Consider the following 143,475-nt stretch of genomic DNA (forward strand, 5'->3'; position numbering starts at 1 on the left):
TGTTATATCATTAGATATATGGGTTAATAAGAGAATCACAATAATTACTTAAAATAAAACTTATTGAATTTTTCAGTGTTTTAGAAACTTACAAAAATGTGTGCTCTTTCAAAATAAATTGTTTTTTCCTTATAATTTTGAACCATCTAACTCTGCCTATACTGGATAAATGGATAATTAAATAATTAAATGTTAGTGCACAGAAATGTTATCATCTATATATTATAAATAATGAGAAAGTATTTTTGGATGTATAAAATGAATGTTTTATAAAGATATACACCCAGACTCATAGATAGATAGATAACCTACAAATTGTCAAAGGGATATATGTAAGAAAAAAGAAATTCATCCACTCACTCCTCAAATATTTATTCTGTTTTTTCAGTGTTGTTATATATATTGCTTATGATTAATCTCCCCAATTAGTATTCAATCTATCCAGTATCTGATTGAACTTAGGTGAACTAGACATTTTACCAAATACGTATCTTATTTTTACTGTTACAAAAATATTTAGTTTATTTTTTTAATGCTATAGGAATTTTATTTTTAAAAACAGATATTTTCTAAACTCCATGGTAAATATATTCTTCTAAGTGCAGTCAGGTATAGAAAATGTTTTTTAAAACTACGTAATCTGCCCTGGCTGGCTTGACTAGAGTTAGAGCATTGGCCTGCAAACCAAAGAGTCACAGGTCTGATTCTGGTCCAGGGCATGTACCTTGGCTGCAGTTCGGTCCCCAGCCCTGGTCAGAGTCGTGCGGGAGGCAACCGGTTGATGTGTCCCTCTCACATCACTGTTCCTCTTTCTCTCTCTCTCTCTCTTTCTACCCCCCCCTCCCCCTACTCTATCTGAAGATAAATGGAAAAATATCCTCAGTTGAGGATTAAGAAAATATATATATTATTTGCCCTCAAGAAGCCTACAGTCTAGCAAGGGAAATAAAACTATTTATAAATACCTCTTTTGCAAGTTAAAAAGTGCTGAAACTCATAAGGAAGACATGGCTAAAAATATCATGGTGGTTCAGGAAAGGGAGTACACCTCTAAGAATCTTCATGTAGTCATATCGACTCTATGTCCTTAAATTGGTGATGAATTACAGCGTAGTCATAAAAACTGGAGCCCTGGCCGGTTTGGCTCAGCGGTTAGAGCGTCCGCCTGCGGTCCTGAGAGACCCGGGTTTGGTTCCCGCTAAGGGCATGTACCTCGATTGCGGTTTGTCCCCGGCCCTGGTTGGGTCGTGCAGGTGGCAGCCACTCAATGTGTCCCTTTCACGTCGATGTTTCTCTCTCTCTTCCTTTCTCTCCCTCCCACTCTGTCTGAACAAAAAATGGAAAAATGTCCTCGAGTGATGATCAAAAAAAAACTGGAGAGTCTAAAGTTACAATAAGTTATTATTTTAATCCTCTTTTATGGGAGGAAAACTGATGTTTAGTAAATATTCTATAAAAGATAAGTATTGTTGGCTATTAAAACACTAAAATCATAAGGAATACTGGTAACGACAGTGGCAGGCAGACCTTACAGTGGCCCCAGTGACCCACCTACCATGGTATTCATGTCCTTGTGCAATCTACACTCCCCCTCCCACAACCCACCTTGGTGTAAGCCGAATGTAGTGACCTGCTTCCAACTGACTACTGCCAACAACCATGTAAGTGACATTGAAAGCTGATCTTTCCCCAGCTGAGCCTTCAGATAAGAATATGACAAAAGTGATGGGATGTTACTTTCATGATTAGGATACATGAGATTGTGACTTCTGTCTTACTAGCAGACTCTCTTTCTTGCTTCCTTTGATGAAGCAAGTTGAAATGTTGGGGAGGCCCTCATAACAAGGAACTGAGGGCAATGATCATCCAACAGCCAGAAAGGACCCGAATCCCCGGTCCAACAACCTTCAACAAACTGAATACTGTCAACAACCATGTAAGTGACATTGGAAGCAGATCTTTCCCCAGCTGAGCCTTCAGATGAGACCCCATCTCCAGTCAACACCTTGACTGCAGCCTTGTGAGAGACCCAGAAGTAGAAGATCCAGCTGAGCCATGCCCATATTCCTGACCCACAAAAACTACCAGATAGTAAATGTGTGTTGTTTTAAACTACTAAGTTTTAGGGTAATTTGTTATGCAGCAATAAATAACTATTACAGATTTCATACCTGAAAGTGAAGTGATGCCATAAAAAAATACCTAAAATTGTGGGAGTGGTTTTGGAAGTAAGCACTCAGAGGATGGAAGCTGGAAAGATTTTTTGAGCATGATGGAGGAAGATTAAATTTCTTTGGACAGACAGTAAGTAGACATCTGAACTTGGAGGGCGCTGCCCGAAAGCAAGTATGGAACATATTACTGAAAACTGGAAGAAGAGGATCTTTGTTATGTAATGACAGAAAGTGTGACAACATCGCCTCCTCCAGTTACATGGAAAAGAGAACGTGTATCTGGGAGCTTGGTTATGCAGATAAGGAAGCACCCAAGCTTTCTTCTTGTTGTTTATAGCAAAATGTAAGGAGCAAGATAGATTGAGAAAAGATGTATAAAATAAAATAATCTGCTATTTTGAGATTCTTGGCCCTACACAAGGTGACATAGACTCACTTGTCCCTGTTACTCCCCTCTAAATACAACTAAGAATCCAGGACATAATTACAGACAACCATAAAAGGACTCTGAAAAGTGGAAAGAGTAAGGCAGACTGGCTAGGGACCTTAGTATTTGAGGAAAAACATGGAGGTAAATTCCCTGGGATTTCTTCTCCTCCCATATGTTCCAGTCTGGGCACAGGTGAGCCTACAACTCAGAACCACCAAAAGGCATAGACCAAAAAAAAAAAAAAAATCTCTAGGAAAAGCCAGATGGTTCTGGCTGAAGGCCCAGGAAAGAGGCAGCCAGCAGAGATCTAGGGAGGAACCCCATTCCACTTTTTTTTTTTTTTTTATCCTCGCCCGAGGACATTTTTCCATTTTTTGTTTAGATAGAGTGGGAGGGAGAGAGAGGAAAAGAGAGAGAGAGAAACATCGACGTGAAGGGACACATTGAGTGGCTGCCACCCGCACGACCAACCAGGGCTGGGGACAAACTGCAACCGAAGTACGTGCCCTTAGCGGGAACCGAACCCGGGTCTCTCTGTACCGCAGGCCGACGCTCCAACCACTGAGCCAAACCGGCCAGGGCCCCCATTCCACTTTATACCCAGCTGGCCTGGTTTGCTTGCACCAGCAGCACTGGCAAAGAGTTGGCAGAGAATTTTATCTAGAAGCACAAATAGGCCCAATGTCTCCTGGCCCTGCACTCAGCAGTAGAAGGAGACCAATGTCCAGCATCTCCTGGGACTCCACCCATTGGCAAAAGGTGATCCCCACCACGACCACCAGAGGCAGATAGAGGCCCAGGCTGATGCGTCCCTCACTCAGCAGCAGTGGCAGACACCCAGTAAGAAGCCCGCTGATAATATGTCCTAGAGAGAAGGCCATAGGAGACACTTTCTGTCCCACAGACCCAGCATCTTCCATTCACCACCTATCAGCACTAGCATGGGGAGCCCAGGAAAGCACCTTCCACCCTCTCTGGCAATACTAGCAGAGAACAGGCAGGCACTAGGTGGCCCAGAGAACAGATGGCCCAGAGAGGCTCAGAGAAGCACTCACTGCCCCATGGCCCGGCATCTCCCACACTCCACCTAGCAGGACCTGCCTGGGAAAGTGCACTTCATCCCTGCAGGCAGCATCAGCAGAATCAAGCTAGAGCCCTGGTGTCACCAGGTAAACAAAGTAGGCCAGAATAATGTCGTATAGGCTCTGAAACCTGTATTGTCTTTGGAACTACAGCCCCAAAAAGCAGGCCAGGGACTATGCACTAAACATAAACAGGTGACTTCTCCTGCTGAAATAAAAGATTTAAATAGGATTCAGGGTCTCAAAACTTAATACTTAAAATGTCTAGAATAATAAAAAATCACTCATCATACCAGGAACCAGAAAAATTATAACCCAAATGAGAAAAGGCAATCAACTGATGCTAACATAGAGATAAATCAGATGCTGAAACGACGTGACAAGGATTTTAGAGCAGCCATCATAAAAAATGCTGCAACAAGCAATTCCAAATTGTCTCAAAACAGAAAACTTCAGCAAAAATATTTATTGAATGAATGAATAATGTTTAGGAAAAAAAAAAAATTCTGTGGAAGGACACATCCCATAGGCTATCATTTATACAGGGTGGAGCAAAATTAGGTTTACAGTTGTTTGCATGGAAAGTATTTAATAAATAATAATACAAGAATGAAATCTGTGTTTTGCATACTCACAACTGTAAACCTACTTTTGCCATATACTGTATATTACTTTGTAGAAACATGGCCCTGTTCAAAACTCTGTCATGGTCCTGGTTGGTGTGGCTCAGTTGGTTGGGCACTGTTCCATGTACCAAAAGGTTGCTGGTTCAATTCCCAGTCAGGAAACATGCCAGGGTTTAGGGCTAAGTCCCCTGTAAGGGGTATGTGGGAGGCAGCTGATAGGTGTTTCGCTCTCACATGGATGTCTCTCTCTCTCCCTTGCCCTTCAATAAAAATCAATAAAAAATATTTGTAAAAATATTGCCCATCTTGCTCAAAATAAGTGGGGTAGTCCTTACTATAATATCCAAGGACCTCATATCCTAATATTTTCCCCTAGTTCAGTATATTCCTCCTTGCTGTTCCTTAAACTCACCAGACATGCTTTCACCTCAGGGCCTTTGCACTGATTTCCTCTGCCTGGAATGCTCCCTCACTACTCTTTTTTTTTTTTTTTTACTCGGAAGTAGTCTTCTTAGTGAGGCCTCCCTGATCATCTGATCTAACATTGTAGCCCCACCAAAATTTTTAAACTTAACTTTTCCTTCCTTGATTTATTTTTTCTCCTTAACATTTATAATTATACAGCATAGTGTATATTTTACTTTAAAAAAATTTTTTTAAATCCTCACCCGAGGATATTTTTCTATTTATCTTCAGATAGAGTGGGAGGGAGGGAGAGAGAGAAACATTGATGTGTCTCTCGTACATCAACTGGTTGCCTCCCGTAGGACCCTGGGACCCCACTGCAACAGAGGTGCATGCCCTTCACCAGAATCAAACCCGTGACTCATTGGTCTGTGGGTCGATGCTCTAATCTCTGAGCCAAACTGGCCAGGGTACTTATTTTTCTTATTTGATTGTCTTTCTCCCCACAGAATGTAAGCTTCTGTGAGTTCAGGATTTCTGTCCATTTTGTTCACAGCTGTAATCCCAATGCCTAGAAAAGTAACTGGCATATGGAAGGCATTCAATCAGTATCTGTCAAATGAACAAACAAATGACTGATGACTGAAAACTGTCCTTTAATACTTCTAACTAGGACAAAGGAGAACACAAGAATTAACACTAGATGGCGCAAGATTACAAAGAAAGTAATCTTAATCAACTGATTCTTTCCTCCTGACTGGAGTGGTTTCAGAAAACTGAAGTGTTTGTTGCCAAGTTTCCTCTGGCCTCCCTGCCCCCAGCCTGTTGATGTTACGTTTTCTGTACAATTCAAACTTCATTAACTTATGCCCCAGCTGCATAAATGTTATTCTGCCCTGCCAAGTACTTTAGTTCTGCAGTGTGCCAGCACATTACCAAGTTCCTCCTCCCCATCCCTTGCAACTCCCAACCTGTCTTCAACTGAAGTCGCCAATGCACTAAAGCCCTCAAGTTTCCAGAGCAGTAGTGTGGTCTGTGGTGAGAAAGAATCTGTCACCTCTGGGTTCCACTGTTAGAGGGGGTCACAGATTTTACTTCCAACATCCTCTCTCCCTACAACCTACACTGAATCCATGAGTTCCAAGGGTTGGGAACACATTTGAATGACAGCAACCATGGAATATTAAGAATTACCATTTCCGCCCTGGCTGGTTTGGCTCAGCAGTTAGAGCATCAGCCGGTGGTCGGGAGAGACCCGGGTTCGGTTCCCGCTAAGGGCACGTACCTCGGTTGCAGTTTGTCCCCGGCCCTGGTTGGTCGTGCGGGTGGCAACCACTCGATGTGTCCCTTTCACGTCGATGTTTCTCTCTCTCTCTTCCTCTCTCTCCCTCCCACTCTATCTGAACAAAAAAATGGAAAAAAATGTCCTCGGGTGAGGATAAAAAAAAATTTTTCATTTCCTTGTATCACTAAAGGCTCTCTTACTAGGTCAAGTTAAAGGCATCTAGACTGCTCACTTCCTAAGTCCTGATTATTTCAGAAGGTGACTGACTCGGTGCTCATGCCAGGAAGCTTCTGTCACTAATCTGCCTTGATAGTTCATATTAGGCTAGGGTGACCAGCTGGTGCAGGTTTGCCAGGCACTGTCCCAGTTTTAGCACAGGAAGTCTCCGGTTCCAGGAAATCCCTCAGTCTGGGGCAAACCAAAACAGTTGGCAACTCTACATTAATCCAGATCTATCTGAACTTCACACAAACTCAAACCAGAACTGTGTCCCAGAGTGTAAAACTTTTAACACATACAGATTTTTGTTCTCTCCTCCCATTCCATATCGTGAGTCACCAAGTCTCAATTCTAATTCCTTCATGTCAACTATATTAATTTTCTCTTCTACATTCTCACAGTAAAAGTTACAATGTGAAACTACTGTAACAATAACAACAAAAAAGACAAGACCACTGCAGATTCAGAAGCTTTAGAAATGAAGCTTTGGGTCACACCAATAGGTGCTGGCTCAGAGCAAAGGAAACATGAAATGAGTAGGGGAAGAAGGAAGTGACAAATATCAATTACAGATTCATGACTAGCCAGGAAACTAAACATTAGTTTCTTCTTTGCTTAATGTGCATGTGTGTGTTTATGTATTTTTGTATATATTAACTTTTTTTTCTTCTTTCCCCTAGTAATTTTAAAAATTAATGGCAGTGGCTAACTTTACAATTTCATCTTTAGGTTGCTGAATATTTAAGAGGGACTCTAACTGAAATTGAGAAGTACTATCATCCAGAAATTAATGTAATGACCATTGGGACCTTTTCTTCTTTTTAACCCTCACCCAAGGACATGCTTTTTATTGATCTTTGTAGAGAGAGAGGGAGAGAGAGCAATATCTATGTGAGAATGAAACATCAATCAGTTGCCTCCCACATGCTAAAAACAAAGGAAATGAATGCAATGAGTGGTAGAACAGGGAAGTGATAAAAATCAACTATGACCTTGTGACTTTTTACAGCAACAAAGACTATAGCACTAATGCTCTTTTTTGTTTTGTTTTTTTTGTTTTTTTTTTTTATCCTCACCCGAGGATATTTTTCCATTTTTTACTCAGATAGAGCGGGAAGGAGAGAGAGGAAGAGAGAGAAACATCGATGTGAAAGGGACACATCGAGTGGCCACCACCCACACGACCCAACCAGGGCCGGGGACAAACTGCAGCCAAGGTACATGCCCTTAGCGGGAACTGAACCCGGGTCTCTTTGGACCGCAGGCTGACGCTCTAACCGCTGAGCCAAACCGGCCAGGGCCTAATGCTCTTTTTTGTATGTACATAATAACCAACGATTTCTACGCTTTTCCCATCCCCTTCTCCTAGTTTTGTATGGAGTGTTAATTTACAATTTAGTTCATAAGTCACCAGGCCACAAGAAGTCACATCTGGACCTGCTGAAGAGGAATGAGAATCACCAGTAGATCCTGAACTTGAGAAGGATACAATGACTAATAGGACTTGGAATCTGTCTTGTCTAGGGAGAAGGGGAGAGTGTCTTTGTATGACATGCAGAAGTATGAAGGTATTAAACATGGGTAGAAGGGTAAACTTAAATCGTGAGTAGCAAAGGCAGTGGGCTACGTAGATTCTAAGCTCATATGTCCTCAAATCCATTCTTTGACCTCCCATTGCTCTGCTCTGTACATATGGGGAAAGACCTCTATGACCAGGCTCACTGTCAGCTGATTTCTGAAAGATTGGAGGACAAGGGTGGGAAGGAATAAATCAGGGTGTTTCTCTCTCTTTCTATCTCCAGCCCTTCTCTGGCAGTGACAATCTCCTTAAGGGCCCCAGCTTCCACTAGAGGTCTTAGCCTCCAACAGATGACCCCCAGCTCTGCGATTTGGTAACAGAGCCTTCTTACCTTTGTCTCTCCTGGTCTCTGGGTTGCTTCATTTTCTCAGTTATTCTATCACCTGGTAACCACTTCCTTGAACCACATTTTCTCTGTTGCAAATACTAGCAGTGGTTGCTATTTCCCTGGTTGTCCCTAACTATCAAAACAGATGACAGCTAATTTCTCTCTAAGTACACTGTAATACAAAGTCAATATTCTGCAGCTCTCCAACTTCTGGAAATGTATATACAAATATACCTATACACCTACAGGTTATTCAAAGCCAAAAATGAGAAACAAACTCAAGACATTCTCTATAGAGAACTGGTTAAAAAACATTGGGACATCCACAGAGCTCTAAAAAAGAATAAGGAAATTCTCTATGTTCTAATATATATTATTCAGTGAAGAAACCAGGGCACAGAACAGTATAAATAGTAAGTGATCTTTTATGTAAGAAGGGGAAAAATAAGAACATTTGTATTTGTATTAAAAAAAAAAGATATACAAGAAACTAAAGTGGTTACTAATAAGAGGCAGGACAAAGGAGAACAAGGTAGACTGGATACAATATACGCTATGCTGTTTTGGATTTTGAACCACATAGATGTATTACCTATTAAAAAGGTAATAAAAATGCATATAAAGGAAAAAACTGCAACCTAGTCACTAAATGGTAAACAAAACCAATATCAAAACACATATAAAATTGTAGGAAAAACAAAAGGTAAGAAAAGAATATATACTTTATGATTTCAACTACATTCTGGAAAAGGCAAAACTATGGAAACAATAAAAAGATGTTATACTAAGGGTTGGGGGGGCAAAGATGAATAGGTGGGGCACAGAGGATTTCTAGGGCAGTGATAATACTGTGTGTGATATTATGATAGATACATGTCATTATGATTTCATCACCTGAATAAATTAGACCTAAGGATGATTCAACGACCACATACGGAGCATAAACTGATTAGCTTCACTCAAGGAAAAAATAAATAAACTGACACAACCAAACACTTTTATGAATTACTGTATTGTCAGTCTATGTGAACATGGTAACTTTTACATTAAAACAAAAATAGTTTCACTATACTGAATTACAATCACTTTGTTAAATGCTAAGCATAATTTAACTTTATTACTTTTTGAGGAAATTTATATAACATCGCTGCTTAAAATGCAAATTATAACATAGAATGTTAGCCATGATTTAGTACATAGTTTGTCTTTTTATTTTCCTCTCAGTCTATGTAGATTTGGTTAATAAATAATAAAAATAGAACCAAACACAGCAATAGTTTTCAACTTCTTTTCTTCTAGTAGAAAAAGTCTGTATTTCACCAATGTTTACAGGATATATGGGGTAATAAAATGTCACTTCGCTTTTACATTTTAAAGAAAAAACTAAAGGGAAAGGGAAAAAAACAAGCATTTATTTATTTTTTTCTTTTTAAATTTACCTTTATTGTTGACTGTATTACAGATGTTCCCCCATTTCTCCCCCTTGGCCCCCTCCTCCTTACTCGTGCCCCCCTCCTGCCTTTCCCCACACTGTTATCTGTGTCCATTGGTTATGCATATATGTATACAAATTCTTTGGTTTATCTCTTCCCTTTTCCCCCCTTCCCTTTGAGATTTGTCAGTCTAACAACCAATTTGTACTTCTTAAACTCTTCACCTTTTTCACCCATCCCCCCAACACCCCTTCCATCTGGCAATCATCAAAAAGTTCTCTATATTTATGAGTCTGTTTCTGTACTGCTTGTTCATTTTGTTTGTAGATTCAATTATTGATAGATATGTATTTATTGCCATTTTATTGTTCTTTTTTTTTTTATCCTCACCCAAGGATATTTTTGCATTTATCTTCAGGAGGGAGAGAGGGAGAAAAAGAGAGAGAGAGAGAAACATCAATATGAGAGAGACTCATCAACTGGTTGCCACCTGCACAACCCCAACCAGGGCCGGGGATGAATTGCAACGGAGGTACATGCCCTTAGCAGGAACCAAACCCGGGCTCTCTGGTTCACGGGCCAATGCTCTAACCATGGAACCAAACTAGCTAAGACTATTGTTCATATTTTTTATCTTCATCTTCCAGAAGAGCCTTCAATGTTTCATATAATACTCGTTTGGTGGTAAACTCCTTTAGCTTTTTCTTGTCTGGGAAACGCTTTGTATGGTCATTGATTCTAAATGATAGCTTTGCAGGATAGAGTAATCTTGGCTGTAGGTCCTTGCTTCTCATCACTATAAATATTTCTTGCCACTCCCTTCTGGCCTGCAAAGTTTCTTTTGAAAAATTGGCTGACAGTCTTACGGGAGCTCCTTTGTAGGTAACTACTTTTCTCTTGCTGCTTTTAAGATTCTCTGTCTTTAACCTTGGCATTTTAATGATGATGTGTCTTGGTGAGGACCTCTTGGGGTTCATCTTGTTTGGGACTCTGTGCTTCCTAGACTTGTATATCTGTTTCCTTCACCAAGTTAGGAAAGTTTTCTGTCATTATTTTTTCAAATTGGTTTTCAATTTCTTGCTCTCTCTCCTCTCCTTCTGGCACCCCCGAGATGCGAATGTTGGTACACTTGAAGTTGTCCCAGAGGCTCCTTACACTATCCTCATTTTTTTTTATTCTTTTTTCTTTTTGCTGTTCAGATTGGGTGTGTTTTGCTTCCTTATATTCCAAATTGATGGGTTGCTTCTTGGCTTCACCTACTCTACTATTGATTCCCTGCAAATTATTTTTTATTTCAGTTAGTGCATCCTTCATTTCTGACTGGTCCTTTTTTACGCTCTTGAGGCCCTCACTAAGTTCCTTAATGTTCTCACTAAGTTCATTGAGCATCCTTATAAGCAGTGTTTTGAACTCTGCATCTGTTAGATTGCTTATCTCTATTTCATTTAATTCTTTTCCTGGAGTTCTGTTTTTTCATTTGGGACATGTTTCTTTGTCCCTCATTTTGGCTGCTTCCTTATGTTTGTTTCTATGTATTAGGTAGAGTTGCTATGTCTCCTAGGCTTCCTAAGGTGGCCTATTGTAGTAGGTGTCCTGTGGGGTTCAGAGGTACAGCCTCCCTCGTCACCCCAGCTGGGTCCACGAGGTGCACACTTTGTGTGGACTGTACCCTCTTCTGTTGTAGTTGCATCTTCGATTGCTGTTGGCACATCAATGGGAGGAATTTACTCAGGCTGATCAGCTGCAAGGATTGGCTGTGCCCACTGACCACCAACCTCTGACTACCTTGGAGGATCCGCTGTGCCGGGGCCCACCACACAGAGCAAGATTTACTTCACCAGGGCTCTGGTACCCACTGAGTCCACTCCTTGAGCATGTCACTTGTTGGAGGTGATTGAGTAGTGGTGCTTTGATGTGGTCTGAAGCTGGCCACTGGGTGCGCTGGCTCTGGAGCAAGGTCAGCCACTGCCTGTGTTCTACCCAAGGCCACCAGGCATAAGCTACAAAGTGATCTTCAGATGGGTGCTTCTTGTGCTGGGCTTGCAGGTGCCCAGGCAAAGCCAAGTTGTGAACCAAGGCTGGCTGCTTCCAGTGCCAGGCCTGGGGCCACTTAACAAGAGGTATGGGGCTCGCTGAGATCTGATGCTGCCTGTTTGAGAGAATTTAGGGAAATCTGAAGCAGGAGCCAAGACAGGCCAATCCTATGGTAAAGCCAGTGGAAACAGCTTGGATGGTCCCAGAAGTTGGGTGGGGCAGGGCCTCAAGGAATTACCAGCACAGAGCAAACAGTGTGAGCCAGGTTGCTGGAGTCCCAGATATGGTGTCTGTCTGCTGGGCCGGGCTGTGGGAGAAGAGCTTACCAAAGGAACAATGGCCTCCATCAGCACGTCTGTCTGAGAGAAAAATGCCTCTCCAGCTCTCGCCCTGATGCTAAACAACTCAGTTCTTTTCCATATGTCTCTGCTGACTTTCAAACTGCTTCCCCCACACTGGAGCCTGGAGGGAGCAAGACAGAGTGAGTCTGTGCTTGGGTCCTTTAATAGGAACTGCCTGGGGCTCCAGCAGCCTCTACCTCAGTTCCCGCTGGATTTTAGAGCCAGATGTTATGGGATTTCTCTTCCTGGCACTGAAACCCTGGGCTGGAGATCCTCGTGTGGGACAGGGACCCCTTGTTCCTCAGGGAGGACCTTCACAACTGAGGTATCCCTCCTGATTTTTATCCACCACACATGGGTGTGGGACCAGCCTGTCCGCACCTCTGCCCCTCCTACCAGTCTTGATGTGGCTTCGTCTTTAATTTCATAGTTGTAGGACTTCCATTTAGCTCAATTTCAGGCAGTTGTCTCTTTAATTCTTATATATGGGTTGACTTTTAGTAACCACACCCCTATGTTCAGTACAGATTTTTAAAACCTTATTATTTAAACCATTTTAACTTTTCAAGGGATGTGGATTCTATCAGGAATAAACTTTTAATTTATCTTTAGTTAAATTTCAGTGTTTACCATTAAAAATATCACATAGCACTGAGACATAAACAAAGACTTGAATAAATGAAAAGCTATATTATATTTATGGATCAGAAAATGGCCCTTTGACCATCTGTGTAATGCCAATTTCTGCAAGAGGTCAAGTTCCTTAAAGCCTGTCATGAAATACCCAGGGATCTCTTGGTTCCCTCAGCTAGTCAACTAGTATCTTTGGAATTTCTCTTTCGGTCTGAGCCACATGCCATCATCTCTCTGCCTTTCAAACTCTATACATCACTTTATCTCTTGAGTTTCTTTTGCTTAAAAACAACCCTGTCTTTACTTTTTCTGTTCTTGGTAAGATGCAGTACCTTTTCCCAGACCATAGCAGCCCAAGGGTAAGATCGGATCACAATGGATCTCCCAAATCGTATGTCGCCAGCTCAGATTCTGCCTCTACCTGCATTCCAAGAGTTCAGGTTTCTCTGCTGAACAGCTCTGGGTGCCCACCAACAGCTGCCTTGCAGTGCTCTACAGAAATATCTCTTGGTTACCCAGTTGGTTGCCACCATTTTGCTCCTCTGCTAGCAATTCTCCCTGGTGTTGCTAATGAACAAAAAAGCAGCCATGCTGCCATGCCCATTGATGGTATGACAGCTATAGGGACTCACCAACAGGTGATGCTAATGGAACCTGCCAGACTGTGTCACAAGTCCTGTCCAGTGACACTTCCAAAGCCTTGCCCCTAATGCTACTGATACTTTCTGTCTCAATGGTACAGCACCTATAATTTCTACACCATTTTTTTTAAAAAAAGAGAGAGTGGAAGAGAAGGAGGGGGGAAGAGAGAGAAAAAGAAGAAGGGGGAGAGAGAGAGAAACAGCAAAGTGAGAGAGAAACATCGATCGGTTGCCTCCTATACACACCCTGACAGGGGATCAAACCCAAAATCTAGGTATGTGCCCTGACCACAACATCTTGGTGTATGGGACAATGCTTCAACCGAACCACCTGCATGCATTTTTTGAAAAAACTTAATTAATCTCCAGTTGGTAAAGGAAATCTCTTCTTTATTGAAGAATGCTAATGATAATAAATGCAGAAGGAATGATAGAATCAGAAAATCACCATTTGGCAACCCCCGCCCCTCAATGAAATAATTGCTTCAGGCAACAATCATCAATGGATGTCAAAATATTAACAAGTAAAACAAATACAGCAAAAGGCTAGTACTTATTGAATTAAGTGGCAGGTAAATTCTTTCATCCTACTGTATGATTAAAAAAAAATTTTTAAGTGGGGCAGGGGTAAAGACTCCCTTAATTTAAGATGAGGTTTTTCTCATAAAGACTGATGTTCCCTTACATAAAGGAACCATCTTCTGAGCTTCTGAGCTGAGCAAAGCTTAAGCCTGAGCTGAGAACCCTGCTATACTTGGGTCATAGTTTCTGCCATAATGCCTCTCTCTCTCTGATCTTTTCAGCTCTGTTTCCTCCCACCTGTCTCAAGAGCAACCCTTGAAAACAAATATGAGTTTACAATTGCATAGTAACAACAGGGAGCAAACCAGAACTATCTGGAGAGCTTTTTCAAAATATACACACCCAGAGCCCGACCCTTAGATATTTCACTCATTAGGTCTTGGGTGGGGCCTGGGCACATGATTTTGAAAGTCTCCAGATAACTCTGATATACCTCTCTGAAAGAGGTGTTTCTCTGAAACCATATCAAGGTTTTGACCTGATGAATCCATATACATAAGAAGGGATGTGGCAGATTTAGAAATTGAAAATATAAGTATCAGACTAGGAAACTAAAAACATCCATATCAGTTTGGTAGTCATACATGCTAGTCACTGATGTCTAATTCTCCTCTTTCCTTAACCCATAAAACTGCACTTTTCCTTGCTCATTTGATGTTAGACCTGGTGATGTTACTAGCTTTGGTTAAAGAAATATAAGCAGCAGTTGCATGTGTCCCTTCCAAGTAGAAGTCTTCAAGAGAGTGCACCAGTCCCCGTATTGCTTTTCTTACCTTAATGATGGCAGAAACACGTGTCAGGATGGAGCCTCCATCAGCTTAGATCCCTGGGTGACTATGATAAAAAAGGACATACAATGGGAGTAAGAAATAAACTTTTTGTGTGTGATAAACCATAGAAATAGGAAAGTTGTTTATTAATGCGGCATAATCTACTCTATCCTGACTGATGAACTGGCAATTTTTTTTTTTTTTTTTACAGAGCCTAAACAATTTAAAGAGAATTAGTTCTATTTTCATCAGTGACTAAAAAGTTACAGAAACAATGTGAATCAAGGGCAGTGAGGGAGCTTTGGTGTCACTTGTTTATTATAGTAGTAAAAAAGTATATAACTGCATAATGTACAATTTCTTTTAGTAACCAGTAACATTTATGAAGTACTTATCATGTACCAGGCACTATGCTGAGCAATTTACATGGATTACAGTCAAACCTCGGTTCTCAAACTCTCCCATCTAACAGTTCAGTTCAAGTTGTTCAAGGAAGATACGCCTTGGTTGTTGAGCAAGCTTTGGTTCTCAACCTGACAACCCTTACCTGCTGATACATCAGCATGACAAAAAGCGTCTCTCAGGCCACAAACAAAGGAGAGTATGAGTGGGTTTACCTTTAAACCTGGTATTAACCTCTCAGCAAATTGTACTGTGAATATTTTTGTGGGTTTTTTGTTTTGTTTTGTTTGTTTTTTGCATTTGTTGCTGGTGAAATGGACAATTAGCACAATTTTAAAACATAAAGAGGTCATCAGGAGTGCTAATGTAACCAAGGGTGTGAAAGAAACAATGATCACAGGCAGTTGAAGAGGTGGGAAAACTGTTGTTGATTTGGAAAAGCCATTAATGTGACAGCATTCTGGAGGCAGTAATGAGTGAAAAAGTGAAGATGCCACATACTGACCTCCTGAAAGACACCCTTGGAACCAGTGCTGAAAGTGATTCATTTAAGGCTAGTAGGGAGAGGTTTGATAAATTTAAGAAAAGAAGTGTTTGTTTATTGATTAAACAGTACATTAGACATGTACTGTATATAAGATAGATTAAAACAGGGAATCATTTCGGGGTCTGGAACAAGTTAATTCAATTTACATGATTTCTTATGGGGAAAAATGAATCCATTTTCGAACAAATGGCTGCTCAAACCACCTTCCAGAACAAATTAAGTTCGAGAACCGAGGTTCCACTGTATTTTACTTACTCTTATACAGATGAAAAAAAGTAAAGTTTAAAGAAGTTAAATAACTTGCCCAAGGTCACAGAGCTAGGAAATGGTGAAACATAGACTCTATCACAGGCAACAGAGCCACAAAGCCTGTGCTCTTTTTTTGCGGGGGGGAGGGGGGGCGGGGGCGGGGTACGTGCCCCTAGTGGGAACTGAACCCTCGACTCTCTGGTCCACAGGCCGACGCTCCAACTGCTGAGCCAAACCGGCCAGGGAAAAGCCTGTGCTCTTAATCACTACTCTACACTGCTCCCTGTGTGATTTTTAACAAAATTACTTCACCTGTTTGAATCTCAGTTTCCTTATTTGAGAGCTACAACACAGAGTTTTTAAGAGAATTGAAGGCGATAATTGGGTAAAGCAATTAATATGCTTCCTGGCATATAATAGGCATTTAAGACATGGCAGCTATTATTTTTAGTAATTAATATGTCAGTCATTTCTATAAACAGAGATTAGTCAATATGAAAAAATGTCATATGAATACTTGTCATGACCTATGGGAATTTAGTAGTGTAAAAAGATAGGTAACACGGATACAGTAATCAAGTCCTACATTACTATGCTTGTATTACTTAACGGTCAATATTGAAATGACCATTGTTGACTTCTTGAAATAGGTTTTTAAAAATAAACATACAGTGTACAAATAGCACCTATAAAATTCCCAATGATACAATAACTGCATCCAGTAGCTCCAAGGCCAAGAAAACAGATTTCAAGGATAGTGAGAAGATATTTTATGCTCAGCTAGTCACAAATGATATACCAGGATGAAATCATTTCAAGGCCCTTATGTTCATATATTAATTGATGAATTATGTAAGACAACACCCTATTAAATATGAAACTATTTGTTCTGGGTCTTTTATTTGTTTAATTTACTCCTTTCTTTTACTTCCTTATGTAATAATATGAGTACAAGTACAGGTTTCTATACAATCATGTCTTCTGCAAACAAAGACAGTTTTATTTCCTCCCTCCCCAATCTGTATTACTTTTCCTTCCTTTTCTTGTTTTATTGCATCAGCTAGAACTTCCAGTGTGATGTTGAAAAGAGTGATGAGTGTAATCATCCTGCCTTGCTCCTGATCTTAGAGGGAAAACTTCAAGTTTCTCACCATTAAATATGAGGTTCACTGTAGGTTTTTTTGTACATGTTCTTTTTTATTTTTATTTTTTATATTTTATTATTATTATTATTATTTTTATCCTCACCCGAGGACATTTTACCATTTTTTGTTCAGACAGAGCGGGAGGGAGAGAGAGGAAGAGAGAGAGAGAGAAACATCGATGTGAAGGGACACATCGAGTGGCTGCCACCCACACGACCAACTAGGGCCGGGGACAAACTGCAACCGAGGTACGTGCCCTTAGCGGGAACCAAACCCGGGTCTCTCTGTACCGCAGGCCGACGCTCCAACCGCTGAGCCAAACTGGCCAGGGCTATTTTTATTTTTAATCCTCACCCAAGGATATTTTTCTATTTATATTCAGATAGAGTGGGAGGAAGGGGGAGGGAGAGAGAGAGAGAGAGAGAGAGAGAAACATCGACGTGAGAGAGACACATCAACTGGTTGCCTCCTGCACGACCCCAACCAGGCCTGGGGATAAACCACAACAGAGGTACATGCCCTTGACTGACGCTGGCGGCTGACACTCTAACCACTGAGCTAAACCGGCCAGGGCTGTACATGTTCTTTATCAAGTTGAGGATGTTCTCCTCTATTCCTAGTTTAAGAGTTTTTATGATAAATGATAATTGGGTTTTGTCAAATGCTTTTCCTGCATCTAATGATATGATCATCTGATTTTTCTTCTTTAGCCTGGATTACATTAACAGTTTTTCAAATGTTGAACTATTTTATATATGATTGTATACAATTTTTTTTTTTTTATCCTCACCAGAGGATATTTTTCCATTTTTTTTTGTACAGATAGAGTGGGAGGGAGAGAGAGGAAGGGAGAGAGAGAGAGAAACATCGACGTGAAGGGACACATCGAGTGGCTGCCACCTGCACGACCAACCAGGGCCGGGGACAAACTGCAACTGAGGTACGTGCCCTTAGCAGGAACCGAACCCGGGTCTCTCCAGACCGCAGGCCGACGCTCTAACCGCTGAGCCAAACTGGCCAGGGCTGATTGTATACAATTTTTTATGCATTAATGTTCATTCTACATCTCTTTTAAGACCTTCCATTGTCTTCATAATTACCTTCTAAGTTTGGCATATGCCTTTTAGTCCATTGCCATTTCTTATCACTCTCACTCTCTGCATTTCTTACAACTTATATTTCCCCTAAAATATCAAGTGTTGTCATACTCATATGCATTTACAAAGGCTCTTCTGTATTCCTACAGCATCCTTTTCGAACTTGTATTTTTCCTACTAAACTCAGCTCTCAGCAGAAGCCTTTCTTGATGTCTCCAGGCAGTGTAGCTGTCCCATTCAACTTGTGCATAAAAGCAAAAATTATTTTTTTTGTATTACAAAGAAAAAAAATCCAAATTTTTAGATAGGTATTTAAAATTTTCAATGTAACTCAATATATACAATGAAATAAACTATAAAATACTGATGTTGTGGATTATGACCTTTAGAAATTCAACAGCTAAAACAGACACATTCTGAAACAGCATATCAACAATGATACAAACACTGAACAAGAAAGTATTTCAAGATAAAGGTTAAGTATATATCAAGACTGAAGGCAAACTTGAGTACTCATTTAAGTGTACACTTAAGTATGTCACTTCTAAGGAACGCATTATGAAATGTTTGAGTCTTTTTATTTCTTTTTCTTTATTCTGAATGATCAAGAATTTATACCCTAGAGTCAAAGATTTGGGGCAAACACCACTTATAATCTGTGAGATCTTGAGCAAATGATTACACCTAGTCTCAGTTTCCTCATGGGATAAAAAGAAATAGTAATTGGGGGTGATGGTAAATGATGGTAATGATATTATTTGAATTTTTAAAAATCATGCCATTATATAAGCCTCTGTTTCCTTCCACATACAGTGTTGGAAAATATATTTTCTACCACAAATCATTAATGTTCTGTGAACAATAACCTGTTGAATAGAGAACTCCTTCTCCAACATAGTTCCCCTTTACTCATTTGTATAACTTTGACAAAAATAGTAGAATATGGTGCACACTAGATGAAGTGATATTCCAAGGAGAGTAATCTCCCTAACAAAGAACTTTCTTTTAATATTTATTAAAAATAAATTATGTCTAGAAAATAATCACACATAATTTCAGGTTACTTGGATACATTTGTTTTTCAGGGAAGCATAAATGGCTTTGAAAATCTCAGAGATGCAGATATGAAAAAACAAGCAAGACAAAAATTTGGATACACTATAGTCATATGTGATATTACAGGCTGAACTGTACAATGTCCAAAATTCATAGGTTAAAGTCCTAACCTCTAGTACCTCAGAATGTGGCCGTATTTGGAGACAGGGTCTTGAAAAAGGTAATTAAGTGAAAATGAGGTCATTAGGGTAGGCCCTAATTGAATATGACTGGTGTCCTTATAAGAAGAGATCATTTGGACACAGACACATAGAAGACAAAGTGAAGATACAGGAAGAAGATGGCCACTTACAAATCAAGGAGAGAGGCCAGGAATAAATCCTTCTTCAGGCCCCTTAGAAGAAGCCAACTCTGCTGAACCTTGATCTCGGGCTTCTTACCTCCAGAACTGTAAGAAAAATAAACTTCTGTTGTTTGAACCATCCAGTCTGTGGTATTTTGATATGTAAGCCCTAGCAAACCAATACATGTGAAAAGAAATACTAGAATATAAGCTCCATGAAGGCAGTTGTTGTTGTTTGTTTGTTTGTTTGTTTTTTGTCTTTTTTGTTTATCGATGTATCTCAACTACCTAAAACCTAGCAGATACTAGGTGTTCAATAAATATATACTGAGTCAACTAATAAATAAAGCAGATTAATCAAATTCTTCCCATAGATGACTCTATTAAATACCACCAATGTTTCAGTAATGCTTTTTTATTTTCATAACACCTGAGACCCCAGACTCCCAGTGTTCTGACTAAGGCTGTGGTGTAATGAATCCGCCACCACAGCCCAAATTTATAAAATCCCCTGGTGATACTCTTGTTATGATTCAATTCCTGGACTAACTTCTTTATGAGAAGAACTAAGAAGACAAAAAAGCTGCTATAATGCAACAAATGTGATTTAGTCCACATAGAGAAACAGATCCAACTGATTAGTCCCATCCTGGGGAAAATACCACAAACGGATGTAACTTGCTGGTATTGCTGTTCCCTCAAAAGTATCTGGTTAGCTAATTTCACTAAAGGCATTAAGAACAGCCTGGACTTACAATTTAAAGGAAAAAAAATAAATAAATAAGGACTTTGCTGTTGTTGTTATTAAAGCATTTCTTGTGTGGACACAGGAAAAAGACTAATTAAATTTCCTTCTGACTTATTCAATTATGGATTCATGGTGCCTGCCTGTTTTCAAACTGATTTCCATGTCTTAATGTCATCACTATCACCATCAATCAATACTTAATTTGGTACCCTAAATATGCTATGGTAATAACAGCAAAATAAAACATAAAAGAAATATGGAATACATAAAGTACTCTGATTTTAACCTATATGCAAATATCTTTTAAATAACAGCTAAAGAAAAAAAATCACCAAAATTTTCAGTAATTCTCTCTCTTCACATTATTTGTAATTTTATATGTCTCTATTTCTAAAGCATAAAGTTTTCAAAACCCATTCTAATTGCTAATAATTACAGGAAGAAAATTTAAGGTTAGAAATCCCCCCACAAGGAAGAGGACGATATGCTAATATTTGTTTTTAAGTATGTTTCATCAGTACAATTTATACAGAATATATATGAGAAAGCCAGAATCTACCAGTTTCACGGGAAAGTAAAATGCAGCATTTTGAAATCAAAATCTGGAAACTCTCATCCATTTGGAAAGTAATTTAAAATCAAGTCAAAGTTTTTTCTCAGTTTTGGGCCTGGAATCAGCTCCCAAACTGATGCAATCTGAAACCAGAGCCAACAAGTGTTTACCAAAGTCTTTGTCCCAAAGGGAGAAGCCTCTTTTCTAATCCTCCAGAAGTAACGCTGTTCGGCTTGCCTAGAGACTTGAGCAAAGGTAGCAGTAAGGAATACAAACATGAAATTCTTTTTAAAATATTTTCCTTTCCAGCAAAAGTGAAAGCTACATGCTCTTTCATAGTATGCAATTTGCAATCAAGTTTTCCTCTACATTTGCTCCTCTTTCCTAGGAACCACAGCATAAAAGGAAGTTCATGCCTCTGGGGTTTATCTTCTGCAGAATGGGAAAAATGAAGCTGTAGACTTTCTCCAGGATGATTTATTTAGAAAAGGTCATTAAATTACTACACTTCCCTCTTTATCTTATCCAGGAGGCTTATAAACCAAATGAATGTACAAGCTTTACTCCACCCCTGTGAATATAAGACTTTGCCCATAAGTGACTGGAAGTAACCCTGAGAACTCTGTATTAGGCTTTTATCACATACTAGAGCCTGCACCTGAAAGCAAAGATGATCAGCCATTCTCTTAACATCTGTCACAATTGTGTGTACTCTAGTTTCAGTCCTGAGAGCCACAGGCTCCAGAGCTAAAATCAGAGAGAAAGTCTACCATTTCATATTACCCAAACACCACAAAGCGTTAAGTATTATGCAGCCAAATACTGAACACATTAAAAGAAAAAAGTGCTCCTCACAGGGAGAACTTTGTGATGAAACAGCTCTGTATCTTGATTGCCGTGGCTGTTACAAACCTATGCATGTGATAAAATATGCCGAACTATACACACATCTTCTGCCACTGTCCATGTCCTGGCTTTCCTGTAAATTATCCGATGTAACTATTGGGGGAAACCAGGGAGAGGACACACATAAATAACCCCTCTGTACTGTCTTTGCAACTTCCTGAGAATCTGCATTCATTCCAAAATAAAATGTTTTCGAAAGTGCACCTTGCCATGTACATCAACACGCTTTGAACATTCTGCATTAGGACGACTCATGGAGAATAAAACATAGCCTGGTTTTCCGATGTAAGGTTTTAGCCACAACCCCACAGACAGCTTGAGGCTGGGAATAATCTGCACCTGCTTTCAGTGCGCCTGGGACACCCTTTCCGACCTCCCGCCCCGCCGGTCCCCTTCCGATGGCTGGCGCCTTCTCCTCTCGGGTCACCGCTCAATGCCACCTCCTTGCAGAGGCCTCCCTCGTCCCCCAGCTAAAGTAGATGCCATCTGCTAGTCTCCGGTACGGTATCCCCTTCACCGCGTTCTTTGCCACGTGTAATAATTCGGTTAGTTTGTCTCACTAGACTGTAAACCCCACGAGGGCGGCCCGCTGTACCCAACAGCGAGCACGATGCTGGGCAGACGGCAGGTGCTCCAAAGGGATGTGGTTTGAATGACCGCACTCCACTCGAATGAACTCCCTTGCCTCGAGGGTGGTCGCGTCGGTTCCTCCCCTTCACACCATTTGTCCTACAGACCAGGAGGGCCTCAGCGCCCTCACTTGGGCCACCGGGTGCCCCTCGGCTTCCTCCCCTCCATCGGACCCAGCCGACCTGGGAAGGCGCCATTTTCCTCTCTCGTCAGCTCAGACGGGCGCCTTTTTCTTACTCACACCTTTCCCTCAAGCCATCCCGTCAGCCCCTTCCCCAGGCCCCGCAGCCCCTGCCCCACGCCTTGGGAGCCCCGTTCCTCCTTTCCGGCGCCGCCCCTCGGCGGGCACCCCCGCTTAGGCCAGCCCTTAGCCCTGGGGCAGAGAGCGAAGCGCACGGCCGCAGTCCGCGCGGGCAGGGCGCTGGGCGGAGCTCGGGGCGTGTCCTCCTCGACACTGGGCGTGATTGGCCCGGCCGCGCGGAGGGGCGGGGCTCCAGCCTGAGCCTCGAGCCCTGGGTCTCTCTAGGGCAAATTCCTTGCGGTTGCGGCACCGGTTTAGGCGAGCGCGACGCGACCGAAGTGACTCCAGTTCGGGCAGCATGTCTGAGATGCGGCACTCAGCGGACACCCAAGCCCAGCGGCACCCTGACACCTTCAAGGGTGAGCCCCGCGCCCCGGGTAAGGCCTGCGGGGTCACCCGCCGCCCCCTACCCCTTTCCTCGGGTTCTAGCCCCAACCCGGAGGTCCCAGGCCCGTGTCCGCTGCTTCTTGGCTGTGCGTCCGCTGCTCAAAGCCGCGTGTCCTCACTTGTTCGCCGAGAAGGATCAACCCTGCTTCGCGGGCTGGGGGTCGGGTTTAGGGAGCTTGAGGTGCGGAGTGAACGCCGCGTGCCCGGCCGCTGTGGGCGCGTCTCCAGTGCGCAGAGCCCTCGCCCGGGCTCGCGTTATCCAGCGGTGGTCAGATGCCAGGCCCTGTGCCAGAGCTTTCCGTTCATTATCTCCCGCGACACGCGCCGACGCGGGAAAGCAGAAGGGACTCGCGGCCAGCGAGTGGTGGGAGCGGGGCTCACACCCGCACGCCACACCTCTCCCGACGCCCCTTTCCTTCCCGCCCATCCCCGGAGTGAGCCCCCTCCCCCGAAACTGGAAAGAACTCCTGCTCCCCCACCAAACCCCTCGGCCAGTTTCACGGAAGATTCAAGACCCACTGTGAGGCTGCGCCCCCAGCTCCCGACACATAGTGGGCCGTATTTGCAGAAGAGAAGGAGGGAGTCCCTTTTTGGCATTCTTGTGGTATCTCTTCCCAGCTTCACTTCCTGCCCCATCCTGCCCCTCCACTTCACTTTGTCCTAGGGGACCTCAATGTGTAGCGGCTTTTGTCCCTCAGAAGGAATTCTAAGTTCCCCTATCCTCGTTGCCATCCTACCAGGGCCTTCCCAGTCTTGCAGGCAAAAACTGTGAGTGGCTCAAACTTGTTCCCCTGGGAAGGAACTAGTACCCTTGAGAAAGTTATCAACTTGAACCATTATTGGCTAACCCTTTAGGGGCTTCATAGAGGCTATAAACCTCTCAGGAGTAGTGGTTCCCTCCCAGGGGCTTTTGGCGACCCAAGGAATTATTTCTATGGATGGAATTTCAGACAGGATGACATAGTGAATAAATTTAGGGGGCTGGGTGGGCTCTTCCAGCACCCCCCACAAAGAACACTATATTGAACTCATCTATTCTGATTATTCATAAGCCACCTAGCCCACTCATCCCGCATAAGCCCCATTTCCCTTGCCCAGCGATCATTGTCTTTAATTCCTTCCCAGGAGCATCAGAAGAATTATAGAAATCTTTATCCATCACTTTTCTCTAGTAAGCACCTTGTAGAGTTATCTTCCTAAATCAGGAGTGTAACTGGGAGGATATACTTGAAGAAGTTTATACTTGGAGAGGTTAAATTACTTAAATGTCACACATTTAGTTTGTATGGAGCCATATTTTAAGTCTGAATTTGACTGACACCAAAACTTGAACATGAAAAAAATTGTGCCATCCTCTCTTTTCCTAGATAAGAAGGTGGGCAGGTCGTTTTCCCAGTACCCTGACTTCTTGGTGGGCAACTAAAGGACTATAACAATATTAAAGGTTTGGTGAAAATTGCCTAGCCAGTGTAGTTCAGTGGTTGAGCATCGACCCATGCACTGAGATCACTGGTTCAATTCCTGGTCAGGGCACATGCCCAGGTTATGGGCTTGATCCCCAACAGAGGGCATGCAGGAGGCAGCTGATCAATGTTTCTCTCTCATCGATGTTTCTGTCTCCTTCTCCATTTATCTCTCTCCAAAATCAATAAAAACATTAAAAAAAATAAAATAAAATAGTTAAAGTTTGGTGAAACTGCAGTGGGAAATGTTTGTAGAAGCTCTTTAGGAATAAACATGATCTTTGTACTTAATTAGTTATTTTTCATGGTCACAGACCAGTTTTCACTTCTAAGTTCTTTTTCTTGGTTCTAGACTTAACTTTTTATTTTAGAAATCTAATGAAAACTATGCACCCTCTCCTCAGAAAATTATACATACAAAGAAAATTTTGTTTTGTCTATGTCACTTTTTTTAACTTGCAGTCATTATCTGAATTATTTCAGTACATCACTGACACAATTAATAATAGTGTTCTTGCCAGTGCAATAATCATATGTGTTGATCCCTGTTTCTTCTACAAATACTAAAAGAAAACCTCTTGTTCTTCATTGAAAAAATTAGTGAAAAAGTTTTCAGTTAGTGCAGTAACTTTTTTGTTAATAGAAACCTTATAGATCTAACACTGCTAGAAATGCCATTACTAGAATTTACTAAATAGAATGTATTGAGTGCTTACCATGTGACAAACAATCTGAGTGCATTAGAAACATTATCTAATTGCAATTTTCTAACAACTCCACAAGGAAGACATCATTATCCAATATTTTACTACAAGGAAACTAAGGCTCAGAGTGGGAAAATCATGTACATTTGTGTGTGATTCAGCGCTACGTTTCAAACTTGGGCTATCTGGTTTTCCAAACCATTTTCCCATCCTAGAGCTACCTCCAAACTGTGGACCTTGTCAAACAGTATTTCACTGAAGGTGAGAAACAAAATAACAAAGAAAGCCCAGAGGAACCTAGCTTCAACCTAGATCTCTTGAATAAGACAGCTCCAGAGGGCTGCTTCTGGGGGAAGCAGTAGAATATAAAAGCCCAAACTCTTTCCCTCTAATTCTGTTTTTGCAGATAATTAGTCTTAGGAATGTAAACCTAGGGCAAGACTAATTTTTCTTAAAGCCAGTGCATTCATTTTGTAATGAAATAATGCAAGTGGATTGTAAAGAAATGTATTATAATTAAGGATCATGTAAACAGAACAAATCCCTTTGGGAGAATACCTGGGGGGAAAAAAAAAAAAGCCAGGGACTGATTTGTTTATTTCAGTTGTTAGATTGTGGAGAACTTTGTAACTTCTTCAATAATTAATCTAGTTAAACCATCAATAGTCATAAATTAACTCAAATAGAGGACCAAATCTACAATAGTGGCGTTTATCTATTTTTTTTATTATTATTAAATAGGTTCTTGGTACCACCTGCTGGTTTAAATTTTACACTGTAAAGGACAGAGTTAATGATTACCTGGTTAGTTTTGAAGAAAAATAATTTTTTAAAGAAAAATAAATGTTGATGTTAATAAAGTGATAGAGATTAGATTCAAAATCTATTTCAAGTAGATGTGGAAACCGTATTCCTGAAAACTATTGTAACCACGAAAAAGTGAGCATCTCTCTTCTGTCTGCCTGACATTCTATGCATTACCTCTATCATAATGCTTATTACACAGTATTACAATTATGAATTATAATCACCTTTATTAGACCAGAAAAGCTTTTGAAAACACATTGTGTCCTTTGCTGAAATAAGTTTAGTATCAAGTACATAATAGGTTTGTAAAAATGTTTGTTGAAAGAAAAAGGAAGCAGAGGAGGGAGACAAAGTCCTCCATGGAATAAAATCACATTGTTAAATGTTTGGCTTATGTTGAAAATTTTTCCTGTCTATAGTTACTAAGTTTATTTAACCCAACCTGTTGGTTTTAGAATGTGAATATTATGTTCCTTATTTTATGCTTTTATTGCAGGTAGACTATTTGTCTGAATATTGTCAAGAACATATATTGTACCTAATAGGGAATCTCCTTTTAATTAAAATGTGGTAAGAGAATCTAGATGTTACAGTCAGCAGAAAGAAGGAAGTGTCAATTCTCTACTGACTCACACTTGTTCCTCTATTCTCTTTAAATCTTTGTGTGTACTCTGGGACTGGTAAAGAAACTTGAACCATAAGCATTTAGCCTGACATTTCAGTAGATTAGTCTTAAAGATACAAAGCATAAAATGTCTATCCTAAAGTATCAATGAAAACTATACCAACTTTATTCAGTTGTGAATGTGCACTTATGTGAAGCTGGTATAGTGCAGTGAAATGAGAGTGGAATTTAGAATTGAAATATCTGAACTGAGATCTCAGTACTATCACTTACTACCTGGGTCACCTTGGGCAAGTTTCTCAACCTCCAGAGTCAATTCCTCTTCTATACATTAGGCATCATCTTACTGCAATATCTATTTCCCAAGGTTTTGAGTATGAAATGAGAAAATATGTGTGAATGTCCTCTTGCAACTTTAATGTGGAAATTATTAAGACACTTAATGGGGCCCTGGCTGGTTTGGCTCAGCAGTTATAGTGTCGGCCTATGGACCAAAGAGTCGTGGGTTCAATTCTTGTCAAGGGCACATACATTTGTTGCGGTTTGTCCTCGGCCCTGGTTGGGGTCGTGCAGGAGGCAACCAGTCAATGTGTCCCTCTTGCCTCAATGTTTCTCTCTCTCCCTCTCCTTCCCACTCTATCTGAAGATAAATAGAAAAATATCGTCAGGTGAGAATTATTATTTTTTTTAAAAAAAAAGGTATTTAATGGGGAAAGCAAAAAATAAAACGGTTAATGACTTCAGAAAGCCTAATAATTATACTGGAAATTTTAAAAAGTTATATGAAGACAGTCCAAGAAAGTTTAGAATTCTGACTTACCTCCCCCAATGTAGTTTGTTTCTCCTCCAGAGACAGAGCCCCCAAGCAGATTGTTAGTCTTGGTATTTTCTCCATGGTGTGCAGGTCCCAGAAGGTAATTCACTTAGTAAAAAGTTTATTCCTGTAAACTATATCAATAATATTAAAGTTGTGGTAATAACAATGGCTAATATTTAGTGAACGTTTCCTAAGTGTCAGGCACTTTGCATAGTTTCTCATTTAACCCACATAACAACTGTGTCAGGACTGTTCTTTTCCCTCATTTTACTAATGAGAAAATTCAAGGGGAGAGGTGGAATCTGACACTACAACGCCAAGCAAGCTCTCAGCTACTGCTTAGCTATTTGGCCTCAGCTAAAGAACTAGGAACCTTGTGATCCAATTTCCTTATGCTTCTGTTTCCTTTTCTTTCTTTTTTTTTTTTTTTATCCTCACTCGAGGACATTTTTCCACTTTTTGTTCAGATAGAGTAGGAGGGAGAGAGAGGAAGAGAGAGAGAAACATTGATGTGAAAGAGACACATCGAGTGGCTGCCACCCGCATGACCAACCAGGGCCGGGGACAAACTGCAACCGTGGTACATGCCCTTAGCGGGAACTGAACCCGGGACTCTGGTCCACGGGCCGTCGCTCTAACTGCTGAGCCAAACCGACCAGGGCTTTTTTACCTTTTTTAAAAAATTTTCAAGTACAGTTTGCAGTCAACACTATTTTGTATTAGTTTCAGATGTACAGCACAGCAGATAGACATTCATATACTTTACAAAGTGTTCCCTCCGATAATTCAAGTGTTCACCTGGCACCATAGACAGGCACCACAATATTATTGACTATATTCTCTTTGCTTTACATCCCCATGACTATTTTGGTTTGTTTGTGTTTTTTTGTTTTTTATCCTCACCCAAGAACATTTTTTTTTTGCACTTATCCTCAGATAGAGCAGGAGGGAGAGGGAGGAAGAGAGAGAAACATTAACATGAGAGAGACACATCGAGTGGTTGCCACTCACACGATCCCAACCAGGGCTGGGGACAAACTGCAACTGAGGCACATGCCCTTAGCGGGAACCGAACCTGGGACTCTGTGGTCCGCGGGCCAATGCTCTAACCGCTGAGCCAAACTGGCCAGGGCTGTGTTGTTGTTGTTGTTGTTGTTGTTGTTTTTTGGTTAATCCTCCCCAAGGATATTTTCCCATTGATTTTTATTTTTTTTCCGATAGAGTGGAAGGGAGGGAGGAAGAGAGAAAGAGAGAGAGAGGGAGAGACATCGATGTGAGAGAGACACATCCATTGGTTGCCTCCCACAGGACCCAGTCTGGGGCCCCGTGACTATTTTGTAACTACCAATTAATACTATTTAATCCCTTCATCTTTTTTCACCCTGTTCCCAAGCCCCTCCCATCTGGCATCCTTCAGTCTGCCCTCTGTATCTATAAGTCTGTTTCTATTTTGTTTGTTCATTTACTTTGTTCTTTAGATTCCACATATAAGTGAAATCACATGGTGTTTGTCTTTCTCAATCAGGCTTACTTCACTTAGCATAATACCCCCTGGAGCAGCGGTTCTCAACCTGTGGGTTGCGACCCCTTTGGGGATCGAACGACCCTTTCATAGGGGTCACCTAAGACCATTGGAAAACACATATTTCCAATGGCAATTCATAACAGTAGCAAAATTAGTTATGAAGTAGCAACAAAAATAATTTTATGGTTGGGGGTCACCACAACATGAGGAACTGTATTAAAGGGTCGCGGCATTAGGAAGGTTGAGAACCACTGCTCTAGAGCCATCCATACTGTCACAAATGGTAAGATTTCATTCTTTTTATGGCAGAGTAATATTCCGTTGTATATATGTACCACAGCTTTTTTATCCACTGTCTATTGCTGGGCACTACATCTTGGCTATTGTAAATAATGCTGCAATGAACATTAAGGTGCATATCTTCTCCCGAATTAGTGTTTTGGGTTTCTTTACATATATACCCAGAAGTGGAATTGCTGGGTCATAAGGCAGCTCCATTTTTATTTTTTTGCGGAACCTACACACTTTTCCATAGTGGTTGCCCCAATCTGCATTCCCACCAACAGTGCACTAGGGTTGGTTCCCTTTTCTCCACATCCTCACCAGCATTTGTTATTTGTGTGAGGTAGTATCTCATTGTGTTTTTAATTTGCATTTCTCTAGTGATTAGTGATGTTGGCCATCTGTATGTCCTCTTTGGAGAAGTGTCTATTCAGGTCCTCTGCCCACTTTTTAATAGGGTTGTTTGGTTTTTTTGATGTTGAGTTGTCTGAGTTTTTTGTTTTGTTTTTTAATCCTCACCCTAGGATATTTTTCCATTTATCTTCAGATAGAGTGGAGGGGGGGTGAGAGAAACATCACATGAGAGAGACACATCGACTAGTTGCCCCCCCCACACCCAGACCAGGGCTGAGGACCAAGCTCCAACCGAGGTACGTGCCCTTGACTGAAATTGAACCCATGACTGTTTGGTCCTCAGGCCGACGCTCTTAACAACTGAGCCAAACCGGCCAGGGAGAGTTGTCCAAATTCTTTATAAATTTTGAATATTAACCCCTTATCATATGTATCATTGGTGAATACCTTCTCCCGTTCAATAGGTTGTCTTCATTTTATTGATGGTTTCCTTTGCTGTGCAAACACTTTTTAGTTTGATATAATTCCATTTGCTTATTTTTTCTTTTGTTTTCCTTGCCTGAGGAGATAAGTCAGAAAAAAATATTACTGAGAGAAATGTCTGAGATTTTACTGCCTGTTTTCTTCTAAGAGTTTTATGGTTTGGGGTCTTACATTTAAATCATTAATCCATTTTGAGTTTATTTTATATATGGTGTCACTTTTTTTGCAAGTGTCTGTCCAATTTTTCCCAAACCATTTATTGAATAAATCATCTTTACCCCATTGTATGTTCTTGCCTCCTTTGTCATAGATTAATTGACCGTATAGGCGTAGGTTTATTTCTGGGCTCTCTATTTGGTTCTATTGATCTATGTGTCTGTTTTTATGCCATTACCATGCTGATTAAATTACTATAGTCTTGTAGTATAGTTTGATATCAGGTAGCATGATACCTTCAACTTTCTTCTTTTTCAAGATTACTGTCACTATTTGGAGTCTTTTGGGTTTCCACACAAGTTTTTGGATTATTCGTCCCAGTTCTGTGAAAAATGCTATTGGTATTTTGATAGGAATAGTGTTAAATTTATAGATTGCTTTGGATAGTATGGACATTTTAACGACGTTAATTATTCCTACCTATGAGCACAGTATATGCATCCATTAGTGTCTTCTCCGATTTCTTTTCTTTTTTCAACGTCTTATATTTTTCTGAGTACAAGTCTCTCTTGGTTAAACTTATTCCTAGGTGGTTTTGTTTTTTGTTTTTACACAATTGTATATGGGATTATTTTCTTAGTTTCTTTTTTTGATAGTTCACTACTGGTGTATAAAAATGCAACTGAATATTTATTTTGTATCCTATTACTTTAACTGAATTCATGTATCAGTTCTAGTAGTTTAGGGATCTCTGTATACAGTGTCATGTCATTTTCAACATGACAGTTTTACCTAAAGAGGTCCTCTTATCTGCCCTATTTTAAAGCACAGAGAGTTAAGGTGTTTCCCTAAGATCACACAGCTAATAACTTGCAGAGCCACTCTGAAGCCATTGTGCTGTACTGCTTTAACAAGACCAAAATCTCATGAGGAAGGCAGACACTGAATACTTAACAAGTGTGTTAAATGTTGTTTGGGGAGGATGAAATGTTATAGGAGATTGGAGGAGGGAGCAATTTAAGACTGAGGGGTTCAAATGTAAAATTATTGAAGTTACTCTCACCTGTTTCTTTCCTCTTGTTTTATGGCTAGAAACATTTTGATGAAGGAAAGCTATAGACAATCCTCAAGATGCTTGGGAAAGAAAACATTTATACTTAATTTCCTTATTTTCAAGCTAAGCAAAGGATTCCCTTTATTTCAACATTTATTAAAAATCTTTCTTAAGAGGATTAGTCATTTCCTTTCCTTAATTTCTCGTAGTAAATACATTTTAAATTTTGTGACTCAGATCACATAATGCTTAATCAGTATCAGTTCTTTTGATCTAGTATTTATTGTTATAGATGGTTAATAATAGGAAGGAAGAGTTACAGTCTTCAGTCATGGTTCTTTACTTGATACCATCTGTTCTGTAGCCATTCTAGCCCAGAGAATAATTCTTTCCCTAGAGGTTTAAGGATAAGAGCATTCAAAGAACTGTAAACTGTGCCTAATTAAAATAATCATCTGAAAGATGGGTTGGAGTGTGTGCTTGTTTGTTTTGCAAGTCTCTGCCCAAATGAGCTGCAAGTTGTGATCTCTGAGCAAATACCATCCTTTTTTCAACATTTATTTATTGTGACTGTAGTATGTGCTAAACTCTGCCTCTTTCTTACCTTTGCCTGTTTTAATCTTTCTGTCTGCAGGATGCCACCTTCATATATATATATATATCACTCTCCTTACTGTTTTTCTCCATTTTCTTATTTTTCCTTTCCTCCTATTGTTTCCTTTCCTTCTTTGTCTCTTTCCCCTAAATTCCAGTCATTTGACAGTTATAGTAAAATTTTGATTATTTGAAGATGTATTTATATTCACATACTTTATCTGCCTTTTTTTGCCTGTTTTCTTTTTTTAATCTTTATTGTTGAAAGTTTAAACAGATGAACAGATGTTCCCCCTTTTTCCTCCCATTGACCCCCTTCTCCCCACTCCCACCCCTCTTCTTCCTTCCCCACTTTTTTGCCTGTTTTCACCTTGAATTTTTATTTGTTAGGGCTGAGAAGCTGGGAATCTGGGAAATGTATTGTTGAAAAGCTGAAAGAGCCCTGGCCAGTTTGGCTCAGCGGTTAGAGGGTCAGCCTGTGGTCCAGAGAGACCCGGGTTTGGTGTCTGCTAAGGGCATGTACCTCGGTTGCAGTTTGTCCCCAGCCCTGGTTGGGTCGTGCGGGAGGCAGCCATTCCATGTGTCCCTCTCACATCGATGTTTCTCTCTCTCTTCCTCTCTCTCCCTCCCACTCTATCTGACAAAAAAATGAAAAAATGTCCTCGAGTGAGGATAAATAAATAAATAGAAAAGCTGAAAGAAAGATCAAATGTATTATTTAATTTATGAAGTCTTCCTTCTCAAAGTGATAGTTGTACAAAGAGGAACAGGTCTAACTCTGGCCAACTGAGTGCTTCTTTTGTTTGTTTTGTTGTTTTTTTAATTCTCACTTGAGGATATTCTTTAATTGATTTAGAGATTGAGAGTGAAAAACATTGATATGAGAGAGAATCTTTGATCGGTTGCCTCCATACACACCTCCACCAGGTATCAAACCTGCAGCCTAGGTATGGGCCCTGAACGGAATCAAACCCCGCCACATTTTTTGTTGTACAGGACTACGCTCCAACCAACTGAGCCACCTGGCCAGGACAGCGACTGACTATTTTTGTATGGCCCACAAGCTAAGAATAGTTTTTAATTTTATAAATTTTTCTTTTAAAGAACATTTTGTTACACATGGGAATATATGAAGTTTGGATTTCAATATCCATAAGTTAAAATTTTATTGGAGCACATCCATGCTTGTTCATGTATTGTTTCCTGTGACTACTTTTGCACTACCTGTGGCACAGAATTCAGTAGTTGCAACAAACTTGTGGTCTACCAAGCCTAAATATTTGTTTCCTCACCCTTTACAGGAAAAGTTTGCCAAATCCTAACACAGAATTTCTGATGAGGAATAGTAGCAGTCAAAAAGAACACATATCTTTAGTGTATATGCTTTTAATAAAAATCTAAACATTGCCAAGTTCTTTCATTTTGACCTACTGTTGCCCCTTAAGAAATCTTGCTAGAACCAGATAGCATGTGTTTTGAGACTAAACTCCTAGCCATCCTATCGTTCCCCATCCAGCTGTTCTTGGCAACGTACAACGTGAAGTGTTTCACTTGTATTCCAGGAAAGGGGAAGGAAAAGATTGCTACTTAGATATTTCAATAATTCTTTGGCTTACCATTTCTTTTTGTGTGTGTAATAATGCATATGAATGAGTCAGACTTTCAGATACTGTACAAGATACGTTTCTGGCCTTTCCCTGAAGAGGCAATCCAGTATCTTTTAAACTTTAGAATAAAGTGGCATTTATAAATAGAATGTTTTACTCCAGGTGATTTCCAGTACATAGTGCCAAGTTCATTAGACCTCAATGTAAATCAGCTGACACGGGATCATTAATACCTGTTATCTTGAAAAGAATATTTTATTGCTTTTCTGGAAGCTAACTAAACAAAAATTACTATACAACTTGTTTGTTTTGCTTTCATTTATTTCATGGTTTTTGTTTGTTTTCTTTTATCTCTTTCCAGAAAGTCTTTTTTTTTTTTCAAGATTCTTAAATTGATTTTTTTATAGAGAGAGATAGAGACAGAAAGAAACACGATGTGAAAGCGAAACATCGATCGGTTGCCTCGTGCACACCCCATCGGAGATCGAGCCCATGACCCGGGCATGTGCACTGACCAGGAATCGAACTGGCAACCTTTTGGTGCTTGGGTCAATGCCTAACCTACTGAGCCACATTGGCCAAGGCCCAGAAAGTATTTTGCTTTTATTACTTTGGGACTCCTGGAGGAATATTTTATACCTACTTTACAGATTTTTGTAAATATTAGAAATAATGTATATAAGGAGCTGGAGCTTGTGGCTGACATGCAGTAATAAAAGATACCTCCAGCATAAGAGAAATTTAAGAAGTAAGCAATTTCATCTCTTCAGCAACATTTGTATACATAATAAGGATTATGGAAACTTTGCTAAGAGTATATTCAGTGCAGCAGAATTTCTAACTGAGAAAACTGGATACAACCAAAATGTTCATCATATAAAACAGGAATATTAGTCAATATTATTATTATTTAGATGTGAACATATTGCCATTTAGCCTGTGGGTGCTAGGTGACTAAGGGTTCATTTATGGCCTGGTGGAGTTTAAACCTCACCTCAATGAGGAATGTTGTTTGTGTACTTTTTGAGCTATAACCAAGAAGGGAAGAATTTTGAGGGTTGAAAATAGGGTCGTTTTAGTTTAAAGGCACTAGAATACTATGAAATGATGCCACTTCCCCAGTGTATACACTGTGATTATTTCTGAGCATTTGAAATGTGAAAGACCAGGCCCAATTTTTAGAGTATCCACTTAATTTCTTGTTCCTCTTGATTCGTAATTCTATACATTCATCTGGGTTTCTCAAAAACAGCGTGACAATGGAAACTGAACACACATACACACACACACACACAAAACTGGGCTAGGCTTTCTGTTTTTTTCTCCTTTAGATAATAATTCAATAATTTAGTAATTCAATTCATAAATGAGATTCTTGATGGTCTTGGAATGTCCAAGCCTAGCCTGACAGGAAAGAGGCGTGAAGTAAGGGGACAGTTTAGTATTTTAAGAGGCTTTTATCAAAAAGAGTAAATATTATCTATTTTCTCATTTTTATTGTGAAAATTTGAACACTTGAGTAAAATAGGAGGATTAGAGAAAACTGCCATTTTATGTGTATTGAGCACTACCTCAACCCTACAAAACCAGTCTAATTATCCTTATATTACAGGTTAAGAAACTAAGATTCAAAGAGGTAAAGATCACACAACTAAGAAGTAACAGAATTTAAATGGAAACTTAGATGCTCCCTATTCTCAGGAAATCTCAATCTAATAAGGGATGTAAATGCACAATAAATTAAAGTATGAGGCAAAATATAAGTGCCATGAGAGAGGTTTAAAAAGTGCTATCAAGATTCAGAGGAAGGAAAACACATCTAGCTGGAAAGCTTAAGATTTCATTTTGCCAACTGTATGCCGGTTACTGTGCTAGACACTGAGAATATAAAAATTAGCCCTGGTCGGTTTGGCTCAGTAGTTAGAGCATTGGCCCGCGGACCAATGAGTTGTGGGTTCGATTGTGGTCAAGGACACGTACCTCTGTTGCAGTTCCTCCCAGCCCTGGTCGGGTCGTGCGGGAGGCAACCAGTCGATGTGGCTCTATCACATTGACGTTTCTCTCTGTCTCTCTCTCTCCCTTTCTACCAGTCTATCTGATAATAAGTGGAAAAATATCCTCGGGTGAGGAATATAAAAATAAAATAAAAAGAGAATATAAAAATGATTAATAAACACTCTTGCCCTCAGGGAGTTTATAGTCTAGTATATTTGGGACACAGATATGGGAGACTTGGGGCAATACAGGGGTATTTTAGAAAGCACCAAGAGCTGTCCTGGAAGTCTTTGTGGCCAATCTGTTCCTTGTTTGGAATTCATTTCGCTTTGGAAACCTAGCCCTCAGTCTGGCAGAGAGCCTTGAGGCTATCTTTTTCTATAAATAGACACAGCTGGATTTAAGAGACTGTAGGAATCTCAGATTTCATTCTCAGAACTCCTACTTTGCTTTCCAAGTTTGAATAGTGTCTTAAGAAAGTGCTCCAAACACAAAACTTCTTTAATGAGGTGTTTGTTTGTTTTAACTATTCGGAGACAAAGGATCAGAGTGAATTGATTTAGAACATGAGCTTTGGAGCAAGATGACCTGTATTTGAATCCCAGGTCCTCCACTATGTGACCTTGGGAAAGTCATGTTGCTTCAGTCACCTCCTTTGTGAAATGGAATTAAAAATACTTTACAGGGCCCTGGGTGGTTGGCTCAGTGGTTAGAGCATTGGCCTGCAGTCCCGAGAGACCCAGGTTTGGTTCCCGCTAAGGGCATGTACCTCAGTTGCAGTTTGTCCCTGGCCCTGATTGGGGTTGTGTGGGTGGCAACCAGTCGATGTGTCTCTCTCACGTCGATGTTTCTCTCTCTTCCTCCATCTCCTTCCCACTCTATCTGAAGATAAGTGCAAAAATGTCCTCGGGTGAGGATAAAAATAATAATAATAATAAAAAAATACTTTACAGGGCTTTGTAAGCAGTAAATGAGATACATATCTAAAGTAATTTAACACAGTGTACCTGGTATATAATGAACCATCTAAAAATGGCTACTGTGATTATTATCAGTTATCATAATACCTGAGAGAGGCTTCTCCACAAGCAGCACTGTGGCCTTGCTTGGAATATTCTCTTAGTGAATATGTGTATACCCCCCAAATTATAACTTAGAAACCTCCAGGATTAATGTAGGTCACATAAGGATGTTTACCTCACACTATGACACAGGGTCAGGAGACTACGAGTCACGGATAACCAAAGTACTCTGTATTTCTTGTTTTCATCCTCTGTTTTGGAGCACTTGGCCTGGATGCAACTTGTGTCTCTTTTTCTCCTGTGCTCCCAGCTGTAACTCTGCTTATTTTTTGGCTTCCTATTTATTCAAAGTCCTACTGCCATCTTTGTCCTGAGCAGTAATGTGCCTGGCATATCTCTTCCCCTCTTGCCAATGTCCCTTCCATTATTAAAACAATTCTTGGAAATAGAGCAGAAGCTTTCTGTGGTTGATAAGAAAAATGATAGTACCCCTTGACCTCCTACTCAGCCTCTCTGTCCTTCCCAAAAAAGGAAAAACAAACTAATCATGAGGAAGACACTAGATACAGGAAGTGAAGGGAATTTCCCAGAATGATAGTGAAAGACGGTCACAGTGATTACCTGGCGACCAGCAGAGATAATGAGTCCAGACATGGCTCCAAGAGAGAATCTTTCTCGGAAGATGAAATGGATAGAGTAGCTGACCCTTCCAAAAGATTTAGACAATCGATGAAAAGCTTGGGGTTAAATTAATAAGTACATGGGAAATTAACTAAACGTAATGACTCCAGAAAAAAATAAAAACAGTTGTATAGAAAAGGAAAAGTATACTTCCTGACATGTCTAAGCTTTGAATTGCATTTCTACACTCATAATATAAAATTCTATTGTAATTGGAAGGATAGATATATTTGGGGCGGGGGGAACTAAATTCTCTTCCATAATGGAAAATCAATAATATTGCTCAAAACTGGAAAAGCATGAAGTATCAAAACAAGCAAACTATTTGAAAACATGAAGGTAAATACCCAAATTGTCAGCCTACAGCAGTCGCCTCTGAGGAAGGAGAAATTGGAAGAGGTAGGCAGGGGACTGCTCTCTTTTTGTGCTAGTCTTGTAGAACTATAACTGTTTTAACTTGATGCCAGTATAGTTGATAAAAATTTAAAAAAACTAAAACAGAAAAAAACATGAATGCATAGCAAAGAAGGCTACAAAAGAAGGTTAGGGTTACATCCAGAGAGAAGAAAAATAGGTTACAAATTTTATTTATTTATAAAAATATGGCCCTGGCCAGTTTGGCTCAGCAGTTAGAACGTTGGCCTGCGGTCGGTCCAGAGAGACCAGGGTTCGGTTCCCGCTAAGGGCAGGTACCTCGGTTGCAGTTTGTCCCCGGCCCTGGTTGGTCGTGCGGGTGGCAACCACTCGATGTGTCCCTTTCACGTCGATGTTTCTCTCTCTCTCTTCTCTCTCTTCCTCCCGCTCTATCTGAATAAAAAATGGGAAAAATGTCCTCGAGGGAGGATTAAAAAAAAAAAGAATGCTGTGAAAAATACTTGTGTTACGTTAAGTATATTAGGGACGTAGCACCTATGCTTCAGGTTGTTATGAAGATTAGAGGAAAATTCGTGTAAAACATTTGTAAAATGCCAAGCATAGGTGCACAGTGAATAACAAGGGTGAAGATGGCGGTGATTGTGCGGGGAACGATGGTAAGAGCTGTGCGGTTTTGTTTTCACAGATAGCCCCGCTGCAGGCCTTGGGATTTGTGGTTGGATTTTGGTGTTTGTCTCATTCTTGTTCACACTTGTCACTCTGCCACTATCAATATGGATGTGCATAAAGGTAAATGGTATTTCATTCGCGTCTGGAAAGGTGCCAACTCCTAACTACATAAACCCACTTTGTATGTACATGTATGTAAGAGAGACAGAGACCATACCAGCCTGTAATTCTTTTTCCTTCATCTCTCTTTTGGAAAATTCACTCTAGTACCTATTATAATGGAAACTTAAAAAGTTCTTTTCAGCCATAGTTTAGTCAGTCCTTCCCTAGGGTTAAAGGAGATAGATCACCATCGAAAGTTGTCAGGAGTCAGGGATGTGGGATAGTCCTGTGATAAGTTCTCCAGAATCAGGATGCTAAGGTTTGACTCCACTGTTTTTTTGTTTTGTTTTGTTTTTGTTAACCCTTATCCGAGGATAGAGGATTTTTTTTTTTTCCATTGATTTTTAGAGCAGAAGGGAGGGACCAGGGAGAAAGAGAGAGAGGAAGAAACATTGATGTGAGAGAGACACTTCGATTGGTTGCCTCCTGCATGCACCCCATGGGGCTGGGGATAGAACCTGCAACCCAGGTACATGCCCTTGACCGGGAATGGAACCCATGACCCTTTGGTTTGAGGTCCAGTGCTCTAACTACTGAGACACACCAGCCAAGGCTGGCTCTGTTGTTTTTGGTGTGACCTTTGCCATGTTTCCCCACCTATAAAATGGGAGGAAATAAAAACAGCCACTTAATAGGGCTGTTGTCAGGATTAAATGAATTAATATATTTAAACTTACTTGTCCGAATGCTTGGCACCTGGTAAGTGCTTCCCAAATGCTGGTTATTTTTTCTATAAAGTTATTAATACTTTGATAAATGACTATCATTTACATATTCCTAAAAAGATAAAAAGTGCTCCAAAAATTTTCAGTTAAGTTTATTATTATAATTTAAGAAATCAGGAGACAACCTTTGAGATCTTTAGCTTTTTTTTTCTATATTAACAATGCATGAGTAATTGATTAATGTTAATAGATAAGGAGTTGAGGTTATAGATTTGCTTCTGTATACTATTCTATACTTTCCAGATTTTATACAGTGAATATCTATTGCTTTTATAATTAGTCAGAAAAAGTAAATAGCCCGGCCGGTGTGGCTCAGTGGTTGAGCGTTGACCCATGCACCAAGAGGTTGCCAGTTCGATTCCCAGTCAGGGCACGTGCCCAGGTTGTGGTCCCAATCCCCAGTGGGGGGCATGCAGGAGGCGGCCAATCGATGTTCTCTCTCATTGATGTTTCTATCTCTTTCTCTTTCTCCCTTCCTCTCTCTCTAAAATCAATAAAGAAAAAAAAATTTTTTTTAAAGTAAGTAAATATACTTGGTGGAGGTATTAAACTTTGGACATATTCCTTATAGATATAATCTGGATTACAGAGAAGAAAACAAAATAGAGGCATGTAACCTGTTTAAAGCAAAAATATGTATTTTAAAAGCTATACATATAAATATTTGTACTCTTCATATTAAATTATTATTTGTGTTTTCAATCTAGATTGTAAAAGAATATGAAAGAGCCATCATCTTTAGACTGGGTCGCATTTTACAAGGAGGAGCCAAAGGACCTGGTCAGTACTGGGATTCTAGATGTGAAGACTGCAATTCTTCCCTTTATCGATGTGACTTCCCTTACAGTTCTCTTCTCTGTGACTTAGAAAAGAGTTCTTCATGTAACAGAAGTTGTGTAACAATAGCAGGGGTGCTAGCCAATCCTGCTATAACCACCCTTTCCTTCCTCTCCCCTCCCCTTCCCATTTAAGCTGCTAAGATTATCGGAGGCTAGGAATAGCTACAGCTGTGGAAGTTTGAACATGAGAATCCCTACTAAAATACAAGCTTTGAGCCACTGTTTTTGGCAAACTTCAGGTTAGCTCCTACTGTGTTGCAGGCTCCGGGAATTCACGGGAGACTATAACACAGTTCCTGCCCTCAAGGCTCTTACTGTCTAGTGGTGGGGCACCAACGGAAACAAGCAGTTACAATCCCTTGGGATAGGTATTACCATCCTATAGCTGTGAAACCCAGAGAAGAGTGGCCCGAACTAGTAGGATGAGACAAAGCTTTCTGGAGGTGACAACTTGGCTGAGCCTCGAGGCATGAAAAGGTATTAGGGGAGGTATTCCTGCCAGAAATAGCAACATGTACAAAGCAATACAGAGGAGAGTATTTCAGGTTCAAGGAACTGCAGGTCATTCAGCCCAGCTAGAGTAGAGGGCATGAGGAGGGGGAATGGCTAAAGAGGTAAGCTGGGGCAGGCCATGCACAACCTTTATGGCTTGTTCGGGAGTTCGTATTGCAGGAAAGATTGCTCTAGTTGCTGCTTAGAAAATGGATCGAAGGAGAGACACTGGAAGAAATAGAAAGATGACTTGGGAAGTGATTGCATCGGTCTAAGTGAAAACAGAGGGACAGTCCCAGTGGAGGAAGGAAATGAAATCCATTGGCTTGGTGGGGGCAGTTCGGGTTGGGAAGTGAGCAAGAAGAGTAGAGGGTAACATTCCCAGCTTCTGGTTCATTCACTGAGATGAATGGGCAGCTTACGGGTGATTAGGTTGATGCTCTTGGAATGGAATGGTGAAGTGCTGGTGTCTCTGTAATCTTCTATGGCTCTCTTGCAGGTTTGTTTTTTGTTCTGCCGTGCACTGACAGCTTCATCAAAGTGGACATGAGAACCGTTTCATTCGATATTCCTCCCCAGGAGGTAGGGTGGTCTTTTGCTATGAGTGAGTGACTGAGGTACCTGTGTGGAAGTGCCTGGCAGTGAGGGGCAGCACAGCGTAGTGGTCACAGCACAGGTGTAGAGCCTGTCTGCCTTCACCATTTTCTGGCTGTGTGACCTTGAGCAAGGTTCTTAACTTCTCTGTGCCTCCGTTTCCTAATCTATAAAGTAGAGATTATAATAATAGGACCCACTTTCTAGGGTTCTTGTGAGAACTAAATGGGTTATATGTGAAGTGCTCGAATAGTGGGTGATAGTTACATGCGCTATACGTGTTTATTATTATAAAATGTAGTGTAATGTTAATGTGAGCATAACGTTAGCACTGTCATTGTCACTTTTACTACCACATTTCTCCTCTCTGGGTTTTCCGACAGAAATCCTGTTTAGTATGATATTCTTGCTGAAGTTCTTGATTCTATTCTAGATAAATTGCCTAAAAAACAAAGAACTAGAAACGCCCGCTTGGCATTTCAGATAAAGCATAGAATGTTTCAGATTGGTAATTATTCCGTGCTTTTCAAACGATTTCACAAATATTATCACAGTTGAAACAGCAGGCTCCCTGGAAAGCACATGGTTGCCGTGAGACAAAGGAATTCCTCCCGACTACAGTGGCAGAAGCAAGACGAAACTTCAGCCTTTGGATTCCCTGTCGGGTGCTTTTCGCACAACTCTATGCTAAATACATTCTGCATTGCTCCCTCACGGCCCTAGAGGTAGAGATGGCCGTCCTGGTACTTCTGTCTAAGGAGGCATAATAACTACTGCAGACAGAAAGCCTAAAAACGTGATACAGGGAGAGACAGAAAAATACTGTCAGTATTTCCCGGCCAAAGCCAGGTACCCAGGAGGGCCGTGGAGCCTGGCCAGGTTGCCTTCTCTTGTCACAAAATCCAGAAGCCAACCTCAACTCCCTTGCTGGTACTGAGCCAAGTGGTTGGTGAGGTCAGACTATCCACACACACGTTGTGACACCAGAAATCATGTTTGCCCCCAGAACAAGACAGAGCATTGCTGCGTTGTCTGCATGTTTCCCCATCTTTCAGGAAAGACAGACTCTCAGAAGGACCCCCTTTCAGGGGAGCCGGGAATTCTGGCGTTTTCCTCTGTGAACATCGCGGGCTCCTGGCAGGGTCGCTGTATGTCTCTGCCTGCCAGCTCCTCTCCGCTGTCTGCCAGCTGCTGAACGCTGCGGACTGGGGCTTGGCAGGCTGTCCTTTGTCCGCTCCCGTGACCTCACTGGGAGCGAGATAAGCACGCCGCCTACAGTAAACAGTAGGCAGAGGCTGAGCGGCAGAAAGCTCTGGCTGTGGCAAAGTCAGTGTCAAGACTGTTTAGAAACGATCCACATTTTCCCACCACATCATGGGAAAGAATTCACTTTCACAGAAGATGGTGATGTACAATACACTTATTTACAAATCTCCCAGTTCTCTTTCAAGTTAGAAGTATACTTAGATCTCTAAGAAAAGGATTACTATTTTGATCTGGCAGGACTAAATAACTATGGAATATAATTGTCATTACTATTTTCTGTTTACATAGCTCCCAGCCCTTTCTAGAGGGCTTCCTTCCCAAACATTTTCTTATTTGATCTTCAAAGAAATTTGTGTCAAATTGGGCAGTATTATTAGCTCCATCTCACAAACAAGGAATCTCTAGGTCAAACAGTTTAAAAGCTAGAGGCCACCAAGAGATACAGGCAGAGTTGAAACTCCGGGTCTCCCACGCTCCTCATCAATCACTGTATTCCAAGGACCACATTTCAATTTAATGCATCTCTGGTTTATTGATGACTTGCTATGTATCAAGCATTCTGCCCGTGATAGAGATACAGAGACAAACTGCCTTCAAGAAATCCATAGCAGCCCTGGCCGGTTTGGCTCAGCAGTTAGAGCGTCGGCCTGCGGTCCAGAGAGACCCGGGTTCGGTTCCCACTAAGGGCACGTACCTCGGTTGCAGTTTGTCCCTGGCCCTGGTTGGGTCGTGTGGGTGGCAGCCACTCGATGTGTCCCTTTCACGTCGATGTTTCTCTTTCTCTCTCTCCTTCCCACTCTATCTGAACAAAATATCGAAAAAAATGTCCTCGAAAAAAATGTCCTCGGGTGAGGATTTAAAATAAAGAAATCCATAGCCTGCCTTGGCTGGTTTTGCTCAATGGTTAGAGCGTCAGCCGATGGACCGAAGGATCGAAAGTTTGATTCCCAGTCAAGGGCACATACTTAGATTGCAGGTTCGATCCCCAGCCTTGGTCACGGTCGTGTAGGAATCATCAGTATCTTCAGGTGATGATTAACACATGCAAAAAAACCCTCATAGCCTAATAGAGAAATAATAATGTAAATAAAGAAAGGCACCACAGTGGGGTGCAAAGGGAAGGGCATACTCTGCCAAGTGGGTCAGGGGAGTTTCACAGAGAAAAGGACACTGGAGCTGTGTTTTGAATGACGAGTAGGAATGTTCCAGTCTGATGTTATGAGACAGAGAGAGGGGACAGGACATCCAAGCAGAAGGGACATCGACATGAAGGCCAGGGGACGTGGACCGTGCTGCATGCAGGGTCTTCACCACGCCTCGTGCAGTGTGGGCAGGAGGGAGCAGGGAAGAGTAAGGCCAGAGAGCCACGGTCAAGGGCCAGGCCTCGGAGGACTGGAAACCAAACTAAGGGCTTTGCTCGCAGGCAGTAGGAAGCGGGGGCACATTATGTCCTGTGAAGCATTTTTATGTAGCACACTATAAAGATATTTTTACCCTGACCTCGCCTATAAAAACATTTCCTGCCCACGTTTTGTTCTAGTGATAACCCAAGGCTCTCCCGTACACATTACTTCCTCTGCCTTGAATATTCATTTACTCTGCCCTTTGCCCTCTGAAAATTTTTATTTCTTCCTTCAAGACTCAGCTCAAGTATCACCCCCATCACCTACAATTGCCCATTTGTTTGTTCTTTAAAGTCTCTTGATTCCTCAACCTCTTTGAAACTAGGAACCAGGGTTTTTCATACCTTACCCCTGGTACCTAGTACAATGCCTGCTAGTGAGCAGTGTCTCATTTGTTGAATGATTGAATGAAGTATTGGAATAACTGAATGTATTTTATTAAAATTTTAAAGACTTTCCGATGTTTTGCTACTTAGTCCATCTGATGTACTATAACCAAAGAGCACAGACTGGGTGACTCATAAATAACAGATTTATTTCTCACGGTTCTGGAGGCGGGAAGTCCCAGACCAAGGCATCGGCCATTCGGTGTCTGAAGGTCTGAAGAGGGCCTGCTTCCTGGTTCAAGGCAACCTTCCTTTCACGCTGTCCTCCCATGACAGAGGTTCCTTTTTTTTTTAACCCTCACTGAGGATATTTTTCACTGATTTTTTTTTTTTAGAGAGAGTGGAAGGGAGGGAGTAGGGAAGAGAGAGAAACATTAATGTGAGAGAGACACATTGATTGGCTTGACACTCTAACCACGGAGCCAAACTGGCCAGGGCTCAGGGTTTCTTCTGTAAGGGCACTAATCCCATTCATGAGGGTTCTACTCTCGTGACCTAATTAACTCCACAACCAGATACCAGCACACAGGGGATTAGGTTTCCACATCTGAATTTCGAGGGAACACAAACGTTCAGTCAGTAGCACGTACTAAAGGAAAGCAGCTAGTTATGAGACGTTCTATAGAGTAACATTCCTTACAGTTACATTAAAGGAAGAGTTGGCTGGCAGATGTACAAGCACGTCCTTTATATTGCAGATACTCACTAAGGATTCGGTGACAGTGAGTGTGGACGGTGTGGTCTATTACCGCGTTCAGAATGCGACCCTGGCTGTGGCCAATATCACCAACGCTGACTCGGCAACCCGCCTGTTGGCACAGACTACGCTGAGGAACGTCCTGGGTACCAAGAACCTGTCTCAGATCCTCTCTGACAGAGAAGAGATTGCACACAACATGCAGGTGAGGGGCCCACTGACGCTGCAACTCACTAGAAATCGAAGGTGGAAGCAAAGTCTCAACGGTTGTTCGAGAACTTAGCAATTCAAGTTGGGGAACCCTGGCCTTTTTCCCTCACAGAAAGGTATTCCCAAACCTGATGGAAGGGGATGTTCTTCACACAGATAGTTCATGGGTAACAGCACTCAGATGCGTGCATTATTGTTTTTCCCCTCCAGTGTGTATTTTTCCCTTCAGAATTAGTATTAACATTTTCTTTAGCATAATAGTTCAGAAGCTGTTTTGCATAGTGAGTCCCATGACTTTCTGGCTAAGTCTATGCTTTCCAATGTTGTTTGAGCAATAGATGGATTAAACCTGACCTGTTCAAAGTCACTATAAATCTGAACTCTCACTATTTGTTTAAACTGCATTGTGTGTGATATTTATGATCTTATTTGATAGCCACAATAACCATAGGAAATAGGTGGTATGATCTCATCTTTACTTATAAAGGGAGAAAGTTGAAGCACAAAGAAGTGACATGGCCTAGAGTCACATTAACTTGGGAGTCGTCTGGCCACCTGTTTTAATAAGCAAAATTTTATTGGAATACAGCAACCCCCATCGACTTACGTATTATCCATGACGGCTTTTGACCTACAATGGCAGGGCTAAATAGTTGTGGCAGACTGAAAATCAGTTGCCATCTGAACTCTTCAGAGACAGTTTGCCTGCATTAGCTTATCAGTAACAGAGTCAGGGTGAGCTCCTCAGTGAGCCAGCGCCTCATCCGCTCACAGTCCCAATGTCTACAGCAACCTTACGCCTCTGGCCTGGGGTGATCGCTTGGCTTGCCTTCTCTCTTCCCGTCAGAGCACCCTGGATGATGCCACTGATGACTGGGGAATCAAGGTGCAGCGGGTGGAAATCAAGGACGTGAAACTACCTGTGCAGCTCCAGAGGGCTATGGCTGCAGAAGCAGAAGCATCCCGGGAAGCCCGAGCCAAGGTCAGCTTCTCTCCTTCTTCCTTGCAGTCTGTTTTAACGATTGCATTTTCTTTTTTAATTATAATAAGTAAGACATTTTTGTTATAAAAATTAGAAACAATCTTGAGTATTTAGTAAAGCTGAAAGCCCTCCCTGTCACTTCAAATTATACCTTCACAGAGGTCACTGCTCCTAACAGTTTCGTGTAAATACTTCCAGGTTATCATTTGGGGTTTGTTTGGGTTTGACTAGGTCGTTAGACTGTTGGCTCGTTTGTTTTACAGAAGTAGGTCACACTATACACATCGTTCTGCACCTTGCTTTGTTCACTTAGCATCGTGTAGACCTATCAGTACACAGAGTTCCCTCATTCTTTTATTACCTGTATGTCCTGTACTTGACTCTCCCAGTCCCCTATAAAGGACAAATGAACAGTTCTGACTTCAGGGCAGATGGGCAACCTTGTGGGTTTGCTTACCGTTCGCTCCTTCCTTTCATTCTCTCCCTTTTCTCTGGCTCTTCTTTCTTCTTGTTTCCTCTTTTTTTCTCTTTTGTTTATTTTTCTTTCTTTTCTCTTTCTTTGATATCTGCTTTTTCCCCTCTTTATTTTCCTCGTCATCCCTGTCTGTGTCTGAACCTTGTATAGACACATGACCCCTTTGAGAGGGGCTGAAGGCAATGTTTGCTCACGTAACCTAGAGAAGAGGATCTATTGACATGGTAATGCATAAGGACACAGGATTTCTCATCAAACACAGGCTAGGAAGTAGAGCTGAGCTTCATCAGAATTGGAGCCAGGAACCCTAAAGGAGTCAAGGCCGAGGGGAGTGAGTCATTTCATTTCCTGGGCCACATCTCACTGCAGATGGTTTGAGGGGGGCTGCCTGGCTCCAGTCGAACACTGAAGGAGACGGACCAAACCTGATTCCGGATTCACAGCAGAGAGATGATCTTTAGTCCACCCTTTGTCAAAAGGTAAAGTCAGGTCCCAGGCAGGTCTCAGAGCCCCTTCCTTGCCTGCAAATGCATGGAGGAATAGGGGCAGTTTTGGTAGGAGGGGCTACGGTGGACTTAACAGATCTCCCAAGACACAAGGAGGCAACCAGTTTGTTGTTGTTGTTAGAAAAATAGCAGTAGCTGGTGATAACTGGCTAACCACAGAACCCTGCCCTTCTCTTAGACTGCTGTTTAAGCCACAAATGGATCACGATGACTTTTTAGCCAGCCCAAATAGAATAGTAGCTCATTTGACAACAAACATCCAGAATTTTCTACTAACCAGAAACTTTAGGTTTTTCTGATGTGATCACTGATGCTTGTGATGCTAACCTGGTGACACCGCAGAGTCCTCGAGTGCTTTCTCTCCAAACCATCACGTTTCGAAGATGACATTATACTTATGATAATATCAAGTGTGCCCTACTAGAATCTAATTCTTTTGAAAATTAGGAATCACTTATACCTAGAATGTGTTAATAACCGAAAGCCCCATTTCCAAATCACATTGAACAACAGAATTTGTCATACATAGAATACCGGAGCCCAAAGGGTCCTTAGAGATTGTCTTCTGAAGGTGACAAATACCTGGCCCAGGAGCTGCTACTCCACCCTCTCATTCCCATGCCAGCAATTAACCACAGCTCGGCTTTCCACGGAGCTCAGACTTGACCTTGCATAGCACTCTCGGTAACAATCCTCAGCTGCTCGGGACTGGCTCTAAAAATGAAACTGATGTGCCAGCCCACTATTCGGGTTAAAAGAACTGAAGCCGAGGACAGTTAAGTGATTTTCTCAAGGTCACACAGTGTGTTAGTGGCGGTGGAAACTAGACTTCTCCTCTGCCCCTCACTGCCTCCTCTGAGATGTTCCAGGATGGACAGAGCCCCCTCCGCAATGTTCTCCCACTTAGGAAAGGGAGTTCCTATCTTCTTTCTATCACAACAAGGAGAGCTAAAGGAAGCTGGTTAACTTTCTAAATCACTGTGTCCCCATTTGTACGGGCTGGAGGGTTGGCCTGGAGGCAGTCCCACGGACCCGGGCAGGGACTCTGGCCGTCTTTAGCTGACACATGGAACTATCGTGAATCCAGCCCTTCTCTGAAATACGGTAACCTTGCAACACCCAAAGGCCACATATTCAAGTTCTCATGGAAAACAGGAGGGGGTCACCTTTTCTTCAACAAATAAATTGCAAAGGAAAAGGATAGGAGAGCCCAGAGATTTCAGAGATTTCAGAGCAAAAATCCTCAAGTGCATTAGGAATCAGGGAAACAGAAGTTCAGATCACAAGCAGATGCCACACTAGACATCCACCAGAATGGCTTTAGAAAGAAAGTAAAGAACGAAGTGTGGGTAAGGGAGGTACTGGAACTCATGTTTTGTGGGTGAGGGTATAGATTGGTACAACCACCTTGTAAAACTGGCAGTATGTACCTAACAGAAATGCACTCGTTTGTTTATGAAAAGGCATGTCCTAGAATATTCACAGCAGAACTTTGTAATTGCCCAAAAACTACGTCCTTGTCCATCACTAGTTGAATGGATAAGTGTGGTTTATTCCCGTGAAGGAATACTATCAACAAAGTGAATGGACATACAAGTGCTCCCACGCATAGTTTGAGAGAAAGGGCCAGTCACGAAAGCGGAAAGATTCTCCTACCAGTTTTACAGCATGTTAGCTGAGTCTCTTTAAAGTTTTTAGACCAGCTCCTGATGACTTGACATGTACTCTCTTTGTGCTTGCATTCTCGCGTATTTCCTTTTTCGTAACTCCCAGAAAAATGCTTAACATGGGCTTTCTGGTTCCTGTTTCTGGGCCTACTCATCTATTAATTGAGAGGGTGGCATGCAAAAATACAGATTACCTTTCTCTGCCCTTCTCCCAGCCCAGCCCACCAGACCCTGCCTGCTCACCCCCCACCTTTCCCCTCTTCCTCACGCAGTATTCAGCCACTCAGAGGATTTGGAATACACCAGCTTTTTTATCCCTCAGCACCCTTTCATGTTCTGCCTGAAGTACTCTCCCTCGTCTTGGTCCAAACAACAAGCTTCCTGGCTATGATATTGAACTTCTGTAACCTCACGAAATCACCCTCAGCAGAAAGCGCTTTCCTGTCGGTGCCAGCACCATGCCTTGTGCAGATCCCTGGCAGCATTTGTCACGCTGCAGTGAAGCGACCTGTTTCCATGTCCAGGAGCTAAAGGAGGCGAGGAAGTTTAGCCCTAGCTCCTGCATGGGCCTTGACACCTACAAGGCCCCTAAAGTTTACTGGAAAGTGAATGACATTTCACTGCTCATAGGAGCTTGGCTCCCAGTTCTGATATTCGCAGGAGCATTATGAACCATTAAGATTTTGAGATCCATATGAGAACAACCTAGTGAAACTGCAATTTCAATTTTGGTGATTATGGTATCTTTACATCTCTTCTCCTAGAATTATGAATTAAAGCTAACGGCCTTGATTTGACTTTTTTAAATGATATAGATTTTGTTTTATAGTTTATTGGTTTTTAGAGAGAGAGAGAGAAACACTGATGTGAGAGCGCAACATCAATCAGCTGCCTTCTGCACAATCGAGCCCACAACCTGGGCATGTGCCCTTGACCGGGAATCGAACTGGCAACCTTTCGGTGCACAGGACTGAGCCACACCAGCCAGGGCTGATTTGGCTTTTGAATCTTTTATGAATTAAGACATTGGTAGATCCAAAAATCAGGCCCTGACTTGTCACTTGCCATTCCTATATAATAGCTTCTGTTTATATACCAACACTTAATATACCTTCTCTGTCTTCCTCCTATAAGGTAGGTGCTATTCCATTTTAACAATAAGAAACTGAGCCCTATATGCTCAGTGGTTAGAGCATTGGCCCACACACCAAAGGGCTGAGGGTTCAATTCCCAGTCAGAGGCACGTATGTGGGTTGCAGGTTCAATCCCCAGCCCTAGTCAGGGCGAGTGCAAGAGGCAACCAATGTGTCTCTGTCATATTGATGTTCCTCTCGCCCCCTCTTCCATTCCCCGCTCCCTTCCACTGTCTCTAAAAATCAGTGGAAAAAATATCCTTGGGTGAGGATTAACAAAAAAATAATAATAAGAAGAAACTGAGGCTCACTATGTTAAATAACCTTTCTGAGGACATTCAGCTAGTAAGGGGTAGGTGTGGGATTTGAGTTTAAGTCCGTCCAAGTCCAATCCTCCTGCTCTCCCCACCACTCCAGTGATCTTCAGACTTTTCCCCCACGTAACCCTAAAAGAATTTAGAAAAACTGTGTGTCTCACCACACATTTTAAATAGAGAATGAAAGTTCTCATCTTGAATGTATATACCTGCCAAGTGAGTAATTCCTGGCATGTTTTAAATATTGGTATTTTAAAATAAAACTGCTAACGTCATTTTAAAAAATGTATCTAGTGAAATTTAAATAACATAATGACTTCATCATCTATTTAAAAATGTGTGAATAAACTCTTTTAGCAATCAGGAGTTTTTCACGGTTCCTTTTGCTCCCTGAGCTTATCCATTCCACCGCCACCACAGACTCTTCCTCGTATCATCCATTCGGTCATGAATTATTTTATTACCCTACTGCAACACCCTTCGTATATAAGTTAAAGTTATTTTTTTATTTCCTCTGATTGTAAACAAGGCTCTTGATGTTTCAGAATTTCTCCCAAATACCTAAGTTTTTATTAGAAATGCTTCCCTTAATAAGATGAATGAGAAATGAATCCATGTAGCTGGCCATTACTTATCGCTAGAGGGAGACAAGATTCAGCATCAGTTTTATTATTTTTCATTTTTATAGATATAAGGACTAAGAAACCTTATTTAAATAAATAGATGGAAATGGAAATTTTGTTTAATGTCATGCAATTCTTAGCATTGCCTCTGAATTTATGTGCTAAAAATAATAAAGCGATCTTTCACCAAAAAATATTTTTAATCATCTATCAACTTTCAGTTCCATAAGGTCCTCTTTACTTTCTTTAAAATCCAAGAATTGAACATTTGTCTGACTTGCAAAGGGATCTGTATCCAGTCATTAAAGTCATTCACTTTCTCAACCCCTACAGAGTATTGTGAATTTTCTCTTTGTTTGGTGCCCTGAAAAATGGGAGAAAGACACTGTAAAAAAGGATGTCTCGACCTCAGGCACATTCTCAGTTGTAGGAAAAGGAACATGGAAACTAGTATCTGTACGTGGATCTCCCTCAGACTGTTCTGGCATAGTCCCCGGGAAGTTGTGTGATCACTGCCTGACACCCCGGTTCTCTCTCGTTTGACCTCTCCTTCCACTGTTCACAGGTCATTGCCGCTGAGGGAGAGATGAATGCGTCCAGGGCCCTGAAAGAAGCCTCCATAGTCATCACTGAATCTCCTGCGGCCCTTCAGCTCCGGTACCTGCAGACACTGACCACCATTGCCGCCGAGAAGAACTCCACGATTATCTTCCCTCTGCCCATAGATATGTTGCAAGGCATTATGGGGGTAAAACAGTGAGCATACAGGCCAGTACAGAGGTGAGCTCTTCCCTTCCCAGGATGAAGTGGGGACCAAATTAGCCTTTAACCCATAAGGAGAGAGCAGGGTGCGGACCTTGACTGTTCTCCCTCCCTTTCTTTTTCCATATGTTGAGTGTGATATTCTTAGACTGTATAGGGATCCTAGCAACCGATGAAGAGAGTTAGCTTGTAAATATTGTGTGTGTGAAAGAACTTAAATATTTAAAAGTTCATATTTTTAGATTATATAATAGGTTAAATCCCTCTTTTTTTACTTTCATTGAGTCCTTCTACACCCTCTCTCAGGAGCCAGGCCAAGGAAACCAGCCACTGACCCCCGTGGGTGGGCAGACACATGGCAGAAGGCAGTGTCCGCAGGCTACAGCCAGCTTCTCCGGGCCACGTGTGCCTTACTTCCAGGGAATCTTAAAGCAATTTCATAACATCCGTTGACTTTCTAAATCCAAACCATGTTTCAAAGTAATCCTCACTTGAAACCAGGCACTTTCTTGCTAGTACCTGTCAGCTCTGGAGGAAGGTCAAGATCAGTGAAAATGATTACCCTAAACTTTGAAAGACTTAAATCCACTATTATAGAGGTCCTTTTAAAATAACGTGGATTTTTTTTAAACTTCTTTGAGGCTCTTTATAAGTCAATGATTCCTCTGTGGCCTGTCCTTCAAACCAGCTAAATACCTGCCACCAAGTGCTTTTTTCTCACTTTTGCCTATTTTCATGTATCAGGTCCTAAATAGTTTTAATTTTTTAAATAAATTGTTCTGAGTTCTATAAACAGTTGTTTTTGTAGCCACTTGATTAGCTTAAGGACTAATACTTTTTAAAATACATATCTTGCCCGGCTGGTGTGGCTTAGTGGTTGAGCGTCGACCCATATACCAAGCTGGTTCGATTCCCGGTCAGGACACATGCCCAGGTTGTGGGCCCGATCCCCAGTGGGGGGCATGCAGGAGGCGGCCCGTCGATGTTCTCTCTCATTGATGCTCTGTCTCTCTCCCTCTCCCTTCCTGTCTCTCTAAAATCAATAAAGAAAAATTGTTAAAAAAATAAATAAGTATCTTCAGAAAACCATTATACTGTCTGCATGCCGTTAACTGTTGTATACTGTCAACTATCTCAGTCACCCCCCCATCTATTAAGTAGTATAGAGAGTTCACAGTTGGGCACATACTGCCCAGTGAGCTCGTGAAGATGCTGTGAAACTTAGGATATCTATAGAGATTGTGTCCTTTTCATTTGCCTCCCTGCTCTTTTTCCATAATGTACGTTGATGCTGAAAGAGGAAGCGGTCAGCCCTTCTGCAACAGTTTCCTACCCTGTGGTACGAGGAGGCCCCTTCCCTTTCCCTCGGGCCTGTGACCTGAGCGACCTGGCACTCGTCCCGCTGGTCTGGAATTCCGGCTGGCGGCATTGCCATCACTCCTCTTCGAGGCTGAATCAATCTAGACAGGTCTGAAAACAGCTGCTTCCTCCCCCAGCGCCACCTTCCAGGCCGTCCTCAGCCGGATTGCTGTCCTCAGCCGGATTGCCCGTCAGTCCTGGCCGGAGTGTCCCCTCCCTGCAGCCCGTCTCCAAGCTCATTGTAGAAAACCTTGACCACCATCTATCCTAGTTCCTGGCTCAGTTTACTCGATGTATATGGAGCATTTTCACATAGAACTCAAGTGGCATTTATAATTTGAAAAGAATAATTTTATCTCTTTTGTGAGTTGGCTCACCCTTGACCGCTGAAGATCGGGACAATAACCACATATCCCGGCTGAAAATCTCCCCCCAGACTTCAGAGTAACAATGCTTTCTGTTCCGTGAGTTTCTCTGACTCCAGACACGAAACAATCTCTGCTTTTCTGCCTTGTGGACTCGTAGCCCTGGGAGGGAGGAAGCGAGGACGAGAGAGCCAGCATGCGCCCCAAGCCACCGCCCCTCCAGTGCTGTACACGATGAAGTGCACCCTTCCCACTGTCTTTGTTTCTTCCTGTGTTCAGTGTATGTGGTTCTCACTCCTCAGAAGAGGCACCGCAGATCCTCACACCCTGGGCTACCTGTCTTGGCTTTAGTTCGTGCTCTTCAAGGGCCAGAGAAAGCGGAGAGGCTATAGCAGTCCATCTGCCATTTCTCCCTCTGGTGCACCTGCTCCCACACACACCCGCCCACAAGCTGACTGTAGAGACAGCCGCCACCTGCCTCTAGCGAAGGCCCTAGAAGCCCCAGGTGGTAAATGCAGCTTTTGTTCCAGAACTTTGCATTTATCGAGTGGATTGCTGTGACCAGGAAAGCAACCCTTGGACCCTTGGGGTAGGCGAGGCGGGCAGGCAGGCATTACATGATCAATTCCAAACCTTAGCGCGGCATTCAAGGCCCTTCACAAACTCTCAGCGGAGAGTCCAAGCCCTCCCTCCTGCTCCAGCCACACCAATCTGCTGTCTGCCCTGAGGGTGACATTCTCCCTCATAGTTCTGTCTGTACTTGCCGGTTCCATAGGTTTGGAACCACCAAGAGGAAAAGGCGTAGAAGCACAAGGTCACGGAAATGTCTAAGAGGGACTTCGTGACAATCTGGGCACGAGCAGAGTCAGGGCCCAGGGGACCATGTGGGCCACAGAGGAAGTCCCTCTCCAACCCCCCCAAAGGCTGCACATTTTGGGAGCCTCCAGGGCACCTCCTGTGGTAGCAGCTGCAGCAGCAGAGATTTCTCCAAAGAGCTCCGGGGTGACCTGGGGAACCAGAGGAAGCAAAGACGGTCTAGGCAGGTATTACAGGGTGTGGTGGCCATGAGAATGCACCTGGCCAACTTTCTACTACAGGGCTGAGCCCCAGCTGCTGGCTTTGAATTCCATCCCCACAAGTGCTCCAAGGCCACGCCTCGCAATGACGAAGTGTGCGGGGGCGACAGGACACACGGCTCCTGGGAGACACAGACCTCCTCTGCCGGCTGACTCGACTTTGGCTTAACAACACCTCTGCATTGAAAAGATATTTGTATGTGATGTTCACAGCCGCATGGCTCACAATAGCCAGAAGAGGAAAGGTCCCAACTGTCCATCGGTGGAAAAAACAAAATGAGGTACACAGGTTCACCCCGCTGTCCGGAATCAGGGCATTGCTATGAAACCTTTCATAAGCCGAAATTGCAAAAAGCAAAGAGTAGCCTCTGCTTTACAAAAGTTCAAGTTACACCACCTCGCTTTAATGCAAGACCTGCGTTAGTGCCCGTTTTTGTTAACCAAAGGAAATCCGAAGATTTTTTACATAAAAGCTGTTACCATACTAATGTTGATCTGTTGTAAAAGCGAAGAGGCCTAATGTCTTCTTTTGGGAAGAGGGGCAAACCCAGATACAGTCAATGGAATATTGCTCAGTCACAAAAAAAGAATAAACATTTTACATGTGCTACAAAATGTATGAATCTTGAAAACATTATGCTAAGTAAAATAAGCCAGACAAATATTAGATGATCCCACTTATATGAGACACTCAGAAAAGACCAATGCAGAGACACAAAGGAGAAAAAGGTTAGCAGGGGCTAGGGGAATGGGTGGGGAACAGGGGATAAGAAAGTATTGTTTGCCCGGCCGGTGTGGCTCGGTGGTTTCACGTTGAACATCGGCCCAGGCACCAGAGGTCGCAGTTGATTCCCAGTCAGGGCACATGCCCGGGTTGTGGGCCTGATCCCCAGTGGGGGGCATGCAGGAGGCGGCCAATCGATGTTCTCTCTCGTTGATGTTTCTGTCTCTCTCTCCCCCTCCCTTCCTCTCTCTCTAAAATCAATAAAGAAAAAAAAAATTTTTTAATGTATTGTTTAATGGACACAGACTGTATGTTGGGGATGATGACAAAGGTTTAGGGGTGGCTACACAACATTATAAATGTATTTAATGCCACTGCATTGTACACTTACAAGTGGTCACAATGCTATATATTATATTATATATAGTTTACCACAGAACAAAAAAAAAAATGGGACCACGCCATTAATTGTTTTTTCCACTTCAGCTCAAGGATTCCCCGGTAGCTCTGCCGAACCTCCCTGGACTGCCTGGCCACACACGAGGCTCCCACCCAAGCTGCTCTCCCTCTTTCTCACTTGGGGTTGGACTTGCCTCTGGGTCTGCCGGTTCTCCAGCCTGCCCCGGTTCCGTTCCCTTCTACACAGGCAGTGACCGAGTACAGTCTGGGCTTTCACCTCGTCTTGGCACCTGCTTCTTGAGGGACCAGGATTAACACACGGGGTGCAAGGGGCTCCTCCACTGGCACCCAGGCACCTGCGAGGCCCTCCCTGGGCATCCTCAGAGTGACTACGGGACGTACTGAGCCACACAGCAGGCTAACACACGTCAAAAAAGCTTTTATTGAATTCAATTCCCCCAAAGCACAGAGACTTGAGACAATTTTGATAGGACCCTGAATTTCTGCAGGACTGTTTTTGGCTACTGTAAAAAACCACACACACACATCAGGGCAGCCCTGCTATAAGGTCTCTTTGAGGGATGGACAGTTCTAGAAGGCACTGACTAGGGACAGGGGAGGGGCCTGCCCTTGCTCAGGCAGCCAGCTCAGCGATGGCCCTGTCCAAGGGGTCCACAGACCAGTAGCTGTCGTCCCAGCCGAGGAACCAGCCCACGAAAGAGGGCGGCTCAAAGCCTTGCTTGACCACGGTGATGGGGGTCCGCCGATCGCGATTCGCTGGGTCCGTCTCGATGTACCGCTTAGCTGCAGACACAGGCGGGGGAGGAAACCCAGAAATTCTCAGTGCCTCCCTCTCCAGGGAGAGGCAGTTCAGAGCAGGAGTTACCTCGGTCGGTTTTCCGTCCTGCTGTCCCTGATGCCCAGTCTCTGCCCTGGACAGCACTGTCCCTTTAAGGCAATGACACTCCCGTGCTCCCTCCACCACCGTGCCCTGGAACCCGGGAGGGGACCAGGTTACAGATTAACTTCCTGCCTCCCAAAGCCTGGATCACTTTTCTCTTGCTGTCCCCTAGTGGGAAGTGTTAAAGTGCCAGCTCTGGGCCCTGGCTAGTTTGGCTCAGCGGTTAGAGCATCGGCCTGTGGACCAATGAGTCACAGGTTCGATTCCGGTCAAGAGCACATACCTTGGTTGTGATTCGTCCCCAGCCCTGGTTGGGGTTGTGCAGGAGGCAACCAGTTGACGTGTCCCTCTCACATCGATGTTTCTCTCTCCCCCCCTGTCTCTCTCCCTCCCTCTCTATCTAAATGAAAATGGAAAAATATCTCAGGTGAGGATTTAAAAAAAAACAAAAAAAGAACCAGCTCTGGGGGTCCCAGCTCCTAAATCAGGTCCGTTCAGCTGGCAGGGTTCTGCTTCCCATCACCTAACCCCTGACAAGCTCAGTCCTGGGCACTCTGGGCACTTGGAGCAGCTGCCGCCTTTCCTTCCTCTCCCTGGTGCGGCCTGAGGCTTCCTGCAGGAACTGAGCCGGGCTCACACCCAGGACGGCTCCCTGGGACCGACCACAGATGAAGAAGCCGCCACCTCAGTGTCACGAACTCCCAGGCTCGTAGGGAAGCCGCTCCCGCCCCACCACACGGAACAGGCCCACAGGCCGACTTGGGTCCTCACCCGAGGTCAAGGCTTCCGTCTTCTCCTCTTCTTGAGAATCCTTTCCAACCCAGACAAAGACCTGGGGTGAGATGTGAAATGAAGTGCGTGAGAGGTGCCAGCCAAACCCACGCCGGAGGGGGAGTCCAGGGAGGTTCCGGGCGCGGTTCTGGACAAACCCTCAGCTGGCAGAGCCCACAGGCAACTAGGGTTTGACACAGACGTCGCCACCCACTGACCTGCCAACATGCCTTGTTTGCCCACTCATCACGCCGTGCTGGCCTGCAGTGTCTTTCCAGACAAACGTATTGCCAGCTGATTACATTAAATCTAGATTTCCAACTTCTCTGGGAAAGCTGGGGGACCTGGCACCCAGGAGCCTTTACCCTCACGTAGATGAGGCTGAGCAGAGGATGCCCCCCTTGAGATGGGAAGTTCCAGTTTGCCTCAGACTCCACCAGTCCTTCGTGTCTCCCCACCCAACCTGCCTCACTCATTACACTGCCAACCCAGTGCCTGGAGCTTGAGATCTCTCTCTAGAAGTTCATGAATTATCCCCCTACAGGCATTTTTCTGTTCAACGAGTGAGTGGCCAAATTGTATGCTCATAGCTTCATTCATCCAACAAATATTCACTGAGAAAGAGCCTGCTCTGTGCCCGCCTCTGTGTGTCCGGGCCAACATGGGCCTCGCTTGGAATGAAAACAATTTGCTACCATGACCACCACTTTGAGTCTTCTTATAAGTGTTTTACCCCCCAAAAACATCTATTCAGCTGCTTTTTAGGTATCATCTATTTTCATGTGTATCTAAAATAGTGTAAAGGGCACCTGTCATTGATAGAACAGTATTAGACAATAAAATAGCATCTTACTCCTCTAATGACACGGGTTCCCCACTACTCTGGCCCCTCCATGGCGGGCACTGGGTCTGTTTTGCTCATCACAGGATTCCCAGCGCTGCAGCATTTTGCCCAGAAGACACTTCACAGAAGTTGGCCGAGTGAATGAATAAACAGACAAGCGGATTAAGCAGCCAGTGGAGTAATCGGTGACCGTGGCGGCATGGCTCAAGCTGCCAACATTTTGGTGTTCTTCCAACTGGGGATCCCAAGAAGCAGCCCTGAGTGCTGAGGGGGTCCCACGCCTGCGTGGCTGCTGTCTATAACCCTGACGACTCTGGGGAAAGCCAGCTTGATAGCAAGGGACACCGACAGCCACCTCCACGAGAATGTGAGCCCTGTGTGGGGGAGAACTGTCTTCCTTCTTTACTGCTCACCCCAGCACCTAGAAGAGTGTCTGCCACACAGCAGGTGCTCGGTTAATACAGGGCGGACAGACAGGTTTACAGCTGTGAGTACACAAAACACGGAATTGATAAAGCTACTGTGATCATCGTAACCCTCATGTCTTTTTCTATACCAACAACTGCGGACCTACGTTTGCCTACCCCTGTACGGGCTGAATGCATGGTTGGCATTTCCTGTGCCAAGTCCTACACAACCGCTTCCCCAGGAGATGAAGCGGAGAGACCCAGAGCCCTTGTTAAAACCTCTGGGTGGCCCGGCCGGGGTGGCTCAGTGGTTGAGTGTTGACCCATGCACCAAAAGGTCACCAGTTCGATTCCTGGTCAGGGCACGTGCCCAGGTTGTGAGCCTGATCCCTGGTGAAGGGCATGCAGGAGGTGGCCAATAGATGTTCTCTCTCATCGATGTTTCTCTCTCTCTCCCTCTCCCTTCCTCCCTCTAATATCAACAAAGAAAAAAAAATTTTTTTTAAACCTCTAGGGTGACCCGGGACAATTTATGCTCAAATGTGATACACCCGTTCAACTTTCTCTACTAGCAGATTTAAATTAAAGTAAGAGTTCACACTTGGGAAGGCCTGGGAGAGGATGCCGGTCACCTAATTTGCATTTATATGGTGCTCTGCGGTTTGCAAGGGGATTGATCTGCAGCTCACCTTGTTGGAGTACCAAGGTAGGTACCATCACTCCCATTTTGCAGATGAGGAAGTGAAGACTCAGAAAGGCGAACTGGCTTGCAGCAGCTCATGGACTCTTCTAGAAACACCTGGCACTGCCTCTTTTAAGTCCTCTGTCAACTACCTTAGAGTTGGAAATCTAGGTCCTCCCACTCTCTCGGGCCAGAGGACCTTCACCTTCTGTCCTTCACCCACCTGGTCCCAGGTGTCCAGGAGCATGACGTCATCCGTGGCCAGGTCTTCCTGCATGAGCTCGCCAGGAACCTCTTCGATCTGGGAAGGAACAGAGAGGTGAATGAAAGCGCACATCCAGGCCTCTTCCCTCCCCGGGGCAGGCGCCCCATCACTGAGTTGCAGAGCCAGCTCTGGCCAGCAGGGGGCTCCTCCCTCTGTGCTGTGCCATCAGATCTGCTTCTCCCTGCCCCTGCTGCCCTGGGCCCCCACTCCCTGAAACATGCCTCCCCAAGGGAAAGCAGGGGCTCACCACGAATCGTCCGATCTTGTTGGAGCAGGCGAAGAGGCGAGGAGGGTGGGCATCCATCTTCTTGTCCTTCAGCCGTGGGGACGTGCGGTAGGTGGCCTTCCCTCCCAGGGCCTCCCAGAAGCTGTCTGTGAGGGGAGGCCACACAAATCACCAACTGACACCATTGCCTCCCTGGTGCTTCTCATCAGATGCTGGGACAAACCCTGCCCTCCATCTCTGCCCCACGAGGGACAGCCCGAGAGATTCGGAGGTGACGAGACGCAGCCCGGACAGGGCAGACTCAGCGGCAGCCGCACAGCCAGGACTGCCTCTGGACTGAGGCTGATGACAGCGCTGCAGGGTGGGGACAATTATCCCCACTCAACAAATGAGCTGCTTGGGGCTCAGAGAGGTTCAGCAACCACTCAACACCACACAGCTGGTACTCGAGTGGTAAAGCCAGGATGCAGATCTTTCCAGACTCTGGTCCCCAGTCTGCCCATACTGCTCTGTCCACGGGTGACTACTTACATTTTAAATTCATTAAAATTAAATACAGTGCAAAACAGAGTTCCTCATTCTCACTAATTCCCACCAGTGATATTTCAAGGGCTCATTCGCCACAGGTGACTAGTGGCCGCCAGATTGGCTCTGGCAGATAAAGAGCAGGTCCACCCTTTCAGACGGTTCCACTGGACATGCTGCTCTTTCCGGGGTCCACAAAGCCCCAAGCAGGAGGGAGTGGGCCTAAAGGGAAGAGCAGACAGGTGCCCCCGACCTGTATGTGGAAACAGAGGAGGCCCGTGCACAGAGAGTCTAAAGATTAGGAGAGACTGCTGGCCCTGCAAGGCTGTTACTCCTGCCTAGGGTCTGCCAAGGCTCCTAGCAAATGACCACCTCCTCCAGCAGCCTTCCCTGACTGCCCCAGCCCACACTGAGCTCTCCTTTCTCTAACTCCTGGAGGCCTCTCTCTCACTCACCGTGGCTCTCATTTTCATCACACTTTAGGAGACAGGCACTGAGGAGGGGTGAGGATATAGAGCCCCTCAAAGAGGAGAAAGGTAGGAAAACCTGGCACCTACAGTCCAGAGAGCAGTAGGCTCCTCTGCCCCTCGTGCCTTCCTACCTGGCTCACTGCCTTCTGCCACCTGCAGAGGTTGGGCCCGCAGCACCCTGAGCAGTTCCTGGGCCCCTGTCTTCTCCGCCTCGCTGGCTCCTGTACCCACCCATAGGTAGGCAGCCGAGGGGGTTTTCAGGACAAAGGCATCGTTGGAGTTCAGTGCACCAGCCTTAGGCATTATCTGGGAGGACAGTGCTTGATTAATAGGAAACCAGACAAAATGCCCTCAGCCCCCTTCTCTCAGCCCAGGAGACACTGCAGCAGGACCATCCTAGGTGGGGACTTGGACCAGCACACCCCATCCCAGCTGAGGGCACAGACTTGGGACTTAGTTGACTCCTGTGGCTAGCCGAGGTGATTCTAGAATTCTGGGCTGCATTAACAGAAGTTGAGTGCCCATAATAAAGGAGGTGAGAGTCCCATTCTCCTCTAGGCTGCTCAGACCATCCTGCAGGATTATGTTCAGGTGTGCACCTTCCACCACGAAAGGGATAGTAGCCAACTGAAATGTAATCGGGAGCAGAGGCCAGATTGTGAAGACTGAACTACCTGTGGGTAGTGAGCTCCCTGTTATGGAGGATATGCAAGGGGCACTGGGCATCTTTGGAACAAGGGGAAGTCTAACACATACAATCCTGCTGCCAGGATAGGAAAGAACAAAAGCTACTTCTTAACCCCTTACCCAACCCCACCCAACCTGTGCCCAGAGATCTGCCCATCAAGCCTCAGAAGTTTCTGGGAGGCTACGCCCTTCTGGGGTCCAGGTCTTGGGTGTCAGTTACCTCAACAGCTCGGGTGGCTCCAGAGCTGCTGGACCGGACCTGGAAGAGGCGGGTACTGGCAGGTGCCGTCTGCCCGCCCTCGCGGGAGGTGCCACCCTTATAGATGATCATGGGTTTCCCACCAAACAGGCTCATGAGGTGGGCGGGCTCCTTGCCTTGGACCACTCGGCTCTAGCAGGAAGACAAGAGAGCAAGTCAGGGAAGTGGGGGTGTCAGTCCTTCTGTGTAGCACCCAGCCCACCTTCCCTCCCTGGCCAACATGGCCCAGGCCAACCTCCCGGATGAGGCCATCACGCGTGTGTGTGTGTGTGTGTGTGTGTGTGTGTGTGTGTAGCTGACCCTGCAGCACGCGGGCTGGGCAGGGAGCAGGGAAAGGGGAGTTCCAGGAAAACTGGAGATGCCATATGACCTGGAGTCCCCCGGGCACTGCCTCAGTCGTTCTCCCATTCCTAGAGGACCTGCCTTGCTGACCCTGAATCTAGTCCAAGAAGCAAGAGAGCCCATGTTTGCAAATATTCCCTTAAATGGAAGCACGGGAACTGTTCGCAGACACATTTCCAGGATGATGATGTCAGCTCCAGGCACGAGAGCCAGTGAAGTGGTAAGAACAGAACCTTCCAGATCTGGAGAGACGCCTCCCGCACAACCAGTGCACCCCAGGTGCAGGCTGCAGGTAAATGCCAAGAGAGATCACATCTGCTCCGCCCGTGTGCCCACCCAGGTCCCAGCTGTGGCCCCGCAAGCTAGATCTAAGAGGAAAGCTCATGGGTGTGTCGGGAGTACTGTGTTCACGTCCCAGTGTGACCACCACTCGGGGTTAGAGCTGGGATCTCGGCGCCACTCCGATGGTGAGAATGTGGGCATGTGCCTCGGCCTCCCAGAATGCTACGCCCAAGGCTGTTGTTGGGATTAAACGAGCTAAGACAGCCATTAACCCACGGGGTGCCCGGCACCCAGAGGACACCACTGTTACAAAGTTCAGGGCGCCGACCTTGGATCTGAACTGAGAGCCCGCCCACCCCAAGCGAAGGATACAGGAAGGATTCTGTCTCCTTCCTCCTCATCCTCCCAACCTGGCTCTGCGGCCGCCAGGGCCCCACTGCAGCCGCCAGGGCCCCCACTGCAGCCAGAGCACCTTTCAGACCCTAAATCACCTCGCAGCAGATTTATCCTCCAACAACATCCCCCTGCTCTCAGGATCCAGGTCAACATCCTCACCATGGCTTCTGGGTTCTCTGAGCCTCTCTCCAGACGCCTATCGTTCCAATACCCGGTGTCCCCTGCCACCTCTGGGCGTTTGCGTTTCCTTGTCCCTCAGCCCAGAATGTGCTTCCCTTCTAGCTTCACCTGGCGAACCCTTCCTCACTCAGTAGGCCCCAGCTGAACAGTCCCTTCCTCAGGAGGCCCAGGGTGGGGGTCTTCTAATCCAATTAGATCCTCCCTGGGATCTACATCCTTATACGTAACACGCACATATAAGAGGCCTACTATGGGCCAGGCATGGCTCTAGCTGTTTTACAAACATCACTCTTCACCCACACGGCACTCCTATCAGAAAGGTGCGGCTATTATCCCCCGTCTGGGGACACAGAAGTATAGAGAGGCCAAGTGACTTGCCCATGGCTGCCCACAGGTGAAGACCCGCCTGTGTGCACGTCTGTTGAATGTCTTTCCGCCCCCTAGACTGGAAGCCCCATTCAGGCAGGGGCAGGTGTGTGTGTCCGTGGCAGCAGGCGCAGTGCTGGGCACGTAGAAGCCCTCCTAAATCTTGGTTGGACAGATGGGTGGATAGATGGATGGATGGATAAACAGTGAGGCAGATGAGCGAAGAGATGGACAAGGCCCAGAATGTGACCAGAGAGGCAGTGGACTGGGCTCACCTGGACAGGGGTACCTCCTAGCTCCTCATCCAGCTGGGCGGTCAGGATGGCGGACGCAGCGACCTCGTCTTGGGTGGATTGGGCGCCTTGCCTGGAAGAGGAAGTGATACTCAGTACCGAGGTTCACACAGAGTCCTGAGTCTCGCCTTGGGCCTAGGCCAGGAAAACCCACAAATCTCAGATTAAAGGTAATCAAACTGACACCAGAGAGGGCAAGGGGTTCTCTGAAGACCAACCACATAGCATAAGACTGGTCATAGCATCAGACTGGAATCAATCCAAGTGTGCATCAGCAGGGAACATGTTAAAATATAGTTCAGCGACACCATGGAATATTATGCAGCTGTGAAAAAGAGCAAGGAGCCCAGCCAGTGTGGCTCAGTGGATTGAGCATTGTCCCATGGACTGAGAGGTCCCAGTTCAATTCCCGGTCAGGGCACATGCCTGGGTTGCAGGCTTGATCCCCAGTGGGGGGCATGCAGGAGGCAGCCAATGGATGTTTCTCTCTCACATCAATGTTTCTATCTCCCTTCCTCTCTCTATTAAAAAATCAATAAAAACATATTTAAAGAAAGAAAGAAAGAAAAAGAGCTCACCAACACAGATTGATCTCCAGGAAGGATAAGTGAGAAAAGCCAAGTTCAGGACAATATACAAAGTGAGCTCTCTTTTGTGTAAGGAAGGGAGAGAACGAGGAATATAGTTGCTTGTGTCTGTACAAAGAATGACAGGAAGAAGGTACAAAAAGCTAATAAAAGTGATTACCACGGAAGAGTGGGGTTGGAGAACAGGAGTGGGAACAAGATTTCTAAATATATACTTTTTTTTTTTTTTTTATCCTCACCTGAGGACACTTTTCTATTTTGTTGTTTAGATAGAGTGGAAGGGAGAGAGAGAGAGAGAGAAACATCGACATGAAAGGGACACATTGAGTGGCTGCCACTCACACGACCCAACCAGGGCTGGGAACAAACTGCAACCGAGGTACGTGCCCTTAGCGGGAACTGAACCCGGGTCTCTCAGGACCGCGAGCTAACGCTCTAACCGCTGAGCCAAACCGGCCAGGGCTAAATGCACACTTTTGATTCTGTCTTGATTTTCTGAACTACATAAATGTATTATCTACTTTTAAAGGATTAAAAATAATTTCTCATTAGAAAACATATGGGAAGATAAACACTTGTGTGCACAGTTCTGAGAGCAGAATTGTGGGAAAGAGTTTCTGTTGGGGTGTCCCTCCCTGTTCCATCTCTCTTCATCACATCTCTGACAATGGCCATGGAATGTTCTTATAATCATTTAAAAGTCCTTTCAGGAAATAAGACAAGTGGCATTGCTCTTTGGATAAGGGCCTTCCCCAGCAAAGTGCTGTCCCATTGCAGGCCCCCACACCCTCAGACACATCCTTCAGCCCTGTTCACCCCCACCTTCAGTGCCTCCCACATGCCACCCCAGACCCTCACCAGTTGTAGATGATCTGTCCCTGGCGGCCACCGTGACGGTAGTTGTATAGGATGATGTAGCTGTCACCACCGTAGAACTGCCCATACGTGGCGGGGTCCACGGGCACTTTGTCGGAGCCTTCGATTCTCCAGATCTGCCAGAGCAAAGCTGGACTCAACACGCTGCGGCACCCCACCCCCCAATTCAGGCCACCTGGGACACCACACAGTCGTCTGGACACGGGACAAGTTTTTCATAGGTGACTCCACCTGGGTCAGACAACTTCAATAATTTACCCAAATCACAGAGCTACTTGGATTCAGACCCAGGTGTCCTGCTCCGAATCCTTTTACTGCACCCCTGCCCACCCCATACTTCCTCCTCAGAGGGGTCAGCCCGGGCTTGGTGGTCGCATGGCGGCAGAAAGGATGTGCTTTTAGTGAGCGTAACACACTGAGGGCCGAGGGCACAACCCAACATACAACCCAGATCCAAATCAGCCTCCACCCGCTTGGACGCGGTGTGACCTGGGACAACTGCTTAAACTCTACGAACCTCAGTCTCCTCATCTGAAAAATGGGAGTAATAAGAGTACCTGTCTGGGGAAGTTGTTGTGAGGATCAAGTGAGTTTATTCATGAAAGTAGAGCACAGAGCCTGGCACAGGGTGATAGCTCTGTAGGTGGCAGCTACTCTTATGATTAGAATTTTTGCTGTTGTTATTACTACCATTACCATCATCTGTACCATTATTGAACTGTGCGGATGTTAGAGATCACCCCCGGAGGCAGGGCCATCACGAGGTGACCTCAGGATGATCCCTGGGGGCAGATCTCTTTTCAGGGCTCGGGTGACAGGGTTTCCCCCGTGGTCACGAGGCCCTGCGGCGCCACCTGGTGGTACTGCATAGGCACTGAGCCCTTGAAGTCCCAGAAACAGAAGCCCAGAATCTCTGGACCTGGAAAATTCTTGAAGGTGATGGAATGGGACTAAACCTCATTTTACAGGTGAAAAAAGTGAAGCTCAGAGAGGTTAAGCAACTTGCCCAAAGTCACAAGTCCAGGCTGCCAGGGCTGCCACACTGCCCTACTCTGAATATGTCACTGAGCCTCCCCTCCCACTCAAGTAACGAACGAGTGAGTGATAATACCAATGACACAAATGAAAATAAATAGAAATTAACCTCTTTTACTATTTCTATCACGTGTAACAGAATCTGTTTGCCGGAAGCAGGTTCTCCCTCATAAACATCTCTGAACCCCACCCCCCCGCCCCGCTTTTCTGTCTTCACTGTGACCTTCCTGGTCTCAAGGTCACCTTGTCTTCCCTACACTGTTAATCTCTTCATGAGGCCTCTACCTTCATCTTCCTGCCTCTAACCCACTTTCACAGAGTTTCGAAAGCGCAGCACTGAGCCTGTCCCGTTGCTGCTTGTACCACTAGCACCCACGAGTCACATGAGTAAGTCCGCACCCTTGGACAGGGCACTCAAGGTCCCCCCTGAGGATGCCCTCAGTACCGGCTCCAGGCCAGTGCCTGCCTGTAAGGCCCACGGCTCCTCTGGCAGCAAATTCCTACTCGTACTCTGAGACCCAACCCAAGTCACCATCTGAGGACTGCCCCGGCCACCCTCCCTCACTGTCCTTTCTCCTAAACCCTGCACTGGCCACACAGGTCTGGGCAATCAGCTGCGGCTATGGTCACCTCCCCTCCCAGACCAGGCACTCCTCTCGGGCAGGTGCTGAGACGCTTGGCACAGGGCCCGGTACATGGTAGGTGCTTAGAGTATGCTGGTTGTAAGAATTAAGACTAAAGTATCTCATCCACCATAACTGGTCAAAACTCCATAGAGAAAAGTCCACCGGGAAGCAGGAGGCCAGGCATAAGCCAGATGCGCCAGGAGGGAGCGAGGGAGGGGCCTGGACACGCCCACCCAGCCCCGCAGTCACCTGCTTCTGGCCTGTGCCGTCGTCGTCCATGCCGTGCTGGGCAGCCATGGCAGTGGAAGTGTGCAGAGTGGCGGCGTCGAAGGGCACCCTCTCCACGTTGGCGATGTGGCTGGAGAGATAGTTCAAGCCTGGGCCATCCGTCTGGTCTGGGTCCCGCCAGTTCTTGAAGAACTGCTTGAACAGGGGGGTCTCACCGCCCTCAGGAAGGACAGAGACCTGGAAGAGGCCAGGGAAGAGCAGGATGCGGCTGGGCTGGGGCCCCTAGGATAGGGACCACCCAGCAGGGGTCCTTGGGAGCCTCAGACTCCCAGTCCACCCTGGCCTTTCTCACCCAAACTGAACCCGCCCTCTCTCCTGCCTGTGCCCGCACTCACCTGGGTCTGCCTGGGGTAGCCCATCTTGGAGATGAAGTCAGAGGCCGTTTTGAGGGCAGCCTTCCTCTCCTCCGTGTTGGCCTGCCTACCTATCGGCAGATGGGCGATGGGGGGCCTGGGGTCAGTGCTGCGCCCTAAGATCCAATGCTCCAGAGAAAGTAGCCGACAGATCCCCCCTTACTCTTCTTAGATGATGGGCAGCCAAGGTCAGAGACCCCCAGAAATGACCATTCCTAGAGTCCCTGCCATCCAGCGGGGGGTCCTGGCTAATGGCAGCAACCACAGCCACCATCTTGGACAATTTACTGTGCATGTATTTTGTGCTCAGGACTATACATAGGTATTTTCATTTAATCCACATAATTACACTCTGTGATAAAGATCATTATTATTTTGTCCCCATTTACATATAACGAAACCAGTGTCAGAGAGGTTAAGAGATGTGACCACAGCCACTCAGCAAGCGGCAAAGCTGTACCTGCCCCATCGACTCTGCAGCCTGCCTGCCACACACTCGGGCCCCTCCTCTCCCCTCCTTCCACTGGAGGGGGCCTCCTCCCACTCCAACCCCGAGAGTACCCCATGTCTGGACAGCTCCTGGCCGGCTGATGCCAGACCTCAGTTCCCAGCCTTCTCAACGCCAAGGCTGAGGAGCCAAAATAATGATAATGATGATGATAATATTGACGAAGAAAAAGATGGCAGTAGCCACAAGTGTTCAACTCTCGCTGCCATTCTCTGTGCACCCACCGCCTCCCTCCCCTTCGGTCCTTTTCCTCTGACTAATCTGAGGACAGTGCTGAGGCATCTGCTCAGAAATAGCCTGTGTTTTCTAGGACCCTCCCATAATCAGCACCCAAGACAGTCCACAGACCCCTAGAGCAGCATTTCTCAAGCAGAAACCAGACCACCTTCAAGAAAAGCCCCAAACACATTAGCAAGTTAAAGGTACTTTACAAGTCCTGCATAAACAAGCATATAATTTCACCCAATGTTGACCATAAACTTATTTGAGCACAAAGCTATATTTTTTTTTACATATTTTTTAAAGGATGCCAGTTAACTTCTCCGAGAACTGGTGTTTGGAAGCACTGGTTTTTAACCCACACAGGAAGTCTGAGACGCAGAGAGCCAACTAAAGTACCAAGACCACACAGAGTCGATTTCAAAGCCAGGGCTTTAGCTAGACTCCTGATTTCCACTGAGCCGGCCCCTGCCTCGGGGTGCCTGGAACACACACGCTATGTTTCCTCTTCACCTGCGTGCCTGCAAGGCTGCAGGAGCTCCCCCCAAGGCCCGGGCAGAACCCTTCCCCAGCCCCCAGTACCTTTCCAGACAAAGATTTTCCCATCTTTGCCATGGTCCAGGATGAAGCAGTCGCCTGACCTCAAGGCCCCCTGGGCGAAGGGGTTCTCATCAGCCACGAGGGACACTGACATGGTGCCCGCATCATTGGAGACCTAAGGGGATGGGGGGAGCCCAGAATGTGAGTGACTTCTACCACCTCGGCCTGCCCAGAGGGCACCCCTAAGCCAACACAGGGGTTGGTCCGCATCCCAATCCCTACCCCAGACGACAGGGCAGGGTAACAGCTGGACTTGCGCCCTCGGGCTCTGAGGCACACTCAGGTTTTCCTTCTCCTTTTCTGCTTTGTCATGGCCACGCCTGTGACCTACACACAGGTGTGACATGGACACAGCACACAGAAAGGCAGGGGGATAAAATGCAGGAATGAGGCCGGCATAGGAGAAGAACTGTAAAGTTGGCTGAGAAGACAGTCGATCTCATCAGGAAAAAAACAATAAATAAAAGGAAAAGATCTAAATGCAATGTGGTAGTTTGGATTGGGATCTGGAATAAAAAATTGGGCAAATCTGAGTAAAGGCTGTAGTTTAGTTAATAATAGCATTGAACCGATGTTTTGACAAATGTACCTGGTTATGGAGATTCTGGATGTACGATATATGGGAACCTTCTGGACTATCTGCAGTTTTTCTGAAAACCTAAACACTAGTCCAAAATAAAAATGTCACTGATTTTTTTTTTTAAGTGTACCATACTAGCCCTGGCCGGTTTGGCTCAGCAGTTAAAGCATAGGCCCTTGGACCAATGGGTATCAGGTTTAATTCCTGGTCAAGAGCACGTCACCTGGGTTGCAGGTTTGATCCCTGGCCCCAGCTGAGGTCATTCGAGAGGCAACCAATCGATGCGTCTCTTTCATATCAATGTTTCTCTCTCTCTCCCACTCTATCTGAAATTCAGTGGAAAAATATCCTCGGGTGAGGATTAAGAACAACAACAATAAAAAAGAGTGTACCATACTAGTCAAAATTCAGAAGACTAACAATACCTGGTGTGGACAAGACTCCAGGTAAACACTTTCAGCCCCTGGGGAGGGTCCTTTGGGAGCCCTCCCAGAGCGCGGTCTAGTAACAGTCTCTATCAGAACTTTAAATAATGCACTTTCTGTGTTTACTGAGTACCAGCATGTGCCAGCACTGTTCGAAGCAACTTCTATAACGGACGACTTATACAGTTCCAGAACTCCTTTCATCCTTGCCACAACCCTATGCCGGTTCCACCACTACCCCCATTTTATTCACCCGGAAACCAAGGCACAGAGAGCGCAAGTAACCTGCCCACCTACAAAGTACCAGCCCTGGGATTCGAACCCAGGCTGTCTGACTCCAGAACCAGTATTTTCCATCAGCGCCTCACTGCTCAGCCTGTGACCATGTCTGGGAACTCGTTCTACTGCCACAAGTGCACAGAGGGCCGGCTTGCCACCGGAAAAGGTGGAAACATCCGCTAATGTTCATTAGGGATACGCTGAAACGCTCATGCTCCCACAGTGCAGTTCCACAGGGCCACGTGTGGCTCTCGTGTACAGGATATGCAGGACCACATTGAGGAGGGAAAAGAAGGCCACAGAACAGCGTGAACAGTTTAGATCCATTTATATCAAGTAGAGATGGAAAAGTATATAATTAGATGCAGAAAGATGTAATCTAGACTTTTTTCACTGAATGGTAACCAACTAACCATGGTTACTCATGGAGAGGGGAGGTCAATTTTTAAAAAATATATATTTTTATTGATTTTTTAGAGGGAGAGGAAGGGGGAGAGAGAGAAACAATGATGAGAGAGAAACAATGATGAGAGAGAAACATTGATCAACTGCCTCCTGCATGCCCCCTACCGGGAATCAAACCAGCAACCTCTTGGCGCATGGGTTGATGTTCAACCACTGAGCTACATTGGCCAGATGAGGTCGATTTTTTAAAATTGAGTATTGTTACTTTTGTAATTAAAGTACGTTTAATAGTACTGGTTATCGTAAACCAAACTTATTTTCTTTTTTTTTTTTTTCTTTTTTTTTTATCCTCACCCGAGGACATTTTTCCATTTTTTGTACAGATAGAGTGGGAGAGAGAGGAAGAGAGAGAGAGAGAAACATCGATGTGAAGGGACACATCGAGTGGCTGCCACCCACACGACCAACCAGGGCCGGGGACAAACTGCAACCGAGGTACGTGCCCTTAGCGGGAACCGAACCCGGGTCTCTGTGTACCGCAGGCTGACGCTCTAACCGCTGAGCCAAACCGGCCAGGGCCAAACTTATTTTCTTTATATACATAATTATTATTGAATTTACTGGGGTGACATTGGCTAAGTATACAATTCTACAATACATCCTCTGTATATTGTATCTTTTTATATTTTTGAGTATCGCTCACAATTTTATGATTACAGTGAACATGTACTACTTTATCAAAATAAAAATCACTGCTGTGGTTTTTCCTCGGAGGTAATGAAAGTCTGTGCCCAGGGCACAACAGGAGTGTCACAGCTACACGCCGCCTTCTCCAGAGCTCGGCCACCAGGCCAGGGTGCCTTCGCTCAAGAGCAGCCTCAACTCCAGTTTTAAAAATCACAAGGAAGAAATTTTAAATAAAGCCATTAACCCTAACCCCGCCCTCCAAACATACGCCCATTTCTGTTGTATTTCCTCAAGAACTTTCCTAAAACACTTTCTCGCCAGTTTTCTCTGTGGACTCCCAGAAACCCGGCGAAGTTCACTCTACTGCCTTTCTCCCCACTTCACAGACCAGGAAACCCAGTCCCAGAGACAGGACACACGATGCCAAGACCCCGCGGATGACCATGACACCGATGTGTCTGCAGTCAGTGGCTTTCTCTTGTTCTTGGTGCAGGAGGCGGAGGAGGTGGGTGGGTGTCCACTGGAGACAGGCAGAAGCCAAGCCCCCGGCACACCCCAAGCATGCTTAGCTCAAGGCCCCATACAGTGGAGCTCAGGAAGGCCGGCCCCCCGCCTGCTTGTCCTGACCTCAGGGGACAGAGTGCTGACTCTCACCTTGTAGAGCTTGGCCAGCCTGCGGTTGGTCGCGTCCTCCTTGGCTGTGTCCTCGGTGCCCTCGGGCAGAGTCGGCTTGGAGCCCAGCACCTGCAGACGTGGAGAGATGGAAGAAAGTGTGGCCATGATCACCTGGCAGCCTCCTCCCCAAGGGAGGGCCCTGGGCTCCTGTCAGAGCCCCCCGCCCCCCGCAAGCAAGGACCACACCCGCACCCACAGCAACCCTCCAATCAGGGGGGAAACTCCTCCAGAGACATCCTGCATCTCTTCACATGCCTCTTGTGTCAGGAGCGCAATCACATCAGCCTGTCACCCAGCCTGTCACAGGTCTGGAGGACCCTGCAGGTATTTACTCTGCCATGTCCTCCTAGGCCTTCTAAGGACAACTCCAGCTACGGGGCACACCTTCCTTCCCATGCCTCTAAGGGATCCCACTGATGCTCACACCTCACTAGGAAGCATAGATTATCACTCGCACGTCACAGAAGAGGAAACAGAAGTAAAGAGAGATGGAGTGACATGCACACAGCCATGACACAGCCAGGCAGAATGTGAACCTGTGACTTCTGAGCCTATCTGCACTTCTCTATTCCGGCTACCGCTAGCCTCATCCACCCAGATACCAACCCTCCTGAGCCGTGGGGGTGTGCAGGCTCCTCCTCATCATAATCACCTTCTGCTTTTCCTAAAAATTGGAACCCAACACCCCCAGACAAGCAGGAGCTAAGTGGCTTGGAGCAGAGTCCATGGTCTCCTCCTTTTCCTGGTTAACTTTTGACATGTTCACAAAGCAAAGCAGCTGACCATCATACAGCTGATGGAATGAGCCATAAGCTACCAGGCAAGGTCAGAAGAGAAAAGATAGGACTGGCTCTCAGTTGTATTTTTCTGACCTTACTCTGGTACCAGGCTTGCCCCCAAGAGAGGTCGAGACCCTCTTCCTCAGCTCCTTCCAAGGACCTGGCCCTCCTAGCTGGTGTGGCTCACAACCCCAGCCAACACCAGGCGGTGGAGCCCAGCCCACCTCTCAGGGGAGTCTGGGAGTTGTCGGGGAAGCTGCTCTTCCCCACTTCTTAAAAAGTTCCAGAGTAGCAGAAAGCTAATTCAACTCAACACTGCCTACTAAATGGAAGAAAGTAGAGCATCCTGTCTCCATGCTCGGCCCCACCCTGCACTCCTGGGATGCGGCCATCAGTACCTGGATCATCGCCTGAGGCTCAGCGCCCTCCTCAGACACGTGCACTCGGGCCCGGCCACTCCGCTCGTTGTCCCGGATGCCTTTGGACACCTGCGTGGCCTTCAGCCTCTCGAATCGGTTGCTGTTGGAGCCGCACCACTGATAGATATCCTGTAAGGCAGGGACCCCACGTAAAGCAGCGCCACCGCCTTCGTATAAGCCCCGCCCAGTGACAGGTCAGGACACGCTGGGGCGTGTAAGCTCAGCTCGTTCTCTGCTTGCGCAGCTGAGGGCCGGTGGCGGATGCGCATGCGCACATCAAGCACAACGGGCGTGATTCCAGTGTGTCAGTGCGTGGCTCGGGATATGTGTTCTTTCACTGATACAACTACACAGAGTGTGTATATAAAAATGTTTGCCTGCTGGTGGGAGTGGAAAACCATCAGGCCATAGCTATTCAAGTTCTTTCTATCAATATCCTATGAGTTAGCAATCCCTCCCCAGGAAAATACCCAACATCCAGATGTCCACCAAGACCTGTGCAAGAATGTTGGCGGAGCGCCACGTGTAACAGCCCCACCCAGAAACCACCCTGAGTGCCTATCAACAGAAAGCAGAAATAAATCGTGGCATGTCCAGCCAATCGAATCTCACAGAACAAGGAGAGGGATCAATCTACAATATGGACGGATCACAGAAATGGAATGTTGAGCAGAAGTCAAGCCTTAAAAATGGTTCTATGGATGTAAAGTTCAGAAATAGGCAAAACTACTCTGTGCTGTTGAGAGAGTTGGGGATGGTGGTTATCCTTGGGGGTGAAGGGACTGGAAGAGGACAGGAGGGGCCTTCTGGGGGCTGGTGATGTTGTTTCCTGATCTGGGTGTTGGTTACATGATGTGTTCACTTTGTGAAATCCACAGAGCTGTGCACTCAGGATTCACACACTTTTCTGTGAACCTACTATGCCTTAATAAGACACTTAAACCACATAAATGTGTGCCCACATTTGCATGGACATTACACCACATGTATACGTGAGATTGGGGTGCAATGTCTGTCCATGTTCATTTGCAGGTATGAGGATTTGGGAGGAATGGGAACAAAGCATCACACATTTGGTAAGGTGGGTCTGAGTAAGTGCATCCCATACACATTGCCATACACAAGTGTGCATGTGCAATTGCACGTGTGACACATACATATGTGTGTCCTTGAACAGCACACCCCAGTCCACATGTGCAGGCATTCGTAATGGTGCCATGCCCATGCCTGGTGAGCAGGAACCTATAGTTTTTGCACATGCCTGCCATGCCTTTTTTTTTTTGGAACACACACTAAGTTTTATTGGGGGAAGTATTTACAGGGGCAGGTAGAAGAGGGAGGATAACAGGGTGGGGGCGATTACAGGTACAAGGCAGACAAGGGGATACAGAAGGCCCCTGCACCCACCCCAACCCCAGGAAGGGCAGGAGAGCAGCTGGGGCCCAGGAAGATGGGCTGGGAAAGGATAGCAATGGGGCATGAGTCCCTGGGCTTTGGGGAGGGGAGCCTCAGGGGCTTGTAAACATTGGCCACTCTCAGAAGGGGATGGGTGGGAGAGGGCTCCCCCTACGCTTCCTCACAGGGTTAATAGCCATGCATTTTTTAAGTGAGTGACTACATGTAAAAAGGTACACAAGATGTACCTATGAACACTAGAGGTCAAGGAGTCTATATGTCAATCGAAGTCTGAGTACAGGGTGCAGGAGGTCTGTGCCCATGAGCATGACAGGCTTGAGTCTACACGTGTGGGAGTCTATGAGTGCCAGGTACACCTATACCTGAGTCTGCAGGTGTGCCTGACTCAGGGACAGCCCATGTGTGTGCATGGAGCTGCTGTGCCTGTGGTTTTCCCTGTCTGTGTCTCTGCACATGTTAACATGGGTGTGTCTACCTCCCCAGAGTCAGAACTGGCCATGCCAGGAGTACCTCAGTGTCCCCTGGGAAAGGGCAGGGCAGGACTCACATTGCCCAGGTCCAGGATGAAGCAGTCACCATTGTTGAAGCTCTCCCAGGACACAGGCACCTCAGTGGCACGGACCACACGCCGCCCTTTGACCTGGAAGAGTCTCTGCACCACCACCTCATTGGGCACCACGTGCTTGAATCCTGAGGCCACACCTCCTTTCTGTTGGGTCAAGGAGACAGTGTCAGTCTCGGGGAGAGCGTCAGGGAAGCAGATATGGGAGAAAGGAATAGGGTTGAGTTGAAGGAGATTCTGGCCTATGGGCTAGAGGTCTTCCAGCAGATTCTGTACCCCTGCACTTTGATACCACCCCTTTGAATTTCATATCCACTAGCAAGACCTCTGGGATCACTCTCCTGGATCAAAAAGCTGCAAACATTCCTTTATCAAAACCAGCATTTCCCAAGAGATGTTCTAAGGAGCCCTACTCCCCAAGACATTCTTCAAGAAAAGGGTTCCATGGGGAAAGAGGAGGAAGGGCTGCCACTAAGCCCAGAAATGCAGCCACGCCATCCCAGTCCCTTTGCTGCCTCACTGTACAGAGTGAAGCCAAGCCTGACTTGCCACACCAACTCTCTCCACGAGGGCAAGAAACAAAGGCAGCAAGTTTGAATCGGGCTCCTCTTATGTCTACATGCAGGAGCAACATGGAAGTGTGTGTGAAATAATGCCCACTGCGCTGGGCACTTTGCCTGCATCATCTATGAGACAGGTATCATCTTAAGTGTGAGGAGAGTGGAGCCCAGAAATGAAGACCTTTGCCTGAACCAGGACTCAAACCCAGGTGTGACTGAATCTATAGGTTCTTCCACCGACATCAGGCTTTCTTAGAGCAAAGGTCACTAGGGTCACCCAGGAGGACAGGCAGGAACAAGCCACTGTTCAGAGCAGTCTTTCAAAGAGAAATGCATTTTTCCTGTTGCAAGTGGAGTGCTCCCTGGTGTCCTTTCTTGGTACCAGCACGAGACCTTTTAAGAGCATCCCCTTGGGCTCAACAGGGCTGCCAAAGTGTTCAAAGGGCCTTTCCTCTGCCCTGCGTCAAGGGCCCTCCTGCTGGGGAGCAGGTGAGGAAGGGAAGCTGGGGAGAAGATGAACCACCCTTCCCTCACCTGGTAATGACAGCAAAGGATGCCACTCACTGAGTCCTTGCCGAGGGCTGGGGCACCTGCTTCATGCAGTGTGGTTCTCATAGCCTCAAGGTAGAGACTCGTTACCTCACTTCACAGGCAAGGAAGTTAAGGTGCAAAGAAGTTCAGCCCCATGCCCAGGGTCCTGGCTAGCTGGTGGCAGTGCTGGGTTTTACCCCCAAGCTCACTGTTCTAGGGACCCAGCCACTTCCAAGTCTGCCAGCCCAGTGATTCCTCAGTGTCTGTGGGAAGCCATGACCTGGGGACTTCATTCAGCTGGGGGGACAGAGACAGTGCACTTCTGAAAAGCTTGACTGTTTCCGTGGGCTCCTCAGAGACGAGGAAGTGGGGAGAAGAAGACCCTTAACTTATTTTCCATACATCTCTAAAATATTTTATTTGTCCAAGCAGGACTTTTATTTTGTTATTTTTAAAAACTACTTTAAACGGTTGCTTTGTGTCATAAATCTCAGTTCCAATAAATTCTCTGTATGTAAATTTATAACATGAGAGAATACTTGATTTCTAATGATTGTGGGCATGCATTTCCTGATTAATTAACTCTCCTGATCTGGAAAATCAGACTTGAGAGGACACGTTAACAAAATAATAAAAGCAAGCTCTTAGAAGAGAGTGACTGCAAATGCAGGGGGCAGGACTTCTTTTGACATTTTTACTATCTATACTATAATCTTTAGGATTGATTATTGCTTTGTGTGGTCTAATCATTAGGTGGGTAGAAACTGGCATCAAAGTATTTGAAAATTTAATAGGATACATTGTTTTAAAAGCCACTTTCCAAATTAAAGTGATGATACATATCTCATATATATAGATAGTTCTACATCTATAAGAACATACATATCTATAGGTTCACATAGAGATAGAAAAAAAATTATCCACCGTTTGGTGTACAAGTCCACGAATAGAATCACGGGGGAGTTTTACTTTTGAAAACTTATATTTTTATAATGTTTGAAATTTTATAATAAGCTTGCACCACTCTTATAGTCAAAAGAAGGGGAGAAACTATAAAGATTTACTTTTTTAAATGTTAAACTGTTTATAAAACCGAAAAACAGTGATGGAGGCTGCCCCGCCCCACTCTAAACCTTCCTTCTCTAGGTACAGAAAGGGACCAAGTCGTTCTGTTCCCCTTTGTGCTTCTTGGGGCCAGGGGCTCCTAGGATCAGCCAGCCCAGACTCTGTTTGGACAAAGGGTTTCAAATAACCCAGCCCCAAGTGGTCTCTAGGATTCTGTCTGAGAGTCAAGGAGGAAGAGAAGGAAGAGGAGGAGGAGGAGGGATCAACAGATTCTAAAAGTACAGTGACTTGTAAAGAGATTTGGGTGTTGCAGAACAAGATGCGCCAGGCCCTGTGACTGCCCTTGCTAGTAGTTCCTGTCCCCTCCCGGCCCCTTCTCACACCGAGGACAGAATTGGCTCTGAGGTGCAGGCTTTCACAGGAACAAGTCTTGCATAACAAGCTCTGCTCCTTGGGATCTATAATTGATGAGGGCTCCAGGCCGAGAACCTTGGGCTGGGCCTGCCAAGTGCGGGGGCAGCTGGAGGACTTGCAGAAGGTGGAAAACAGGACCGGCCTGGGATCTCACATTTGCACCAGGAGCCAGGGCCTTTCAGGGCTGAAGTCTCAAATCTGGGCCTGGGATGGGAACTCATTCCTCAGAGTATGGTCCAAGAACATCCTGGAAAGATCCCCAGCGAGTAGGGGAGGCTTGCTAACTGCAGATCCCTCGGCCTCATCTGAGCTCAGATCATAGACCAGGTGGTCTTGAAATGTCCATTCTAACCAGTTCTGTGCAAGCCCTTCACCCCAAGGTTTGAATGCCAGCCCCGTCACTTACCAGCTATGAGAGTTGCTTAACTTGTCCACACAGCAGCAACAATAGCAGACACTGACTGTTGTTACATAAAGGGTAAGCTGGCTGAATGAAGGCCAAACGGGGAATGTGTGAGCACACACACCCAGAAGCACACAGCTGGCCCAAAGCCTCAGTGACAGGGGTGGCCTTGGGACTGGAACCTCAATTTCTCTGGTTCCTGGTCAAGTGCTCTTTCCACTTTATGTTCCAGGAGCTGCAAAAAGGCCAGGTACTTCTCCGGGTTAGCAGCCTGCACCCCAACTTTCTCACCTCTCCTTCTTCAAGCTACCATGGCCCCAAAATGGGTGTAGGAAGAAGGTAGAGCTGGACAGCTCAGCAGGAGGAGCTGTGGCATGGGTGAACTGGCAGACAGAGGGTGCTAGTAAGCTCCAGGGAATCCAGCCTGGCTCCGCCCAGCCCAGGGCTGAGGCCCTGTTCCCAGGACACACCCTGCCCTTTGTTATCGCCGTCTCACTAGCACTTTCCCGTCATCCAATTCCCTGGGCAGACAAGGTCATCACCCTGTAGACACAGAGGATGCTGAGGCCCAGAGAGGGACAATGACTTCAAACAAGTCACACAACACAACAGCTGCACAGACTTGGCTGGAGAGGCAGGTCGGTGTAGTGAAAAGAATGCTGGGAATCAGGAGATCTGGGTTCTGGTCCCAGCTCTGCAACCGCCCTGCTGTGTGACCCTGGGCCAGTTGCCTAATTACTCTGTGCCTCAATTGCCCTTCCATCCCTGAAAATGAGAGATTTGGACTCTGACATGAAGGCCCATCTGGCTATCAAAGTTTATGATCCCCTCCCTATCCTGACCAAACAGAACCCCAGCTTTATAAAACTGAACCCCAGCTTTTCCTGAGCCCTTCCAAGTTGCCAAGCACCATGTAAGGCATTTCCTAGCTACACCTTCACCAAATCTTCTCCCCAGGCCTGAAGGGCAGGTATAACTGGCTCTCGTGTAACTGAAGAGGAAAGGGAGGCTCAGGGAGGCCAAGTGACTTGCCAGAAGTCACACAGCATATTAGCACACAGCCTCTCGGGGCTCCGAGCTTGGTTTTGCTCAGCCCCACCTGGCTGGGGGCTGGAGGAAAGAGATCTGTGTTGGCTCAGACTCTTCAGAGTTCAAGTTCAAGGGGAATTCTAATGAACAGAAGGAGGAATGTGATCAAGGGTGCCCTTTCAAACACCTAACATGGGACCCTCTGTTGATAGGGTGTGAGAACAATGGGGTTCAAAACAGGACTAGGCCCCAGGCCAGGACAAGCTCGTGGCTGGATTTCCATCCTTGGCCCGCCCCTTTCTGCTGAGGCTACGAGGACAACTCTAAAGTGATGATGAATTTTCTTCTCTCCATGTTAAGATAAGGAACCAGAGACTAAGAGCGGGAGTGAGCTTTGTCCATGTTCACACAGCTAGGAAGGGTCCAGGGCCCAAACCCAGGGCTGGCCACCTCCAAAAGCCAAGCTCTGGCCTCTCTGCCCACATCACCCCCAGGGCTGAAGGAGAGTGGACCTGAGTGAGTCCTGCCATGGGTACATTTGTCCCTGCCACCCGGGACCCACCTTGTACTTGAGGCCAGACTTGAAGTAGCCGAGGAAGGTGGCCGACTCGAAGCCCTGGACCTCGCGGTGCTGCACGGCCCGGCCATTCAGGTAGTCATCCAGCTGCACAGTGAAGATGGCAGCCGCCCCGCTCTCGTCCTGGCTGCACTCATTGCCTAGGGGACCCAGAGCAGCATGAGCCTGGCATCCGGAGAGTGGTCCGAGCCTCCTATGGAGGAGGAGTCCGGAGCCCCACACCGCGCGGGCCTGGCTGTGGAAGCCGGCAGGCCCTTGCCTTCCACGAACCTCAGTTAATGCATTTGTATCACAGCGGGATCGGGGCCAGACTCCACGGTCCCTAAGAGCCGCCCAGCTCCAACACATTCCCCAACTCATCACCTCTCCCACCTGTTCTCCTGCACGCGTTCCACCCCACTGAGCATGAAGTCAGGCCTGGGAGCATCAGTTCAGATTAGGAAACTGAGGCTCAGTGAGGGGTCAGGACTTACAGAGTCTCTGTGGCAGGGACTCCAGGCTCTTGACTCTGAAAAATAAACTGGGGCATGGCTGGAGCTGGGCCTGGGAAGCCGGGGAGGGGGTCCAGGGCCCCCAAGTTACCCCCAGTTCTGAGTGCCATACTGACTTGTTTAACCCTCACAACACCCCTATGAGGTAGTGGGGCGCTACCATCAAGGCCACTTTACAGAGGCATTGAGTGACTTGCCAAAGGACATTGCTGGGCTCTGAGTCCGGGCATGCCGGCTCTAGGGTCTGGGGAGATGGAATCCCTCGCCGAGGGTCAGGCACACATTTGATGCCACTTAACTCCCAGGGCTGCCTGGAGACCACACCTCAAAGGGCTGTGCTTTATGGGGTGGGTCTAGCCTCACCCAGCCAATAGTGGAGGTCATATTGCAGGTTCCCATTCCTTAGCTGCACTGTCTTCAGGATGACATAGGCGTCGCCTGTGAAGAAGTCTCCGTAAAGGTTGGAGGGCACGGGTACCAGGTCAAACTTCTCCACACGCCAGATCTGCAGGCCAGGCTCCTTCCCTGCCTTGAGGAACTCAGGGTGTTCCACCACCATGCTGCTGGGCTGGAAGAGATAGGGCAAAGCCTGAGCAGAGGCAGAGACCCTGGCTGGGGCAGAGACCCCGGGGCACGAGGGAGGGTGGTTTCTAGCACCAAGAGCATCTCACTTGAGCCTCTGACTCTCCTCATGCCCGAGGCAAGTCTAACCCCTTCTACGACCCCGGTCTCGATGAGTGAGCAAACAGGGCAGAGTTGAGGCTCCAAACCCATCCCTGGTCAGCGTCTCTCTCTCCTACTCAGCTCTCCCACTATGGGGGGACAAAGGGCTCTACCTCTTTTCTTCCCTTCTTAGTGCCAATTGGTTGGCACAGAGAGGTGAGGTGATTCTGCCAAGGACCCCCAGCTAGGAAATGGCATAGCAGGAATTGCCCCAAGCTTTAAGAGCACAGACTCTGGGACCACGGGGAGACCTCCTCAGATGGAAATGGTAAATCTGGGGGCCCCCAGGGGCTCAATATACTCCTGTAAAGCATCCTCAGTGGCTCTTAGAACTAGAAGGGTCCTAAGAGAGCTCTTCATCTAACCCCATTCCAGCAGATTGGGAAACTGAGGCCAAAGAGGGGAGGAGACTTGCCCAATGTCACACAGCCTGTTTGCTTTTGCTCTTTGGAAGTGGGAAGAGTTTCCATGCCCCATCCATGTCCCCATCACACCCCCAAGAGGGGTCTAAATGACTTAGCCCAAGTGGCCTCCTGCGCTGTCTGCCTCCTCCCTCCTGCCCCCCAGTACCCCGCCCCCAAATTCCATTTCTTGGAAAAGGCGAAGAGGATGCAGCCAGGGTCTGCAGGAGCCTGTTGGAGACGAGGTGGTCAAGGATGGGAGGAAGGCCGTCAGACATGCAGGAGGGCTAGAGATGGAGCAGGTGGGACTGTTAGCCTGGGGCCAAAGGCAGGAATCAGCAGGCACAGGGCACCTGGCCGGAGGACGGGTCTGGTGGGAGAGGCCAGAGAGACCAGACAGAGAGAACTCGGGCAGGAGGATGGAGAAACATGGAAGGGAAATAGGAGAGAGAAAAAAACAGACAGGGCAGAGGACATGTCAGAGGAGAGAATAAATCATCATAACGACGATAAGCAGGCCTAGGTGAGGTCATACGAGAAAGAGGGAGAAAATGCTGGAGAGAGAAAGAGAAATCCAATGAAAAAGAGAAATGTGAAATGGAAGAAATTGGAAGGGGGGAGGAGAGAAATCAGGCAGAGGGAAGGAGACACTGGGCAAGGAAAAGAAGAAATCAGAAGGCGGCGAGGGTAAAGAAGTCCGGCCAAGGTGAGGTTAGCCTCCAGGTGGGGAAACAGCCAGGTCCCCGAGGCTCCCACCCCCATCCACAGGAGCCCGGGAAGCAGCAAGAGATACTTACAAAGCAACAAAACAGTTTTTCCATTCTAGACCTGAATTACTCCCCTTTTCCTAGCGCTGTATCTGCAAGAACTTACAATAGAGAGTTACTCCGGGAGCCCCGGGGCCCCCTGGGCACTCACCCGCCCCTGGGTCGCGGGTGCCTGGGCCGCCGGCGCCTGGGCCACCCCCCGCGACGCGGTGGCCGCACGGGCCGGCGACAGCGCGCACAGCGCCAGGATCAGCGCGCCGAGCATCGCGGGCGCGGAGCGTTGCGGAGCCATGGCAGCGACGACGGCGGCAGAAGAACCGGTCGGCAGCCCTGGCCTCCGGTTCCTGACCTTAAGTAGCCGCTGGCCCGTCCCGCCCAAGCCGGGACCGCCCCGCAGGGAGGGTGCGGGGCAGGGCTGGGCCCCCGCGGCCCAGCAGGGGCGGGGATCTGGCCCGGATTTTAGAGATATTGGGGTTCCCACCGGGACCAACCCGACTGGGAGTGGCCACCCCTTCACCCCAGCTCTGGGGCAGAGACCAGGCAGAGCACTTGGCATACAGCAGGTGCTAACTCTGTGCATACAAAATAGGCGTATTCACGAAAGGCAGGAAACCCAGCTCAGCCTCCTGTGGGACCCACGCAAGACCCCTCCCACGTCCGCACCTAACATCCCCAGTACTGAAGGCTTCCCACTCGTTATATGAAAGCTGACACATCATAATATCCTTTCTCCTTTACAGAGTGAGTGCACGGACAGCCCCATGGTACAGAGGGAGAAACTGCATGCAGAAGGCAAGCAGCCTGCACACCACTAGGAAATGGTACAGCCGGGATTTGAACCCAGGCAGACTGGGTGGTCTGCCCACCTGGGCAGCATGAGGCTGCCACCCGCTAGGGGCAGACTAGACCCAGGAGCCAACAGGACTCAGGGAGGGGCAGGCAGACCTCTCACCCCGGGGATTGTAGGTTCCAATCTTCCTTTTTTAAGTTTTTATTTTTATTTTTTAGTATTATTTTGTATTGGTTTCAGGTGTACCAAATAGCAATTAGACCATCAAAAAAAGTTTTTATTCTTAAAAACTTAAAAACTGTTTATTTTTATCAAGATTTAAAGTCATGTACTTGTACAAAGCTGTTCCCTCTCAACCCTTCTTTCTCCCCAGGGGTGACCACTTCTGTCTACACCCTTTAGCTGATGATTTCAGGGTTTACCTTCACGTCTTAAATAACAACCCACTGTTTCTCGTAGTTGTTGTTTTGGGTTTTTTAATTGTGTTTAGTTTTGGGTTTTGGTTTGTTTGTTGTTTTTCCTTCTAGGTCCTATCTATTGGCTCCCCCCGGGGAAGACAAGGCTGCAAGTCTTTGCCCCACTCCCAGGCCACTGTCCCATTCCCCCACCCTCCCACTCCTGGGGCTACCGTCACTGGGTGAGGACAAGTGCTATTCAGACTCACCTAGTCCCACCAACCTCTCTCTCCTCCCTCCCACCACCCTACTGTGCTCAACTTCTCTATTTCCAAGGTATCTTTGCACCCCAGAACTCCTCTCCCAACAGCCTGGTGGGATGACAAGAAGGAGAACTAGGGAGTTGGAGACCAGGCTTTGACTCCCACCTCCACAGTGTGTAAGTTACTTTCCTTTTCTATGCCTCAGCTGCCCCATCTACTAAAGGGGCACAGTAATTGCTGAGGATTAAATCAGTCTGTGTGTGTGCAAATGGCCTGGCTGACAGACTAGGTAAGTGGGAGTCCCCGTCCTCCTTCCCCACAGCTATAGTCGCCTGTCCCAGCTCCTCCTGGAACCCAGCTTCTATCTAATTAGGCTCAAGTTTGCTCTCCATCCTCCACAAATTCCTCCTACTTAAAGGGGTGTGTGGGTCAGATAAAGGGCCAGGGGGACACACACAAGGAAGATGATTCAGATCGTAAGGATTATAAGAAGACTTCATGGAGAGAGAGACTTGTAACCTGGGCCCTGAGGGACAGGCAGGAGGGAGAATGAGAAGAAAAGGCATTTTTGGAGAGGTAGCAGCATGGGCAAAGGGCAAGCAAACACAGGCCACATGCAGCGAAAAAAGGAGGGTTCCAGTCTGAGACGCATGGAACAAGAGGGGATGAGACTGGAGAGGGCAGCAGGAGTCACAGGGGTCCGTGTGCCACACAGAAGAATCCAAATAGTATCCCAGTGTCTGGGGTAGTAGGGGGTGTCACAGGGAGAGGCAGAGTTCTTGGAAGCCAGCTCGGGCCTAAATTCAGAGAGCTCTGCCCTCTCCTTAGGCATTTTGGAGGATGAGAAAAACACCACAGTTCTCACATGCTCCGATGGAAACATAAACCAGCTTCACCTCTCTGGATAGCCATTTGGTTATCCAAATTCAGCACACACAATGCAACCACAGATCCACATTCTTCAGAATGACTTACAAAGGAATACAAATATATATGTGCAAGGATGTTCACTGAAGCTTTGTTTGAAGAAAACTGGAAAGGATCCAAATGTCTTGGTTAAATAAATCACGGAGCCGCCATACAATAGACCACTCTGCAGATGTGGAAACAGAAGGCGCTAGATCTGACTGTGCCTGGCACGTAGTAGGCACTCAGTAAGCACGGAGAGATCTCCCAGGGTAAAAAGCAAATTGCACAACTATTGGCTCCTCTCCTCTTTTTAAAGGGGGTATCTGTTTTTGCACACGTCCTTAAGGGGAGAATTTCCTCTTCAAACTTTGCCAAGGCTGCCCGAGGCTGCAGTGAGCGCCAGGATCCCTGGAGTCAGTGTGAGGAAATATTTTAGGGTGATGAAAACATTCTAACACTGGATCATGGTGATGATTGCACAACCAAAAAATCAACTAAAATTCAGAGCGCTGTCCGCTTACAATGTGTGCATTGTCATGGTATGTAAAGTACCCCTCAATATACGTGCTTAAAATAAAAAAACTTGCTGTAGAGTTAAAAACTATTCACAAGCATATATCCAAAGTAGTTGTTTTCTGTTTTCGTTTGTTAACAAAACTCTGATCTAGAAATAATCCCTTTTAAAACTACGCTTAAAGTGATGCCTGTTGACTAGACAATTTGGAAAATTCAAACAAGTAGGAAGAAGAAATGTCCTTGTCATCCCAGTCCCCAGAGTGAACCTGAGCTGGCTGCTGGCCTCGCTGTGAAGTCCCTTCTTGGGGCTGTGTGGCCCTGACCTCCTCCGTTGGTGATTAACAGAGGGCTTCTGTGGCTTGGCCTTGGCCCCAGGGGTCTGACAAGCAGCCCAGGGTCACTGGCTCTCAGGTTAATGATCACAAAGGCCCTGCAGCTCTGCCTGCTACATGGCTCTGGAGCCTGGGCCCTTGGCACTGGAGACCCGGGGAAGGAGCCCCTGCCCTTGGAGAGCCCACAGCCTGGGAACTCTTGCTACAGGACAGTGATGTGTGGAGTCTGTGATGGGAGCGGCATGGTCTTACGCTGCCCCTGCCTGAAAGAGGATATATGAGTTCAGGAGAGTAGGGGGGATTTGGGTGCAAGAGAAAAGTCCCTGGTTGGAAAGGAAGAGGCCCCAGTGCTAGGCCTGGCTCTGCCACTGATGTCCTGGATGATTTGGGGCAAGTCACTATCCTCCTCTGGGCCTCGGGGACTCCACTGCAAAAGATGAGGTAGGTCCCCATGCTATTCCCAGCCCGAGCCTTCGCAGATACGGGCTGTGCAACCACGTCCGGAACCTACATGTCCCTGAGCCTCAGGGTTCCCATCTGTAAAATGGTCCGGGGCCAGACCCGGACAGGCCCTTCTAAACCTGACAGCCGGGGCCCCTGGCCTGCAGGAGGCACCACCATCACCGGTGGCAGCATGCCACCTCTCCTCTGGGCCCAGACCAGGGGAAAGAGAGGGAGAGAAGGAGAGGAAGCTCCAAGACTGAGTCTCTTCCCAGCAACCAGGGGAAAAGGGCATCAAGGTTCCCATACACGGAGACTCAGGGAGGTTCAGTCACTTGCTCAGGGTCACTTAGCTGGAAAGAGGCATTGCTAAGATTCCAACTCATGTCCCCAAGCTTCAGTCCCCAGGCTCTGTCTAGGGAGCTCAAGCAGGACCTCCTGGCACCAGCCAGCCTAAGCAGGAAACACCAGTGTCCTTTCTAGGGAAAGGGTTGCAGTTGCTAAATCAGTCAAGCCCAAGCCAAGCCTGGCAGCCAGGTCAGGGGAGGAGGCTGCATCCGGAGAGCCCCCGGCCCTCCACACACCTGTGTGAGCACCCAGGACCAAGGCACGTCCTGGGAAGATGCCCGGGCTGTGGCCACAGAGTGGAAGAGGGACTGTGGCCCTATGCTCTATGCCACTCATGGGCACTCAGGTCAGGTATAGTTTCTTTGACGTGGGAGGCGGCCTGGCTCTGCCACTACTCACTATATGAGCACGTCCCTTCTCTGGGCCTCAGAGGTCCCCTTAAATTCCGATCTTGGGTGTTCTTGGCTCTTGCCCAGCGCCAACCACATAGCAGGCAGCTTTTCAGTGTCTGCCACAGGAAGGAGCTGTACAGCCACATCCCTCCCCTGAAGTCGGTCCCAGGACCTCCACCGCCAGCTCCAGCCTTGCCACCGAGGCTCGTCTCCGGCTCTCTCCGGGCCTCGCAGGGAAGCTGCCAAAGCCTGGAGAAGGTGGCCTCACCCTCCGCCCCCGGCCACAGTGTACAAAAGGCCTTGGCCAGCCTAGGAGGCACCGCCCTGTTCTTTTCTCTTCACCCCAAACACTGTTGTTCTCGATTTCTGAGAAGCGGCCATTCATGGGAAGCCCGCTCTCGGAACTTGTTTGCCTTCTGGCTCACTCCTGTTCTCTGGGTGCTCGTGGGAACACCGCCCCCCTGGCCGGGACTGCTAATTGGGACAGTGGTCAGTAAACAGAGACACCAGTGATGAAACCCAGTGAAACTGGACAGGGCCTCAGTGGGGTCTGGAGAGCCTCGTGGAGGTGTGTTTTAGAATCCGGGAGACACGGTTCTGTGATCAGGGCCTGTTTCCTTACCTATAAAATGGGGAATGGCACCTAGCCCATGGGGCAGTGAGGAGACCCAAGGCCCGACCCCCAGTAGGAACTCCCCAACAGTGAGCCCCGTTCTGCTGGCACTGTCTGGTTTCTTTGCAGAGGCCTTGGCACGCCACGCACATGACGGCCGTGGGGCAGGAGAAAGGTTACAGGCTCTACAGTGAGGCTCTTGAGTCCAGGTCTGGCCTGTGTCTCCTGGAGCAAGTTGCTGTCACTCTCTGAGCCTTGGGCTACTCATCTGTAAATAGGGAGAGTGATGCCCAGTTGTGGGACAGTCGGGAGCTCTGGAGCGAGACCGTTGGAATATATTGCACACAGCAGGACTCGTTAGCAGCAATGGTCATTAGTCCATCCTCTCTCTGTAGCTGATGACACCAAGAACACGAGTGTGACTTCTCGGAGTCACATGCAAGTACCTGGGAGAGCAGACCTAGGACCCAGGTCTCGGTGACCAGGCCAGGGCTGAGGCCTGTCTCCATGACGTGACAGGGCTCAATGGAAGGGCCAGCTGGACCTCTCTGCTGGCACCGTCTGTTCTGGGTGTGGACAGCTGTCAGGGAGATGGCCAGCCAGTGGGGCTTGGCTCAAGCCACCTCCAAGAGGCCAAATATCCCAGGGACCGAAGCCATTGGCCCTTTCCCAGCTTCCGGAGGCAACCCCACCTAGTGCTGAGAGCCAGGGCAGGACATCAGAGGGGGCCAGACCCTACCATTCCCTGACCCCATGCCCTGGAAGCAGCCAGGTTTGGCCTGAGGGAGAAGCTGGTCCTTGGAGGCTTGCGCCAGCAGCTGGACTACAGGTAGCTGCAAACAAGTAGTCTAGCCCCTCTGGCACCCTGTAACCCGCCAATGGGGGAGCCCGGGCACAAACAAGCGGCAGGACATGAGGCCCAAATGCAGGCGCCCGGGCCACAGGACCAGTGGAAGATGGGAGTCTCCACCAGCAGCCCTCCCGGGAGACAGGGCCTCAGATGCCCCCGCCAGAGCCACAGTGAGCAGGAGGCACGGGAGCAGCTCCCCGCACCACAGAAGCAGGGCTTTCCAAGAGGAAGAAAAACAATGTGTGCGACTGGAAGGAGCTCCTGCCAGGAAAATCTGGGTTTCGGTCCCTGACCTGCCACTTTCTAACTGTGTGGTTTGAGCACGTGGCTCCTGCTCTCTGCGCCTCCATTTCCTCATCTGTGACATGGGGATTAGGGTTGCTGTGGGAACTTTATAAGGTAAGAGACACTTGGGGCGTAGCACGGGGCTGAGCACAGAGTGGACGCCTACAAAGGAAGCTGTGATCATTGTTAGCTGGGGGTTTGGGTAAGTTTCTCTCTCTGAGACTCAGGTTCCTTAGGTATAAAATCTCTCAAAGGCAGTGGAAAGGATTGAATGAGATCATAAGTTTGGAAAATCCTAGGACCATGCCTGGCTTAAGACAGATGTTCAAAAATGCCAGTTTCTTTCCCCTGGGAGCAGGGGGTGAGCCTCTGCAAGCTCAGGGTGCCAAGAATGACCAAAAGGGTGAGGGGTGTCTGACCTCCCAGCCAAGAGAATACAGGGAATGTCTGGGGTGAATTTGGACAGAGCCCAAATCCCTACCATGGAGTGGGGGGAGGGGGACTTGGCAAGTGGCCCTTCTGCAGAGTTTCTTTTTTGTCGTCGTTGTTAATCCTCACGCGAGGATATAATTTCCATTGATTTTTAGAAAGAGTGGAAGGGAGGGTGGGGAGAAAGAGAGAGAAACATTGATGTGAGAGAAACACATCGATTGGTTGCCCCCAAAACTTTCCCAGACCAGCACCAGGAATCGAACCTACAACCCAGGTACATGCCCTTGACCGAAATCAAACCCGTGACCTTTCAGTCCACGGACTGAAACTCTAACCACTGAGCCAAACTGGCCAGGGCTCTTCTGCAGAGCTTTAGTGTCCTCTCTGTAAAGTGGGGTGATGATTCCTACCCTGTGGGCTGTCTAAGAGCCCTGGGCACCATGCCTGGCATACAGCAGGTGCTCAATAATCATGACATCTGAAGGTAAGCCCCTAGCATGTGTCCATACAGGTCACTGGCACCCTCCATACCCTTGACCTCTACCTCTGTGTCCCTGCATCCAAAGCAGGGGAGGACTGGAGGATCCCAACCAAGACCCGAAGACCCAGGGAGGTAGCTGGTGCCAGGGGTGGAGAGACATCTCAGAAGAGAGCCTCAAGCCAGCATCTAAGGAGCTTGCCTTGCCTCCCACCCCCTCCACAAGTCTCTCCTGATGACACCCTCCTCTCTCTCCTGGTCTGCCCCGACCCAAAAGAACAAGGGTTTTGGAGTCACCATCTGATCTACCCCTGCCACCTACTACCTGGGTGACCCTGGGAAGTGACTCAACCTCTCTCAGCCTGTGTCATTGGGTACAGAATGGCGAGTCTGTGTCACAGGCTCGCCAGCACTTGATACTAGTAAGAATCAGTTATGTAAAAACTCCAAATGCTGTAGCATTTAGAGATTCTTTGCCATTGCTCTCAAATTCTTAACTGCAATGGACTTTCCAGAAATTCAGAGATATTTGCTATTGTTACTAATCCTTTTCATTTTACTACATTTTGAAAGCACGATCCCCTCTTAAATATAAACAGAAGTAGGTACTGGAATGCTCTTGTTCCTTTCCCAGCTCAGAGGACAATCACATCCAGCTGGAAGAAGTTGGCACGATCCAGCCTACAAAACACAGTGCCTGGCACACAGCAGGGCTCCGGAAGGGCGGGGTCTCCCCTCCTACCCCCCCCCCCCCAGTGTGCTCCCGCTTCACCTAGTCACCAGCATCATCCTCCAGCTGGCCAGGTACCTGTCCCTCTGGGACACTCTGAGAGGCAGGGCCTGACCAGAATCATCCCACCAGGACTGCACATAAGGGCTGAGGCCAGGGCTGCGACGCTCAACCCCTCACGCTCCCTGTTTCACACACTTCCCACCCCCACAATCCAGCCACTGTCCTGGTTCTGGGTCCCCATTTTCCCTCTTGAACCATTACACCAGCTTCCTCACTGCCTTCGACTCTCCCTTATGCTAAGATTGCATTACTCACGACCCTTCCACAGCCCCCAGTGCAGACCAAAAGCAGACAGGACGCCCAGCTTGGCACTCCGGCCCCCTATGGTCTGGTGCCCACATGCTCCTGCAGCCTCATCACCTGTTGACTCCCCAACAGCCTCTTCGCCATCTAACCTTGCCTCTCTGCATCCTCAGTTTCCTGCCTCCAGGAGAGCTGGGGTCTAGTCTCGCTCTGCCTCTGATGCTGGATGACCTTGGGCAAGCTCTTGGCCTCTCTGAGCCTCGGTCTCATTCAGCTGCTGGGGGCTCTTGTGCAGATGATACAAGATAAAGGAATGAGTGTCAGATGCCAGGAGGGCACAGAAACCACCCGCCTGTGAACAGCTGTTTCCTCCCTGCACCTCCATCCCCGCTACCCCTATAACCCCAATGCAGTGCTGATGCTCTCCCCTAAGCCTCTCCCCTAAACCCTCCCCCTAAGCCCTCTCCCCTAAACTCTCTCCCCTCTCCCCTAAGTTCTCTCCCCTCTTCCCTCTCCCCTAAGTTCTCTCTCCCCTCTCCCCTCTCCCCTCACTCCTCTCCCCTTTCCCCTTTCCCCTCTCCCCTCTCCCCTAAGTTCTCTCTCCCCTCTCCCCTCTCCCCTCACTCCTCTCCCCTCTCCCCTCTCCCCTAAGTTCTCTCTCCCCTCTCCCCTCCCCCTCCCCCCTCTCCCCTCCCCTGCACTGGAATGCAGCCTCGCAGCCAGCAGGGTGGCCAGGGAGAGGAGCGGGAAGGAGGAGGCTTACAGGAAAATTACCAGGTTCTGGCCCGGCCAGCACTGGCGCTCACAGCTGCCTCTGAGACACAGGATCTGGGGGTCTGGCAGGCTCTTCCTGAGCCACGGACCTGGCCCCAAGTCTTGACCCCTGTCTGAGCTGGTGGGGTAGTGGGATGTACTCTGGGCCCCAGTCCTCTGGGACACATCCAGTCTTTGGCATCCAAAGAGACAAGGGAGGAGGTGGCAAAACACACGCATTTGTGAGAGGAGAAAATTGGCTCTTGGTGCTGCATGCTGGGCCCCAGGCCCTGACATGGGAAGCGTCTCTTTATGCCCATTGTTGAATCTCAAGCACTCTACCCTGGATGCCATGTCCCCATGTCGTATACTTTGTGCCATGCCCAGCATCACACACACCATGCTCTCTGTGCCCCATACCAGGCCCGGTGTTCCTCATACCTTGTCCTGCGTGTCTACCCTGGTGCATGTTCCATGTACTGTGTCCATGTCACTTATTCCTGGGATCATGCTCCATGCTCCATGTCACACCCAGAGCATGAGGCCCTCTGTACTACTTGCCATCTTTTGAATCCCATGTCTACTGTATCAGGTCCTGTCCCTTGAAAGTGCGTGCCATAAACCCTGTCCTGGGTCCATGCATGGTGTCCCTCTAGCCAGTGTTCCATCTATAGCGAAACAGTGAAGGAAGGAAGGCCGGAGGACAGACTCCCAACCCTAACCGTCACTACCTGTGTAGTCTAGGGAAAGTCACCTCCCTTTTCAGTGCCTCAGTTTCTCCAGCTATAAAACAGAAATGATATTAACACTCACCTAACAAAGGTTGTTACGGGAATTAAGAGAGATAATGCACTTAAGGCACTTAGCCCGGTGCCTGGCACAGCCTGAGTCTGTGAATGTTGGCTAGTATTGCCACAGCGGTGTCCTGGCTCCTGCAGGAGGCCCTGTGTACTACCTGCCAGGCTCCCAGGTCGCCAGCTCCTACTATGCATCACACACTCCGTCACATCAGTGAAATTCAAACAATAAGCTACAAGGAGGATATCATCGTCCCTCTCCTACTTAGGAGAAATCCAAGGCTCAGAGAGGGTCAGTCATCGGTACAAGGTCACACAGCCAGGAAGGTGGAGCCGGGAGGTGCGCACCGGTCTGGGCATTCAGAAAGAGCAGATTAGTGATGGCAACGGGGCGGGTGCGGAGGTTGCCAGCAAGCAGGCACAGGCATCTTTCAGGGGTGACAGAAATGTTCTCAAATTGAACTGTGGGAATGGACGCATAACTTTGTAAACTTATTAAAAATCATAGAATCAATTAAATGAGGTGAATTACATGTATGTACATTACACATAAATGTAGGTCAACAATGTATATAAATTGTACTTCAATAAAGCTGTTTTAAAGAGGAAACAGAGCCTATGCCCCTCCGTGCACCACTCCGACAAAGCGCTCAGTGAGAAGTGACCGTGAGTGGGTGGAGATGGTCACAGAGGCCAAGCAACCTCTGAGGTCCAGTGGGGGGAGCCCTGAGCAGCTTGGTTCCCAAACACCTCTGCAGCCGAATCACCCGGGGAGAACCTGGATTCCCAGGCCCCACGCCCAACCTGAGTCTGCAGGGTCGGGGTGGGGGTGGGGGGGCAGGAACCTGGGATTATAAGGCTCAGCCAGACTGGAAACCACTTATCAAAGCCCAACATCTCTTTTCACACTTGGGGAAACTGAGGCCAGCCAAGGCAGGGGACTTATCTGGTCTAGTCAATCAGGCAATGGGAGAGCCAGGGCTGGAACTGGGATCCCTTCCTTGTCTCTCCTTTCCCTCCTCCTCCCTCCCCACTCCGCCCTGGCCCTCCGCCTCCTGGTGACTCAGGGCTCTGAGTCATCCAGGCATCACAGAGAAAACTTCTTAGGAAAAACAATCCCTAAACAAAGCTTCCTTCGATCTGGGGAACTGAATAGGCCCAGGGGGCCGAGAGGGAGGAGAGAACACAGGGTGGAGCTGGAGGCCAGGACCAAGGCCTGGTCTCTCCTCTTGGCCACTGACTTGTGGGGCCCTGGAGAAGGTGCTTCTGTGTACTGAGCCTCAGTTTCCCCACCTGTAAATAATACGTATATTGTACACAGAAGCTCGTTATGGATCAGGTAGCATAAGTACTTAGAAGCTTTGTCTTGTTGACAATGCTTTCCCAAAGCCCACGGAAAGCATCATTCCCATTTTACATATGGGAAAACTGAGGCTCAGAGAAGTTCAGTCCGAGGATGACTGTTAGGAAGTGAGTGCAGGGCAGAGTCTGAATCCAGGACTCTCTGACTTTGAAGTCTTACTCTCACTCCCACACACCTTTAAAACACACCTACTGTGCAAAGTGGCATGCAGATCGTATCTCATCAAACACGTAAAATGAACAACCACAGCAGACGCTCTGCCACAGATGCCTTTCTCCTTTTCTTCCTGTGGTAGGTCCTGCCTCAGGACTTCCTGGCCCAGGGGAGAGCCCATGTAAACTCGGGTAATCACTCAGGTGACGCAAAGCAGGGAACACCCAGGACCTGGCCAGCCACAGAGGAGGAGCACTGGAGCAGAGCCTCGAGAAATGAAGGAAGGTTTGTCTTTGGGGAACTGAGAACAGGCAAGTCGGGTGGACAGAACAGCAGCAGCAAAGGCCCCGAGGCGTGGCTCACACAGGGAAACACAAACACTGAAGAGGTGTGCCTGGGCGGAGACTTGGACGTGTGGGTGAGGAAGGGCCTGACTGCCTGGAGTCCTGAACTGATCTGAGACAGTGGAGGACTTTTAAGCAGGGAGAGAGCAGGATGGGAACCGGTTTCATCTCTGCGGAGGCCTGCTGGCAGCTGAACTGAGAGTCGGGACTGGGACTTCCTCCGAGGCCCCCCTGGAGCCCCGCCTCCAAGCAGACCTCAGGGACCACCCCAGATCCCTTGCTACTCACCCATGGGTCAGAATCACCCCCGAGGGCCTCTTCCCCATCCATAGCTGGGCTGGGCAGATTGCAGGCAGGCCTCTCCTGACCACATCAACCTAATCACATTGGCCTATAAATAGGACCCTGTGGCTTTAGTCTGAAATAGCTGTGCCAGGCCCAACTCCACAGACATCACATGGGCATACACAGTTCCGAAAACGGTCCTTCTCCTTGACACAATTCGAAACCAAAACTTCCTCAGGAAACCATTGTCCACACTCTAACTCACTTTCTTATTTTTTTTTAATTTCTTTTTTTTTTTCATTCTCACCCAAGGACATTTTTTCCATTTTTTGTTCAGATAGAGTGGGAAGGAGAGAGAGAGAGAGAGAGAGAGAGAGAGAGAGAGAGAAACATCGACGTGAAAGGGACACATCGAGTGGTTGCCACCCGCACGACCCAACCAGGGCCGGGGACAAACTGCAACCGAGGTACGTGCCCTTAGCGGGAACCAAACCCGGGTCTCTCTGGACCGCAGGCCGATGCTCCAACCGCTGAGCCAAACCGGCCAGGCCTAACTCACTTTCTGAAAGTGAGGCAGTGGGCTGGGGGAAGAGCCACCCACGTACTGCTTATTACTGAGAGTGGGCCTGTGACTCCTGCTCTGCTTCCCATGCTTTGGGGACCGAGTGAGCCACACCTCTCTGGGCCTCAGTTTCCCCAAATGTAAACTAAGGAAACTGGATGATATCCTTAAGGCCTTCATAGTCAGAGTGCTCCCTGGAATGATCTGGGGGGAGCCCCTGAACCCAAATGCCCACTCCATTGTTATCCTTCCTCCAACTCAGTTGAAATTTTAATTATTGACATTTTAAAAATTAGAACTGCAATACATATTTGAGCCAGGGAGAAATGAACAGGTCCAATTCCTACCACTAAAGGGCTGGGTGACCCTGGATGAGTCACTGTCCTCCTCTGGGCCTCAGCCATACGATGAAGGTGCTAGCAAGATGATGTCCAAAGTCTATACTTTTTTTTTTATCCTCACCCGAGGACACTTTTTCTTTCTTTGTTCAGATAGAGCAGGAGGGAGAGAGAGAGAGAAAGAAACATCGATGTGAAAGGGACACATCGAGTGGCTGCCACCCGCACGACCAACCAGGGCCGGGGACAAACTGCAACCGAGGTACGTGCCCTTAGCGGGAACCGAACCCGGGTCTCTCAGGACCGCAGGCCGACGCTTTAACCACTGAGCCAAACTGGCCAGGGCCTATAACTTTTTTTAAATTTAAACTCTTTTGTTTAGGATTTATCAGAACCATGACAGCCAGCCTTGTGCTGAGAGCTGGAGTTAAAGAAGCAGATAAGATCTCATCTAGCCCCCTGAGCCCAGCCCTGTGGCAGACCCCAGTGGGGAAAATGTAAAGGCATGTCCAACCCCCTCAGAGTCCCACCAGAGGCCTCCTTTAGGGCTGTGAGGAACACCTTGTTCTCAGTTCACATCACAGATTTATGGCTGCAGAGGACTCCCCGAAGAGCAGACTGCAACATGGACTGGGCCGTTAGCAACCAACAAGGAAATAAAGGTAAATGGCCATCCATATGCACCAGGCATATGCTTAGGACTTTAGCTCCCCATCACTTAATCCTCAACAGCCCTGTGATCACCCCCATTTCACAGATGAGGAAACTGAGGCTGAGAGGGGTTAAGGGCCATGTCAAGGGGCACATAGCAAGTCAGGCCAGAGATGCTACAGGTCCAGATCTGTTTGCTTCTGGAGCCCAGTGTATAACCAAACCCCAGCTCTGCAGGGAAACAACCATGGGCAGCTCCCATAATTTACCCAAGGAGGGATGACCCCACAAAGGCAGGGGACAGAAGGGGCAGAGTATTTTACTGGTTTGTGTGTAGGTGGGTGGGAGTGACAAGGCTTCACCCAGTGATATTTATTCTCCCCAACCAGCTTATAGTGCTGCCCCTCTGATCCACCTTTCCTTCTTCAATGCTGCCAATCAAGCCACCCCCAGCTAAAGGTGTGTCCATGGCTACCTGGCACCCAAAGGATGGAGACGAGCATTCAATGCCTCTCCCAGCCCTGCTCTCCCTGTCGTCTCCTGCCACACCCCACCCCAACCCCCCACTCCTGCTTTAGCTGCACTGCTCACTAGTCCCCAAGCACAGCGGCTCCGAGTAGCCAAGCCTCTGCACATGTGACTCCCCTCCTGAAAGCCCAACACGCCCTCCCAGCCTAGCACTTGACTCGGAGGAGGGAAAGGCCTCCCTGCCTCCTCTGGAACTTCTCACGGTGAACTCCAGGCTCAGCCACCACAGGTCTGCATCTCCGAGGGCAGGGCAGGTCTGGTCCACCTCCCCTCTCCTCGCAGAAGCTCAGCAATGAAAATGTGCTGGGAAGTGCACGTTTGCCAGTATTGCCCAAGACCAAGCCTCGTGCTAAGGCATGACATCAGGACGCCACAGTGTGGACGAACCAAGAATTACACCCTTGGCGTTCATCAGCGCGGGACTTAGGTCTATCACTTCCCAGCGTTCTAATGATGAGATCTGGACAAATCTCTTCCCTACTTTAAAACTTCCAGTAGTTCCCCAGTGCCCTAGGATAAAATCCAAACTCAAATCAAGGCTCCCAGGGGCTTGCGTGACTGAGGCTGCTGTCTGGTCTCTAGGCCCTTCTCCTGCCCTTCAGACCCCCAACAACTCCACACGCAACCACTGGCCTTAGCGCCTCGGCCATACTGTTCCCATTGCCTGGGGCTCCCTTCCCTGCTCTCCCAGCCACCTTCCATTCAGCCCCTCTTTAGGCCTGGGCTTTTCAGGCAAGCCTTCCTCACCTCTGCAGACAGAATCCCATCATACCCACCAGTCGCATGTGCTCTATAACCCTGGTTGTTTCCTTTACAGCTGAAGAAAGAAATCTGTTATGTGAGTAATGACTCACTGTCAGACCAGGACTATAAGACCAGGAAAACCTTGTTTTCCAACACCCATCAAGGCCTAAATATCTGTCAGGTGAATGCACCCATGAATGAATGAGTGAGTGAATGAATGAGTGGACCGATAGTGTCCCTCAAGACAAGAAGGTGGTCAGAATCCTGGTGAACGTTAGAGGCAGACAATCAGGGCCCAGGGCAGGCCAGGGAAATACGAGGTAAACTGGATGGTGCAGCCTCCCAGAAGCAAAAAAGAAAGAGCTTCTAGAATGCTCTCAGATGCTCCAGGGAGATGGTGCATGGAGATCTGAGGAAATATGGCTGGAGTTAGACAAGCAGGAGCTCACGAGGGCCTCCTTGGTTGAGCTCAAGTTCATCAGAAGTGGGTTGAGGTGGGCACAGTGCAGGGGGTGAGCGGGCCAAGCTGAGTTAACAGGTACTCAGCTGGGCCTCAACCAGCCGGGCCCGGGAGGGCCTGCACAGCAGGGAAAGCAGAAGACAGGTTCCTGTGTCATTGTTACCAAAAGCATGAACAGAGCGTAACATTCATTTTGGTGACAGACCACTTAGAGGCAATTCAGCTTTAAGAGGTGGCTGGAGTGGTGAGGGCTCGGTCCCAAAAGCTGGAGCTTCGGAACCAAGCCCAGCCCCCAGCCCTCCTCTTTGGGCAGCATTGCGGCTGCTTCTTGATCAGCTGAAATGGGACAAGTCCCCTCTCTGGGCCCGGCGGGCCTTCCAGGAACCCTGGCTCTGAGGACAACGCCGTCTGGAGCCATCAGGAGGCCCTCTCGTCTAAGCTTTGGGAAAGAGGAACAACTCTGACTGTGGTCGCCCCCTGGAAGCCAGCCGGGCTGCAGCGATGAGTAACCCTGTAGGCATTCGTCCTCTTCTCCTTTTGACAACCAAGGGTGATGTCATGCGCTGGAGGGTGTTTTCCAGACTCTCCGCAAAGCTGCGATTGGAAATCCACTTCCTTCTGGTGTTGGAAGCTGGGTTAGTACCCTAGCAGCGATCCTTCCCACTGCTCACCAAGTCCTTCAGCCTCCGCGAGCTTGCAGTCATCGCGACAACTTGTTAGGTGGGTGCAGGAGAGATCGACACACCCATTTTTTAGGCGGAGAAACCGAGGCCCAAGCTGGGAAGTGACCTGGGACTCCCGCTTCCAGCCCAGGACTCTGCACCCCACCCCCTGGTCTCAGCCTACTTCAGCGGGTCACCTGTGAATCTGATAGTCAGGTGGGCCCTACCCTGCCAGCCCTGCCAGCTGTCCCCAGGTGGCTATGACTCATCCACCTTCTCCATGACTCACTCCTCAGGTCCTTCTCTAGTCAACAATCCAGCCTTGGCAGCCACACCCGAGATGTTCTCACCTCTCCAGAGCCTCCGGGGGAATCCTGCACCTCCTCCTCCTCAGGGAAATCCACCCTCACACAAAAGAGCCAACAGGGGCCTTGACAGGGAAAGCAACTGCCCCACAGTCACACGGCCAGCAAGCAGCACAGCCAGGTGGGGGCCCAGGCACCCTGGCACCCAGCCCGTCAGTCCTTGCCTCTCCCCACAGTATCACCCTTGCCTGGCCCCCCTCTCAAGGTGGGTGAGAAGCAAATGAGGTAAAGGACAGAAATGTACTCTGAGCTTTGCTAGAAAAACCTCAGAAACTACCTTTGAATCCACTATGGCGGCCAGCGCTGCTTCCACTGTCCCCTTGAGACGTCAGGGGGCAGTCAGAGCCTGGTTTGGGAGGATTCGTGGGTCTACCTACCTTGCAGGGCTGAGAGGGTGAAGAGGGCGTTCTGGGGAGGTGCTGGGACTGCAGAAGCTGTAACAGCGGGTATCAGCACCACCTGTAAATAAAGGCCAGACTCTCGGTGTCAAGGGCTCAAGGTCATCTGATACAATCAAACTTCTATGTCTCTCCAGCCCTACCACCAGGGTCACACAGCCCCTATTTGCATGCTTCCAACAATAGGACACTCACTTCCTCCCAAAGCTGTAAGGCCTACTGTTCGCGAGTTTAGCTTGTCAAAAAAAATTGTCATTCGGATGTGTAGTCATCTAGAACAAGTCTGTCACCTTGGTTCCCTGGAGACTTGAAAACAGTGATCCCGGGCCCCTAAGTCTTCTACAAGTTCTACAGCCCTTTCCTCCAGTGTTTCCTGAGACCAGGGTGTCTGGTTCCCTTCCCCCTTCCCTGATCTACCCCAAATGATCTACTCCCGTCCCTCCTGAAAAAATGAAAAAAAGACCCAGAATTAGATATTCTAATGAGCTCTATCCAAAGCAGGGCAAACATAATTCTCACCTCCACCGTTCTAGATATCAGGCCTCTATTAATCCAGCCTAAAACCCCATTAGCATTTAAGGTAACCCCATTGCATGACTGAATTCAGCTTACAATCTTTACAATCACCTTCAGACCTTCAGAACAGTGGTTGAGGATTCTGGAGTTAGACAAAATGATCCTTCAGTTAACTAACTGTAACTTGACTGAGTTACTGCACCTCTCGGAGCCTCAGTTTCCTTCTCTGCAAAAAGGGGATTATGTTAGAACCCACCCCACAGAGTCATTATAAAGATTAAAAGAGATAAAATATGTCAAGGGTTTTGAACAGTGCATATATTTACTCTGACTTTTAATTAAATTCCCTAAGCCTTTTTCTGGAACTTACATCTTTCTCAGCCTGTACTTGTGCAGTGTGGGTTGCTTACGTGCCATAATCTGACCTGTATGCCTAAGCATCGTTCTATTCTCGCAAGACTGTTATCAGTACCTGGTGACAGGTGTTTCTCTCCCATCAGACTGTGAGCCCTATCAGACTGCTTTGCCTCTGAAGCTTCGGCCCTGGCCCCTGGCCTGGCAAATAGCAGACCAATGGCTGTATGCTAGATGACTGAGTGAAAGACAGCCCACGTCAGCCCCAGGGTTGTGCAGCAGCCCAGCCTTCCTGACCCCACCCCCACCCCCTCCTCCACACACACACCCCTTCCTCACTCCCCACAGTGTCAGCCACCTGCATTCGGGGGGACAGACGAGTAAACTGTCTCCTGCCTACACTGGAAATTTTCTCTGCCGAAATCAGCTTCTCTAAGCCAAAGAGAGAGTCCAGGTTCCCAAATGCAGCGGGGCCTTGCAGGCTCCTGAGATTCAGACACAAATGAGCCCTGTTCTCAGCAGACAGTAAATGGCCCAGACATTCCTGGTGGATTTCTGCACTGTGAGTGGCCTGGGTACGCAGCAGGGGATCTGGAAGGAGGATGGACACTTATCTGGGCCCTAGGACCTGGTGTTAAATGCCACCTCTGTGGGCCTTCAAAGAGTTCCACCAAAACTTCCTGATTCCATGGGACAGAGCAAAGCAGAGTTGGGTGGTGGTGTTCCTGCCAATGACAAATGCCCTTTCACTTTCTGTTAACTCTGTGAGAATGAGATGTTTGAATCCAGCTTCCCTCTTTACTACAAACCTCCAAATCACACCCTCATCCTTACTGGTGGTGCTCCATCTGTTCCCAAAAGTATCCTGCTCCTGCCCCAGTGCTCCCCATCTCAACAACAGCACCGCCACCCACATCCACACATTGGGCCAGGCCAGACACCAGAGTCCTTGCATCCTCTTGTCCGCACCCCAACTGCCAACATCTTGGTCCAAGTACCATCACCTCTCAGCTGGGTGACCGCAATGCTTCCTAACTGGTCTTCCCACTCTCTCTCTCCTGCCCTTAGTGCAGTCTCCTCAGAGCAAGCCCAGACCATTACTGCTCTGCTCAGATTCTACCATGGCTCCCTAAGGCCCCTGGGTAAAGTCCAGGGTCCTTAGCAAACCCTTCAATATATTTTATGATCTGCACCTGGAGCCTCGGCTTCCATCAGGGCCTGTCTCCACGCCCCCCACTCCCCACCCCCCACACACCCCTCTAAGCTCCAGTCGGACACGGCTGCACTCTTCCTCAAGTCCTCGTACAATCTTCGCACAGGCTCTGTTTCGGAACCCTCTTTCATCCCTGTTCTATTTTCTCCTTCCACTCATGCTCAAGCTCACCTTTCCTCCAGGAAATCTTCTCTGACCTCCCCTTCCCCTTCGCGGTTGAGCTCCTCTGAGATTCTACAGACCTCTCATCTTCCCTGTCACTCTGTCTTGTGGTCTGTTTCCAAGTCAGCCTCTCCCATTAGACTAAGATCTAAGCCTAAAGCCTAGCCCAGGGCTGGGGCCACCACAGCTCAAGATTCACCAGAGGAAAGAAACTAGTGAATCACTTGTGCACACATATATGGACACATGTGCGCACACAGGCGTAAACACACTCATGTACACCTTCCCACAGAGCTGGCTAAGAGTCAGGTGCTGCCATCTATGGGCAAAGAGAGCACTGCACTCTTTCCTAGGATTTGGACACCGGGAGCCCCAGAGTTCCAAACGCAGCTGGGTTTAGAATTAGTCCCCGCTAATTCCAAAGTGTCTGTTTTCCATTTTGGACCTTAAAGCTTCAGTGGCTTAAAAACAAGGTCCACAAACCGCTGACTCTAGTCCATCGCCCACACGCCCCAGATGGAGCCATAAAGAGAAGCAGTTCCTTCCGGCACTGAGATCCCAGCCCAGGCTTGCTAGGTGCCTGTTTGCTGGATTAGATCTTAGAGCCCAGGGAGAGGAGGTGCTTTGTAATAGTCAGAGCTGCCCACCAGTGGAACGGCTGGCCTTCAGATAGAGAGCTCCCCATCAGCAAAAGTGTGCAAGCCACCAGGAACACCATCTGTCTAGAAGGTGGCTTTCTGCCCTGGGGGTGTGTGGGGGCAACTGGAGCAGAAGTGTTTTTCTCCTAAAAGACTGATCCCAGCTTACTAGAAGGACCTTCAGATTTGGTGGAAGAAACATGGTATCTGTCCATGTAAAGCCAGTAATGCCAGAGGGTTCAAAGGGCCACCCAATGACAACAGTTACCATTTTCTGAGTACTTACCGACCATTAAACTCTGACACACACCATCTCTCATCCTCACAATAACTCTGCCAGGCAGATAGCATTGTCCCCGTGTTGTGAAGGACACAAGCTCAGAGAGGTGAAATAATGTGCTCAGGGTCATGCAGCTAAGGTCTGGGCAGTACCCACTGGGTCGGGCTTTCTGCCCTTCATCTTGTTCTCGCGACATTTCAAGTTATGAGGCTTGGCCTCTTGCTTGCTATAGAAAACCAAAAGCTTCGGTTACTCTAGATCAGGGGTTAGCAAACTTTAACTGTAAATGGCCAGGCAGTAAATATTTTAGGCTTTGCTGGCCCATACATTCTCTTTTTTTATATTCTTCTTTGTCTGGGTTTGGGTTTGGGTTTGGGGTTTGTTTTTTTTTAACAATCTTTTGAAAATGTAAAAACCATTCTTAGCTCAGAGGCATGCAAAAAGTTTGGGGCCTGCCCAGGGCTATAGTTTGCAGCCTAAGGTTGAGAATAATGTTTATAATCTTAAGTATAAAAACTTCAAGTAGACATGTTTAAGCTAAATACTAGGTCCTACAGCTGTATTTCTCCCCCTTCAGATGGCTTCCTACTGAGTCACTCTCTTAAAGAATGGCTGGCCTTACCTTGCTGCAAAATTAGGCAGCAAAGTATTTCAAGGGCTTTTCAGATTCTAGAAACTCTTAGCTGTGGACCAAACATTTGGACTCGGTGTTGGGAAGAGAAGAGGAGGGCAAATAACAATGAGTAGGAAAGAGCCTCAAAGATAAGACATTAAGAGGTCTAGGCTCTTGTCTGAGCCCTGAACAAGGGTTTTAGACTCTTGCAAAGTTTGGTCCCTGGACCAGCAACATCTGCATCCCCTGGGAGGTCATTAGAAATGCATAGTCTTAGGTCCCACCCCAGATCTACTGAACCAGAATCTGCATTTTAACAGAATCCTCAGTTGATCTGTGTGCAGGACAAGTTTGGGATGCTCTAGAACATCGTTTGTGTCCACTTGCAACATTGTTAACAAACCCCTACCCCTGAGGAGAGCAAGGGTCCAAAGGCATCTTCTTTAGTTGTAATATTAAGTCTGTGAACTGACTTCTGTACTAGTGACCTCAAAAAGCACCCAGGATGCACAACTGACACACCAAGACCTGCCACTGGATCTTGAAATCAAACCTTCAACTGGCAGAAAAGCAGAGCTGGGAAGACTGCTTTGCAATGGGGGGGAAGCTGGTTAGAGAGGGAAATGGCTTTCCCACACTACCAGGACAACCTAGGGGTCTGACCATGGCCAGGTTCCTCAATCTTCCCAGGCCTTGGGTTCAATAATAACTGAAATCCTTGCCCTGGCCGGTTTGGCTCAGCGGTTAGAGCGTCCGCCTGCGGTCCGGAGAGACCCGGGTTCGGTTCCCGCTAAGGGCATGTACCTCGGTTGCAGTTTGTCCCCGGCCCTGGTTGGTCGTGCGGGTGGCAGCTACTCCATGTGTCCCTTTCACATCGATGTTTCCCTCTCTCTCTCTTCCTCTCTCTCCCTCCCACTCTGTCTGTACAAAAAATAAAAAATAAAAAAATAACTGAAATCCTTTTGGTTTAGATGAGTAATTTGGAGGTCTCACAAGTGGTGGAGTAGCAATCAAAGGCCTTGCTATGTGCTTCAGCAAATTCACTTGCTTTCTCTGGGCATGAGTATCCCCAGACATGAAGTAAGGGGGTAGGGCCAGGCGGTTTTCAAGGTCCAACTCTAAAGGTTGAAGTCTGGAAACTGTTTTGAGGTGAGAAGGCCATCATAAGCTAGGTCTTCAGCTGAGGGTCACCAGAGCCACACCAAAGTCAAGGGAACACAAAGTCAAGCCCTTCCATTCTAAGTGTGGAGGCAGAGCCGTGACCTGGTTTAAGCTCAAGGTCCTATGGCAAGTGTAAAGCAAAAACCAGAATGAGAACCAGCGTCTCTCTCTCTTCAGCCTGGATCTTAACCCTTGTCCTCTACTGATACTGAACTGTGCAAATGTATTCACTAAATGAATGAATGAAGTACGATGTTTCCATTAATGGTCCATGAGCTAGAATTTTGATAACCAATTTCTGAGGCCCCGACCACAAAGGTCATTATCCTCATGCCTAGCTGGTGGGAATAAGAATGGCTGCAACCTTTCTGGGCAGCAATTTGGCAAAATGAAGCAAAAACTGTACAAAAAAAAAAGGCATTTTTGACCCAGAAGGATATCATAAGGGTCCAGTTTATTTACCGAGCAAAGAATATATATATATGATATATGTAAGCTTTCAGGGTGGAGCTCTTTAAAGAAATAATGAAAGAAGAATAATTTATGTACTAGGATGTTCATTGCAACATTGTTTACAAACAATCTAAATGCCTAATAATAAAGGATCAATTAAGTGAACCAATGGTACATTTGCACAATAAATACAATAAAAGAAAGTGATTAAAAATCAGATCCACACATATCATTTTCATAATAAAAAAAAGTAAAACTTGTTTTTTACAACTAAAATGCATCATTTCACTTCTTTAATCCCCTGGACTATTGAAACAAAAGATTTGCATGCATTTATCTACTTATGTATAGTATACTTTAAAAACTCTTTTTAAAATTATATTTAGAGCCCTGGCTGGTATGGCTCAGCTTGTTGAGCATCGTGCCATGCACCCAGAGGTAGCCAGTTTGATTCCTAGTCAGGGCATATTCCCTGGGTTGGGGGCTTGATCCCTAGTATGGGGCATGCAAGAGGCTGCCAACTGATGCTCTCTCATCAATGTTTTTCTCTCTCCCTTCCTCTCTCTAAAATCTATAAAAACATATTTTTAAAACAAATTTAGAGTCCTGAATAACAAGAAAATACTGAGAAAATACTTATGTTATAATGTTGACAGAAACAAAAAGTCAGAATAGAAAATTATAAATGTAGTATGACCACAATTATGTGGGGATAAAAAAAAAAAATGCTGAAAATTTCAGAAAGGAAATGCACCCAAACATTAGCAGTGATTATCTCTGGTTGGCAGAATTATACACAGTTCTTATTTTTTTTATACTTTTTTATTTTCCAAATTTCGTATCATCAACATATTATAATTAGAAAAAGAAAAAAAGCTCTTGGAGGAGGGGAGAAAAAAGCATCCCACATTCCATGGGTATCCCACCAAAGCACTTTTCTACTCCCAAAAAATTAACTAGTATTTACTGAGTACCCACCAAGTACCCAGCCCACCCACATTTGCTACAAAAAGGAAATGAAGGACCGAGCTCCACCCTGAAAGCTTATATATCTCATATATATATATATATTCTTTGCTCGGTAAATAAACTGGACCCTTAGGATATCCTTGTTGCCGTTGGAAAGTAACAAGGCTGTTTGCTTAACAGCAGAATCAAAGAGTCCACTCCCACTGGTGTGGCACCTTCATCAGAGTTCCCTGAGAGACATCATGGCTCAAGCCATTTCTGGAATCCCCTTGGGAAGAGAAAAATTCCGGGATGCTTTACAGCCCAAGAAGAAAATTGTTATCTTTAGTCCGAGCATTGAATGCAAGAGGCCCAGAGGCTCCTTCTGAGGCAGAAAAAGCAGGGCACCAGGAAGGGAGTTTGATGGAGGGCCTGGGAAGGAACCTAACTGGCTATGTGGCCCCTGGGGACCCATGGGCAAGAGAGCTTACATCTCTACCCTCAGTTTCCTCATCTGTAAAATAGGGCCCATAACAACCACCTCAGGGCTTCTTGAGGCTCAAAGAAGAGAAAGTAAGTCATTTCATCTCTCTAGGCCAAGCCTTAGTTTCCTCATTAGTAAAACTGAGTCACTGTCACCTCTTTCAAAGGGCTGTTAAGAGATTAAAGAGAGTGTAGACAAAAGGTGAACACACACAGTAAACATGTTACATATGGTGACCATGATTCTAATTGCTCATGGAACGGGAAATAGGATACATAAATGAATCAGGCCTCAACTTCCTTATCTACAAAATGGGGCAACCAATTCAGTGCACAAAGACCAAATTCATGAACAGCAGCTAACTCTCCAGTTGGCCTGTGGCGCAAGTAACTTACACAGGGATGACTGCTGTGGGCTCACTCTGTGCTCGCAGACGTGCAGGTCCATGTTCCTGTGCTGCGCACGAAGCCCTCTGACTCAAGGCCATCAGAACCAGGAAAGCCTGACATTATCGTGTCCACCCCCTGGTGCACAGTGAACACTGGGGCCCAGAGAAAGGCATGTGTGACCACAAGTCACCCATTGCTTTGTCAGTGGCAAAACCAGGACCCAAGCCCAGGCCTTTGGCTGGCCAGCCGTGCCCACCACACCCACCGCTTTTCTCTGCCCTGCCCTTAATTGCTGATGTGGTCCCAGGCATGCGGCAGAGTGGGAATGAGAGGGGAAGCCGGGGAGGAGGGAAGCTGGAGAGCAGCAGGAACCTCGGCTGCCTGTGGTCTCCAAACTCACAAACCACATCAGGCTGAAATATGACACATGCTCGCTCACTCAGTTGAAAGAGAGGAGATATTTTTACTTAACATCCCCCAACTGCCTAAACACTGGTCTCTTTCCCTCCCCCACATAATGAATAACTTCTGGGACCTGCTTTTTTCTGCTTCTGCAGGGATTTTCTCAGGGAATAACTGTGGGGTGATGGGTGTGGGGTCCCACTTTTCCTGGCTTCCCCAGAAACCTTTCCAGAACGTGGGCTCAAATGGCGAAAGAAGGGGACTGGTCCTGGCTGGGCCCCCAACTAAACAAGTGACTTTGGACAAGTCTTATGTTCCCTCAAATAGAGGAAAAACTGACCTCCCCACTGGAGTCCTGTTGATAGCACTGAAAAGTGTGTTTACAGACAGCCCTGGGAGGCCCCTCCAGGTCTCTCTGCTGCAGGACTGGGCTTCCAAGCCATGCACACTGACTCATGTCCATTGTCACTGCCACAGTAAAACTCCCCCATCAGCTCTCCTGTCAGGACTAGATGGGACCTCGCAGAGAGTGTTAGCCGTGACTAAGATCTCTGACTATAATCAGACCTGTGGAATCATGGTGCCATCACCGAATAGGCTCACAACCCGAGGCACATTTTTCAACCTTTCCAAGCCTCAGTCACCTCATCTGCAAAAGGGGATAATAGTACCGACCTCAGAGGAATGGTTGTGAGGAATCAGCAAAGTAATTAATGTCCCAGCACTTGGTATACTAAAAGGTAGCTTTCTATGATTATAATAAAGATCAACACCCCCCCCCAACACACACATATTTTACAGATGAGGAAACTGAGGCCCAGAGAGCCAGTACTTGCCCAAGGGTGCTCAGAAGAACTAACATTATGGCTCCACTTCCAAGTCAATGCTTTTAACTTCTCTCAGTCCTGCAGTCTCAAATAAGAAAATATATACCCCCAGAGATTGTAGATTTAGGCTGTAAAGTTTTCTTGAAGAAAATCAGAGCCCAAAGCCTCAGCCAAGGACTACAGACCATGCATAAATCACCTCTATGGCTGGAGACTTATCTGAAAGACGCAAACTATCCACAGGGGCGGAGTAGGGGGAAGGGACCTACTGACACTGGATGGCCAAGAAGTGTGAAGGCATCCGATCAACAGCTCTTGCTAGTAATCGTTTGGCACAAGTGCACACACAGCTGTTACCAGTGGCTACCTCTGGGGAAAAGGGGGGTTTGGAGAGATGAAAGTCACTCTGTACTCTTCTCCATGTTTGAATCTTTAAATGTGTGTGTGTGTGTGTGTGTGTGTGTGTTGCTTAAAAAATGAAAAAAAAAAAAAAAACACAGAAAAACTCAGAATAACTTAACAGTTTTATCCAGTAGCTATAAGCCTGCTATCTGTTTTTAGATGAATTTCATGGCGGGTTCTGAGATCTTCAGCTGGGCTTTTAGAATCTGCCACTCTGATCTACCCTGGGGCCACTGCTCTTGTTCAGACCTGGACTCTCTTTCATTTGAGGATACAAGAGCCTCCTCGGGCTCCCCCTGCCTCCAGTTTTGCTCCTTTCAATGCATTTCCTACATCAGCCACCAGACTGAGAGTTTTTATCATTGCTCTGGCCAAAAACATTTCTCAGCTCCTCAATGCCTTTAAAATGTAGTCCAAACCCCTAGTTTACAATCTAGTCCATTTTTATTTACAGTCTTAACTCCCATCACTCTACTCTTCCTCCATCTTCCATTCGAGCCATAGGATTGCTCAGAAAACCTCAGTGCCTTTGCACAGTCAGTTCCTGCTTCTTAGAATGTCTTTTCCCTCCATCCCTTTATCTTCTGGGAAACTATTACTCATTTCTAAGGCCTAGGTCACCCAGACAGACTTATAGGCTGAAGTAACTATCAGTATCATATGATTGTGTTGACCACTATAGATGGGAATTACCTTGAGGACAGAGAGCTTTGTCCTCCTTAGGGGTTCTTGGGCCCTCACAGGACAAGACACTAGACCCAAGAGCACTGAATCAAGGAAGCAGGGAGGAAGGAAATGCCATGAGAGGCAAACCCTGCAGCCTCCCCTCCAGGGAGCTGCCTGCTTTCCCAACTTCACATTAGTCCGTAATAAAAAAGACTGGAAAATTCTGGAGTAAAATTTCCTTGTCTGATTCACACGGAAACCTTCTTTGCTGCTGTAGAACTCACCCCAGTGCCAAGTCAAGCTCCCCCGGCTGTTTACAGTTTTCCTGGCATTTATAAATAGCGAGGCCTCAGTCAGGAAAATGGAGTCTCTGGGAGCTGGATGCCCACTGTCCCCTCTCCTACCTTCCTCCTCCGTTCCAAGTCTCTTCTTCTCAACATCCCCAAGAAACACCAGTCAGCACCCTCAAGTGTGTGTTGGGTTGGGGGAGGTACTTGGTCCCTTAGTGAATGGAACACTCAAGAGAGTCGAAGGCCCGGACAGAGTGGCTCAGTTGATTGAGCATCGTCCTGTGCACCAGGTTGCCAGCTCGATTCTGGGTCAGGGCACATACCTGGGTTGCTGGCTATGGAAGGCAACCAATGGATCCATTTTGCTCTCTCACATCTCTCTCTCTCTCTCTCTCTCTCTCTCTCTCTCTCTCTCTCTCCCCCCTTTCTCCCTCTCGCCTTGTTTCTCTAAGCATATCCTCAGGTAAGGATTAGAAATAAAAAAAAAAAAAAAAAAAACTATATTAAAAAGAGAAGTAAGAGTCTAAGGTCCCACCAGCTAGAGGGAGTTGGTAAGGGTGGACTAGAACTGGGTCCCAGCCCTGCCCCTTCCTCACTGTGTGGCTATGAGCCGGTCACAGACTCTCAGGGCCCTTCAGTTCTCTCCACTGTGGTGGGGGTTGGGTCAGAGTTAGCAAGCTGTGCTCACTGTTCAGTGCAGTGCAGGAAAACACCACAGTGCCCTGGTCAGAAATGTGGTCCTGGGAGAACAGGATGTGCAGGAGCAAGTCTTTGATAAGTCCCCCAAGCCAAACAAAAGCAGAACCTCCCCAGCAGCCCTGCCCTCCACAAAGCCCCTGTCACCACCCCCAGCACAGTCCTGAGTGTCTTTGGCTCTTTAGACTTCTGGGTGTTTTAAAGATTCCCGTCTCTGCTCTGAGGAAGGTGTGAAAGCAGAATGAGGGGTAGATGTCTGGGCCGATGAGGGGCTACAAAAGACGTCCCCTGCCCACCCAGAGTCCAAGGACTCAGGTTTGTCCTCGGGCATGGCCTGGAGCAGTCCGCCTGCCCTGGAGGAGGGGGACACTTCTGGAATCAGGTCTGGGGTGATCAGACTGAAAAGATAGGGGGACCAGGGAGAAAGGGAGATTCTAATCACTGTCTTCAACTCTGAAAGAAGTTTGCCTGTGAGTCAGGGAAGGGAACAGATCCTGTAGCATGAAGATAGCGCCCGTGGGTGGCAAATACAAGATTTCCAACTGGTACAAGGACAACTTTCTAACAGTGCTGGGTCCAGAGGAGGAAGGAGGTGGAGCCGCCCCTCATCGCCCAGGGTGAGCAGGCAAAGGCATTACTACCCTGGAGTCAAGGATCCATGCAACAGGCTCCCCAGCGGAGCCACCGCCCAGACCGAGGGCAAGCGACTACCTGCCAACCCGGGTCAGATATGCCGAGTGCCGGGGTAACCCCAGGCCCAGTTCCACCCGCCGCGGGGGCGGGGTCACGGTTAGTTCAGATGCTGGCCGCACAGAGGGGCCTATGGGTGGGGGGCCGATCCCCTCTTCTCTTGCCCTAGTCCCCCCACCCAAACCTCCCTGGTCCTCTGCAAGACAAGCTAGGTGAGAGAGGAAGCCCTTTTGGAGCGGTGCCCCGGTGGCCCGGCCCAGCTCCAGGGGCGGGCGAGCTCAGATCGAAAGGGGAGGGAGAATAAGGACCCAGATGCCCGAGATCTCCAGATGCCTGGGTCACGGCCGCCCCCTTCCCCTACCTGCTGCTGCGGTGCTGGCGACGGTGGCTGCTGGGTCCAGCTGGGCTCCGCTGGTTCCGGGCAGCGGGCTGGAAGGCTGCGGCTCGGCTGGATGGGCAGGGCACGGCCGGAGCCGCCCTCGGGGCGGGGCTGCGGGGTAGGGGCGTAGGGGGGGTGGGAGTGGGGAGGAGCGCCGGCCCCTCCCCTAGGCTGCCCGGAGAATGGCGACTCTGCCTTCAGGCTCGCTACTTGCCCAAGGAGGGCATCAGCTCCCTGCTTTATATGCGAGGAAAACTGAGGCCAGGAGCGCGGGGAGAGCTGCAGGAGCCGGGGGGGAGGGGAGGAGACCCAGGGGAGCGCCTGGGCTGGGGTCCCAGAGCTCAGTCGAGGTGGGCAGCGTGCCACGTTTCACTAGGACCAGCGGAGGCATATTTCAGCTCCGGTGAGGACCGACTTTGGGAAGCAAAGCCTTCGGTGGGTGAGACGAACTACTCGCAAAAGCAGGGAAGGTGTCCAAGCAGCAGCTAGACGCACTGATGGGAATCAGTGAGAAGGATGATTCCCAGCTCCATTCAGATGGGACACAGAGCGCATCCCTGTCCTTAAGTTAAAACGGTGAATGGAGGCTTTGCAGTCAGGCCGCCTGAGTTGGAATTCCTGACACTAGGCAAGTGACCTAACCCGTCCAAATCTCAGCTTCCTCTCGGTAAAACTTCGTCTTCATGGTGGTGATGGGAAGACTCGGTGCGAGAAAGACTCCGCACAGTGGCAGGTACTGTGGGTTCTCTCTAAATGGAAGTCCTTGTCCGTGTGACGGCAGATATTTTAGGTGATTGAGCAAATCCACAATATCAGAAAGATGAATGCAAGGTCATGTAAACAAGAGCAATATGTATTTATGTCAACAGCACCTCACAGGCATTTGAGAGAGAGCCATTTAGGATGGAGCGGGCCCTAGAACAGCTTCCCAACAGGCCTGGTGCAAACGTGGGTTCCCGGGCCTCTTGCAGCTGCTCTGTGGCTCCATGTCAGAGACTCACACAAGAGGAGACTAGACCAGGTGACCAAGAGGTCCATTCCCAGCACAGGTGCTGGCAGCAGCCCCATGTTCAGCTGGGTTAAATTTTCCTCTAACACGAGGTAAAATGTACTAAGTCAATAACTGCCAGGTGTTGGGGACCAGAGTCAGAAAAGTAGAGAGGCCAAGAGCAGAGTTCCTAGTTTTTCCTGGTTTTTCCATTGAGCAGAGCTAGGGAAGCCCTAGGGCCTGGGGAATCCCAGCCTGGCTCTTCCTCCTGACTCCTCTCTTTGTACACTTGGGATTTCAGGAACTAAATCTTGAGCACCTTGTGCCATGCTCCAGGCTCCCCAGGTGCCACTGACTTTCATCCTCCACTCCCTCCTCCCCACCCCCAACACATGCACACAAGGTAGACATTACCATGTGCAGTTTTCAAGTGAGGAGGCCAAGGCATAGAGAGGGTTAAGTTGCTCTCCTGAGGTCACACAAGTACCACCACACAGGCTCTCTTTGACCCTCTCTCCTTTGCACAATGTCCTATGTCATACTCTGCCATCCTTCCTGACTTGGGAAACTGCCCAGTTCTACCTTCTTTCATAACTGAAGCAGGGTGCCCAACCTCAGGAAGGCTCACGCTTTCTCTGAGACTCCCTGCTTTTTCTAAAGGCTTCCGGGGGCCCACTGTGGAGCAGGAGGGGAGAAAAGCAGAAATGCAGACTATTTGGCTCAGAGCTCTTTGATTACGTCCTCTGGCGTACACATGTCCTGTTATTATCTAACATATCATTTCCATCCCCAGCAACTTCTCTCAGGCACAGAGAGGTAAACCTCTGAATCTGTGTGTCCACTGAACTGGAGAACATCATATTGGCTTGGAGGAAACACTGGAGAACATCTGGTCCAACTTCTCATTGTAGAAATGAGGAAACTGAGGCCAAGAGATCAGGGGCTTACACGTGTACCCTGTGATTGCTCCATGTGGTACTGGAGAAGCCTACAAGCCTAGGCTGTCACCGGAAATCATTTAAAATAATGATGATGACAATGACAACAGTAACTGATACTTTTATTGGAGGGCCAACCAAATTCCTAGTGCTTTGCTTTATGTACATCAACACATGTGTTTCACAGCTGCGACCCGGGATCAGACCAGAAGCCGGACCTCAGTACTAAAGGAAACCGGGAAGTACTCTCACCCCATCTCTCACCGCTGCCCATCTTATTATTGCTCTATGTCACACCAGATACGCAGTTTTGCTTTTATCAGCTGTGAGGTGAAATCTTTGTGACCCACAGCTAACTTGGGTTAGATACCTATCCTTTATCCAATTAACTCTAGCCAGGGGGGCAGGATCACACTGCATGAACCTGGCTGCTCCCACGGTAACCTGTGGATGGGGAGAAAAGGGGGGGGGAGCCAGGCAGAGAAGACAGTTTCACTAGTCAGAAGGATGCATCAGCTTTGAAAGGATGGAGAAAATAAGCATGGAGGCAAGGAATGGGATGGCATCTTCTGCTAAGGGCACAGAACAACCAAAGGTGTATAGGTTGGAGACAGACAAAGCTGGAAGAAGGGAAAGAGTCTTTTATTGGCTCCGGCCTGGGTCCCTTCAGTGATGTGCTAGAACCAGCTTGCTGGGTTCCCCCATTCATCCCTCCGCATCGAGATCGTCTGTTTCTGTGTATATCTCCTTCACTGGTGGGAGCGCAGAAGAAGGAGAAAGTGTTTGCTTGGATTTCTAATGTACCCCCAGTGTCAAATAGTGCCTGGCACAGAACAGAGGTTTAGCAAATTTTTATTGAGTTAATTAATCAGTAAATGAGGGAAATGAGAGATGAGTTTGATCAGACAGAGTGACTTGGGATGCTTCAGAAGGACTCAGGAGATGGTTGTGCTCTGAATTCCAAGAGCTGCCAATCCTAATGTCTTCTGAATCCCTGGGCAGGAACGCGTTTGTCCCACTGTTTTAATGAGAACTTAGAAGTATGGGTTCCATGCAATCACTGTCAGCTCAGCCATGAAACCCACAGTTGATAAATTTCTACATTGATGGATCCCTAGCAGGCACAATTCTATAACTTTTCCCCATAAACAAATGCCAGTCAGAGGCTGCACAGCATGAGCCTCAGTTTCAGTTACCCAGCAGAAAATCTCCCCTCCACCCCACCTCCCAGGTTAGATTTTTAGGGAAATTACAAAAGCACTTGGATGCCCTCCTTCCACCAGGCCTGTCCCTGCCGTCCGCAGCTGGCCCTATGACAGTGGCACTCATCGTAATAACAACTAAAATTGAAATGATTACCACTTTTTAGACACTTATTATATGCTGGCTGCATTATCATTTCAATGAAACCTCACAACTACCACCTAGGCTACGTATAAGCTTCAATCTTTCAAATAAATAAACAGGCTTCGAAAAGATAAGGAACCTGTTCAAGCCTCCAGAGCTGGGTGAGCGGCAGACTGGGATGTGAGCATGCGTCTGTCACCAAAGCCCAGCGGCTTTCAACAGCAAAAGTGAAAGAAAGTCGAGGGGAAGGCCTTTGCCGTGTCTCCTATTCAGGATCAGGAATTATTTCATTTCATCTTGACAAAGGGCCTGAGGGTAGCCCCTTCCCTGCACACTTGGTGCAATACTTCATGACGAGTCAATGTGTCTTTATTTGGGAGTCATCTGGAGTTGTTTGAGAAATGCAGACCTATTTTAAGGAAGATTGTAAACTCCTGTGCTGTAGAAGTAAAAAGTAATTCATAAAACCCCTTAAACACACACACACCAAAAAGATCTTTGAGGCAGTGCTATTTTTGTATTCTTTTAAGCTGCACCCACAAAAGAAGCTAATGTTTTCTGGTTTTTCCCTTATCGTTGACTTACGGCTTTTCTGAATGCCCGCTATGTGCAAGCCCTGTGCTTGGGGCTAAGGGCATACAAATGAATCAGCCAGAGACTCGGTCTTTGCAGGGCTTGTGGCCAAGGAAACAGACATTTACAATAGGGTGTTATGGGAACTAAAATAGAGGAGCATCAGGTGGGGATGGAATGAGAGGCTGGGGGACACAGACGGGGTCCAAGGAGACTGCAGAGAAGATGAGCCAGGCCTTGGAGGACACCTCTCTGTGCCTTTGTTTTTTGATCTCATCATTGTGTCCACCTGAAAGAGTTGGGGGAAAGTGAAATTGTCCACATCCACTGCTTGCTGCAAAGAGTAGGGCATAGACAGGGCTCTGGAAACAGTAGATGGTATCGCGATGGGGACCCTGTAGGTAAACGCGTGGAGGTGTTTCAGATGAGTGAGCACGTCCCAGAATGTCTGGAACACAGGGTACATGGACTGGGTTGTGGAAGAAACCAGACAGCAAGAGGACAGCAGGACTCATGGGTGCCTGCTGGGAGCATTATCTCCTTCAAGTCTGACAACAAAGTCCTCTGATTGAACTACTCTCATTCCCAGTTCACAGACGGAGAAACTAAGGCTCGGAGAGGTGAAGTCACTTATTTACGTTGCACCGCTGGGAAATGCGGAGCTGAGAACCCAGATTTCACTCCAAAGCCGCTGTCTCCCATGTGGGGCTGGGAACATGCCAGGCTGAAGGGATGGGGTTAGTGGGAAGCTGCCAAAGGCTCTCATGCAGGAGACTGTCACTGTCAGAGCTGCGGGCCTGGCAGCCAATGCCTGCCAGGGACTCCGCAGGAAGAGCTGGCTTTTGTTCTGGATCAGTCAGCACAGCTGTTTCTGAAAGCCCAGCCCCACTCTGCTGGGCTCAGTGGAGCAGAAGGCATTCAGCTGTCCCCGAAGGTCACCAGTAGGGTGGGAGGGACAGTGCTTTGCACATTGGACCGCAGCATTTACAGAGAGTTGGTTATATTATCACAACACAGAACAATAGGCTTTTCAATGTTGTGCTGCTGTCTTGTGCTCCAAGCTGTGGTGGAAACACAGTCTGGCCAGCAAAGCATTACCTTCTTTGGTATTTGGAGAAACTAAACAAAAAACTACCCATAACAGCTGATGGGATTAAGGTTTTAGTCAAAAGCTAATCTCCCATCTCCACTTTCCCCCCCTTGCACTCTGCTCCTCCTCCTTACCCTTCTCCCTATTCTTTTGTGCTTCCCTTTTCCTCTCCCCTTTCCCTTCCCTCTTCCTCCTTCTCCTTTCTTACTGTTCCAGCTGGAGTCTAAATATCCTCGCTGGAGGAGTTAGGACACTCAGGCTTACTCCCCACCTGTCTCTTTCTTACAGGACGACCCTGGGCAAGTCACACTCTTCTCAGCCTCCATTGTTTCATCTGCAAAGTGGGACAACAGAGGCAATAATTTCTAAGAGAGGTTCTGCCTGGCTCAGAAAAGCAGGAGTTTTTGCAGCCCCTGGTTCTGCTGCAATGGCCTCAGCATGAGCCAGAGGGCATCTGTCTCATAAGGTCTAGTAAGCTGTCCTTTAAAATATTCGACTTTAAGTCAGGTCACTCTAAGTTATGTTATTTTGTATCTGTAATTTGTAAGAATGTCTTCAAAGACTCATGGTGTAAATGCAATCACTTTGGGTCTTTTTTTTTTTTTTTTTCTCATATCAAAACCACCAACTTGAGCCCTGGCTGGGTAGCTCAGTTGGTCAGAGCGTCGTCCTGATGCACCAAGGTTGCGGGTTTGATCCCCAGTCAGGGCACAGACAAGAATCAACCAATGAGTGCATAAATAAGTGGAACAACAAATCGATGTTTCTCTCTCTCTAAAATCAATCAATAAATAAAAAATGTAAAAATAAAACAATAACAACAACAACAACAAAACACCAACTTGAGAAACCCAACGCCTGATTAATGAGAAGCACAGTGTTTTCCACACGGAGCCTTCCTTTCCTCCTGACCGCTCCCCAGACTCAAAGGCTGATACCCCAGCAGGGTCAGCCCACGCCCACACCAAGCAGGCAATCTGAAGTTTTGCTTTTGACCTGTGCACCAGTCTTGCTGTTTTGAGCTTGACTTCAGACAGATGACCCTCTAGACCCAGATCCCTGGGCAGGTGCCAGGTGTCCCAGGAGCTGTCCAGCAACCTCACTGCCGGCGCAGACCACGCGCTCAGTTTCTCACACAGCCGTTCTCCAGGGCCCCAGCCTGCCAGGAGCTCTGTATCAAAATGTGTCTGCATATTCGCCCTTAGGGACTCCAAACTTCCCCTCCTTTGTCTCCAGGTGCCCTGCACATCCCTCTTCAGGAACAAGGGAGCAACCTTTTGGTAGTTAAAGGTGAGTTACCCCCAAAGGACATTTGATATCATCTTTCCCTGGAGCCAAAAACGAAAAACAGTTAAATCTCCAGCTGGCAACCTATGACCCCACCATGAAAGTATACAACTTAATCATGGCGTAAAATACATCGAGACAGTCTGGTTTTATGACCCATGAAAAGCTGTGGGAACCTTCAGTGCCAAGGCCAAGGGTTGGTAAACTCTACGCTTTATCATCATTCAGACAAATCCTAAGCTTCTTTAGTCTGGCATTGGTGGCCACCTGTGATCTGGCCTTCCTTTCTCTCCAGCTTCCTTTGTCCCCTTCCACCTGAACCCTGGACCCCTCTGACCCCCCAGCAGATACTGCCTTCTGTCACCTCGACACCTCCAAGCCTTTGTACACTAGTTCTGTCCCTTAGGATTGCCCACGTTGACATTCTCCTTTTACCTCTTCCCTACCTTTTCAAACTCAATTTTCGGAGAACCTCCTTGGCAAAGCATTTCCTGACTCCTCCAGGGTGAGTATTATCAGCTGCCCCTCCATGCTCCCACAGTCCCTTGCGGCGGCTCATCATAGCACTTCCTGGAGCATCCCAGAGCCCTGCTTAATCTCTCCTAAATATGGTATTTGTAATGACTTAGTTACTGGGTTGTTTCCTGTCTCCCCCTCTAGCCTATGGGCTCCCTGAGGGCAGGGCCAAATACCTCATTCTCTCCTGCCTATGCAAGTGCCTGGCACAGCACTGGACAGGGCAGACTCAACACACGCTTCTTGGATTGAAATGGCACTTATCACACTGTGTTCTAATCATCTGTTTATGTTCTAGCTCTACCAGCAAATCTTTGTGGCAGGGACCAAATCTTGTTGCCATTATGTGTCCAGCACAGAACTTGGCACACAAGAGGAGACTAGTCAATGTGGAATAAACCATAAATGAATGAATTAAATGAGTAAAGAAAAGAATTAGGATAAACAAATGATCACATAGAGGAATTCCAAGTAACCTTCCTGAAACAACTAATTAATAGCTGTTACTTTCACTGTTTGAAATAAATGTAAGTCTCCTGTCTTGCTTCTGTTCATTTGCACTGCTGAAAAAAATTTATAATGGACTTGGTCAAGGCTAACCTTTAAAAAACAATCACCACAGAAATCTAATGACTGGAGTAGCCTTTTAATGAATAGGCAAGACATTGATATCAATTTACATTAATTAGTAAGGCTAAGATAACCTCGCAAAATGTCTGCTTCCTTAACCTTCTAGATTTGTATCAAATATCACCTCTCGGTGTTTCCAAGTTTCATATTTTGAAAAAGTTAGAGTCACTGTAGCAACACTGGTGTGTGTGTGTGTGTGTGTGTGTGTGTGTGTGTGCTCGCGCGTGTGTGCAGGGGAACTACTGTTTCTTTTCTACTCCTCACACAGAACTTCACTTCTGACACCAAATAGGTGGGATTTTCCCACACCAACCAATTCTGGGACACCAGTGGGTGACCTACAATTCTGACACGATTGACCTGCAAATAGCATCAGATCCCACAGGTTAGGAGGTCAGTCCCACAAGATTGTCGCCACCCCCACTTCAGAGGCTGATTGCAAGTCCAGGACTCCAATACTTCTTTTTTTTTTCTCCTTTATTGTTTTAGAGAGAGGAAGGGAGAGGGAGAGAAAGATATAAACATCAACGAGAGAGAACATTGACTGGCCGCCTCCTGCATGCCCCTCACTGGGGATCGGGCCCACAACCTGGGCATGTGTTCTGACTGGGAATCGAACTGGCGACCTCTTGGTGCATGAGATGACGCTCAACCACTGAGCCACACCGGTCGGAGGAGGCCTCTAATACTTCTGACCAATGAGCTATAAATCAAGGGTTCCCATGACACCTTTCTCAGGTTTCCTGATTTGCTAGAACTGTTCCCAGAACTCAGGAAAACCATTTACTTATGAGGGTAGCAGTTTATTGTGCAGGACAGAACGCAGGGACAGCCAGGTGGAAGAGGCGCTTCAGGCAAGGTGTGGAGGAAGGGGCGTGGAGATTCTCTGCTTCTCTGGGTGTGCCACCTCTGTGAGTTCAGCAACCCAGAAGCTCTCTGAACCCCGCAGTTCAGGGGCTTTTATGGAGGCTTCATCACCTAGGCATGATAAATGATTAACTCGATCTCCAGTTCTTCTCCCCTTCCCAGAGGACGGGGCAGTAAGACCAAAAGTTCCAAGCTTCTAATCGTGCCTTGGTCTATCTGGTACCCAGACCCCACCCTGAAGCTAGCCAGGAGCCTACCCAGAGGCACCTTGTTAGAGCAATAAATGCTCTTATCGCCCACAAAATTCCAAGGACTTTAGGAGCTCTGTGTCAGGAACAAGGGTCAGAGACCAGCTATTAGAACAAAAGATGTTTCTAGTACTTTTATCACCCAGGAAACTACACAGGTTTTCAGAGCTCTGGCCAGAATCTGGGATGAAAACCAAAGTATATATTTCTTATTATATCACAATGTCACAGTGTTTGCTCCATAATAAATGCTTATGGTATTAAAAAATACAGTAACCGCCCTGACCAGTTTGGCTGAGCGATTAGGGCGTCAGCCCTGGGACTAAAGAGTTGCTGGTTTGATTCCCAGTCAAGGTCATGTACCTGGGTTGCTGGTTTGATCTCCGGCCCCATTGGGGTCATGCAGGAGGCAACAAGTCTATGTGTGTGTGTCTCTCTCTGACTGATATTTCTTTCTCTCTGTCTCCCTCTCTCCCTCCCTTCCACTCTATCTAAAAAGAAAATCAATGGGAAAATATCCTCCAGAAAGGATTAATGACAACAAAAATACAGTAACTACTTAAGTCTTTAGCTGTAAGTAAAGTAACCATATTTTCCCAACATTCCTACAGTCAGAGCAGAGCACTGATACAAGATGACAACAGCCAGGAACCTGAAACTCGGGACTGCCCTAGAGTACTCTGGATGGGTAGGCAGCACAACCCCAAGTATCTCTACTTTTACATAGTTGTGATAATCACATTTAAACAAGTACACACCAGTTTTTCTTATTATTTAGCAAACATTTTTTTCCCCAGGTTGCAGTATACTCTTTCTTTATATTTCATCCCCCAAAAGTCATATAACCGCCTGAGGCTCTGTTTTCTCACCTGCTGTCTCTTCATCTCCGATGCCACCTCCCCCAGAGCTCCCGAGAGAAGGCAGCCTGGTGCATTTGAGAGCACAGGATTTGGGGTCACACACCTTCCTGGAATCCTGGCTCTGCCGCCTCCTTGTTGGGTTACCTTTGGCAAGTTACTTGTCATCTTCGATCCTCAGTTTTCTCATCTGTAAATTAGAAATAATAGTGCCTTGTGCAGAGAGTTGATATAAGGATTAAATAGGTTTTTTAAAATGCCTGTGTAACCTTTAATCCAGTGCTTGACACATAAGAATTCTTAATAAACAATAGCTGATATTATTATTGTTGTTGTTATTATACTTTACTTTTCCACAGAAGTCATATATTATCATTACTTCACTCTTACCAAATGATGTCCTGTTCCTTACTCGTGTTGGTAATTCTGCAAGGTCTATCCTCAGGCATACAACTTTTTCTTCTCCCCAAATTATCTCTTTACTTATTTATTTTTCATTGATTTTAGAGAGAGAGGGAGAACCATCAGTCAGTTGCCTTGTGTACATGCCCTAACTGGGGATCAAACCCAAAACCCAGGTATGTGCCCTGACCGGGAATCAAACCCACAACTTTTTGGTGTGAGGATGATGCTCCAACTAACTGAGCCACCTGGCTGGGGCCCAAAATTATCTCTTTAGATGAAACTTCCAGGAAGAGCCAGCATGGCCACCCAGACTTCTGCTCTCTCTGCCTGGTGAGCTCTTGGTTCTTCCAGAGCCTCACCTTCAGAGAGCCTTCTGACCCCCAAAGAGAATGAATCTCTCCTGCCCCATTTGACCTAGAATATACCCTCTCCCTCATAGGCACTCCTAGATCCTCTCCCTCCTACCCAACAGCCACATGGCCCCAGAAACATTTTTCTAAAAATACATGTTCTCCGTGGGAAAACAGCGCCTCTTAATAACTAGCAAGACTGTAATTTGGAACAAGCCCAAAGATAGGCAATTAGAATACTCGTCATTCTCCTAATGGATAAAAAAGTTGTGGTACATATACACAATGAAGTACTACACAGCTGTAAGAAAGAAAGATCTCTTATCCTTTGAGACTACATGGAGGGACCTGAAAAGTATTATCCTAAGCGAAACAAGCCAAACAGAGAAAGACAAATATCATATGATCTCACTTATTTGTGGAATATAATGAACATAATAGTCTGAGGAATGGGGTAGTCCCAGAGACGTGGAAGTGGGGTACAGACTGACAATCTCCAAAAGAGGGGGTGGTGGGGGAGAGATAAACCACAGAACTTATATGCATGTGTGCATGAACAGTGGACATAGACACCAAAGCTGGGGACAGGGCAGGGGGGAGGGGCGAATCAGTGGGGGGAAAAGGAGAAACATCTGTAACAAAAACTAATTAATTAATTAATAGGAAAGGAGCATTAAAATAAAATAAAAAAGAATACTTGTCATTCTCTTTGATCCAGCAATTCCACTTCCAGGATTTTTTTCCCCAGATGTATTAAAAAATGTGCATAATGGAATATCTATAATTACCAAGCAGCATTGCTTATAGTAGTAAAACAATTGGAAATCACATAAATGATTGTCAGTTGGGGACTGTTTAAATAAATTATGTAACATGCATAGACTGAATACCACAGAAAGGGACAACTCTTTATGTAGTATGATGGGGGCAGTCCCAAGCTATACCCATATTTTTAATAGAAAAAAGCAAGATAGAGAGCAATGTGTATGAAGTATTAGCATGTGTGAAGAATAAAAAATAACAGAAAGAATAAATATATGTGTTTGGTTGTACTTGTGTAAAATACTTTGGAAGGATATATAAGAAACAAGTGACAGTGGTCACCTCTGGGGAGAATGCTGGTTGCTGGTAGACAGGGACAGAAAGGAAAGTTTTCTGTGCACACCCTTTGTTGCCTTTGAATTTTACACCATGTGATTGTATTATCTAGTCAAAATAATAGCAACAATAGGCAGAAAACACATGGTAGAGACACAAAATTATGGCTCTATGTGCTTGTTGCTTAAGGGATGGCAGAAGAATTCATCTTCTGGAGAAAACTGGCACTGTGTTAAGTAAGGGAAAAAACATAAAAACTTTCAAAGGGCCTTTTGGTTGTGCAAAGCCAAGGCCAAGAGTCCAGTCTGGAGGGGAAAGGTTTGAACCACCAGAAAGTAAAAGATCATATGATCTCTTCAGGTGAAAAGATAGTTCCGACTTTAAGTAATCCTCTAGGTCCAATGGGGTGGCTCCAAGGGATGGGAGCTGGGGGCACTGGGAGCTGGGAGGAGAGACAAGGAAAGAAGGACGAAGCGATAAGAAGTCAGAGTGGACTCCAGCTCTGAGAGGCCCTCTAAATGGGTAAGGCTGGCAGCTTTCAGAACAAGCAACTTGTTTTGGGGAAGTCAACTCCTGCTATCATATGTGTGGCAGGAGGTGAAGGCTAAGCCACACTGTTTTCATACTGAAACAGTTTGCAGTGGCCTCCCCTTTCCTGCCAGCTTACCTGCAATTATTTTCCCTCACTTACTGTGCCGTTTAAATGGTGAGCTCTCTCTACCCTTAAGAAAAAGGAAATATTTTCTTCTTTTTTTTTTTGGTTTGTTTGTATTAATTGCTAATGAACCATGCTCTAGATTTAATAGACCAACGGTTTTCTGTTAAAGAACTAGAAAACAACAGAGGAACTAGAAGAAAGAAGGAAGTACTATGGAGGAGGCCAGAAAAGGGGGAAGATTTTCTTAAAAGTAGAAGGTCAAAGAATAGGAAGAGGAAAGTGACAGAGGGTCACCATGATGACCCCAGTGGCCTGGAAGCTGATCTGGGATAGTTTCCCAAAAAGGAAGAAGTCATGAAGCTCAATTGAGCCAGGTGAATGGAACTAGCAAAGAAGGTTTCAAGGAACACAAGGAACAGGGCAAGAGCCAAGTCATTGCCCCAGATGGCTCAGCCATGACCAGAGAGCGAACCAGCTGTTGCCTGCACTGAACTTGCTCATATACCCTGTTCCTCTGTGGGCAGCTAGTGAATAAATAGGTCATTCCATCAGCATTGGTAACTCACTGGATGCCTGCCCAGCTGGAGAGATGCCCATCCATACCATACAACTTCAATATAAAACTGCCCCATTACTCCAGACATAATTCCCTGAGGCAAAACCTATAAGCCCAAAGCAAGGGACAGGGCCCTGGACCCAGTAGAGTGGTGACAAGATAGCTCTGGGCCTCTGTACCTGGTGGGGAAAAGGGAACAAGTAAAGTGGGAACTGAACTGAACAAGCTCACCTTCCTGAGATGTGACAGTGGATAATGACACTGCTGTGACACATAGGTAGGGACAATCTGGATGGCAGTATCTGGAAAATCTGACAATATTACTCACATGCTTAAAACTTTCAGAGGGCTATTCTCCACCTCTAGGGTAAATTCCAAAATTTTCAGCCAGGCATATTAGTTAGGATGGGCTAAGTTATGCTGCAGTAACAAATTAACCCCCAAAGCCTATTGGCTAAACACAACATAAGTTTATATCTTATTCATGGTATGTATCCCACAAATATGCTCCACATAATAACTCATGGACCCAGACTGATGGAGGGGCCACCATCGTGAAGCTATACCACTGGTCACTGTGGCGAGGCAGGAAAGCTTGCTTTTTTATACTTTAGCCCAGAACTGACACATATGACTTCCATCTACAGCACGTTGGTGAAACTAGTCATGTGGCTCCCTCCAACTGCACGAAGACTTGGAAATGTGGGGAGTAGATGGATATTTGGTGAGCAGTAAATATCTCTGCCATACATAGCACTCAAGACTCTTAGTGATCTGGCCCAGGGTCTCATCCACTTCATTTCCTGCCACTGCCCAGCTTCCCAACTCATAATCCACTTCTGGTCATGGGAGTCTTCTCCCAGCTCCCCAGCCATGTCCTTGAACACTTGCTCCCCAAACCTTTGCTCATGCTGGTTCCTGAACGTAGAATGCCCTTTTCCCACCTTCTGCACCTGCCAAAATTCTACTTCACTGAAACCCAGCTCAAATGCCACCTTGCCCATTCCTGATCCCTCAGGGTAAAATTAATTGACCCTTTCAGTTTGGCCACATCTCTTTTTATATACTAAAGCCATTAGCACTTAGGGTCCCTGAAACTGACATCCTGTCACCTTTCACAGAGTCTGTCACGTAGTGGACACTAAGTAAATATTTGTCAAATAATCACTTCTACTTTAGAATTTTTCAAATAATACTTTGTTTGCCTTTGTCCACACCCATCCGCCCTCCCCACCCCCAGTAGGCTATGTGCTCTGACTGATACAGACTGGATGCTATTCATCTCCATTTCCCCTTACCTACTGACACTGGGAATTTTTTCAGGAAACGCTTGGAGGAGAATTGATTAATTTGCCTTCTATGTAGTTTTGAATAGTGACATAAAAAAAAATAATTGCAAATGGGTCTTTTAACAATGAACATCTGCTGTATGTTATACTTCCATTTTAAAATGTACTCTAACAAACAAACTAGAATAAGAAGCAAAAAAGGCCCTGGCCAGTGTGGCTCAGCGGTTAGAATGTCAGCCTGCGGTCCAGAGAGACCAGTTTCGGTTCCCGCTAGGAACGCGTGCCTCCGTTGTGGTTTGTCCCCGGCCCTGGTTGGGTCGTGCGGGTGGCAGCCACTCAGTGTGTCCCTTTCACATCGATGTTTCTCTTTCTTTCTCTTCCTCTTCCTCTCTCTCCCTCCCACTCTATCTGAACAAAAAATGGATAAATGTCCTCAGGTGAGGATGAAAAAAAAAGCAAAAAAGGTAAATATTTCGAGAGCAAACAGCATGAACACAAAGGCACTTCTGGAAGATGCAATCGCTGGTGTGTGAGGTTCATAACAGCATCTGTAGACAAGAGTACTGAAGTTCCTTTGGGCACAGTAACAATGGCCAGAGCTAGCTAAAGCAAAAGAGACCCCAAGGGTAGAAACATCCTGGCCTCAGGATCAGGAGGAATCAGGGCCCCCAAGTGCTGTGGGGAACACTCGCGCCCTCTTTACTGCGTTCATCTGTTTCTCTGAGCATATACTTCATTATTCCCACTCACTAAAAAACAGCTTATTTTACCTCTCAGAAAACAGCCACTTGAACCGTCAGCCAGGAGCTACCTACTTTGCAGTTCCTTTCCAGAGAGCAGTAGCCAGATTCTTTGACCCAGTTTCAAGACCCCGGAGGACTCTGATTGGCCCAGCTTGTTCACGTGCCCACCTGGCCCAATCACAGGTGACCAAGGTGGAGAGTCCCCAGGCATGGCTAGTTTTCACCATGACCTTTATGGAGGAACCAGGCACCAGAAAACAGGGGCTGGGAAGAAAAAGCCATTAGGACCCGCGAAAATCAAGAAGAGGAAGAACCGTTCCTGATAAAGCAGCTTCAGGGAGATCACATACATAGCAATATCCTCTGAAAATAATGGATGATAAGGTCACAGTATTTGGGAAAGAATTAAAATGGCAGGCACCACTCTATAGTTATTGTCCCAAGCCTCCTGTGTATCATCCTGCAGGTATCTCCACTGCCCAGTCTTACCGATTCTATCTCCTAAACCTCTTGTGAAATGGCTCCCCGCTCACCATCTCCATTGCCTCAGATCCTACCTTATCATCTCTGGTCTGGACTGTTGCAACTGTCTCTCAGCTGGACTGCAGGGCCTCCTGTCTAACTTCTTTCTAACCACCACCAAGACAGCCTCCAAATGATCTTTCTTACAAACATAATTCTACCGTGTTCCTGCTTAAAACTCTTCAACAGCCCCATCACCTTTCGAGCTTCTTAGCACCGCCTTCAAGGCCTCTTTGATCTAGTGCCAGCCTCATCTGCTCCCATTCCTTCCTAGACCCCAGGGCTGTCCCCCCACCTCCCTATCAGCAGTCTATGCACTCATGTCGTCATAAGCATTTGCTCTCCCTGTTCCCTCTGCCCAGATGCCCTTCCCTTCTCCATTAGCCCTGTCTGGTGACTGCTACGTACTCTTCCAGGTCAGTTAAATGTCCTCCTTCCCTCTGTGGTGCCTCCACATTGTGTCCACTTTGGGCTGTGGATACATCTGTCTCCCCTGCTGTGTTCTTTCAGAACAGTAATCTATTCTCATTTATCTTTAATCCCTAGTTCCAAGCCTGGGGTCTGGCCCACAGCAGGAATCGCCAAATGCTTATGGGAAGATGTAAGGAAGGAGGGAGAGTGCACAGGATGGAGAGAGAGAAAAAAAATGAAGAAAGAAAACAGAAAGGAAGAGAAGGGAGGAGGAAGGAAGGGAGGGAGAAAGAATGGAAGGAAGGAAGAAAAGAGAGGGGAGGAACAAAGGAAGGAAGGGAGGGAGGATGATGGATGGATTAAGGAAAGATCAAGGCTCTAAATTGCAACATTTGTTTTCTCCACTGTGTATCACTGATTAACTTAGGTTATGGTCCTTCTCCAAGACCCCGTCTCCCCCTTCATAAAATAGAATCTGTCCTACCCAACTCACGGCTTATTGGGGAGAAAATAAAGGAAAGAATATGGAAGCACTTTATTCATTTCCATGAAAATATTAATTATTATTAATTGGTCATTGTGTAGCATTTATTCTCCTAACTAACTGAAGACTGCAGTATTAGTGGACCCCTTCATCAGTCAGGGCTCCCTTGTGATGGTGGGGGAAGGGGTGTCAGTGATGGGGGTGTGAGGTAGCTTTAGTTATGTTTTATCAGTGACTCATTACTAAAACCTTGGGAGTCAAGTGGGCTGACTTTGGGGCTCACTGGGCTCACAGTGTAACAAGTGAGTAAATTTGATGACATTTTATTTTGGATACTTTTTATAACTCGTTTTAAATCTTGGGTGCTCTTTTGCTCTTGATGTAGATGAATAATAAGGAACATCCACAAACACTGGCTATTATTGATTTAAACTTGAATCAAAAATTTTCTACTCACTTCTCTCTTCATCTTTTGGATCAGTTTAATTGGAGAGTGACTTGAGCCTGACATTGCAAGGGAGATGATGAAAAACGGCTTCAGTTTGCAACCACTAATCTGTGTGAGTCAGGATTTTCTTAATACTATGTAACCAAAATAGAAGGCAGGAAGAAATCAGAAGCTGCACAGATGGAAGGCTACAGTTGTCATGTTGCACTTGTCTGGTAGACCAGGTGAGGCCTGTTTAGGCCTGCTGGCCTGGTAACAAATAAAACAATGTGGGACGAATGTAGGACCATGATGTGGCAAAGGGTCCCTTATGTGGGACAGAATAAACCCATGAGTGCTGTCACAGGCTCTCCGCCAGTGCCATGGCCTGAGCACCTCTGGCCAGGCTGGTTCCTGACTCCCCGGTTGCTTGCACTGTCCAGTGAACTTGAGCATGCCTCTGTGAGGACCCAGGAGCAGCAAAGGGCTGAGTGTCCTCACCTGTATCCTGTCTCGTGTATCTTCTGCACTGCTTATTTGCTTTCCTTACTAAACCAAAGTAAAATCTGTCCAAGTCACATTCTCCCCAGTGTTTGTACGCACACTAAATTTTACAATCTGGCCCGATAAAACTGGATAATGCAGCTCTGTTTGAAACCATATGAGACTGGAAGCAACCCAAATACCCATCAAGAGTCTACTGATGGGCATTTGGGTTTCTTCTAGCAGTTTTCTACTGATGGGCATTTGGGTTTCTTCAACTGGTCTATCAAAGGGCACTTGGGTTGCTTCCAGTCTCTAGTGATTACAAACAGAGCTACACTGGATAGCTTTTGTAAGTACATCTTTTCACATTTTTGCCACTGCATCTCTGTGATAGATTTCTAGAACTGGGATTACTGCATTACTGCACAACTGTTAGAATGACTAAAATTAAGAGAGAAAAAAATGGCAATACCAAATGCTAATGAGGACATAGAGCAACTGGAACTCTCACACATTACTAGTGGGAAAGCAAAATGGTACAGCCACTTTGAAAACAGTTTGACAGTCCCTTATAATGTTTAACATATGTTTATTATATGACAGAGCCATCTCTTTCCTACATATTTATTCAAGAGAAATGAAAACGTATATTCACATAAAATGTGTATGTACCTGAACATTTATAAGGGCTTAATTCATAATTGCCAATAATTGGAAACAACTCAAGTGTCCTTCATCTGATGGATTAACTGTGACACATTTCTACAATTGATTACCACCCAAAAAAAAAGGAACAAATTACCAGTACACTACAATTTGAGTGAACTTCAAATGCATTATTCTAAGAGAAAGAAGTCAGATTTAAAAAGCTATGCTCTCCCTATTCCATTTAAATGACATTCTCCAAAAGGTAATACCATAGGGACAGAGAACACATCACTCGTTGCCACGTTTGATTCCTAAGGGGCAACATGAAGAGATTTCTTGGGGTGATGGAACTATTGTACATCTTCACTGTGATGATAATTATACAACCATGTGAGTTTATTGAAACTCATAGAATTGTACACTATAAAGAGTGAGTCTTTATGATATGTAAATTATACCTCAATAAACCAGTCCAATAAACACACAGGTAATTCTGCTAATTAGTGCCAAAATTTCCCCTGTGGTAGGGTGATTCATGGTTCCCACAGATTCTCAAATCCTATTTCCTAACTGTTACCTTCTATGGCAAAAGGGATTTTGCAGATGTGATTAAGTTACGAATCTTGAGAGGGAGAGTATCCTGGATTATCCAGGCAAATCCTAAATACAATCTTAAGTGTCTTTCTAACAGGGAGGCAGAGGAGGATTTTTACCACGGAAGAGAAAGCCACAGGAAGACAGAGCACAGAGAGTTTTGAAGGTATTGTATTGTTGGTCTTGAAGGTGGGGGAGGAGCTATGTGCCAAGGAATGCAAGGACTGCAGCTCGAAAAAGTGGGAAAGGGGAGGAAACAGAATCTCCTCTGGTGCCTCCAGAGAGAGCACAGCCCTGCCAGCATCTTGGTTTCCGCCCTGTGAGACTTCTGACCTCCAGAGTTTAAAAGTACAGCCCTGGATGGTTTGGCTCAACAGTTAGAACATCAGCCTGCAGACTAGAGAGACCCAGGTTTGGTTCCCGCTAAGGGCACGTACCTCAGTTGCAGTTTGTCCCTGGCCCGTTGGGTTTTGTGGATGGTAGCCAGTCAATATGTCCCTCTCACATTGATGTCTCTCTCTCTCCCTCTTCCCCTCTCTCTCCCTCCTGCTCTATCTGAAATTCAAAAATGTCCTCAAGTGAGGATAAAAAAAATTATTTACAGAAATAGAAGCCCCTCAGCTCAATATATATTTTATAAGAGTCACAAACTCTTGGACAAGACTCTCTGGGGAGCCACCTGCAGCAGCTTCCCAGGCCAGGTGCCATCTGGCTCTGCCCAGTTCTCTCCCTTTTTCCAGAGGAAGCAGGGCCCAGCTGAGCTCTGGTAGTGAGTCACCAAGGTTAAATAAGGCTCCGTGAGCACAAGGGCCTGTCTTCCAGAAAAATGTCCTACTGGCTCAAGTCCTATTAAGGGAATCTTGTCTCTTTTCTCCCTGTGTTAGCTTTTCTCTGACATATTATCCTAGAATTTCAGAGCTGAAAGGGCCCTTAGAGGTAGTAATAACAATAATATTAATCATATTAATATATAATAATAACTATGATTATTATAGTAATTATGACAGCTACCATTTATTGAGCATTTACTGTGTCCCAGGCACTTTGGATGTATTATTACATTTAATCCTCGAGTCTTCTTGACCAGGTAGATATTATTATCACCCCATCGGATAGATTTTGAAACCCAGGAAAAGAAAAGATAAATTGTCCAAGGTAAATGCTGGCACCGGGGTTCAAACTGAGATGTGAAAAGGTTCCACATTTTTTGTTCTCAAACTCCGTGAAGTCCCTAACCTTTCATTCTTGCTACAGGTCAGAAATGACAACTCAGTGTGAGGGGTGGAGCCGGGGGTGCTGGGAGGCATGAGCATCTTGCTCAGTCCAGTGCGCGGCCAAGTGAATGCCCGCCCCTCCCATGCACCAAGCAGCTTGCGTTAGCTGTTCTCTCCGCCACAGGACTCAAATATTTGCTAATCATGTGTAACCGTGTTTAATAAGGGGAAAGGTGTTTGCCTTTTTGCGAAATGAGAGCAATAAAAACATTTCTCATTGTTATTGTTGAATTTATCTGGCATCGCTGGGGGATTTTTAAAAAAGTATAGTAATAGCCCTGGCCAGTTTGGCTCAGCGGTTAAGCGTCAACCTGTGGACCACAGAGTCCCGGGTTCAGTTCCTGCTAGGGGCACGTACCACGAAAAAAATACATAAATAAATAAAATTTTTTTAAAAAAAGTGTAGTTATAGCACGAAGAGTGCCTTACAATTTATAAAACAATTGCAAAATATTTTCTCCCATGTGATCCTTGCTTCAGCACTGTCAGCAGGAAGATATGATTATCCCACTTCACAGGTAAGGAAATAAAAGCCTACGTTACATGCCCAAGGTCTCTCAGACTATGAAGAGGCAGAGCCAGAGTCAAAAACTAGGCCCTGCCCTTGGAAGGAAGCTTGTTGGCTATGAAGGCCTGACATCCAAGAACCGAGACTCCTCCTATGAATTTTACACTCATATTTTCAAGTTAAAAAATTAATGAGCCCTGGCCGGTTTGGCTCAGCGGTTAGAGTGTTGGCCTGCCGTCCAGAGAGACCCGGGTTCGGTTCCCGCTAGGGGCATGTACCTCACTTACAGTTTGTCCCCAGCCCTGGTTGGGTCATGTGGGTGGCAGCCACTCGATGTGTCCCTTTCACGTCGATGTTTCTCTCTGTCTCTCCCTCTCTCTCCCTCCCACTCTATCTGAACAGAAGATGGAAAAATGTCCTCGGGTGAGGATAAAAATAAATAAATAAATAAATAAATAAATAAATAAATAAATAAATAAATAAAATTAATGAAGGTTTTAATTGGCCGAGGTGATTTTTTTTTTAATTGAGATTTTTGCACTGAATAGATCAATTTAGAAAAGAATAATATCTTTATCATCACAAGTCTTTCCATCCTTCTTTCTTAAGCCTCCAAGGGCAATCTGAGACACTTCGCATTTTTTGCTGAGTTTAATCCTTTACAAATTGCCTTGGTATCTAATTTGAATAACATCTTCAGTTCTGTTATGCTTTTTTTTTCTCATTGATTATATTGCATTATTTTTATTTCCAGTTAGTAACCTGATACTTGGTTGAACATTCCTGTTGCTTCCAAGAGCTTTTCAGTTAATTTGCTTCCGTTTTCAGCATAAGATTAGACCATCTGCAAATATTTTTTAAAAACAAAAACTGCTCTCCTAATTCCAACATAAGTGTTCTTTCTACCACATGACACTGCATTTTCCACTACTATGCATTTTCCAGATGACGAGCTGGCGCCTGTAAGTGCCAAAATATTTAGAAATGTAACTGCCTGAGCTGACAACCTTTCTCAAATGAATTATAATGCACAGCAAACAGCTGTGGTTTTGTCTGCACAATACACCCTCCAACCCCCGTCTTTTTATAGAAGCCCCTCTCTTTCTTTGGAGGAACTCCCCCTCCCACACCCCATGAAGTCCAGCTAACTGCCCAACACTCGATCCCCATGACATACCCCTGAACAGGCCCTGACGCCACCACAGGCTTACCAGGGTCTCTTCCGAGGATTTGGGTCTCAAGAGAAAGGAAAATTGGCCAGAAGGATTTGGGAACGGTGTCATCTAGAAGGCAGGCCCTAAGGAGCGGTCCATGAGTTTCGGAATGCAGTGACTGTTCAATGCTCCTTTGAATCCAGGAGCTGTCTAATATCCTGCCAATACATTCTGTTTGCTTCAGTTATAAAGGATCCCGGTATCTGTGTCCAAGAGTTGGCTGCAGCTAATAGCCCCTGTGATCGATAGAACCGTGTCTCTCCCAAAAAGATACATCGAAGTCCTAACCTCAAATACCTCCATATGTGGACTTATTTGGGAATAGGCTCTTTACAGAGGTAATTAAGTTAAAATGAAGTCATTAGAGTGGACCTTAATCCAACATGTCTGGTGTCCTTAAAACGGGGAAATTCAAACACAAAGATAGACACATGAAAGGGAAGACAGTGTGGGGACACAGGGAGAAGACCACGTCAGGACAAGGATGGGGGTGATGCATCTACAAGCCAAGAAACTCCTGGAAGTGGCCAGAAGCTAGAAGAGACCTGAGGGAGCATGTGAGATGACAAATTTCTGTTGTTTGAAGCCACCAAATTTGTGGAACTTTGTTATGGCAGGCCTAGAAAACTAACACAGATCTTCAAGGAAATTGGGGCTCTTTGGAATGGTGTATGGCAGAGATTGCTAGCTATTCACCAAAACCCTACCCCCCTTTTTTGCCTATGAATGGACTTGGAGCTAGGCACCTGGCTTCCCCACCAGAGCATCTTGCTAGCCTTCTTCGTGGTTAGGGTGGCCATATGTCTGAATTCTCCCCAGGGGAATATAAGTGGGAATAATGTGTGCCATTTTGGGTCTTCTTCAAAATAGTGTCCTAAAAGAACTACAGCTTCAGAAAGCTTTTTTAATCAGCTTCAATTGAGGATTTGGTTCTGGGCTGGCTGTATCTCTGCTACCTTCACCCAATAATTGTTTGAATGTAGGAGGAGTCCTTGGTAAATAACACGAACCTAGGACTCTCATGAATTATCTCGAGAGCTGAAAAGAAAAAAATATACCGGAAGTCTCCTGCTGTCCTCTCAGTTACATTTTCCGCAGAAGGAATGTAATTAGGCTGATGAAATACCCTTTTACCTTGACAGGCTCTGCAGCTTCCAGAGCCTTCTCACGTCGAGCACTCCTTTGCTCTTCTGAACACCGCGACCTGAAGGAAAGAGGACAGGCACGGAGGTCAGGCAGAGCTGGATGGAGTCCCTGCTTTGCGATGGTTTGGCTCTGAACTGCCAATTAATCGTGTGTTAAAGGAGGGGAATAAGAACGCTCACTCTTTGCTTCTAGCATTAGGACTGTGATTAATCTGCACAGAGTAGGTGCTCATGAAATCTGTTGACCGACGCTACGCAGGGGAGGGATTCTGAGCTCCGATTTATAAGTGAGGAAAGTGAAGTTCATCAGAATGAGGACAAGAATTGTTCAAGGCAACAGAGCTGGAATGGGGTCTTCAAAGTCCAAATTTATTGTGGGGTTTTTTTCTGTCACCTCAATCCACTGAATAACAGAACTTTCTCAGATTTTAATAATAATAACAGCACTCTTGGTAAAGGTAGCTTTCATTTACTGAGCATTTCACATGTGTCAGATACTAGAAAAAGCAGTTTATATGAATGAATCCTTTTTACAGATGGAAGAGTCAGGGACTCAACAAGGTGAAGTTACTTGCCCAAAAACACATACAAGGGCAGGATCTTCTTGGGTCTTAAAGGAAACCTTGGTTCTCCCTCGCTCCAAAACCTATGCTCTTATCCCTGACATTACAACTTACTAAACTTATATTTATTGAGTGTGACAACCCATCATGATTGTGCAGAAAACTGTTCTTGTTCTTAGGAGATAGCCTTGGAATGTGTTGCTAACTGTCTACGTTTAAAGTTATCTTCCTAATGTTTGCATCTTATTTAGGCAAGCTCCATGTGCCGTCAACTAAGAGCTGAGCTGGCTTTGGGATCGGTTACATGTCTTGACAAGGTCCTTTCTGCACTGTAGGAATGGTTGGTCTATCCATTTAGCTACTTTCTTAGGAATTGAGAATCCAAGTCCTGAGCTTGATCAAGATCTCTAAATACTGTGAGGAGACAGGCCTTTTGAAGGGCAAATGGTGAGCCTGGAATATTTTGTGCCAGAAAGCAAAGGAGTGCTCAGAGTTATTGGAGACAACCAAGGCACACAGGGGCTGGCTCAGAGTAGCTCCCACTGGTCAAATTTGGGACAATTTAAACATCAAAATGAATAACAATGATAAAGGATCACTCTATGGTGAATTTTTAAAAAAAGAATCCATAAGTGCTTAGTGACACTCAACCTCCCTCCCCCACAAAAAGAAAAAGAATGGAGATACAGCTCTGCTCTACAAAAGTTGTCAGCTTAATCAGTGTAGAAGAAATTAGAAAAATCACCCTTTTGCAACCACCACAGTAATAACTGGTTCATCATCAAGTCATCATCGATAATTGAGTATCATCAATGGATGCTAAAACCATTGGGTGAAAAGTTGTTGGGAAACAAAATATTCATACAGCCTCCCCAGAAATTACTCATTAAAGAGAAAAAGGTAGCTTTGTAGCAGGTGTCTGGCGGACACTACGTTAACCAGGCTGTGTAAGAAAACCTCAGTCCAGTCCCCTGTGCCTCCTTTCCACTCACACAGAACACTCCGCTTCTGATACTTCTGGTCATTGAACACGTGGGTTTTCCCCGTACCAAACAGTCCTCTGCCACACCAGCTGGGCATCCTACAATTTAAATTGATTCTAACACTGACTACCTGGAGACAGTGTCGGATCTCCCAGGTTAACGACAAGACTGTCCCTGCCTCACTTCAGATGTCAGCAGCAAGCCATAGTCCCTAGGTTACCCATAACTTCTGTCCATTTTGGCTATAAATTAGAGGTTCCCGTGACCCCCCACCACTCCTCAGATTCAATTAATTTGCTAGAGCTGCTCACAGAACTCAGGGAAACACTTAGTTCACCAGTTTATTACCGGATATGATAAGGATGCAGATAAAGATAAATAGGTGAGGTTTGGGGGAGTCCTCAAGTACAAGAGCCCCTTTACCCATGGGGTGTGTCACCCTCCTCATGTGAATCAGTTCACCAGCCTGGAAGCTGTCTGAATCATTAGGGTTTTATAGAGGCTTCATCTATAATGTGGGGAGGACCAATCGTTAACTCCATTTTCAGCCCTTCTCCCTTCTCAGGAGAATGGGGTGTGGGGCTAAAAATTACAGGCTTTTCAGGCAAATCCAGGAGCCACTCAGGAGTCCACCCAGAGCTGTCTCATTAGAACAAAAGACACTCCATCACCCAGGAAATGACAAGGGTTTCAGGGGCCCTGTGCCAGGATCCAGGGTCACAGACCAAATATTAGAAAAGAAGCTGCTCCTAGAGTTCTTATCACTTGGGAATTTATAAGGGTTTCAAGAGTCCTGTGTCAGGCACCGGAGACAGAGGCCAATACATTCTTTCTGTTATCTCAGACAAGTGATCAAATTTAGTATTGCCAGTAACGAGACAAGCTGAGAACATGTGCCTTCCGATGTGATGTAGTAGAAAGACATGGCATCATTTAAATAGCATTTCTGCCCAAAAATGTATAACCTGATTGAATAATGAGGAGACATTTGATAAACTCAAATTGTGAAATATTTTATAAACCAACGGGCCTGCCCTAGCTGGTTTGGCTCAGCAGTTAGAGTGTTGGCCTGTGGACCAGAGTCTCAGGTTCGGTTCCTGGTCAAGGGCATGTACCTCGGTTATAGGTTCAATCCCCAGTTGTTTGGGAAGCAATCAATCTCTCTCTCTTTCTCTCTCTCTCTCTCTCCCCCTCTCTCCCTCTTTTCCTCCTTCCCACTGTCTCTTGAAAAAAAAAAAAATCAATGGAAAAATATCCTCAGGTGAGAATTAAAAAAAACAACTGGTCTGGGCTCTTCAAAAATGCCAATGTCATGTGAAGACAAAAAAAAAAAAAACGAAAGCAAAAAAGGTGGGAGAAGGGGAGATTGTTCCAGGTTAATGGAGACTAAAGAAACATGGAAATTAAATGCTGCCTATGCTGCTGGATGAAAACTAAAAAGCTATTTAAAGACACTTTTTTCTTTATTGATTTAGAGAGAGAGGGAGAGAGAGATAGAAACATCGATGAGAAAGACTATCGATTAGCTGCCTCCTGCATGCCCCCCACTGGGGATTTGGCCCAAAACCTGGGCATGTGGCCTGACCAGGAATCAAACGGCTGACCTCTTGGTACATGAGTGGACACTCAACCACTGAGCCACACCGGCCAGGCTAAAAAGCTATTTTTAAACAACACACTAGCAATCAGGCCAATTGAAGAAATTTAAACATTAACTGTTTTTAGGTATTATTGTATCAATCGTGTACTTACTGAGTGTAACAATAACATCAAGATTGTGTAGAAAAGTGTTCTTGTTCTTAGGAGATATGTGCTAAAGATTTTAGGGGTAGACAACAACTATCAGATGATTCAGGAAAGAAAGGTGTGTGTGTGTACATACAGTACACAGAAATAAAGCAACTGTGGTGAAATTAGCAAATCTAGATGAAGGATGTATGGTTGTTTATTGTACTGTTCTTTGAACTTTTTCCATTATCAGAATTTCTTCAACATATAAGGCTGAGGAGAACATGGAGGTAAAATAATGCTAATCTCCAAAAAGCATTTTAATGAGATAACATTAGTAATGTGCCTGGCACACAGTGGATGTTCAATAAAACATAGCTCATAATGGGAGATAAGAGTTACCTCAGATCAATGAATAAATCTTTGCAAAGCATCATTTATGATTCATTCAACAAACATACAATCAGCACCTCAAATGTGCAAGGTCTGTGCCAGGAGTTAGAAACAAAGGGAGGAGAAAGACCCATTCTCTTCTTACAGGGAGCTCATAAGATAGTGAGAGAGGACATATGAGCCAATGATTACAACACAGACAAATGCCAAAGAAGGGATACTGAGACTTGCCAAAGGAGAGTGACTGATTGCATCGGATTAGAAGCAAGAACTTGGGGTCAGTTGTCCAATTTCTGATTGCAGTGGTACAGCAGCCAGCAGGTTGCATCTGAATTTCTGGGTACACCAACAAAATCATAGATGGGCAGGTGACCCCAGAAGCGCTGAGTTCCTGCCTCTGGAATGTCTGGACTGAAGCTGGGCTGGCCTCCTGGGATGCCTGTGCTGGGAATACCTGCCCAGGCTCCAGCCACCCCGGCCCTCCTGGTCCTTCTTGCTCGGGCTCTACCATGGCTTCCCTCAGCTGTGACCAGTACTAATTGTCCCCACCCCTCAGATCCCTTCTTCAGAGGCCCTTCCAGAACATTCCTAAGGCTCCTGCAGCACTCTAGGTATCTTTTCCTCATAGCTCTCCTTCAACTGAAAATAATTCATTTTTCCCAAATTATCTGTTCTGTCTGAAGTCCTCATTAGGCTGGAAACTCCAGGAGGGCAGAGACGGCCTCTCTCATATTTACAGTGGTCTCCCCAGCACCTGCAGGGTGCCCTTCAAGATAAACACCGCTGAATGAATGAACTGGAGAGTCCAGGAAATCTCTGGGGGTTCTCCGAGAAGGGACTGGGAAGGGAACTCACTTTTTGTTTTTAAGTCTAATAAGTGGCTCTGTGCCAGGCAGTCCACATTCATCATCTTATTGATTCCTTAAAAACACTGAGACACAGGTATGAACCACTAGCCCCATTTTGCCAATGAGAAGGTATGGATTTGAGCTGTTACATATCTTGTCAAAGGACTGGCAAATGCCAGCAGTACCAGGATTCAAGTCTTAGAGGCTTTCAAACACCTGGTCTCTCTCTCTTCTGAGGAACACCTGTGTCTGGTGCTTTTCCACATGAAGTTTGGCTGCATCGATGGAAACCAGTCATAAAGATCATGATGACAGCATGACGACTGTGCTGACATTGATGAAAACGCCTTTGAACAAACCATTCACAGGCATTATCTTTTTAACCCTATAATTGGTCTAACAGTGGTGAATGCCAAAGTAATTTCTGATACGTTTTTGTTTGTTTAAAAGAGTGGGACATTGTATAAATTCTCCTCTTGTCTTTCAAATTCATTTGTAGTGGTGTGTTGTTGTTTTACCATGTAGACATTTTAGTCAAATTTATTCAACTTTTATGATTTATTTTTTTATTCCTCACCCTAGGATATTTTTCTACTTATTATCAGATAGAGTGGAGGGAGGGAGAGAGAGAGAGAGAGAAAGAGACAGAGAGAAACATCGATGTGATAGGGCCACATCAACTGGTTGCCTCCCGCATGACCCCACCAGGGCTGGGGACAAACCGCAACCAAAGTATGTCCCCTTGACTGGAATCGGACCACTGACTCATTGGTCCATGGGCTGACGCTCAACCACTGAGCCAAACCAGCCAGGGCTTATGATTTTTTTAATAAATCATAAATATAATATATAAAAATATATATATAACATAAATAAAATATATTTTTTATATAAACATTTAAGTGTTTGCTCCATTGGTGATGAAGTGGAAATTTCTTTTATTTATTTATTTTTGAAGTGACCCAGCTAATTGTATCATCTCCAGTGACTGACTAACCCAAAGAAGCACTTACTTCAGATGGGTTCCCATCCCTCCCACTGGTATTCACATCAAAAGCAACTCTGGCCCTGGCCGGTTTGGCTCAGCGGTTGGAGGGTCGGCCTGTGGTACAGAGAGACCCGGGTTCAGTTCCCGCTAAGGGCATGTACCTCGGTTGCAGTTTGTCCCCGGCCCTGGTTGGTCGTGCGGGTGGCAGCCACTCGATGTGTCCCTTCACATCGATGTTTCTCTCTCTCTCTTCCTCTCTCTCCCTCCCGCTCTATCTGAACAAAAAATGTCCTCGGGTGAGGATAAAAAAAAAAGAAAAGCAACTCTGGTGGCAGGGTGCTCAAGGAAGCCTCTGTTTATTTCAGAAAGGAGTCAGAAAACCCTAAGGAGAAGCCCAGCCTGCCCCTAACTCCTGGCTCTGGCCAGGTCCCTTCCACTGGGCATTTGCTCTGAGTTTATAGCTCTAGCCTGGGGGGCGAGAGGCAAAGTGACCTCTGGCATTGATAGTTATCCTTCCAAAGGAGTCCGGAAGAATTCTTGCAATAAAAAGAAATCTTTTTTATCCCCACCTGAGTCACAAATGTTAAAAAGATTGATATTACTTGTTGTTGGTAAAGATGTAGGGAAATAAACTTCCCTAAGCTACTTGCTGATGGGAGTGTTTTTGACGGGCGATTTGGTCACATCTATGTAAAATGCACATATTCTTGGACCCAGCTATTCCACTTCAAATTCTGAGAAGTGGAAAATGATATAAAGATATTCACTGAAATGTTCCTCATAGAAAAACAAAAAACAAAAAACGTGGAAACAACCCAAATGTCCATCAATGGAAAGATGGATATAAAAACAATGATATAAGGTAGTACTTAGGGCTTTGCATTCTGGCTCCCCCACTTCTAGCTATGTGTCACTGGGCAAGTTATTTAACCTCTGCATTTTCTCATCAGTAAAAATGGAATGATAATAGGGTCTACCTCACAAACTTGTTGTGAGGATTAAATGAGATAGTGCTCATCAATTACTTACAATAGTACCTGACACACAGCAAGCAACCCCAAAACACTGGCTATTATAGCCTATGTACGTTTAGGAGAAAAACAAAGTTTATTGAGTGTCCTTTCAATGGCATATTGGGTGTTACCTGATTCTACAGGGGCCTGAGTCCTTCACTGTCTTTGACTTGACTATTTAACAACCCTTTAAACTATGAAAAAATGATAATAATGCAAATTATTATTGCCCATAGAAATGCAAATTGATTTTCTCCTGTAAATGTACAATTCAAGAGATGATTCCAAATATCAGTTTATTGTGTTAAAGATAATGATCAACTTTACATTAGAAAATGTATTTCTGCCACCCTGATTTGTGTGTGTGTGTATCTGTGTGTATGTTAATCAGATTCTCCTTTGAACTGGTTTTAATATATTACTGGTTCCTTTTGCTAAAGACTAAATGGAACTTTAAGAAAATAATCACCTGGGAGCATCTATGGGAGGAGCTGGAGCTTATGAAGTTCTTTCACACGACAGAATCCGAATCTTGAGAACCCTACAGGCCAGAACCCTACGGGAAGAACTCTATGTTTATAATAAAGCTCCATGGTTCTAACTTCCCCTTCTCTTAACTTCCTTTTCCCTTCTATAAATACCCCTCCACCTTGGCACGTAGGCCAGAATTTTTCTGTGAGTGTGTGTGTGTGTGTTTCTTTATTGCTTTTTTGTTTGTTTTAGAGAGAGAGGAAGGGAGAGGAAGAGAAACAGTGTTTCTCAATGTGAGAAACAGTGATCAGCTGCCTCCTGCACACCCCCTACTGGGGATTGAGCAGCAACCCAGGCATGTGCCCTTATTGGGAATTAAACCAGCGACCTTTTGGTGTAAGGGACAATGCTTAACCAACTAAGTCACACTGGCCCAGGCCAGAATAAATCCTTTTTGGTGATGAAACACTTAGTCAATATTATTTTTCAGTTGATAATTCATTAATTACTAAGTTAATAAAACTTTGACAAGTGTTCATTTTACATTTTCATGTCACAATTTTACTTTTTAAAAAATTATAACAAGATTTGTAGTATGGTCCTGTCTTCATTATCAAGATATATGTCTACACAGACAGGGTGGGCAAAAGTAGGTTTACAATTGTTCATGTGGAAAATAATACAATAATAAATAAAACACAAAATAAACTGTTTCGTGTACTCACAACTGTAAGCCGACTTTTGCCGCACCTGTATTTCTTGGAGAAAGCCTAAAAGGATGAACACAAAAATGTTTATGAAGAATCACTCAGGCAGGAGTGGGTAGATAATATTTTCAGTTGACTTTTACTTTTATTCATACATTTCTATATTGTCCAAATATTTTTATGCTGAACATCTGTTTTAAAAAACCCATTTTCCTTTTGAAAAGACAACACCAAAAACTCTCCTGCTGGAACCAGTCACTGGGGATGGGAAGAGCGTTTTGAGGGATCAAGTGTGAGCAGCTTCCTCGATCTGCAGGGTTTTGCGGTTGATTATTTACACGAGGAGACCATTTGGGAAGCCAGGAGGCCAGCTCAGTTCCCAGCAGACCAGTTTTCCTGACATAGGGCCTCAGGCATAAAACCATCTGAAGTGGCAGAGCATTAAAATCCTCTCCACCGCTGGGCTGGGTGGTCAAGACCGAGAGCAGGACCTCAGCTCTGGCTCTTTCGGCCTCTTAGATCTTCAGCTGGTCAATTAATTCAGGCTCAGCCCACAGCCCACAAAGTGTCAGTTCTGGAAAAGACTCGCTTAAACCAATCCTTTCTTTTTACTGATGGTTGTAGGGAACCCACAGAGGTCACACCGCAAATTACTCTCGATCAGAACCCCGGTGTCCAGAGTCCGGGCCTAATGTGCTCACGTCTCCATATGCACTGATCGTGAAGGGCTTCAGATGCCGAGCCAGAGAGTTTGGCCCAAGGGAAATGGGCATGTTTGAACAGAAGATGCCAGGGCCCAGGTCAGAGCCAAGCTTGAGGAAGTTTCACTCCAAGCAGGGAGGAGCATACGCCCTCCCCGTCGGGGGGGGGGGGGCTGGGCTGGAAAAGGGGGTACTCTTAGTACCTAATGCTCTGCGGGCCTTTAGAGGACCGTCCTGGCAAAGCTGCCTGCCATTTAATTCCTTAGAGGAGAAAACTGGCTACTCTTTTTCGGTTTGTTTAAGGAAAAGTGTCAGGGACTTTGTTATGCAAAGAGAGATGGAAACCCTCCCTGCCCCAAATGGGGAAATTTAGGACAATGAGGCAGCATAAAGGAAAGGCCGCACTCCTCTGGGTCTGGTGTATTAGGACACTAACTGGCTTTTCTCAGGGCTGGAGCTGGGCTGGGTGGATGGGGCCTCTCCTGGGGGAGTGGGGGGGTCTCTGCCAGGAACTGAGGAGCGAGGTGGCCACTCGGGACCAAAAAGGCCAGGCCAGGCAATGGATCCTGGCATCCAGCCTGAAGTTCCTCCTTATTACTGTTCCCCAGTCTTGAGGCCTCTAACCTCCCAATTTTTTAAAAAAACATTTTCATGAACTAATTATACTACTGTTGACTTAATATTTTTCTGTAAATCTACTCATTTTTAATAACTTAAATATATATATTTTATTTTATAGAGCATTTATATAGCTACCTCAATGGGAAACCAACATTGTTTCCATAAAAATAAATACAAAAAAACAAAATAATGTCATTAAACTGGAGTTAGATACTGTTGCCTGTTCTTTCTTTGTCAGAAAGGGAGGTTGGCACAGGTTAGAGACTTTTTCAAAGGGTATTAGAACCAACCGAGGCTTTCCTTGATTGAATCAGAAGGAATGGAAGATAACTGAAAATAGAATACTATCACACTGTGTGGTTCAGTTACCTTAAGGCTTTTGTGGGAAACGGCTTAAATGAGCTGTGGACCCACCACTGATAGGAGCCAATCTCTCACTCATTAGCTGAGTGATCTTGGGAAAGTTCCTCAACCTCTTAGAGCCTCTGAGTCCTCACCAGCTAAAGGGGTACGCTGACAGAACCTAGCCTCTGAGTCCTCACCAGCTAAAGGGGTACGCTGACAGAACCTAGCCTCTGAGTCCTCACCAGCTAAAGGGGTACGCTGACAGAACCTAGCCTCTGAGTCCTCACCAGCTAAAGGGGTACGCTGACAGAACCTAGCCTCTGAGTCCTCACCAGCTAAAGGGGTACGCTGACAGAACCTAGCCTCTGAGTCCTCATCAGCTAAAGGGGTACGCTGACAGAACCTAGCCTCTGAGTCCTCACCAGCTAAAGGGGTACGCTGACAGAACCTAGCCTCTGAGTCCTCATCAGCTAAAGGGGTACACTGACAGAACCTACCCCCTAGGCTTCTCGGAGAGGTAATAATGATGAGGGTGATCATGATGCTATATGGAAGACTATGGGAAAATTCCTTAAACTGAACCTTCTGGGAACTGAGAAAGGAGTCCTGGCCTTCGCTTACGTCAAGAGGAACAGAGAAAGAAGCAGCAGACAGACCAGCAGAAGAGCTATCTGGTCAACAGATGTTAGCTTCCATCAGGCTGGGGATGTGGGAAATGGGAGCATTCCCCAAATTCTCAGAAATATTAAGGAAATGAAATTGAATAAAGTCATTAGACTTCCTGTCGACAATAAGGGTTGAATATTACAGTGAAGGGTGTTAAATAAGAATTCAACTGAGTAAATTTAAAGATCTGTTTGGCTTTACTCAATGATTCGTGAACCAGACAGCATCTCATTTAGCAAACAGAAAGGAGCTCCAAAGAGCTGCAGGAAAGAAAGGTTTTTAAAAAGAGATGGGGGTGGGACAAGGAACTCAGAAACAAAAGAAAGGATTATTTCAGGTGAGATAAAAGGGGTCTATCAGGTGAATTACCTCACTAGTGCTGACCAGAAAATTCCAGACTGACCGATTAAGGTTATGTTCCTGGGGGAGGTTGAAACTACAATTAGGTTAGGTATTAAGTCTCGTTTTGGTGTGGACTTAGCACAAGTGACTCCATTTTGGTCCCATTGTCTCTTTTGAACAAGGGTAATCTCTGAATGACAATTTGAGAACCGGAGGACATGAGTATTGTAAGGACAGAAAACAGGACTTTTCTTTTCTTTTTTTTTTGTAAATGATTCTTTTCCACAATTTATGAGAAGCACCTAGTATCTAAACACAGAGATGGCTGGTGTTTGCACCTTCAAACCGCCTTTCTACCCAACTGAAAGGGGCAGGAAAGAATATGTATTAGAATTAATAGCAAATAGTAAACTAATCATAGTGGGGCACTAGCCATAATTAGAAAAATGTTAATCATCCTTTACAATGTTGGTTGCGATTGCTTTGTTCTGGTTAGAGAAAAGCCCACTCTGACCTGGCTGGGAGGTGTGCACCTCAGGAGTTTACCTCGGGAATGCCGTCCATTCTCCTAACCTGAGGACAAGGGGGGTTACTTAACATCATGGAACGATTAATAACCTGATTATCAGAGCACTGGACCCGCGTGACTGCGACCAGCCCCTGCAGCCCCCAGTCCACATTTCTTCTCTCCTTTTCCCCAAGCGTATTCTCCAGGCTAAAGAAGATATGATAAGAAATCCCCCTGGCACATCTGCCGTTTACTCCCAAAAGGCCCCCAAGAAAAGAGCAACTCACTCTGCTCTGCCCTTGTATTGCCAGTCAGTGCCCAGGCCTTTTCCCTGACTATGGGGAAAGTTAATAAATGTCCTCCCTCTTCTCTCCGCTCAGTTGTGAATTCTTTCACAAGCTCACGTCACGGGCCCAAACAAAACCCTGGCAGGTATAATTATTGTCCTCCATTTTACACGCAAGTAAAATGAGACCCTGTGATACTAGGCTACTGCTACAAAACTCACAGCAGACCTATACTTATGTCTTCCTTCTTTTCAACATTTAAACAAATGTTCTGAACATACTTAACCATAGCTAAACACTGGGTCTGAGCAGAGAGTGGGTGAATATACACATTAAAAAAATGAGGAGGAGGATTTGCAAAACAGTACAGACAATACACTGTTATTTATGTAAAAGAAAAACCAGCAAAGGTATATCTTTGTGCGTGTGCAGCCATATTTGCAAAGGCTTAGAAATAGATCTGGTAGAAGTGTTAACAGTTGGGTGAATAGGGCGGGGAAAGGAGTATTTTAGCTTTACCTGTGTTGTTGGAGGTAGTAATAGTAACATATTTCTATATTATTTGGGTTATTACATTTTTTTAAAGAATGACTGTTATGGGCTAAATTGTACTACCCCAAAATTCATATGTTGAA

General features: G+C 46.3%; 2 protein-coding genes and 1 long non-coding RNA gene across 11 annotated transcripts; 1 reads left to right on the plus strand and 2 right to left on the minus strand.

The window, feature by feature from the left end:
- Window positions 1-6,087: 6,087 nt before the first annotated feature.
- LOC118630219 lies at window positions 6,088-21,697 on the minus strand. 2 transcript variants are annotated; one of them, XR_004959533.1, is made up of 4 exons: window positions 21,558-21,697; window positions 19,411-19,506; window positions 14,566-14,626; window positions 6,088-6,117 (listed from the first exon to the last, which is right to left on the minus strand). It is a non-coding gene; the product is annotated as an uncharacterized LOC118630219 (long non-coding RNA). The 2 variants fall into 2 exon arrangements; XR_004959532.1 differs by lacking the exon at window positions 6,088-6,117 and adding an exon at window positions 12,022-12,057.
- A 1,110-nt stretch (window positions 21,698-22,807) lies between these two features.
- On the plus strand, window positions 22,808-52,254 carry STOM (stomatin). Of its 4 annotated transcripts, none has more exons than XM_036262013.1 (7): window positions 22,808-22,916; window positions 38,156-38,259; window positions 39,734-39,806; window positions 40,857-40,939; window positions 44,705-44,908; window positions 45,761-45,895; window positions 51,182-52,254. In XM_036262013.1, exons 1-7 carry the CDS (start codon window positions 22,838-22,840, stop codon window positions 51,374-51,376), a joined length of 873 nt encoding a protein of 290 aa, XP_036117906.1. In that variant the 5' UTR covers window positions 22,808-22,837; the 3' UTR covers window positions 51,377-52,254. The 4 variants fall into 4 exon arrangements, with proteins under 4 accessions (XP_036117906.1, XP_036117907.1, XP_036117908.1 ...); XM_036262014.1 differs by having other exon boundaries at window positions 22,823-22,898; XM_036262015.1 differs by lacking the exon at window positions 22,808-22,916 and adding an exon at window positions 26,397-26,470 and having other exon boundaries at window positions 51,182-52,253.
- A 3,466-nt stretch (window positions 52,255-55,720) lies between these two features.
- Window positions 55,721-116,210, minus strand: GSN (gelsolin). Of its 5 annotated transcripts, none has more exons than XM_036260655.1 (18): window positions 116,193-116,210; window positions 97,940-98,021; window positions 79,950-80,154; window positions 79,081-79,235; window positions 74,502-74,663; window positions 72,518-72,667; window positions 71,320-71,409; window positions 68,272-68,404; window positions 66,945-67,033; window positions 66,571-66,786; window positions 64,643-64,776; window positions 63,180-63,270; window positions 61,300-61,470; window positions 60,524-60,698; window positions 59,419-59,543; window positions 59,130-59,207; window positions 56,974-57,034; window positions 55,721-56,105 (listed from the first exon to the last, which is right to left on the minus strand). In XM_036260655.1, exons 3-18 carry the CDS (start codon window positions 80,143-80,145, stop codon window positions 55,936-55,938), a joined length of 2,196 nt encoding a protein of 731 aa, XP_036116548.1. In that variant the 5' UTR covers window positions 80,146-80,154; window positions 97,940-98,021; window positions 116,193-116,210; the 3' UTR covers window positions 55,721-55,935. The 5 variants fall into 5 exon arrangements, with proteins under 5 accessions (XP_036116548.1, XP_036116546.1, XP_036116549.1 ...); XM_036260653.1 differs by lacking the exon at window positions 116,193-116,210 and adding an exon at window positions 109,506-109,587; XM_036260656.1 differs by lacking the exons at window positions 97,940-98,021; window positions 116,193-116,210 and adding an exon at window positions 109,506-109,558.
- Between the last annotated feature and the right edge of the window lie 27,265 nt (window positions 116,211-143,475).

Source organism: Molossus molossus, unplaced genomic scaffold, assembly GCF_014108415.1.
Source record: "Molossus molossus isolate mMolMol1 unplaced genomic scaffold, mMolMol1.p scaffold_m16_p_14, whole genome shotgun sequence".
In the NCBI taxonomy this organism is placed as follows: Eukaryota; Metazoa; Chordata; class Mammalia; order Chiroptera; family Molossidae; genus Molossus; species Molossus molossus.

Bases quoted from the DNA above. Each gene is read 5' to 3' on its own strand.
- STOM (XM_036262013.1), top strand. From the start codon at position 22,838: ATGTCTGAGATGCGGCACTCAGCGGACACCCAAGCCCAGCGGCACCCT. The intron at 38,260-39,733 runs GTAAATGGTATT...TTTTCAATCTAG, and splicing joins CAATATGGATGTGCATAAAG to ATTGTAAAAGAATATGAAAG. The intron at 44,909-45,760 runs GTGAGGGGCCCA...TCTTCCCGTCAG, and splicing joins AGATTGCACACAACATGCAG to AGCACCCTGGATGATGCCAC.
- GSN (XM_036260651.1), bottom strand. From the start codon at position 81,769: ATGGCTCCGCAACGCTCCGCGCCCGCGATGCTCGGCGCGCTGATCCTG. The intron at 71,410-72,517 runs GTACTGATGGCC...CCACGTCTGCAG, and splicing joins AGCCTCAGGCGATGATCCAG to GTGCTGGGCTCCAAGCCGAC. The intron at 68,405-71,319 runs GTGAGAGTCAGC...CCATCCCCTTAG, and splicing joins GGCTGGCCAAGCTCTACAAG to GTCTCCAATGATGCGGGCAC.